This window comes from Girardinichthys multiradiatus, chromosome 5 (genome assembly GCF_021462225.1).
Source record: "Girardinichthys multiradiatus isolate DD_20200921_A chromosome 5, DD_fGirMul_XY1, whole genome shotgun sequence".
Taxonomy (NCBI): Eukaryota; Metazoa; Chordata; class Actinopteri; order Cyprinodontiformes; family Goodeidae; genus Girardinichthys; species Girardinichthys multiradiatus.
The window spans coordinates 33,122,500-33,266,678 of record NC_061798.1 but is presented as its reverse complement, the minus strand read 5'-3'; the positions used below and the strand labels follow the sequence as shown (position 1 = coordinate 33,266,678).

The following is a 144,179-nucleotide window of genomic DNA, read 5'->3' as shown; positions in this document are numbered from 1 at the left end:
AAAAGTTTAATATATTTTATCACTCATTTCAGAAAGTGAAAGTCATGTAGATTTATTACTCACATAGTGAGATATTTAAGACTATTTAATCTCTCAGACTGACCCAATAGGCTACACAATCATGGGGAAGACAGCTGACTTGACAAATGTCTAGAAGACAGTCATTGACACCATCCACAAGGAGGGTAAGCCACAAACGGTCATTGCTAAAAAAGCTGGTTGATTACAGAGTGTTGTATTCAAGCATATTTAAAGAAAGTTGAGTGGTAGGAAATTGTGTGGGAGGAAAAGGTGCAACAGCAAAAGGGAGAACCACAGGGGAAGCTTCACAACAAGTGGACTGAGGCTAGAGTCTAGAGTTTGCACATCAAAGATCACCACACACAGACAAATCCCACATATGGGCTACAAATGTCGCTTTCCTCATATCAAGCCACCCCTGAACCAGAGACAACATCATATGAGTCTTACCTGGGCTAAAGACAAAATGAAGCAGATTGTTGAGTAGTTCAAATTTCTCTTTTCAGATGAAAGTAAAGTTTTACATTTGATTTGGAAATCAAGGTCCCAGAGTCTGGAAGAAGAGCGGAGAGGCACAAGATCAATGTGGCTTGAAGTCCAGTGTGAAGTTTCCACAGTCAGTGATGATTTGGGGTGCCATGTCATCTGGTGTTGGTCCACTGGGTTTTATGAAGTCCACCGTCAACGCAGCCATCTACCAGGAAATTCTAAAGTACTTCATGCTTTTTTCTGCTGACAAGCCTTATGGAGATGCTAATTTCTTTTTCTGGCAGGACTTAGTACCTGCCCACACTGCCAAAGGTACCAAAAGCTGGTTCAATGACCATGGTGTTCCTGTTCTTGATTGACCAGAAAACACCCCTTTCAAGAACCCCATAAAGAATCTATAGGCTGTAGTCAAGAGGAAGATGTGGGACACTAGACCTAACAAGGCAGATGACCTGAAGGCTGATATCAAAGCAACCTGGACTTCCATTACGCCTCCGCAGTGCCACTGGCTGATTGCCTCCATGCAATGCTGCATTGATGCAGTGAGTCAAGCAAAAGAAGGCTTAATCAAGTATTGGATGAAATAAACATACTTTTCAGAAGCCTGAGATTTCAGTTTATTTTTTTATAGATTTTTTGTAATAATTCTACTTTTCTGAGACGCTGAACTTTGGCTTTTCATTATCCGTAAGCCATAATCACCAGCTTATAATAAAAAAACACTTGAAATACTTCACTCTATGTGTAATAAATCTATATAATAGATTTTATGATATTCAAATTTTTGAGATGTAGCTGAATATGCTCAGTTTGACAGGTTCAAGCAAATAAACAATACCTTTTGTCCCCCTAACAAGTTTCTGACACTTCATTTTCCAGAGAAACATCCCAGCATTTGGGTTTCCCATAAAGGGTGTTCATAAACCAAGCCCAAAACCCAAATTTAACCATTTAACATTTTTCACTGGTAATAATGGAACAGCCACCAAGTAGCATCACTGTTCTCAGAAATGTGAAATATTTTAAAACTTTGGAGGGAGAAGATATATTGGAGTTTTAGTGGGTGATAATTCATTTAATCCTTGTTCATATTTAACATGCATTGTGGTGTACTAATTCATATCTGATAATAGGGCTCTTCTCCACATGTGTTCCTACTTTTTTTCTCTGTCTTGTTTGCACAATAAAAACACTGACCCTAAATCCTTTGAAATATAAACAAGCAACCTCAAGAGCCCAGAATTGGTATTTGTTGCCTCTAAGCACTCCATCTCTACACTAGAATTCATTATGATATTTCCCAAATTGTACTCCCACTCAGAGATGAGATATTTCAGTACCAGACTGATTTTAATAACCTTCATCTTTATGTCTGTATTTAATCTGCTGCATGCGTCACATTCTTCAAAAACACTCCTTGGATAATATTCTAAATATAAATAAATAAATAAGAATAAAACTGAAACACTATTTAACCAATAAAATGGTGCAGTGAAATCACAGTTCAGTCTGGAGATGTATGATTAAGAACCAATGTTTGTTTTGAGGAATTGGGAATAGGCTAAATTAGCTTTAAAAGCTAAAAAAACAGTTGCTATCTGTTCAGGCAATCTGTTCACAATGCAAAGCACCAGGGGTTAATAAAACACTATATTCATAAAAATAGACATGTCTAACAATTTGGAGAATTTATTTCACATCCGGAAGTAATGCCTCAGCTTAACAACGAAGAAAATAGCAGCGATGCTCCTTAGCAACCCCTCTAAGTACCACATGTATCTTTAAGTACCATTAATACAAATATTAATGCACTCATATGTGTGTATGAGTGCTTGCTGCGCGCTATGGCTGATGACCTCGTAAACAGAATGAGCTGTGTAGCAAACACAGCAGAGCTAATGGTGGCTGTTGTGTAAGCATTAGCAATTGAGATAACAAAGGGTACAATTTAGCATGTTTATAAGGATTATGTGGACATATTTTTAGGCGGGTTAGTGAGAGGAAATGAAGGGAAAACACAGACAAAACGGCGCAAGCACACTTTACCGGATCTTAAGTGTTTAAACATCTCATTAAAATAAAGTTTGTTGCAACTTTTAAACACAACCCAAAACAAATTTTGTAACATTATGTTATGATTTGGGGTTGTTTGGTGTTTGGTTTCTGGTTTTTTCTTATATGTTCTCATAGTTTTTGAATCATGCTTCTGTTTATTATTTTCCTGGTCTTGCTTTAGTTTTTGTTTTGTATTCAAGATTCTCTGTTTTTGCTCCAGCCACGTTTTGTTCTGCCTGTCAATTAACCTTATCCGGTTCACCTGCTCCAAGCTAATCTGTCTCATTGCTCCACCTGTTTCACACTCCATATATACACACCTGTTCAGTTATTCAGCGCGGAAACATTTCTTAAATCATGTCTTGTTGCCAAATCATGTTCACGTCTTGTTTTGTGGATCATGCCAAGCCTGTCCTGCCTGTCCACTTATTGTTTTGTTCCTGCCTCTTCTGAGAGTGAGTTTTTGTTTTTTATTAAATCGTTTTGCACTTACCGTCATGCTGCCTGCTAGCCTGCATTCCGGGGTCCTCTATCTTGCAAGCCCTAACACATTAGGCTTAGTGAACTAATTCATTTTAACAGTTAAGCAGCACAAGCAAAGCAAAACACAATGAAATTAAAAATATTTAACTTGATTTATCCCAAACTAATATTCTCTGCCCAGACACAACCTCTTACTGTAAGCCATTCTGATGAACAAGAGAACACGTTGAGTGTTGCAGCTGCGGTTTTAAATGCTGTCTTTTTCAGGGTAGTAAAAGAAAAACCACTTCATAATTAGAGACAACCCGTCTCTTCTTGGAGAGTCTTCGGCTCAGATTCTTTTCTGCAGAAGCTCAGACAGCCAATTTCAGGAGGCTAGTCTTATTTTTGACCAGGGTACAGTCACATGATACACAAACAGCAAACTGTATCTTATGATCCAAGGTTTCTTCAAAGATGAAGTCGTTTACTTAACCAGCACTCATGTCCTTCCCAGTGCAGCCTGGGGAGAGCTGCGGGCAAAGAAGAAGACATGCTGCTCTGCTCATGATTTTCTACCTCTAACACATTATGGGGATTCCAGTTATGGAGGAACTCCTCCTTCCGGGAAGCTGTCATGAAAATGGGTTTATACTGTGCATTCTGGGATTCAGAGTCAATTTTTTTGTTCTCTGTGTGCAGATCAGTCCTTGTTACTCTGATGGCTGGGCCCAACAATTGCCTTGTATATTGAGTACAATATCAAACTATATTTCATTAGTATTACATGGTCTACATTAGTACTGAGATTATGTAACACTTAACCTGCTCACAAATAATGTTTGGGATGATGCAGTCTCTCCTTTATTTTGTCCCAAACAAAGTTTCTACAGGACAGCCTTCACCCCTTTAAGAATATTGTTGTGAATGTGTCTTAAGCCACTATACAGCCAGTGTGGCATATGTACCACTAATGCCTGTTGATGCATATTCTACAGATAGCAAGGAGATCGCTACCTGTAGCCATCTGGTGGTCAGAGTTATTTATATGCAAATGGGTGAAATTATCCCTAATTTCACTCATTTGCATATACATTCATACATTTCGATATTTTTTTTTTTTTTTCTATTTACACAAACAATCTGTTTAATTTAGAATTATTGCACACAGACAGATGATGCCAAGCCTTTGTTTCTGTTAAGTAAGATATTCTGCTTAAAACTAATAAAAACACAAGATTTAAGACTAGAATATTACATCAGACCAATAAAATATGTTTTTAATATAGCAGTGTGGGGTTTATGAAAAGTATGTTTGATACCTGCTTAAAGGGAGTTATTTACAAAAGGTACTTTTAACCTGACAAACGAGTCTTATCGTAACGCATATTATTGAACTTGACTGTACATATTTTATTTAATTATCAGCATCCAGCTTCAGTAATCACTTTGTTTTTTACAGACACTTATTGAATCCTTTCTTGCAGACTACTTCAGGTGGGTCCAATGCTAAATGTGCTTTAGGAGCACCAACCTGCATCAGTACCTCACCAGCTGAATATCTGATCTGCAAGTTAGAGTCTTTTTGAAGTTAAGAGGCAGCTGTGGTCAATTTCTTTAGGAATAATTTTGAATGTAACTGCTGATGGCTTGATTACCTGAAGCCCCACAGTGAGGGGACTAGGGGTCACTCACACAGTGAGCGGTCTGTCAGCAGGCCAAATGTGAGACAATAAACTGTTGTAAAAGTTTTATTGATATTTATTGATTCAGTGAAGGAATCTCTGCACTATAAGGAGAATCCCTCCTAACATGTTACGTCCAGTGGGTTAATTCCTGTCAGCTTTTCACCCCTCACCTCATGAGACCACAGCCATAACTGTGTAGGAAATGAAGAAATACTTTTAGAAAAAAAAAAAAAAACAATAAATCTGGAAAGTATGATGAACAACTGTCAACAAATAATGACAGTCGCTATTAAAACTCCGAAGAGTCCCACTTGCCACAAGCCTCCCTGGAGCAGGGAGCGAAGGAAGCCAAGAATAAATTGCCTGTCTGTAGTCATTTGAATACAACATTTAGCTAAGATTTATGTGAAGGCAAAAAAGCATTATGAGAAAACATTTTCCAAGTGCAACAGCTTGCAGCAATTTACATTATATGGGGGGAAAACCGCTGAAACAAATATTTGACTGGACTCCCATAATGAAATGGATATATTTATACATGCTGAATTGAGTCAAAGGCTGAGTAACGAAGGCACGGCCTCACCAAAGAACTAATCTGCATTTTTGTTGTAAACATTTTACTGATGCTTCGGGGACCTCAAATGAAAGTTATTAGAGCCATAACTTATCCAACTGGCCCAGAAATGCAAAGATATTCCTCATATAGAGAAGGGGGATACGCCTGCAGGAAGTCACTGCTGCTGGTTTGTATCTGTGAAGAAAAAACATTTAGAGATTTACACATTTTAATCCTGTTTAAGATTAAATGGAATTCTTTTTGCTTTTGTAATTAGGTTGTTATGTTTTGATGTGCCACTTTTTCAAAGCATACATTTTTCAAAGCATTTTAAAAAGTTTCTCAAGTTTGACACTAGGGTCATTTCAGATACACAGAGCTATTTAGTCATTAAAAACTGTTAGGAATAAACCCTTGATTTTACAATTCAGAAAAAAAAACATGTAGTAAATGATCAAATAATTTGATTAATTAAACTCAATCATCACATTTTATGAGATGTTTCATTTGTTGTGCACTATCCTTCATCCAATCTTCTTACTAATACTTAGGAACCTAAAAAAGTATATAAAAAAATTCAATGCTCAAATCCATAATCCATCAAGTTATTTAAACTATTAAAGTGACAATGGGTCAAATCGTCTCGAGTTTAGAAAACATTATGATAATTTTCATAATGATGTGCTAACTGGGTTAAAATTAGAATAACAGGGTCAAATAGATCATGTTTGTATGCAGATTATTACAATAAAAGGGTTGGAAATATATGCTACTGTTAGCTTTTTCAGGAATAGATGATAGTTGTAAAATAAAAGGTTACTGAAAAGACCATGGCACAACAACTTGGAAGTCCCACATGGTTTGTGACCCTGTCAGCAGATGACATGCAGTGGCCTTGCTGGAGGTTGGCATTCTCTGCTTTGTAGTTGGAATTATTTCTGTTAGATCTCTGTTAGATTTTCCCCTTGGTTTGATCATTTCTTTGTGTTTAGTTCAGCTCCATCCATGTTATTTTGTCTCCCCCAGTCTTCATACTTTCCTTCTGCTTCAACTGCTCAGCATTATCCCCTGATTAACCCACCTGCATTCTATGTCATTCTCCACACCTCCCTCAGTATATAGGCTTACCAGTTCTCATAGTTCCTCACAGCATTCTTCCATTACCATGTCTGTTTCTCATCCATTCTACTGCCTGTTCCTCTTTTTATGCTCCATAGCCTGTTCTTCTTGTGCTTTGCTGTAAGTTTTTATCTTTTGCTTTTATTAAATCTTTCAACTCACCATCCTGCTCCCAAGTTCCAGTCTGCACTTTGTTACAACGAACACCCCACAAAGCCTGAGGCAGACTCAGCCAAGACTGAAAAGATTGGAAAGGATACGAACAATTGCAAACAAAACTGAACCTTGGTCCATTCATAGTTTCAGCTTAAGGCTTAATGATGTAATTATATCTGTGTCATGTGATTCACTACTTATCCTCAGCGTTTACCATGCTAAATGTCATAATGCTGGGTTGTTTTGGACCATAATGCAGATGAACACTGAAGCAGCATTGCCATATTGAGAGGATTCTTCTCTTTTAATAGTAAAGGTAAGCAACATTTACATAGATCTTCAGTACATGTTCATGAAGCAGGATGGCAACATGGGGAGTAAACAGGAGGACCAAGCGAGGAACAATGAAAACAACCAACTAATATACGGTGGGAGGTGGAGTATGGACCAATGAGAGAGAGGGGAAAGCAATCAGAGGAAAATGGTAACAGGTGAGGAACCGGGTAGCAGGGAGACAGAGGGGAATGTGACTAATTGCAACTGATGAGGGAAGGGTAAACAAGAGGGACAGAGCAAAAGGAAACTGGGCTAGATAACAAAACCTGGGGAAACTCTGACCTAAAAGGAAAATAAACCAACACATGAACACAAGAATCTAGAAAGTGATAACTTAACAGAAGTAATTACTTAATCAGAAGGAACAGAAAAAAAAACCTAACAGAGAAAAAGTACACTAAAAAACACCCCAAAGTGGCAGATCCTGACAATAAATAGGTTTAGGTAACAAGGTTGGACGCATGTTGTGGGAAATAACTTCAGTGTATCATTACTTTGATCTAAGAAACGTTGATTATTAAACCAATTGTTTAACAGTTACAAGAGAAATATTTTAACAAAATCATACCAAAAAGTGTTCTTTTGCAATGGATTTTATTTGGTATTAAAGTTTGTAGAACACATTTTTCCTACAACAAAATTTAAATTTTTGTCTAAGGATATGTATAATTTACTAGACAAGTGCGTGTGTTTATATTTTTTGATGAATAATTTATGGGTGGGACAGAAAATGTTGCTCAGCTCTGGAATAGCCCATAAACTTTTTGAAGGTTTACAGTTTTTACTGAACCCAAAGAAAATTATCACACTCAGTTGTCCCTGCCTTAGCTTGTTGTTTTTGCTGTTTGGTTCAAGTCAATTATATCGGGTTGTCATTAAATTTCCTGCAAATGTTTTCAGAAAAGTCTTTTTTTTTCTTCTAAGAGAAAGTAAAACACAGGAGGGTAAATACCAGAACAAACATCAGTCATACTTGTTTATGCTGGAGTCTTGAGTAACATTGTGCAAAAATGTGGGTAATTTGTCACAGGGATGGTCACTGTGTATAATTTGTATTCCTGGATATTTTTTTTTTGGCAGTCTAAATATTGTAGCGTGCAATCAGAAATCACAGACAGAAGCAGCATTATGGCAGCTCTGATTGGTTTCGAGACTTTAAACTTTGTTTGTTATCTGAGTAAAGATGGCTATTTCAGAAAATAAAATAAATGGTGATTATTTATTTATTTATTGTGAAATGTATTGCATATGAATTTACTTTACAGCATCGCTTAGAGACATTTTGCCACTTCACAATTGAGTACTTTGCACTTTTGGTCTGTTCATGTGCAATTTAAAACAGTTAGGTGTGGACATACTCAATTTGGAAAGACCAGGTATGTTTGGCACAACTGCCTTGCAATATTCTGTAACAGCATGTTTCAATTCGTACCCAACTTGGTGATGTTTTTTAACCACTTTAATTTAAAGTAATTTTTTTATAATATACTAAGAATCTACTGTAAGTAAATGTGATTTTGTGACTTTAATAAATAATGTGGTCAGTTAATGTTCAAGTTATTTGTTTATATGGCACATTTAATAACTGCAACATTCTGACACTGATGGCTACTGTGCTCTCATCTTGTGGAAGATTACTTTAATAAACCTGAGCGAGTGAATCTTATCATAACAGCTATTTAACAGGACAATCTTATTTTTTTACACTTTACACTTTGTACACTTGAACAGATGCAAATATTTTGACAGAAAACCCTGAAAACAAACAGGCGTTCATCAATGCATCTAAACAGACCGGACATTCTGAGATCAAATTTCAGAAAAACAGAAAATAGTTCACTGGTATTCTGAAAGCACACATTTTTATGAAGTACTCAATGGAGTAACTGGTCCACCCTGCAAGTATTAGACTGACGACAAAATGTATACCTCGTAGTCCTTTTCTTTTAACCTCTTAAGGGCCAAGGCGTTTTACGCTTTGAAATAATAATTAAATATTCAATATGTTAATATTTATGTTTTTTAAACATGAGTGATAATTCTGCTTCCTTCGCCGCTGGTTGAAAAAATCCTGGGTGGATTGTGGCAAAACTTATATTGAAACCTGTGAGATCTCTGCTTTCAGCAGTGTGGTAAACAGCTGAGACCTAGTTTTGCGGTGACGCCATTTTGTTTAGGTTGTTTACTTTCTGATTCAACTGCTTATGGTGTCATTCAATAAATCTAAGTGTGTGTTGGATCACTACCACAAAATGTAGGGGAAACAAAGACAAAGTGCACTAACAGGCAATCAAACCATATGAATGATAACGGCACAGAATGTTTCGCTGCAAAACAGTTTAATGTAAATGTGTGGGAAAAAGCTTCAACATTTGTGTAAATTTGACACTCATCAAATCAAATTTTACATTACTGTTGCTGCATCTGATGGGGCCGATTTGATAAAACGCAGCTGTGAATAAAGTTACGTCACATCAGCAGTGAAAGTGTTCAGCAGCACACTTGTTAAAGAAACTTTGTAAAGGAATACCATGTGCCATGTTGTGTTCAGGAAATGTTATGCTGCATAAAAAAACATCAGTTGATACTTTCAAGTTTGCCGGCCAGAAAAAACAAAAACCCATACATGAAAACTTCAGTGTGTATGTCATGATCCACACCTGTTCTTGTTGATTGTACTCACTTGACTTCTGTTATTCCCTGAAGTATTTTAGTCGGGATTTTCTGTTCCCTCATTGTCTGATCGTCTGTTTTCATTCTGTGATTATCCTGTGGTCATCCTCAGTTCCTGTTACCTTCATTAAAATGTATCCGTCTTCAAAGTGTCTGCTGATGTCCTGTTAGTACTTCACTCCTTCACCACCACCCACCGTGACATTATATCTTATTCCTGTTTTTTCTATTATCTTAAAGGTATTATTCAATAGAGAATCATATAAAATAAAATAAAAATAAACATTTTAAATGCAGTTGCATCCCCTTCCCCCAAAAAGAACAGTTTAGTAACCTTCTAAAGTCATGTGTGTCTTTTTCTGCTGTAAGTCGATGAGTAACAAACGCTTTAAACTGATGAATTGCTGTCTTGTCCCCTTTCAGATCAGCACAAATGACTCTGCATGCAAACATTTGTTATCAAGCACGCAGAACTTTGGCACTCTTCAGGCGCAGGCGGGAAGACAAACAGAACTCTGTAATTAATATGTCACAGAGAAAATATTTTAATGACTTACAAATGGGGGTGACTGCAAGCTGCCCAGTGGCATTTCCTTATGCTGAGTTTGAGACTTCCTGGCATGAGGCAACACATACAGCAAATTCTTAGACATCTAAATTAGAGGGGACAAAGAGTGTCGCGGCTTCAGATACATGTGTGTTACCCCTGTGGTCCTCAAATCCTCCCGCTTCCAATTTGCGTCTTCCCTAATCAATGCCAAATGGGATTTTTTTTCTTTTTCATGTTAAATGATACAGCTACACAGAGTGGAAGGTTCAGCAAGCGCCTTCCATTTTAGTTTTTCACTTACCTTCCCCCACAATCTTTCACATAAGCCTTACAATTGCCAGTGCTTTTATGTGTCACAGTCAGCGGTTGGTGGAGAAGAAGGGCCAATTGGATTTAATTAAGAAGTATTTGTTTGGAAGCTGTGGGGTGCTAGATTCTTCACGCACATGGGCTCTTTTTCTGTCATATTTTGCAGCATTGACTGGCACTGCAGGGAAGGAAACAGGCCAATGATGTCTTTGTCAGAAAGCCTGTGCTTTTCAAAGATGTTAAATAATTTATATAATTACATTTTTTTAAGAAGCTAAATGTGAGAGAAACATATTGTTGCTATTTTAAGGTAAAACATGCTGTCAGAGGGTCTAAACAACATTTAGAGCACTTCTAATCTCATTTGCACCTAATGCCACAGTAAAAGAATTCCCCTCTTCACCCGGCATATGCAAACCATTATTAATTAAGTGTTTTTTTTCTGCCTGCATTTTTAATGAGAGGGAAAGCCCGTAAAATGCTCTCCCTCATACCCAAGGCAAATGCCTTGCAATTAAACTTTACTATGTGTTTGTTTTTCTATAGATTTTTAATGTCCGGCTAATGCAACAGCTTGGCAGACGTACACTCAAAGCAGCTTAAGTTTCTAATGTGAATCAAACTGACCAGCAGCGAGTCCTAAGGGTGAAGAAAGTGGTTAAGGAATGACGTTTTAAAATTTCTTCGAAGGGATATAAAGGTCATTATAGGCATCATGGGTTTTTATATGCATTCACCAGTTCTTCATATGCTATCAAACATGTTAGTGGCTCAAATTAGAAAGGTTTGTACCTTTAAATGGTCTCGCTCTTTGACCTTGATTTGCACTTTAGTCAGTCAGTCATTTTCTACCGCTTATTCAATAGTGGGTCGCGGGGGAGCTGGTGCCTATCTCCAGCAGTGTGTGGGCGAGAGGCGGGGTACACCCTGGACAGGGCGCCAGTCCATCGCAGGGCAACACACAAACAACCATGCACACACTCAGTCATACACCTAAGGGCAATTTAGAGTGACCAATTAACCTAACAGGCATGTCTTTGGATTGTGGGAGGAAGCCGGAGTACCCGGTGAGAACCCACGCATGCATGGGGTGCAGGTCTGTGTGTGTTTTCGATACCTCTTCTAATTGCAGGGTGTTACTGGCAGGTGCGTCCTTACAGCTGGAGCTCCTCTTAATCCAATTAGAAAGAGCCATAGAGAGGAGCAAATTACCTGAGGCAGATGCCAGATTGTTCTTCAGTAAGTAGACCAGTCCACGGTCTGTTCCTCGATTCTAGAGTTCATTGGAAAACTAACCATAAGATCACCTCCATGAATTTCCTGACTGGTCCACTGGTTGCTCCCCTGGAGCCAGCTCAACTCCTCCACATGCCTAAACCTAAAACTTACATGCCTATACATCTCCCAACACTCCACCGTCATCTCCTTTTTCTCCTGTAAGAAAGAACAAGAAAGCTTTCCCAACCTGCGCCGTTCACCACAAGCTGCTAATCTCCTCTGTGGTACTCAATCCTTCCTGGAATCTCCACCATCTCATAAACAGTAAGAAATTTGCCTTTTTCTTCATCTTCACTATACATCCTCAAACATTACTTTCCTCCGTAACAACTTACCTCCTCCTCAGTGCCATCCTGGATTTCTCCCCTGAAGCTGGAAGAAACAATAATTTAATTCCTGTCAATTAACTCTTCAAACTTCTTATTATCGTCCGTAGTTGCTGCCTGCACGAGGGTCTTGAACAAATCCACAAATCCAGATTAGCTGGTCCCAGATGCTGAAGCTAAACTCTGCTGAGAGGGGTTGGGACCAAAACGGACATCTGTAATAATAAAACATCTCAAAAACATCATAAAAGTTTATGTGGACGTTATTTTATGAACTGTTGTTATGTTTCTTGCTTCTTGTTATCATATCCCATTTACACCAAAAAATGGAGGTTGGAGCCTGTGCGCCACCAATGATCTTCCTGTGTGAAAGCCATACTGTGAACAGAACACGTAAATCAAGCCTTTACCATCCAGCTCACTGTATGTGTCAAAATAAACTTAAATCTTCTTAAAGCCTAGTCCAGTTTCAGTTGATTTTCTTTTTTTTTTTTTGGCACTAGAGGCCTTTATTTTTGACACTAGGCAGACAGGATGGAGGGGCAAAGAGAGGGGGAAACATTCGGCAAAGGTCGCCGGGTCTGGGACGGCCGCTTCGAGGACTATAGCCTCTATATGTGATCGCGCGATAACCCCTACAACACCAGCGCCGCACCCCCAGTTTCAGTTGTCTTAAACATTTTAATTATTACACTTAATGTAGACATGAGCAATCTTTGGTGAGAAGCTTCTTGTGGGTAATTTCTGATTAATTAAAATCAACACATATCTGTCTTAAAAAAGAGGCCTGTTTTCCTGTCTTTTCAAATTTTGAAGAGACAAACGTCTCCTCTGTCTTACGTTATTTCTAACCTAAGAAAACAGGGAGTCATGGATTTCTATAGTAAAGCTCTGACACTCTGCTCAACCTAAGAGTAAAGTACACATTTAAAAAAAAAATGCTTTGATTACAACACACTTATTGGAGCTCTGAAGATTTAGTTAAAAACAAAATACTTATAAATTAGGGATTTTTATCCTCCATCACATAAATGTCCATAAAAGATTTGATTTTTCAAAATTGTTAGGTGTGGGAACATCTTACTTTAATGAAAGGTAAATATATTTTAAATCATTTTACACATCTTTACCTGCAACGTCACAATTTTAAAAATGTTATATTTGCCTAAACTAAGCTTGTATCAAACGCCGGGTCAGCTTAGCTGTATTTATATGTCTCCCATAACAACAGAAAGAAGAAAACAGCAATAATTGACTGGTTTTTATAATTTATTTTACCTTGTTGGAGGTACTCCTTTAACAGACACAGAAGCTTTTGTTGCTGCTGCTGTCTCATCCTGAAGGTACAAACAAGAGAGTCACTTCTTCTCCCCTCATCTCTAGGGGCAGCACAGTTAGTCAGATCAACAGAGAAGATGTCTGATTCTCCTGCGCTCTGCTCTGCTCGTTGCAGTATCTGTGTATTTGTATGTGTCAGAGAAGGGGTATTACTGCCACAGTGTCATTTTGGTCCCGCTGACACGGCAGAAAAGCGTCTGGGTCACAGAGTCAGCTGGCACCAGAGCTAATGGGCCTCTGTGTACATTTGTGAGTGTGTGTGAATGTGGACACATGAAGGTCTTTTCTCTGTCTGTGTGTGTGTGTGTGTGTGTGTGTGTGTGTGTTTGACAGAGAGTCCCTCCCCGGACCCCTTAGCTCTTGACTTCATGCACAATGAGCTGCGTTCTGAAACATGGAGCCGCGTGATGACAGGCCGATCGGCGGGAGACAATGTGCTGTAATTTGTGAGGGGCCCTGCTGCAGGAGGAATGATGGGTAATTAAGAGGAGGACACTGAAAGACGTTGTGGGGGGCTCAGTTTAAGGCAACAGGTGATTGGTTGTATTTACCGAAGAGCCAACAAACCCTCCTTCGGTTCTCTGATACATTCTGCTCCCCTGCTCTGTTTCACACTCAGATACAAATACAACACACTTTCTCTGCGTTCCAAAAACTATGACTGTTTTTGTTTTATATTTCAGAGGGGGGGAATCATAAATATAAAAACCTACTTAAATGTATGAAATAAGCAATTTTTTTTGCAATACAAATCTTTCTTATCACAATATTAGTTGTGTGAGCCATGAATTTTGGCATTTATATAAGACCATCTGGATGTTTTTTAGAATCAATTGGCTAAAGGAGTCGTGTTCAAGTTTTTTTTGCCATGAAGGACAATATAATCAATTCACAGTGCTCTGTGGACATTGGGAAGACTCAAAAGTATTTTAATTGGGATTTTTTTGCCTGCTAAAGAATAAATTAAATAAGCAATATTTAAATCAAACAAATAAAGTACCCCTGTCATACCTGCTTGTGTTTTGAGTTCGTGAGTTTGTGTTTTGTTATATTACCTTGTCTAGTCCTTTGTTTTCTGTCTCCCTGGACCCCAAGCCCACACCTGTTCTGTGTTTTCCCCTGATTGTCTGGTCATGTGTGTTATTGGTTCCCCCTGCTGTTCAGTTTTGTATTTAAACCCGTTTGTTTCCTTTGTTCCCCGCTGGTTCCTTATGTGTTGTTTGTGTTTGGGTGCTCGCCTGGTACCCTGTCCGTGTCCAGCCATGAGCAATAAACTGTCGTCTTACCTGCAAACTTCAAGCTTAAGGAGTTCTTCCCCGCATATTAGTCCAACAGAAACCCACATAATGACAGCCAACGGGACCAAGCGGGAGGAATGGTGAGGGAATTCAAGAGGGGTGAGGTTCTGGCCAAATTATTTTTTCACCTGGTGACCTCTCCCGGCTGGAAATAGCTGGCACCCTCCAAGACTGGCTCGAGGTGAGGAGGGATTTTTTCCCTGACCCTCAGATCCACCACACCATTGAGGCCAAGCGACAAAGGGCCCTGGAAGAAATCGCCAATTCTATGAGGAGATCTCCTGCTCCCTCCTCCACTCACCTCTCCACTGAAGCTCGACACGGTTTTCCGGCTCATGGTTTAGTTCCTGATCAGCCAACGTTGCTGCTTCCAACTCCTATTCCTGTTCCTGGTCCAGTTCCGGAGGGGTTCATGGAAGAACCGCCTCAACACCCCAATCCTGTTCCTAGTTCTGTTCCGGAGGGCTCCCAAGCCTAACGGCCTTCACACTCTGTTCCAGTCCGTGAGGGGCTCGTCAATGGACTGCCTCCACTTCCTGCTCCTGTTCCCGGTCCTGTCCTGGAGGTGTCCGAGGACAAACTGCCTCCATCCCTGGTTCCTATTCTGGAGGATTTCGTGGAGGACCTGTCTCCATTTCCTGTTACTGTCCCTGCGGGGCGCAAGGACGCACCCTCTCCGCCTGCTGTGTCTCGGTGGCTCCACCGCAGATCTCCACCTCTCCACCGAAGCTCGACACGGTTTTCCGGCTCATGGTTTGGCTCCTGATCAGCCAACACCGCTGCTTCCGGCTCCTAATCCTGTTCTTGGTCCAGTTCCGGAGGGGTTCATGGAAGAACTGCCTCCACACCCCTATCCTGTTCCTAGTTCTGTTCCGGAGGTGTCCCAAGCCGAGCTGCCCTCACACTCTGTTCTGGTCCGTGAGGGGCTCGCGGATGGACTGCCTCCACTTCCTGCTCCTGTTCCTGGTCCTGTCCTGGAGGTGTCCGAGGATGAACTGCCTCCATTCCTGGCTCCCGTTCCGGAGGAGTTTGTGGAGGACCTGTCTCTGAGCTCCACCATGGGTTCTCCTGGTCCCGCCGGCGGACGTCAGATCATCGGCTCCTACATCACCGGCCTGCTCAGCTCCTGCTGATCACCTGCCCCTACGTCGCCAGCCAGCTGATCGCCGGATCGGCCAGGGACAGCCCGCTGATCACCGGATCTGCCGAGGACGGCCACCGGTCCGGCCACCTGAATTCTGGATCTGCCGGGGACGGCATCCGGGCCCGCCGCCTGAACTCTACCTGCTTGTGTTTTGAGTTCTTGAGTTTGTTATATTACCTGGTCTAGTCCTTTGTTTTCTGTCTCCCTGGACCCCAAGCCCACACCTGTTCTGTGTTTTCCCCTGATTGTCTGGTCATGTGTGTCATTGGTTCTCCCTGCTGTTCAGTTTGGTATTTAAGCCCGTTTGTTTCCTTTGTTCCCCGCTGGTTCCTTATGTGTTGTTTGTGTTTGTGTGCATGCCTGGTACCCTGTCCGTGTCCAGCCATGAGCAATAAAGTGTCGTCTTACTTGCAAACCTTGAGCTTCAGGAGTTTTTTCCCCCATATTGGTCCAACAGAGACCCACATTATGACAACCTCCTTTTTTTTAGAAAATAAATCATTGTAGATCTGAGACAAAAAAGGCTCTTTTGCCTTACTAACAGGCTCCATCAATGAAAAGGTCCATCAGCATCAACTGTCTGTGCTTATGGGCCGAATCTTTACCGTTTTTTAATTGCGCCCTTAGAATCGTTCAAAGGGGCAAATGGCTTGCGGGTTGCACCTTGGGCACACCTGGGCTAAAGGAAAGCACTATAACCAACTCTAGATTAGTTATGAAAAGGCCTCCACTTACATAAAAATATTACTGGTATGCCTCCTTTTTCGCACGTTAGCTTCTACAGAGATGTGATAGGTCAACATAAAGCAGCTCATAATTGTTTTAAATATTTAACAAATAAAAATCTGAAAATTGTGGTGTCAACAGCCCACCTGGTTCAATACTTTGCTAAATCAATCACACCTGCAAGTTTTTGGGGTATGTTTTTTACAAATATTTACATCTATAAGCTACATTTTCTGCATATTCTTTGCCAATAGCTAAAACTCAGTCCGATTGGATGAGAACATCTGTGATCATCCACTTTCAGATCGTGTGTGTGGATGTTCTGCTCAAGAGGGACTGGCACAGTTAACAAAATAGATGCCATCAAAGAAAGAACATTATGTGGAAAGAATCAGAATCAGCATTATTGCCAAGTTTGTACAGACTTACAAGGAATTTGACTCCGGTACACTTTGATCTCAATAATAAAGAGTATCTAAATATGTACATATTTAAATGTACATACAGTACAGACCAAAGGTTTGGACACACCTTCTCATTCAAAGAGTTGTCTTTATTTTCATAACTATGAATATTGTAGCTTCACACTGAAGGCATCAAAACTATGAATTAACACATGTGGAATTATATACTGAACTGAACAAAAAAAAAAGAAAGAACTGAAAATATGTCTTATATTCTAGGTTCTTCAAAGTAGCCACCTTTTGCTTTGATTTCTGCTCCGCACACTCTTGGTATTCTGTTGATGAGCTTCAAGAGGTAGTCATCTGAAATGGTTTTCCAACAGTCTTGAAGGAGTTCCCAGTATTGCTTAACACTTGTTGGCCCTTTCGCCTTCACTCTGCGGTCCACCTCACCCCAAACCATCTCGATTGGGTTCAGGTCCGGTGACTGTGGAGGCCAGGTCATCTGGTGCTGCACCCCATCACTCTCCTTCTTGGTCAAATAGCCCTTACACAGCCTGGAGGTGTGTTTGGGGTCATTGTCCTGTTGAAAAATAAATGATGGTCCAACTAAACGCAATCTGGATGGCATAGCATGCCGCTGCAAGATGCTGTGGTAGCCATGCTGGTTCAGTATGCCTTCAAATTTTAATAAATCCCCAACAGTGTCACCAGCAAAGCACCCCCACACCATCACACCTCCTCCTCCATGCTTCACGGTGGGAACCAGGCATGTAGAGTCCATCCGTTCACCTCTTCTGCGCCGCACAAAGACACGGTGGTTATAACCAAAGATCTCAAACTTGGACTCATCAGACCAAAGCACAGATTTCCACTGGTCTAATGTCCATTCCATGTGTTCTTTAGCCCAAACAAGTCTCTTCTGCTTGTTGCCTGTCCTCAGCAGTGGTTTCCTAGCAGCTATTTTACCATGAAGGCCTGATTCACACAGTCTCCTCTTAACAGTTGTTCTAGAGATGTGTCTGCTGCTAGAACTCTGTGTGGCATTGACCTGTTCTCTAATCTGAGCTGCTGTTAACCTGCAATTTCTGAGGCTGGTGACTCGGATGAACTTATCGTCCGCAGCAGAGGTGACTCTTGGTCTTCCTTTCCTGGGGCGGTCCTCATGTGAGCCAGTTTCTTTGTAGCGCTTGATGGTTTTTGCGACTGCACTTGGGGACACTTTCAAAGTTTTCCCAATTGTTCGGACTGACTGACCTTCATTTCTTGAAGTAATGATGGCCACTCGTTTTTCTTTACTTAGCTGCTTTTTTCTTGCCGTAATAGAAATTCTAACAGTCTATTCAGTAGGACTATCAGCTGTGTACTGTATCCACCTTCTGCACAACACAACTGATGGTCCCAACCCCATTTATAAGGCTTGAAATACCACTTATTAAACCTGACAGGGCACACCTGTAAAGTGAAAACCATTACAGGTGACTACCTCTTGAAGCTCATCAACAGAATGCCAAGAGTGTGCGGAGCAGTAATCAAAGCAAAAGGTGGCTACTTTGAAGAACCTAGAATATAAGACATATTTTCAGTTGTTTCACACTTTTTTGTTCAGTATATAATTCCACATGTGTTAATTCATAGTTTTGATGCCATCAGTGTGAAGCTACAATATTCATAGTCATGAAAATAAAGAAAACTCTTTCAATGAGAAGGTGTGTCCAAACTTTTGGTCTGTACTGCATATACACAATTGACTTTACAATTGACTTTACACAGTAGCTGAGAAAATAATTACATGGTCTACATGTATCATTGGAGGCTGTAAATATAGGCCACAGTTTGGCTGATACAGATTCTGGAATGAACAAAAACAAAATATTTATATTTTAAACAGTTTTGGTGACGCTGTAGAAAATAAGTAAAGGAATCCAAAGCCAATACGGTGAGTGATGACTATTAAATAAAAGCAAGACTGAAATAACTTTAAAAATATGTTGGAGAAATATTTCAGTGTCACAGTGATCAGAAGATGGCTGTTATGGATGTCAGTTTTAGATATCGTTGCAGGAAATGCATGAAACCTCTAATGGGTTTCCTGCTTTTTATGATCACAACATAATTTTATTCACTTGCATTCAAACCAACACCAAACAGACCCAAATAATGGTAAGCAAATAAAACATTAAGAAATTTAGTCAAATGTCAATTACTATTAAGATAAAAGCACAAATGCAGAGAATGGACCGCTACACGGTGCCTGTGGTGGGTACTGTTTATATTTCCAGCTGTGCATTGGACAGGGAAATTGAACAACTTACTGTTGTGTGGGAACATGTTTTTGCTTTCATTAAAATGTTTTGCCGTTTAATGTACGGTACTTTCCCTACAAGTGCCCCAATAGAAATCAACTTCCTAGCATTCATATCTGCTAAACTCCTGAGCCCTTTGTCAGTTCCCTCTATTACTGTCTATGTTTTGCTAGTTGTTTCTTCTCTTATTTTCCCTTTTCCAGCTGTGTTTAGCAGTATTTAAAGATACAACACATCAGAACATGACAATAAGGTATTTCCATTCAGAGTTAATTCAACAGAACAGCCAGGCAGTGTAAAAATTAAAACAAATTGCAATTCTTTGAACCAGTATTTGTCGTGGTGGGCAGACGGCTTGGTAGTGTTTGTGTGTGTGTGTGTGTGTGTATGCGCTTGGTTTTTAGTAGGTTCTGGAGTGCTGGTGGAGGTGACAGGTGTTCCCTATCTTCAGTGATGAGCTTCGGTGTATTTAAGCAGCAGGCAGCCAGCATCTCACCTCTCGAGTGTTAGCCTTCAGTGGTAGGGCTCCAGCCTTCTCACGTATAGTTAAACATTTCTCATTTGACTTTTACTAACCAGTCTTTGTCTTCTTGTATGATAGATCGAGACTACCTGGATATTACCCAGGCTGGATCGTCGAACTGCTTTGTTACCCCACTTTGTCTCGGACCTTTGGAGTACCTGAGCTTGAGACGCCACGTTGTTATTGTTCTACTGGACTAACCTTGCTGGCTGCCGCCAAGTGCCTCCTGCCTCACACCAATTCCACTGAATCTGTCCATCCCCCACCGCTCTCAAGCGACCCAGCTCTGGCATCGTACTACCACTCGCTGTTGCACACTCCTGGTTTGGAAGCCTTTGTACTCACCGCAGTCAGTCTGAATCCCTCTCCTCCTGGCGGAGAGCACCCAACCTAGTAAGGAAATACTTATTCATTAATTCGTTCTTAGTTTCACTCCTACTTACTGCTCGCTTCTTCTTTACAGCCCTGCCATGTACCAGAGTATCCAGTATTCCTGTATTCAATAAACGTATTTACAAACGTTCCTGTTTCTCCTGAGCATTTCCTGCATGTGGGTCAAGTCGGTTTACAAAACTATGACAGTATTAAAATGTAGCTTTTGCACTGCTTTACTTCTCTATCAGAATCTTGATAGAAACGTAGTATGAACATAAATATCATTGGTGGCATACTGCCTCTTTTCTCTATTTCCATTGTAAATAATAATCGACTACATGGTTTAAAGTTTCATAGAATAGCGTTCCAATAAGTCGCTATGTTTTTGAGATTGGAGTTGTTTTAGGAAGGTAGACGTCTGCTATAGGGAGTGTTATAGATTTATTTCTGCACTATACCCATAGATTATTTTGCTCTGAGTTTTATCTCCATGAGAAAAAGCAGCACTAAACAATCTTATGGCCCCCATTAATCAGTTAATATGACTTAAAGAAAAAGTAGTCTATTCTGAGGCATTTCATAATGTCAGTAGGCTGCTCACTTTTCCCTTACAGTTTAGGTTTAAACACTGATATGCTGCACTAAGACCTTCAAAGGTTTTCTATAGCATATAAAATTCTTTTGTATTGAAAAAAACCGCGGTTGAAACCAAATACTCATGAAAAGAGGCATTTAGCAGTCTAGAAAATCTTAAACATTTTCTCTTACCTTTGCATTTTTTTTCTTCCTCTGCAAACCTTTTCATCTCTAAGAGGCCACAGCATATTACTACAGGGACTTTAAACCTCAAGACCCAAGCCTTAAGGTGCACAGTGCATCGGCTTGTTTCCCACAAACCCAAAAAAACACACGTCGGCCATGTCAGAACATCCCTCCCTCACATCTACCTCACAGCCTGTAAATCAGCAAAGCTCTCTTTCGGCCCCATTAAATAAATGCGCTGGAGTCACTGACTAATTGATGGCGTTACAATCTGAACTGCTTCATAGCAGTTCTAAATTGGAAACACCCGGGGAGGAAGACAGGGGCACATTGGTAGTAAAAAAAGGAGGAAGGAGAGAGCCCAGTGGAAATTCGTGAAGGATATCAAGTCAAGGAGAAGAAGACTTGTATAACATAAGTGTGAAAATAAATATAGATAACGATAAAAAGAGAAAGGGTTTCCTCTTAGAGGTGGGACAGAGCTGTTAAGATAAGTGAATAGGGAGATAGTGACTGATAATAAGCTGCAGTATTAGAAAGTTTAGCTGAGCTCTTTTAGCAAGTTTGCCTTAAATCCAAACATCTAAAGGTAATGGCAAGTTGAAAGTTTTACTTTACACTGAAATGCCAAGATAACCAGAAAACAACTACAGCTCTGCCAAACAATACAGCTATAGCATTCAGACTTTTAGCAATCTGTTGTTTGTAAAGCTTTGGCCTACAGATGCCAGTTTGACACAATTCTGAATTCACTTTAAAATCTATAAGATATAACGGCATTAAAATATGACTTATAGTCTTTCTGCCATGAGCAGAGGCGACATTACACCGCATGTGTTAAAGGAGTAAAACCTTTTTTTTTCTATTTTAGTACAAAACAAAACTATTACGGAACTAAGACTTTAACATGTTTAACATCTTACATTTGTGATTAGTGATAATCCCCCGAACTTTGAGAACATATTCTATGGACCGATAAGACAAAAGTGTGCATCCCATTATTTCTGGTGTAACATTATCACAGCAATTCAGAAAAAAAACAACAAACCTCCAGTCAAACCTGGTGGTGGTAGTGTGATGGTCTGGCTGCTCTGGACCATCACAATCAGTCTGACTGAGAAGATGTGGCAGGACTTTAATCAGGTTATTCATGCTTGAAAACCCTCCATTGTGACTGAATTGAAACAATCCTGCAAAAAAGAAGCACAAACTTCACAAAACTGAATTGAATGGAACATTTATATAATGCATGCTTCTTGGTCAAATGCATGACTAGGCTGAAGCTCAACCATGAACTGGATCCAACTGTTTATTAAGCAGTGCTAACCTAAGCTGAACATGAGCTTGACATGGGAAATGTCCTCCACATTTATTGGTACTCTTGGTAAGCTTGTGTAAACTGTTAGCAAACAAATGTGTCCTTTTACTGAGGTATAATCTCACAAAAAATAAAGGGAAAAAAGTCAGCCTAATATCAAGTAAATTTAATCACTGGAGTAAAGAAGTCCCGCGTTCAGAAATAATTGTTTAACAAAATCACTAGCGCTACTCTTACTGACAACTTTAAGAATTCCTGTAAAATATTATTGACTGGAGCATTTTTTTATTTAAACTTATTTGCTCAGAGTATTTTAATAACTAACCCATTACTTTCTGTTTACCTGTGGAATAAGTATGGAGTGACATACAGGTTCATTTCTCTTTTTATGATGGGAAACACAAGAGAACATGCACTTTATATAAGATGTATGCAAGATGTGTGTTAATCTTCAACAGTCAGGAAATGGCTACTTTGGCCTACATGCAGCTTCAGATTTTAGTTTATGTTTTAGTTTATGTATTTTTTCAATCAACAGAGTAAGATGCACTGCACCAGATTCTAGCTTTTTAGCTAATTCACATCTGCAGTCTCTGTGGCAGGAAAAAAGGAAAAGAAAAATCGAGATAATTAAGATGTTGGTAAAGAAACTGGAGTTAATTTAAGATTATGTAGATAAAATACCATCCAAAATTCCATGCTACAAAACATATATACAATGTTAATCATAAAATATATAAACATTCATTGAGGTAGATACAGGCTTAGAAGTATGGGACTCCAACCCTGAAAAAACATTTTTCCCAGTTTTAATTCACAATTATATACTGATTTAAGATTTTTTGCAGCACAAGGGACATTTTTTCATTCATTTTGTTTGGTAATTTCTGAAAGTATCCAGACAGGAAGCGGGGTGGAGAAAGGGGGTAGACAGGCAGCATAGGTCACTGGGACTCAAATCTGGGACCAGGAACTACGCAACGCATCGCACCTTATTTAAAAAAATATATATTTTTGAAGAGTTTACTGCAGTGGTGTCTAAAGTCAGTTCTTAACTGTTGGTATTTTGCATGTTTTAGATGTTTCCCTGGTTCAGCAGACCGGAAATCAATTTGTCATTAGCTGGCTTGTTGGGAGCTTCAGTCTGCAGGTTTTGGATCAGGAATAATCTAAAACATGCTGGCCCTTGAGGACTGGAGTATGACTGAAGTATGACAGCTATGTTTAGTTTGAAACATAATATAGAAACTTGGATGCTGTTTCTCCAAACTGGGGAGCTTCACTCCAACAGACAGATTGCGTCACACCTGCCTATGTTCATATGCTTCTGCAGACAATTGGTCTGAGTGGGCTGCAGCCTCCAGCTGAATAGTGCAATGCAAAGTTTTCTAGTGTATTTTATCAGATTTATGGAAAGTGTGAAAGATTAAATAAAAAAAAAGTAAATTCAGATTAATTTCCTTCTACCTTTTCCTTCCATGGCTGTAAACTGACTGAAGGGCCACTAAGGTTAAATGACTTTCATTTATAAACCAGACTGTGGTGCATGAGGTAAGCTTGACTAAACCAACTCTGGGGTGAAGAAGGGTGGGACATAAATTTAGCAATAATTTCTAATATTTGCTTTTGTTAGAAAAAGTTGTTAGAAAAGTAGAATGAAAAGGACTTTATAAATTTCTCTGACTGCAGAGAAGAATCAGAATTTCTGGGGACAAAAGATTGGGACCAGTTCCTCCGCTTGCTTCATTTTCAATTCCTAGTGTCAGATGTAAAAATGTTAAAATAACTGGAACTATGCTAATGAAGGACTGACAATGACCCTTATTTATCTGGACCCATGGACAGTGAGGAGAATGGAAAGACAGGAAAAAATCTCCAGTAACAGAGAACTGCAGCAATAAGTAGCACCTTGCCTTTATATTGTTAGAAGTCCTGTAAAGAGGACAGATGTCCTATAAGAATCTACATCTATTTATGTATTGTTCAAACAATGACAGATTATAGCTGCATATGCAGCTTAATGGTCAAGTCAGAATTCTACAATACATGCCATCTGAAAATTAGGACACTAAAACTTAAATTTGTTGTTGCAGCCTTGACCAATATAGAAGGCAAGAGAAAATAAACACTAGAATTATATATCCTGTTGTCTTTCCAAGATGTTTTCACATTTCACTTTGCCTTTAAAGTCTGGTTGAAGATTTAGACAGAGGTGCGGAGACAGAAAGCTGTATGTGGAGAGGAATAGTGAGCAGGGGGAGGGAGGAGGAGGGGATTTGGACTTTGATCTCCCTGCATGTCTGCCATGCTGTTTTCCTTCAAGGCTTCCTGGTAAGTTTCACTAGACACCAGCGGGTCCAGTCTCAGGGACTGGACACTAATGGATCAGTTAAAGGGGCCTATTCTTTATGGTTGGGCTAAGTGTTATCATCTGGGGGTTAACGACACTGACCATGAAGCAAACTCCTGCCAGATAGCAGCTCCTCTGGGGGATTACAGTAGGCCCAAAATAAAGAGCTGAATGAGAGAGAGACGTTTTTTGTTTTCCATTTATCTTATTTGAATTTCTCCTTCTTCATCTAATTTTTCTCCTTATCACCATCCCTTTGCATCTATTCCCTTTTCACTCTTTCTTTCTTGACACACACATCAGGGAATACTTCTCTGAAGTCCCCCGAATGCTGTTTGAAAGCATTTGTCAGCTGCTCAAGACAGAAAGCTGACGATAGATTCCAGAGGTTGAGGTGACCCCTTTCATACAGCGGTTTTAGCCATGGGACCTGTCAGAGCTGACTGGTTCAAATATGATGCAGGGCCCGTGAGATAAGGATCACAAAGACAGCAACAAGCCTCCTGAAGAGATCGTTCCCTGCCTCTGTTTTTGTTTATTGAGCAGACGGAGGGCTGCACTGACAGTTCATAGACTCTATCTAATTGAATGTGATAGCTTGAGTCATTTAGTTAATTGGCAGCTGGTTTTGATCACGACCTGTCACACTCACTCAAAGACTTTATGGCATTATTTCTGCAGTTAGTTTAAGAACTCATTCTCGCAATGACAACCCAGTTTCAACGGGAAAATCTTGACCATTCATTTGGGTTTCTTCATCATGGTAATTTGTCTACCTCCAAAGTGCCAGCACTGATGCAAAGGTAACATTCATGCATTACTTCCCATGTTGTGCCTAAGGCCTTCTCCACAGTAAAACAAATATATTTGAAGAATTTATATCCTAGACCCCTCATCCTTATCTGTGCTTCTGCACCTCATGTAAACAAAGATGTTGACAGCAAAAAGGTGATTAAAAGGAGATTTTTAGTGTATTCGTTCTGGTAAAATTTGATTTTTAGAAACAATGATGTATTGGCCTACTTCAAGCATGCACACTATCAATTCCTGCACTACAAACCACAAGAACGCTGGAGCCAATTTTATGGGCTTCTCCACATCAGTCTCACCTTATCTCAACTCGCTTCAGTATGCTTCAAAGGCATACTAAAAAAGTTAATGACTGAGAGGAAACGGCAAACAGTAAGAAAAACAAGAATCTGGGAGAATCTTTTCCCCAGCAATTGTTTTAGCCATAAGATTTAGGTATGAGGATTTCACAGTCCAATAACCTTGAGTAAAAATACAATTGCATATAAACATGTATACTTGCATATAAACTTGTATATAAACATGTATACTTGTACTAAAAACAGAAAAGCAACATTTATTTACACCTGTAGCATTAGAAATGCTGAGAAATATGACTTTTAAAAACAAAGACGCAAGCTTTGACCCAGACTGTTGAAAAGCTTGTCATCATGACATCAAATTAACCAAAAAGAAGATTTTGTTTCACAAACTATGCAACGTAATTCTTTTTCTGCTAAGTTAAAGTTCAAGAAGTTGTTCCTGTTTCTACTATTTCAGCGCACACCTAACACCTTGAATGATCAAGGTTTTGTTTTGAAACTCTGTCCCTCAGAAAATGAAAACATAAGGGTTTGAACAAAATAGTAGACTCAAACTATCTTAACAGCTAAGACTACTTGACATGCTTTCCAAATCTTGAGTGGGCAAACCCTGCTGTGTGCTCTAGTGCTAAGTCAGTGGGAAGAGAGATCCTCTGTCTCTGATGGACTGAAGGACAGAGAAACACACAGTTGTGCATTCGCCAATTTGTATTTCTTGGCCTGATCATCCAGAAAATGTAGTTGTATTGTTTTAATTAACAGTAACTTATTAGGTTCATTCACTGACTTCTCCTACAGGAAGCTTTGTTTGTTTTTGCATTTGTGCACCTTCCACAGCAACAATTCATCTTATCCAACAAGATAACTTCAGTATTGTCTACAAATTGTTTCCAAAGATAGGAATCATGCCAATCAAACACCTGCGCCAGATGGAAAGAGCCAGTGCCTCCCTCAAGAAACGACTTTGAGGCCAAGTCGAAACATATGTTTCGCTCATATTCCTCATCCACTGACCTGAGAAATGGGGCATTCAGAACCAGAGGTTCAGGTGACCCAGTCCTGTTTACTGTGAGGTGACAGAACCAGACCCAGGAGGTGTGTCTTAAAAGTTAGCTATGGTTGTTTTCGGGCATGAGAACCTGGGCGTTTCTCTTTTTGAATTCCTGTATTGTCCTTTTTCAAAATTTCCTTCAGACTTAAGCCAGCTATTTAAAACTCTACATTATGAATGAAAACTTTGAGTTTACCTTTCAGAGAGAAAGAGAGATTTCATAAAATTAAATCTTTAATCACCTAATTATACTGTAAACATGTTTCTCTGTTCCATTTAAATCCCCCTTTACGTGGTTTGCTGATTTAAATTTGTTTGTTCATGTTATGACCTTGTTTTTTACTGAATGAATCACTGAAAACATATACCTGTGATTACTAATAAGTTATTTATTGATATTTTTCTGATGAAACCCTACATTAACTGATTCACTTAATTATTCACCGTTTATGAGGCATGACCATTCCATATGCCACAGGGCTATGACGAAGACTTGCTATGATGAAGTGTCTGTCCAAAATACCCTTGATATTTGGGTGTGTCTTGTGGATCCCAGCCAAGAAATATATTAATATAACAGATTAAAAAGTAACATATTGGGTTTAGTCTTGGGAGGTTCCCCAGTAAATGATACGGAAAAACAATCTCTTAGGTGTTGAAATGAAAAATCTTGTAGGAAGGTTTGATGAGAAAAAGATTTTAGGAGTGTAGCAGGTGGACAAACGAGCAATACTGACAAAAACAAAACTCAATTTCAACAGTAATCAGACTTGAACGTCAGACTGTTTATCTTGATTGATCAAGCTTCTTCTTCTCCTCATTATTCTGAAGCACCATTGAGGTTTCCAGCTTTTGAAGCCTTTGCCACTTCCCATTTCTTGAATGTTATTCCAATGAAGAGGAGACACAATCTGGAAGGTGACACATGTCAGGAAATATTCTGTATGCCGTTTTGGCACAGATGTCTAACCCATTAGTGACAACTTTTAATGAGGATAAAGACATTTCCTCATAAAATATCTAGAGAATCCTCCAAGGTTGATACACTCATCAAAACACTTTTACATCCTTTAAATGTGAAAATTCTCATTGTAATTATTGATTCCATTAGCCTTGTTTACTTTGCACCTCCTAAGTAAGCATGAGGGGACAGTAGAGAGGGACAACTCCCTGCAGAAACCTTCAGCAGAACCAGGTTCATTATAATTGGTCGTCTGCTGTGTCTAAATGAGAGCAGCAGGAAGAAACACAATTAAACACTGAGCCAGCAGTACCCTAAATGGAAAGAAAAATTTTGACAGAGGTCACAAGTTTATTGCATTGATCACTGCAAATAAATGGAGAGCAGTAGGAGAAAACAGCAGAGTGTAAAAGGCATTCAAAGCTTATGGCAGCATAACTAGAGAAATTGGCTCAAAGACATGAAGATTGTCAGCATACTACAGATTAATTTTCACAAGTCATACTATGAGCTGGAAACATTACAAAATGTCAACTATGTTGTTGGGACCCCAGCCATGGATGAACATGGATGAACAACCTCTGAACTATACATCATCAAAGGCCTGTATAAATCTCTGCACCTTTCAACATCACACTACCTATTCCTAGCACATCCCAGGAAGTGGACGAGTCAGAGCAGGAATCTCTGACCCAAGAGCGCATTCACCCCTCCACTCGGTCTCATTCCGGCTGAGGATAGCGGCTAATGGAGGGACCAACGCAAGTAAGGCTTCTCCTTCAAAGAATCCTTGGATCCACAAGTGACTATGATCATGCCAATGGTATGCAACAAAGTTAGGTAATGATTTTGCTGTTTGTGTATCCAGCATTCATTCATAAAAAGGGCATAAAACAAGCATGGCTTGACTTTCCTTCTGAGGCCTCTGGAAGCAGCCCTAACCCAAGCCTATTTGTCCCCATGGCCTGAAGAAGAAGGCCATCCTGCATGCGTGTCCAGGCAGTGAGAGCTACCCCCACTGAAGGAACCAAACGTGTATTTGTCGTACCGTTCAGCCGAGCCAGCTAAACAGCTGACCCCTGATCCACAGCTACTGAGATTAACTGCATCGCTAGTCCCTCTAATGCCCACACGTGGATTACTGGATTTGTTTCCCTCAATTCGTTGCCCAGGAAACCCTGTCTTCAGAACGGTTCATGTAAGAGGTAGTGTTTGGGCAGAGATTAGTTTAGAGTGAAATAATCTAAATAATGTTCCTTTAATGATGTTTGTTTTCGTTTATGTTGTGGAAACTCAGCTAAGTGCTGGCAGACTAGCCACTGAGATAATTATGTGTTGTGTTTTGTGTTTTTAAAGTTAAGACAAACTTTATTCAAAGATGACCATAACGTCCCGTCAATGCGTATGAATTTTTTATATTTGATTGAAGGTATTTTAAAGGTACATGTCCAACTTTGAAGGGCTATAGGCTTTCTTTTCTTACTTATGACCGTCATCTTATGAGCCTGCAGGCTTTGTCATCACCAAGTTAAGGATCGATTATCCAGAAAGGTTGTTAGTTTCCAATCTAGGAAATAATATTTCCCTAAATATTATTTTACCAAATGTGATAGCCAATTAAACACCATTAGGAATCATTTATCCAGAAAGTTGTGGTTCTAATTCAAAATATTTCCTTAAATATTATTTTAACATTTCCTTAATAATATTTCCTTAAATATTATTGTACTAAATAAAGGCAGCCAATTGAACATCATCGAGTCATCAATTAGTCATCCAGTAGGTTGGTTTTATTCAGCAAATAATTTTTTTTAATATATTTTTATTAAAATAATGTTTTATCTGATCTTGCATTGTGAATGGTTGTTTGAAGGTATACCAATTATTGTCTAAGTTAGTTCCAAGACTAACTTAACTTCATTTCTAGATTCTTTAAGATAATGCTCGGTTCTCAAACATAAATAACACTGAATGTAATGTTGCATCACTTTATTGGCCATGGTTTTTAACCATCTTTGATTCACTTGTTCATTTTGTAGATAGTTGGTCTTCCTTGTTTTTATTCTGCTTGGTAGTTTAGTTGGATTGTTCTAGTATAGTAAAGAGTTTGTTGATTGAAATTGTCATGATTTTTACAGCCAACTTAACCCACATGCAGAGACTCTCAGAGAACTTTGTAAAAAGAATAAGTTTTTATTGAAAGATTGATCACAAACAACAGGGGCGACGAGTCTAATCTTCCTTACTGTGAAAACACAAAGAAATTACCACGGAGGCAAAAACACTCAGGCGTCGAGGTGTTGGCAACCTTCCTTTATATGCTTCCCAGCTGATGAGTAGATGCACAACACCTGTCGCCTCAGGTACACTCCTACTGGCGGCACCTAGTGTCGAAATGGTGTAAGCACCAGAGCGTGCTGGTCTGAACAGGTTTCAACTGAGAAACGTGAAAAACAGGGTGAACACGGAGACTAGGAGGCAGACGAAGGCGAACAGATGCAGGACCCACGAGAGAATCAATTACATAGGGTCCGATGAACCTGGGAGAGAGCTTTCTGGACAGGGACTTGAGTGGAATGTCCCGTGCGGCGAGCCAAACCTTCTGATCAGGGAGTTAACTAGGAGCAGGCAGTCTTCGACGGTCTGCATAGCACTTGTTTCGGGCAGCTGTCTGGTGAAGCGCCCGGCTGGCGGCATTCCAAACCCGTTTACATCTCCGTATGTGGTGTTGTACAGTAGGAACCGTGATGTCCTTCTCCTCCGACGGGAACAACGGAGGTTGGTATCCCAACGAAACCTCAAAAGGTGAATAACCGGTGGCTGAGGAGACATGAGAGTTGTGGGCGTATTCGATCCACCCCAAGTGGTTACTCCATTCAGCGGGGCAGATGGACGTCACGCACCGCAGGGCCACCTCCAACTCCAGGTTAATGCGCTCCACCTGGCCGTTAGTTTGGGGATGATGACCGGAAGTTAGCGCCACCTTCGCCCCTAGGGCTTCACAGAAATGTCTCCAGACACGGGAAGTAAACTGAGGGCCCTTGTCGGACAACAGGCAACAGGGGATGCCATGCAGGCGAAAAACATGCTTGACCATCAATTTAGCAGTTTGGAGGGCCGATGGCAGCTTTCTGAGAGGAACCAGGTGGCAGGCCTTGGAGAATCGGTCAATAATGGTCATAATAACAGTCATTCCGTGAGAACATGGTAGACCCGTGACGAAGTCCAAGGCCACATGGGACCAGGGTCGACCAGGGATGCTGAGAGGTTGAAGTAAGCCTGCAGAGGGTTGATTAGAAGACTTACTTCTAGCGCATGTGGCACAGGCCGTCACGTACTCCTTGTTGAAGGGACAGCCACCAATAGCGTCTGGTGATTGCGGCAATAGTCCTACTGACACCAGGTTGAGCGAAGAACTTGGACGAATGAAACCAGCCAATCACTCTGGATCGCACTGATGCTGGAACATAGGTCCTTCCAGGAGGTCCAGTTCCTGGCCCAGGATCATCAGGGAGAGCTCGCCGCACCAAGTCCTCTAACTCCCAGGTTAAAGAGCCCACAGTACAGCTAGGCGGCAGGATAGACTCGGTATGTTTCTCTGTATCTTCAAGTTCAAATTGGCGGGATAGAGTGTCTGGTTTGATGTTCTTGGAACCCGGTCTAAAAGAAATAGACAGATTAAATCGAGAAAAGAAAAGAGACCAACGTGATTGACGTGCATTGAGACGCTTAGCTGACTGAATGTATGACAGATTTTTATGGTCTGTCCAGACCAACACAGGATGTTCAGCGCCCTCCAGCCAATGCCTCCACTCCTCTAGGGCCAACTTAATGGCCAGCAACTCTCTGTCTCCAACCTGGTAGTTTCGTTCAGCAGGGGTCAATCGATGGGAGAAAAAGGCGCATGGATGAAGCCTTCCATCCTGATCAGAAAGCTGAGAGAGCACCGCTCCCACCCCAGTATCCGAGGCGTCTACTTCCAGGGTAAACTGTTTTGTAGAATCTGGATGGATCAGAACAGGCGCTTGGGAGAACAGTCTTTTCAGCCGGGTGAAGGCGGTCTCAGCCTCCGAACCCCAGCTGAAAGTCGTCTTTGTGGAAGTTAGCGCATTCAATGGGGCCGCCACTTGGCTGTAATTCCTAATAAATCTTCGGTAGAAGTTGGCGAACCCCAAGAACTGCTGCAACTTCTTCCTCGAGTCAGGTACTGGCCAGTCCATTACTGCTCGGACCTTTCCTGGGTCGGCACGAACCTGTCCCTCCTCCAGAACAAAACCCAGGAAACTGATGGTTGACTGATGGAAGTCGCACTTTTCCATCTTAACAAACAGTCTGTTTTCAAGGAGAAACCTGTCTCACGGTGGCTGTGTTCCTCTAGACTCCTGGAAAAAATTTAAATATCGTCCAGGTACACAAATACAAAAGTATTCAAAAAATCTCTCAACACGTCATTGACGAGAGCTTGAAAAACTGCTGGGGCATTACTTAGGCCAAAAGGCATCACCAAGTACTCGAAATGCCCCAGAGGAGTCTTAAATGCTGTCTTCCACTCGTCTCCCTGGCGGATTCTGACTAAGTGGTAGGCATTTCTGAGGTCCATCTTAGAGAAAACAACAGCACCATGTACAGGCTCAAATGCAGAAGCTAGCAGAGGAAGAAGATATTTGTTCGTGGGGTCTTACTACTGGAGGATCGGTCTGTCGGTTGCCCCATCACAGCCGATGGACCCGCCCTTTTGGCCGAACCGGACAACCGGAAATGAAATGATCGGAAGCACCACAATAGAAGCACTGGTTGGCCTCTCGACGTCGTTGTTGTTCTCCAGGCGGAAAGCTAGCTCTCCCAATCTGCATAGGTTCGGTCTCGGGGTGGCTGATTTGAGCCCCTAATGACACTGGTAACGGGGACGGAGGAAATGGAGAGGTTCGCTCCAACGCTCTCTCAGAGCGATTCCTCCTCCTTTCCCGTAAGTGAGAATCAATGCGGATAGCTAAATCAATGTACTTATCTAATTCTTCTGGTTCATCTACAAGGACTAGTTCGTCCTTTATGGGCTTGTTCAAAGACTGCAAAAACGCCGCCTTTAACGCGCTTGCGTTCCAGCCTGAGGTCCACTAAAGGACGATTCTGCTGTTTCTGCGGTCAATACAGGACTGATCTGAAGCTACATCAAACGTCTGTTTAAACTCCTTAATGAAATCCTCATATGACAACCCAAAACCAGTGCAGTTGGAAAACCTTGCCTCCGCCCATCGGAGCGCCCTTCCAGTTAACAAACTCAAGACATAAGAAATCTTACCCTCATCATGCGAAAAAGCTCGAGGTGACCGGTTAAACACCAACCTACACTGAAGTAAAAAACCATGACATCCACCCATCTCTCCGGAAAACCTCTCAGGATGAGGAGAAGAAACATCTCGAAAGGTGGTGGATGTTGGGCCTCCACTGGCTCAGCAGCACCCCCAATGGGTGCGGCAGACTCAGAACTACAAGCACCTTGAAACAGTGATGCCAAATGCTCCAGCTGCTGGTTTGTTTGCAGCTGTCTATCTAGGAGGGTTTGGAGAGTAGAACTGTGCGTATGAATTTGCTGACTATGTTCAGCTAAAGTTCTCTGAAGGTTCTCCGCTGGGTTAGGCTGGCCTGAGTGTTCTGTCATGATTTTTACAGCCAACTTAACCCACATGCAGAACTCCAAATCCTGACAGAAATATGTTTGACTTTGAGTTGACTTATTTTTGTTAGTACATTTTTGTATTTTTGAGAATTGTGTGAATTATTCCATGTGTGTGCAGAGTTTTGCTGTTCAGTAATGTCAGAGCTTGGCTCACCCCTTTCACTATTGTCCTAATACCACTGCCTTATGGGCTGGTATTCACTGGACAACACTTAACAGACCAAATTATTATTTAATAATATAATTTAATAAATATTTTAATAAATATTAAAATATTAAATTTAAATATTAAATAATATATTCATAATAATAATCACGACTATGTAGAGATCCCTTATTGCAGATATAACTACTTGACTATGTAAGACAAAAGTATAATAGCTACACATTCCAGTTTTGAGATGTCTGAAACATATTTATAGCCGGAGTTGTGTTTACGTCTGCTTCCTCTTTAGATTTATACCTCCCATTCTTCAGTAAAAATATGTGGTGTCTGTGCTGGGGCACAGGCACCTCTGTTGTCATGTCTTGGCAGACATTTTAGTATTGTTTTGGTGGAGATGTGTGGAAAATTTGCTTTCATAGATAACATACAATGTCACCTAGACAATAAAAGATGTGTATTTTCATTTTGCTTCAAAATCTCTATTTCATGTTTTTTTTTTTTTCTTTATTTACCAAAAATAAATTTTTTGGGTCTTACCATAGATTCTCAATTGTAGTTAGGTTAAATGTACGTTTACAATCGTTTTCTTGCTTAAAGGGTAAACCTCCACTCCAGCAATTTTTGCAGCTTTACCATTTTTTGTCATGATTGCTCTGTATTTAGCTCCATTCATCCTCCCATTCTGACCAGCTATCGTGTCCCTGCAAGAAAAGAAACCTCACAGCCTGAGGATGCATAGTTGTCCTATTGACAGCTTTCCTCCGGGCTGCTGAGCTGCTCAGGTCTCTTGGCTAGTTCCCTGATTAATGTTCTCCTTACCAGTTCTCTCTTGTGCCAAAGTCTTTTCATATTGCAATGATGACTTGAATATTGTTTTATAACGTGACCCTATTTTAAAATTTTCCACAGATTTCTCTCTTACCTGTCTGCTGTGTTCTTTGGACTTCATGATGCTGTTTGTTGTCTAATGTTCCCTATCAAACTTCTCAGGCCTTTACAAAACAGCTGTATTACACATGGGTGGACTCCAAATGCGAATCGGATACATTTCATGTAGGGGTATCAGAAAAAAGGGGACTGATTAAAATGCAGTTTTCAGATTTGTATTTTTTGAAATACAATTATGTGCTTCTTTGAGTTGGTCTATCACGTAAAATCAGGTCGTATGGATATTTTTGCATGACCCTGTATTTTTATTCTATGTGTCAAGCCGAAATGTCATGTTTATGTACCAAATTAACTTAATGATAAAATTATCAGTAATCTTTGCTTCAAATTGGCCATTGCTTTTAGATCAGTTTACAAGACTACCTGATTATCGACCTGGTGGCACTTCCCTGTGTTTATAAAGCACCAGGGAATTGTGGGTCAATTAGTTTGCTGGGACAGAAACTCATGCAGACAGCCAATTAAAGCTGCTGGCCTGCAGTCATGTAGCCCGCTCTTCCTGTTGACGGCTCACGCAGTTATTCGGTGCCTCCGGCAGCTCCTCAGCTCTGCCAAAGTCAAACGTTATTCTAAGTCCAGTGCTATTATGAGAGAGCTTTAGGAAAGCTCCATGGTTAGTTAAGTTCGCTTTGAAAAAAATCTAAGCGCGTGTGTTTGAAGATTGTACAATGCACTGATTGAGTTCCTTTTTTTTAAGTCGCTGGAAAGTTGTTTATGCTTAAACATAAACATACATAAACATATGAGGCAATAAGTGAAATCAAAGGGGGTAGAACAAAAAGGTACTCAAAGCAGGATTCTGTACAGGGTTGATTGGAGTGAAGGTTAAAGTGGTGCAAAAGATGACAGGAGATGATTTCAGGGAATCAAGTTTTCCATTCTCCGTGCTTCTCCGTCTCTGTCACAGAGAAAACCTATCATCTACAATTTCGAGGATGAACTTTTTTTTAACTTTTTTTTTCCTTTCCTTTGGAGTGCCACAAGCTGTTATTACGAAGCCCTGTGTTCACATACGGGCTGAGAAATACAGTGTTTGTGCCGTTCCGCAAACGGAGCATGAGAGTAAACACTGGTCGGCTGTGAGATGTCCGTGAGGGTTGGAGATCACCAGACCGGGTCATTTTAAAAAGTTTAAGATATTAAATGTTCAGCTATGCTTGTTTTCTATATTTTATGTTATCTTCTGGACAAAAAGAAAAGTTTAAAACAAAGAAAGGCAAAGCGTAACACTTCAAAGATGAGCCATATAATTTAATCAGGTTTGGTCAGATGTCAGTCAGCATGTCTGCCTGTGCGCCAGGGGGCTTGGAATGAAAGAGGAGTGTGGTTCCTGGGATCACTATCATCCCTGCAGCTACAGCTACATACAGCTACATACATACCCACTTATGATCGCCTATAAGGAGTCCACAAACACGACGGGCGTCAGCTGATCCACGCCGAAGGTCAAAAGTGGCAAACCCTGAAGAACAGCTCTGCAAAACCAAATTATCCCGCGGTGCTGTTACAAAGGCCAACAGTACAAGATTTTGCCCCCTGATAAGAGACACATGTGTTCCATCAAATTTAATTGAAGCAGGGTTTCCTGAAAAAGAAACAACCCTGCAGCAGATTCACAAAACAAACAGCTTTAAGAATATAACAGCTGTAATTGTAATGGAAACATTTTTCATAGTTCATGGAAATCACTTCAGGGGAGGCATAAGTCTTAAAAAAGTCCTACAGTCTAGCACAAATGTGTGAGGGTTTTTTTGTATTCTTTACAGGACATCGCTCTGTCTTGAAGAGCACACCATGACGATAGGCTTCCAAACCTTCCCAAATTTAATTACAGGTCTGCAAAAGCCTCTAACAATGCCGTGGCTAGCAAGAAAATTACGATCACGAGCCAAGGTCCTTCTCTGTTTTACTTTTCCTTCTCCCTTCACCTTCTTATTCTCATGACCTGAACCTGAAGACAAAAGTTGTGTCTTTTAACTGGAAACACGTGGAACAAATTTACAGTAAAAGCAAAACAGTAAAGAGGCTGATTTGTGTGTAATCCCAACAGAAGAAGACAGAAGTTTGGGAATAACTTCAAGAAAATCCATCTTGTATACATTTTATTCAAAAAACGGCATGTAGAAAATCCTTTACACCATTCTCAATATTAAGTATAAAAATCTTTATTGGCATTACAACAATCAAACTCTAGTAACTGCTGACCAGTTTTTTGCATCTTTCCACCGGTATTTTGTTCATTTATCTTCGGTAATGAGCTCCATGTCTTGAATGAATGAATAAATAAATTCCACCTGTGGGTTTTTTCATCTCTGTATAAATCCAGCCGTCCTGTGAAGGCCCTTAGAGGTTTGAGATTGAGGTTTAGAGAACATTATGGACCAACAGCATCATGAAGACCAATGAGCACAGAAGACTGGTCAGGGATAACACAGCAAAGAAGAGTCAGGTTATAAAACAATATCCCGAGCTGTGAATATCTCACAGAGCTTTGTTCTATCTATGATTTGAAAACAGAGAAAATATAGTAGAGCTATAAACCTGCCAAGAAATGGCTGTGCAGCAAAATGGCCGGTCGGGCATTGAGAAGGTTAATCAGGGAAGTAGCCAAGAGGTCCATGGTCACTCTAGAGGACCTGTAGAGATTCACAACTCAGGTGAGGAAAATTTGTTGAGAGAATAACTATTACCACCCTCCACAAATGTGGGCCTTTCAATGTTTAGCTTTCAATGTTGAGAGACACCACCAAATGTGTTGAAGAAGACGCTTCAGTCAGATGAGACCAGCATTGAAAATGTTATGCGTCAAGGTATTCTAACACTGCTCATTACCCTGAATGCACCATACCCACTGTGAAACTTGGTGGTGGCAACACTGTGCTGCAGGTTTTTGTTTAGCAAGGACAGGGAAACTGGTTGGAGTTAATGGGAATGTGGGTGGAGCTGAACAGTTGACAACCCTGAGATAAACTGTTAGAGAAAGCAAAAAACTTGAGACCTTCCAGCAGGACAATATCTCTGAAGATACAATCAGATATACAATGGAATAGATTAGAATAAAGCATACTCATATATTAGAACGGCCCAGTCAAAGTCAAGACCTAAATTCAATTAAAAAATATGTAGCAAGACTTAGAAATCTGACTACTAATCTGCAGTAGAATGTGCAAAGAGCTTAGGCTCGAGTTGTGCAAATCTGGTAGAGACACACCTCAATAGGGTTGCTGCTTTGTAGACATCAATAGTTTAACAATGGCCGATAAAGCAATAATTGCCCTTATAATGCCCAATGCAATAATTTTGTTAAATTTAAATGTAATGAAGCCAATAACACACCCACTTCAATAATGTAATAAGATTTTGAGTCATAACATTTGGCAAATAATTCAATAATTAAAATCATTTGAAAATGTAATAACTGCAGCCAATAACATAATAATACACACATAATACTTTTCTTTATTTTGTTAATTAATAACAGTTACAGTGGAGGCTACAGTCATCATAAGATATGTACTAGGCAGCACTAAGTTTAGCTAAGTGACTCAATTGATTCCGGTTAAGTGAATTTGATGGGATGGATTTATCAGAACATGCCAGAATTCAGGAAGAGAACAGAGGTCATGTGACCTGCATGTGTTTGCTTAATTAACCAGCCAATAACATCATGCATTTGTTACATTATTGTCAAAATTAGTCTATCACCTAAAATATGCACAAAAACATTAAAGTGTTAAAGGTTGTAACATGACAAAAAGTAAAATCATTCAAGGGTTATGAATACTTTTGTGAAGCATGGTATTTGTTTAGAGATGTATTTGAGCGTGGATACTCAGAGACCATTTGTTAGAAAAAACAGTACAAGTACAGTAGTCTTCTGTATCTGGAGTCATACTGTTTCTGCCTTTCTTTTACATTTTACCATTTCTCATTTACAGGGGTATTATTACCTCCCTGGCCCTGAGCCGTGTTTTTTTTTAAATATGCCCCTTTAATGTTAAATCGTGTGGACATTAAAGTCTTTTCCTTGACTTACAAGACATGACATTTCAGGAAACATACAACGCGGGTCAAAGATGGAGCTCATTAAAGGTTGCACACAACCACAAATTTACAAGAGAAATGGGGGGAAAATGAAGAGGAAAAAAATGTTTAGTTAAGTAAACTTCATACACTGGGGTGGGGTGGAAATGGCCACTGGAGATGAGAGACAAAAACGGTGCTGTGCAGTCCGCTCAGTGAGGCTCCACTGTCTTAGTCACTTTATAACAGGAAAGTTGTGTTTGATATCAACAGCAGCTTTTAACGAGCACCAAGTGTAATAAGAGGATACGACTAGGAGATAAAGGTTCAAAACAATGCACGTTCACCTCAGATGTTTAAATTAAAAGCACGTTCTTTTTAAAAAGGTCCTATATGATAAAAAGCTGGTGCAGCTGTTTGTATACAAATGGATTTCCTCTTTGTCTCAACATCACCAAGTTGATGCATTTTCCAGTTTGCCATCTGACATATAAAGAAAATACATCCTTCAACGAATTTATCAAGAAATCTTCAATAGGTTTTTGGTCGTTGCCGCAGCTACAGCCATGAGCCAAGCAGGCAGAACTATTTGTCCCATTAACTGCAGTTTGTAACTCATTAAATCAAGCCAGGGAAAGACTTAATGACCCCCACTGACTTGCAAATTACAGAGCCACCATTGCAAACTTTAATTAGAGTTTACTAACTGCCATCAGATTTGGCAAGTTATTTTTAAAGTCAGATTTTTTTCAAAAGCGATCCTGTAGAAAAGGCTTTAGCTCCAGCATACAACTTTACACGTCCCCCATAGGTGGTCAGTAATGCCAGTTGCTTCATTTAGAAAACGGCTTCTTGTCCCCCCCAATTCTCTGTGCTAAATTACCCAACATCATGATGCAATTTAGGTTTTTTAATCACCATTTTAGCAGTTACAGCTCAGCTGTCCGATTTCCTGCAACAAAAGAGTGTTGAGCCATTAGCGCGAGTAATTCCACACAGCAGGCCTCCAGTTGTGGATGTGATCGCAGCAGAAGGAAAACAACAAGCTTCACAATGGAAAACCTGAGCTAATGTCCTCAATCAGCCAACCTTGTTGTGGTTCTCTCTCTTTTATTGGTGGAATTGCATTCCCAAAGCATTATGAGGGAGAAAGATCTGTAGATGAGGTCCAATCCTTTGCTTGTGCTGTGCTACAGCTCCTTGCAAAAGTATTCATACCACTTGTTCACAATTTGATACCAGCAGACAATTGTTGAAGAGGAAGGAAATTACACATGGATTTCAACATTTTCTAAAAAGAGGAATCTGAAAAGTGTGGCGTGCATTTTTATTCAACCCCTTTTACTCTAATACCCCTAAATACAATCCATAGCAACTAATTGCCTTTAGACGTTTTTTAGAGAACGATCAGCATCATGAAAACCAATGGAACACAACAGACAAGCCAGGAATTAAATTGTGAAGAAGATCAAAGCAGGGTTAGGTTATTAAAACAGCACTGATTGATCCATCATCTAGTGAAGGAAACAGTATGGCACAACAACAGGCCTACCGAGAAATGGCTGTCAACCTAAACTGACAGGTTGGGCAAGAATAAAAGCCAAGAATTCAATGGATACCTCTGGAGGAGCCGTAGAGAGCCATAGCTCAGGTGGGAGAATCTGTCAACTATAAGTTGTGCAATCCAAAAAACTGTTCACAGACACAAACTAGTTATTTGTACTTCAGCTGAAACAATCCCTGGCCTTAGCACCAAAAACCATTGGGGCTACAATAAATTGGTTTAGATCAAAGAAAATCAATGTGTTAAAAGAACCCAGTGAAGGTCTAGACCTAGATCCAATGGAGAATTTGTGCCATGACTTATTAATATTTCAGTCTGACTGATCTTGATCTATTAAGGCAAACAAGAATGGAAGGAAAACATTATATCTTTAGATGTGCAACGCAGGAAGTCACATACCACAAAAGACCTGCTACAAAATAACACTTTTAAGATTTTTGTTAGCAAAATCTTTTGCATCATTTTTCTTCCACTTCACAATTTACAACTTTGTGTTGGTCTATCACATAAAATCCTAAGGAACTACTCTGAAGTTTGTAGTTGCAATGTGAGAAAATGTGAAAAGGTTCAAGGGGCATAAATACTTTTATTACGCTCTTTGTGTGAGTGTGTTTTCTGGTATGTTTATACCATGTCATGTGGAAATGTATTTCCCTTAAGATTTCCTCAATGGGTCTGGAGGAGTGCTGGAACATTACTGCAGGGTCAGTGGTGAGTCATGGAGCTGATGGCAGGCCGCTGGGGAGAGTAGTGCAACGCTGGGATACTTTGCTACTGTGTCACTGTTACAAGAAGAGATGTCAGGGTCAGACCTTTTAACCACTTCCACAAAGAATCCCAGATTCTTTATGCCCTGCCCAGCTTAAGTCATTATGTTGGAAACACCTATGGCTGAGAGTATTTTTACACAAGGCCAGCGCCATGTGTCTGACAAGATGGAGGCCACCCTCACCACTGCGATGTTCTCCACAACTCTAGCCTGGTGCAGAAGTTAAACAAGCAAATCCCCTCAGTGGGGCAGGTATTGAAAATGGTGCACTTATAGCGCGAAAAGCAAAACAGAGGGACGTCTTGTCCTACTTAAAGGTTTTCTTACATAAACGCAACCGGGCTGGGGTGATATCTGATAAAATAGATCAAAATTACATTATTGGCTTTTATAGCCCACTGAAAACATAGCCCAAAGGTATGCTATTTGGCAGAGAGCAGCTCGTAATATGTCTAAGAATTGTTACCATCTGGCTTGACTGCGGAGAAGGCTTCTCTCTTAAAAACCTCAAAGTCAAAATGATACAAGTAAAATGCAGCATTCATAACCAGGTTGGCTTTTTATGGATGCCTGTCCACATTGATTTGGCTCCACGGTGTCTTGAGAGTCAACCCGTGCACTTTAGGGATAATCATTTTTACCCCAAAAAGCAGGTCTTTGATGCCGCAGCATCCGAATACAGTCAAATATTTAAGGCATGACAGAAACTCCTTGTTTAACTTTGTTACTTTTTTTCCCTAAAAAGTGACTTCCAGTAATCTCTTTGACTGTAGCATTCCAGATGGATAAGGAAAAAACCAGCAGAGGACCGTTATCAGTTTGAAACTTTGTCTGCATCAACAGTCTCCCAAATACACAAACATAAAACACAACCCTTCTTGTCTGACATTTTAACCCTTTTTTACAGAGCTACACCCTTCTAATGGTACCTCTGGACACAGTTTCAAACACCCCCATTATTTCATTATGAGATTACAATGTCAGTGTGGCCAGAACTGTGACAATTACAATAAGTGGTGGAGTAATTTTCGACGTTAAATGGGCTCTTTGTGCTTCACGTTGCTGTGTATTTCAGAAGCCCCGTCACAGGTTGAAAGAAGGCGAGTCTGATACTTTCTTATGTGGACAATGAAGCAAGCAAGAAAACAGATGTATGTGTGTGTTTGTGTGTGAGAAGGAGTTACAGTACCTTGAAAGAATATTCATTATTTTTTAATTTTTCCACATTTTGTCTCTTTATAGCCATAAACTTCATCATATTTTATTTGGATTTTATGTGATAGATCAACACAAAGTTGCGCAAACTTTTAAAGTGAGGGAAAATGTCAAATGTTTTTCTTTTGCACAACTGCTCAATAATTGATGCAAGTCATTGGGTTATGTCTCTACCCGATTTAGCTCCATTTATCTTCCCACAAACTCTGACCAGCTTCCCTAAACTTGCTGAAGAGAAGCATCCCAACAGCATGATGCTGCCCCTACCATGTTCACCATGTTGATGGCATGTTCAGGGTGATATGCTATGTTGGCTTTTAATAATACATTACATTATGCATGTAGGCCAATTTGGTCTCATCTTACCAGAGCACCTTCTTCCGCATGTTTGCCATAACTCCTACATGGCTTGTAGCAAACTTTAAACAGGAGATTTTAATCACTTTCTTTTTGTAGCTTTTTCATGAAGGCCATATTTGCGGAGTGCACAATAGTTACTCAGTCATCAGATTATCTTACCTGAGCTCTTATATAGTTACCATTTGCCTCTTAGTGTGTTTGCTGATTAATCCTCGTCTTTTCTGGTCAGTTTAGGTGGAAGGCCATGTATTGGTTGGTAGCTATCAAGCTTCAATGTGTGCAATATCGCAATCCCAAAAGACTGCTTGGATTCAGTCCCAGGTGTTCTATAAGTTTTCAGATGTCATGCATTCATATTCTGCATGCTAATTATATATTTGGCCCGTTGGATGGACTTTGACTGCCTTTTTCACCCACATCTGATCTGGATCTTAAGTTAACAAGATGATAAAGTTGAAGGAGAGTGGTCTTGACATTGTAATGATGGGAACAACAGGAGAGTGAGGAAAATGCAGGTAATTGCAGTCAAAACACTGATCGCAATACGAAATAATAATTTCATGTTTTTCTACTATCATGCAACCGTAATTTGCAGTTGTTCCACACAACCGAACAGCACTCCATGAGATGTTCAAAGACTAATAACCTAACCCTGCTTTAAACATCTCAGTGTCTTAATCCCGGACCTGTCTGCTGTGATCTTTGGTCTTTATGATGCTGTTTGTTCACTAATGATCACTAACAAACCTCTGAGGCCTTCACAGAACATCTGTGTTTATTCTTAGCTTAAATTACACACTCTACTGAAGGTAATTGGTTGTATTGGATTTTATTTGGGGCTAACAGACTGAAGGGTTCAGAACAATACTCCAAGGCACAGTTTTTTGTTTTGTAACAAAATGTTGAAAACCACGCAACATTTTCCCTGTACTTCACCGTTAGGCACGATGTTATGTCGATCTGTTAGATGAAATCTCAATACAATACAATGAGGTTTGTGGTTATAGTGACAATATGGGGAAATGTTAAAGATTTACGTATGCTTCTGCAGGGGAATGTACAAGTTCATATTAGCAAATACATATTCAGTTACACAGAAGAGCTGCCATGGGGACCTTGTGCATATATACATGGAGCCTTTGGGCAAATGAAACAAGAATCTCTGTTTAGCAGTGTGAACCATTGGGGGGGGGGGGGCTGTTTTCTCCATAGCTCCTTGACCTGTCACTATTGATGATGTGTGTATGGGAGTGTGTGAGAATCCAGATATCTGTAGAAAGACAACCCCCCCTGCTACCGATATCCTCTCACCCCCTCTTCCCCTTCCCCACCCCTCTGCCTTCTCCTCTCATGGCGCCCTAGTATGAGAGAGAAAGCTGTTGTTAATAAAAAGTTTTCAAATAATGGGATGAAAAAGGAGGTGAAATTGAGCGGCCCTAGTTGTATTATTTCTTCTCCGTATGGGAGCTGGCCTCTCGTGGTCTCTCTGACGCTCTCTGACCGGGAGGGGGTCGCTAGCCCAGTGACCATTCCTGCCCTGGGGCAAGAGCAAATGATTTGCCTCTCTGAGGCTTCAAAGGGGAGCAATTACACTTAAGTAACCAAATGAATAGATACCCCAGCTTGGCAGCAGTGTGGGGGGAAACAGTGGAGGCCATTGAGGGAAGAGGAACCACACCTCATGAGTAAAATGTAACATCTCGCATCCCTGAGAGTGAAGAAGCAAATAAACAAGCCAATGCTCTGCAGCTGAATTCAGAAGAGGAAAAAAAAAGGTGCTGAAACGTTCCAAAACCAAAACAACAACATCATTGAGAATGGTTTACCAATGCAGCCGATAGCTTTTAAAATAATTATTGCCTGACAGATACAGAGCCTATACCACTGGCCACTGTGGCTTCAGAATATTATATAAACTCATATTGTGTGCAGCAACCATAATGGCAAAGTTGGAAGAAATTAGACATCTTCTTTTGGTCCTCTGATGAGCTGTGCTGTTTTTTTCCCCACAGGTTTGTTTTTCTAAGCTAATCATCTAACCCAATCCTGATCCCTTTGTTTGTTTACAATGTAATCAATGCATACACAAACTTCAAAAAAAATCTAAAACAAGATGTAAATCATCCTGCAGCCAAGTCAAACTAAATGAACATTAACTGCAGCCCTGAGAACGTTGAGTTGCAGTTGTGTGAGTGGCACACATAAAGTCAGCCTCTGCCCGTTGATAAAAGGCTTGAAAAGGGCCCTATTGAGGGAAGTGGAGACTGGGAGTTTGGTAGGGGAGCTCACCTGTGGAGAGGAGTCTATAGCTGCATAGAATGCCCAACAGCTGCCAGGGTTGTAAGTCTAGGCACCTAGCGGAGCTGCAGAATGGCAAATGCAAGGAGCTCTTTCAATGCACTGCCACTTAGTAACAGAAGGCATGTGCCAAACTTGCAGAATGAGAATGAAAACTCCCCCTTTGGAGTTCACTAAATATCAGCAGCGACTCTCTTTTCATCCACGTCCCTGGTCTCCCCCTCCCTCTTTCTTTCTCTTTTAGTCTATTATAATTCCTCCATAAAAGAACAATGGTTGACTGAAAGACCCCCAAACCACAGAGATATACCAACAATCGGCAGGGAGAGGAGAGAAGGGGGGGACTCGGCTGAAGTGTGGAAGCCATCAATTACAGAGGGCCTAAAGTTAACATCCCAGCAGGGTAGGTGCATTAGAATGCAGATATGGACAGGCCATGGGCAGCAGATGCCAAGCGGAGCGGTCAAAAGAGCATATCAGACTCCTGACAGGACATATGCAATGTGGGAGACTCACTCCTCTGCTGCCTCGGCCTGGATTCTACAGAAGAATGGAAAATTAAATTGAATGATGGTTGTAGTAGTGGCTCAAAAGAACCATTGTGCTAAACTAACTGAAATTATGGGTTTGAGAAGTGACAAACAACTGACATCTCACAAACTGGTTTCCAATACACATGGCTGCAGGGCAAGTCTCAATAAATCTCACAAATCTCAGCAGCCAGACTGATGTGTGCGAATGCAACAAGTGTCCCTGCTAGCTTTGGCCGAGTCTAAAACGTGTCACAATTCCTCCGCAATGGGATTTTCCCCCCTCTCTCACCGCATCTCTCTCTATTCTGACTGCTCAGCAAGACTCGGCCCTGCAGGCTTCCTCACTCCACTAATTTACATTAGCCCATGGGCTATCTTCACAGTCAGGACAGTGCAGTTGTATTTTCAGGCTCATTAAGCAATAGCACAAAAAAGAAAGAGGGATTCTTACTCCCCCATGAACTTTCCCGTCCGAGCCCTGCTCATGGGAGGGTAAAAAAGGAGCACAGGAGGGATAAATGATGGCATGAAGAACTGAAGGAAAGTTCTAAATTATAGTTGTTTGTGTTTACTATGTCAGATTGTTTGGTATCTGAGGAAGAGGAAGAAAAGAAGGAGGAGAGCCTGCGGGGTCTCTGCCCCTGAGAACCAATCCGGCTGCTCCGAAGCAGCTCTATTCAGGGTCGACTCATGCTTGTTTATTTGAAAGAAGCCCCGCTTTTTTAACTTCCCACCCTCTCCATTGTTCGGCCTCTCAAGGGGAGGACTTTGAAATTGTAATCTTGGGATATTCAAACACTCACATTTGTTCTGACCTTTGGTGCCTGCAATAACATTATTACTGCGAGACAAGCATTGTCAGCCTGAATCTACAGTGCGTTCAGCCGCGACCCGACTTTGCCATTTTATTGACTTACAAACTTTTATGTGATGAGTGAGTATACATTACAAAGCTCACTGAGAAATACAAACATTTTAACACCTTATCAAAGACTTATGAGATAAAAATTGAAACAAACCGGCTTCTAAATAAATAGAAAAGCCTAAGAAAAAAAACGTTTCTTTCTTTACATTTTAAGTTTTTATACCTTTTTCTAACAGACATTGTATATGTTGTTTGTTATAATTTTTTCTGTTTTGGGGTTACATGTTGCTGTGACTTCTGTGTATTTTTCCTGCTTTTTATTTGCCGCTCTTCTCTTTAAAATGTGATTATTTTAAATCAGCCATTGAAACTGGTTATTCTAAGTGGTTTTATTGTGTTTTGGGGTTTCTGGATATGTTGTAACTTCTATAAGGGAGCTGCTCATTTCACATCCTAACTATTTTGTACACGAGCGGTTCTGGTCTTTTCATACTCAACTTTTTTGGGTGGGCTGTTTACAGACTTGTGTCAGTTTATTCACACCTTGTAGAAATTTTGTTGTTTTGACGATCATTTCAAGTACTTTTCTATGTCTTCTCACTGTCTACTGGAAGGAAATGTTGTGATGTGACTCCTTACACCCTTACAAAAGTTTTCACATTTTGTCATGCTGCAAACACAAAGTTTATAGGGATTTTATGAGACAGACCACCACAAAATTGCAAGGTCAAAACCCATATTTCGTTGCAATTGCAAGTGCACGTTTTGGGTGTTTTGGTTATTTGTGAAGTGAATGTCTAATAGCTAACCTGATTCTTCTACCTGAGCTATGAATCTCTGCAGCTTCTCCAAAGATTTCATGAGCCTACTGGTTGCGTCTCAAATTAATGCTCAAATTGATCAGCCTGTCAATTTTGGTGGATATGTGTGTGGAGTTGTGTCATCCTCTATTTACAGATGATGTGTTGAACAGTGCTCTGGGAAATGTTCAGAGCTTGTTTAATAACTCAACCCTGCTTTAAACTTCTCCACACCTTTATTTCTAACCTGTCTGCTGTGTTCCTTTTTATTCTTGATGCTTCATGATGTTAATTGTTCACTAATGTTCTGTAACAGACCTCTGAGTTCTTTACAAAACAGACGGATTTGTACTGAGATTAAATAACATGTACTCTCTGTTTACCAAATAAGGTATTTCCTAAGGAAATTTGTGTTACTGGATTTTAATTAGAGGGTGCTAAATAGAAATGAATGCAGTACTTATCAGGTTTTCATTTGTAAAAGTATTCAAAAACAAAGTCTCATTTTCCTGCCAGTTCATTACATGTGGTACTTCGTCTTGGTCTGAAATAATACATTTTAATCAAATGCGCTGAAAACTTGATAAAATGTTAAAACGATCTACTAAATACTACTAGATGATATCTACCAGCAGGAGGTCACTCATAGTTGTCATAGGGTCATATTTCATAATACTCCACTGGTGTAATATGAAATGTTCAGCAAGTCACATCCATCCATCCATCCATTCATCCAATGTAGGGTCAGGCCCAAAGATATCCAGCAATCATTGGGCGACAGGCGTCGTATACCCTAGACAGGTCACCAGTCCATCACAGGGTATGTAATATAAAGTTACATTAAATTATAATTTAACAGTATAATATGTATTTTAATACATGAATATTTATGATTTTTGATTGAGAGATAAGCTGATCTCTCTCATTACATAGGTATGAAATGGTTTGTTTATAATTTTCTGATTTGTATTTGACCTACAAAGTTGTTTGAGGCCTTATAAATTCTTGTTGCTGGAAAAAGTTGCATTTAACTAATACTAAAAGCACAGCTTTATTATCAGAATACATGCTACTATGTATTATTCTTTTCCCAGCTCTAATAACAAAGTTTTGCATTGCTATGCAGTAAAAAATGACTTCAAAACTACTGTACTGTATTTTATGTTTTTATAGATGAATGATCACCTCATTATGACAATGACGCATCACAAAAACAAGAAAACTAATTGAGGTCAACTTTATGATTTTTATTTCACTGACTTCATGTGGTAATATTTTTTATCAAGAGTAAGGTGGAATAAGTTCCAAATTACATTAATTTATACAATACTTGCTGGTTTGGGGTTTGAACCATGCAGTAAAAGAGAGAAAATTGATGTTGCTGCCTCTCAGATGTACTCCATCACGTCTCTGGCTGCGAAGAGCGTATGAGATTGTGGTGACATTCTTCGGTTTGCGAATGAGACCACATAGTAGCCACACAAAGTTCCTCGTCCCAAGCGCTGAACTTAACTCGCCCACTCGCATTGTCTCTACACTTTCCTCAAGAATGTGGATTTCTATGGCCGATGGCAGGCCAGATAAAATTGCCAACTGCATTGTCACCTCTTGTGGTTTTTCTCCACAACGACCTTCACTGGCAGCACAGGAATAGGACAGCACAGGATAGGAACGGCTCAATCAAAAGTAGCAGCAGAAAAAAAGAAATCTCTGAGCATCAGCATGTGAGCAAACATTAGTTTAAGCTCGAGGTCAAAATGTAGATTCCAACACCACTAACTAATGGAACCCACCCTGTTGTACGCTGGTTCGACTCAAAATGGAGCAATTGTAAAACCGCAGGACACTCCATCCCCTGATTGCTTTTTTACAGTCCAAAAAAAGAAGCCATGATGGAGGCAATTTGCTCCCCCAGCTTTCGCACGGCACGAATCTTTCCCTTATTACCCAGCGCTCAAACACAGGGCACTGGGATGCCACAAGAGGAAGTGGCTTTGACAGAAATTGTCAAACCAGCGTTTAAGTGCAGGACCCAAGCCAGTCTGATGTGGATGAAATCAACTTGTTAAGTCAAATGAAAGGTCAAAAATATTTTCCACAGCGCTAAAAAAACACAAATAACTGTTATTTGAGCTGCTGGTAAAATCAGGATATCCAAGCTGGTCACCTTATGTAATAAAAGTAAAGAAACAAAAACGTTCAGAGACGCAGAAATTGAAAAAAACAGATATTGATATTGCAGAATGTTGCTTTTCTTTTTGTAACTTTAATATACCACTTTTATTTTGTAGTTTGTGGGGGAAGGTGAAAATAATCTCCACTTTGTATAATTATTAAAAACTAATTGTTCACATTAACCCACAGCAACAAACCTTTGTGTCACCTTTGCAGCATCTTCCAAAGAAATCTTTCACAAAAACTGTAATACTTTCTAATGGGATTTATGACTGTAAAGTGGAAATAAAACGATACATGGTTATCAAATTCCTTTACAGATAAAAATAAGAAAGTATGGAGTGAAGTCAGCCCCTGTACTCTGACGCCCCTAAGAAAAAGAATCTATGAAAAATTACCTTCACAGGCCACATGTTTTTAGTAAATAGAATCTACTTTTGTGTAATTTAATCTTATTACAAACAAAGCTAATGTATGAAGTCCTCGGTTTTCCTACAGTAAAACATGTTGGTGGCAGCATTAGGCTGTCGGCGCAGGGAAGCTGGTCAGGATGGAATAGAAGATGGATGGAGCTAATAAAGTAAATCGTGTATGAAAATCTATTAGAAGCTGCAAAGACTTGCATCGAGATGGGGGTTCATCTTTCAGCAGGACAACAACCCTAGACATACAGCGAGAGCTACAGTAGAATGGTTTAGATTAAAGAATATTAATGTTAGAATGGCCTAGTCAAAATTCAGACCCAAATTCAATTGAGAATCTATAGCAAGATTTTTTAGGAGACACTCTCTATCTAATCTGGCTGAGCTTGAGCTACTTAGCAAACATGTCTTGGCAAAAATCTCAGTCTCTTGTAAAATACCCCAAATGACCTGCGGCTAAAACTGCAGCAAAAGGTGGTTCTAAAATATTTTTACTTAGGGGAGCTAAATATAAATGCATTGCACAGTTTTGAGGATTTTTAATTTTGAAAAATATAAAAAAACATTTGTCCTTTTTCTTCCTCTTCAGAATCATGCACTATTTCATATGAGACTATCACATAAAAACTCAATTAAAGACATTGAAGGTTGTAGTTTAAGCGTAACAAAGCCTGAGAATAAAGGTTCAATGGCAATGAATACATAGCCATTACATTATCTTGTGCATTACATTCCACAAGATAATGTAATGCATATTACAAGAACTGGGTTCCAAAGTTTGCCCTATTCTTTAAATTATGTTTATTTATTTTCTGCAGAGTAAAATCCATGCACTGTAAGGGAACAATGGCATACCATTAAATGCACAACTTAAGAGACAGAAATGCACTATTCTTTTGCAGATGGTTTTGATCGAGTGGATGCTTTTGTTTTTGTTGGGAGGCCTCGAAAAAAAAAAAAAAACAGCATGAGAATTACATGAAATGTCTATAGCCTAGATCTGTTTTCTCACACCATGCTACCACTTGGCCCTTGCACTTTACAGAGTAGATAAATGGTTTCATAAGAGCTTCTCAGTGTGGAGAGTAGCTCTTGCACACCCAAACTTTAAAAAACTTTTTCATTTCTGGTCCCAGCTGAGTGTAAAAGTGCTTCCCATCGAGCTCACATCGGCCTTGAAGAGCAGATCTGCTTTTAAACTCTCTAACACCTTCTGACACAACTCACTTGCCTGCATGCTGTTACAGAAAAATGCCTTTTAGGGTAGAGAACGAGGAGGAGGGGAGGGTGAAGCTAAAAGCGTTATCTTTGGGTGTACCTGTATCGGTTGAATCTCCATGAATTCTCATCCCTCTCTCTTTGCGAGTCAGTGCAGACGTAAGACGCACTCGCTGGCATTTAAACACAAACCAGCTGGGGGATGAGAAGCTACATGACACGCGAGGAGACAGAGGGTGGTTTTGTCTGATAGGAAATGAAAGGAGCAGACTCCACATCAGGACTTACTCAGGCCTGAATCATTGACCAAAAAGTTGCACATCTTACCTGAAAAAAGGCTAAACTGTTTTCTACACCTGAGGGCTTCCAAGAGGTCAACCATCCATGACCTCAGAACATAAATTCTGTCAGTCAAAGAATCGTTTGTTCTTTGTTGTTGTTTAGGAAAGGGATGGCTGCTGATTCTACAGTTTGTCAGTGCAGTCATATTATGAGTCAGAAGTTTTTCCTTTAGTGATTCATTTATGATCCATAAAATGGACAAATGAAACCTTTATTGAGAGTTTAAGGACTGGTGTTTTCCTTCCCACCAATTCACACAGTTACCCTCCACGTTCAGCTACGTTGACAAAAGCTCAAAATATAATTTGGAGCACTGTAAATAGTGTTATCTTTCTTAATGAGCAAGAATTACTCTTTAAACATAATTTTCTGATAAGATGCTGTATCAGAGCTGGCCCAAGGAATAAGGAAGCATAACCTGCTACTGTGGGCCCTAAAGCCAGCAGGGGGGGCCTAGAGCACGTGGGAAATGTGTTATTAAAGGCGAAAACAGGTCTGTGTATTTAGATGTGTTCTGAATAAAAAGATTTAAAAATAATTTTATTTGAAACTTTCAAGCATGGCAAGTGGAGCACTTATGACAGTGGCAGTTCCAAAGTCTGCAGCTCTGGGGGAGCTGTTGACATCCACAGCTCAGGTGTGAGTATATTTTGACAGGGTAATAATTAAGGCACTCAGTAAATATGGTTGTATTTGCAGTTTGGCACTAGCCATGTAAGGTGCTCTGGGGAGATGTAAAAATAAGAATACATTTTTATATTTTTATACGTACAAGAAGTTTGGAAACCATATATCATTTTCTATCCACTTAGGATTTCTATGCTGCACTGAGCTGATTTTTCTCATAAAATAAAACAACTTTTGTAAGTTGTCGAAATCTGAAAAAGTTTAAAGGATGAGAACATTTTTGCAGACTATTTGGTTTGGACTGGTCAAAGTTTAACTGCTTTCAACACTGATTACAGATGACGTTTTATACTTTTCAAACATGTTATATTTATTGTTTTAGTTCTTAATGCTTCTGATAAGCCATATAATAAAAAGTAAAATATCTGCAGAAAGAGCACACACGGAAGAGTGTGTGTTTGGTTATGAATGGTGCCCAGAAGAGTGGACTTGCCCAGGGCAGCATTCATGCAAGAACCGCCATGGATTAGGAGGGGACCAAAGTAAAATTCTTCTTTGGGCCTTTTATAATCTTGAACTGCGTTTGCGTAGGACTAATTGTACACTACAAATTAAGGAATCGTGTAACTTGAGTAACCATTCAGATCTTTAATACAGGAGCTCATGTTTACCACAATAAACCTGTTTAAACAAATCATGTCCATACTCACCCAGCACTCCTTCCTGCTGTTTAATCTCCTGCTTTAGTTAAGCAAAGCACTCCAGCATGAACTGCAGCAGCCTGCCTGCTTCCTCCCAGCTCCACGCAGCGGACTATGAAATATTCAGAGGACAATTGGTTAAGTGGAGCTACCCAGTTGCCTGTTTTTCCTCCCCGAGGTATCTTTCCTTTTTGATCCTGCATTGCCTGGCGCCTTGCAAAACGCAACTTTGTCTGGCTTATTAAATAGTATGACCAGGAGAAAGAAAACGCCTGTTGCTTCTCAGCCGAGGCCATTGTGAGGTAAAAGAGCTGCTGACAGGCCTTAAATTGCTATAATGCTGTGTGACCAACAGTCATACCTAATCAATTTCTATTCTAAGTCCGAGCGGATGTTTTATTTTTCTCTTAAACAATTACATTCTTTAGCGCTTTTATGCCTTTCGTGTCTAAGAGCTAGTGTTAAACAATTATTAGACTTTAGTTTTTTTTTTTTCTCATCTTATATTAACAGTCTTTCTGCACATATTTGCAGTCAAATAACTCGATGTACAGTGGGAAGTACATTGTAGATGGATGTAAATGCGCAGGGAAGTCCTCCCTACTGCTTGATTGCGCTACAATTGATCCATGCTACTTTGTGAGCGCTATCAATAACCCCGCTCTGCATGGGGTCTGTATGATTAAAGTCCCCTTGCTTTATCGTAGGCCTCTTGAGCTCCTCTCCAAAGGGCGGTGGGCCAATCAAAACCACACGCTGAGACGTCAGCGAGACAGCCTGGAAAGCTGATTGGAGGAAGCAGGGCGAAGGGGACAGCCCCTGTCCTTTTATAGACGACCCCCGTCCTGCGCGTAAAAAACGCTACTGGACACTGCTGACAGGCGCAAAGACTCACAGTGGATACCTCACGCTTGAGCCGCTGCATTCCACTAAACGGGCCACGCCGATGTGCATGGCCCCAACCTCTTTTATCATGATGAATCCTGTGCAGGGGTCACCGTCTCAAGACGCCAAACTGCATCTTCAGCAAAAGGAGGACACGGAAAGCACTGAGGGAGACGAGCTCCAGCCTAAAGACATGACCACAGATAAAGGATACAAACTGCAGCGGAGCAGCCTTCCTTTCAGTGTCGAGTCGCTGATTTCCAAGAAGAGCACCTGTCGGACTTCCTACCCAGCCTCTGATTCGGCTGTGCTGCCGACGCCCGGGGCCGTTCAGGGCGCGCAGTTCTCTCCGAGGACTTTTTACGCAGAAAGAAGGCTTTCGGGGGAAAGTTCGCAGGGAGTTCCCAAGAGCTCCGGGGAGGACTGTGCGCAGTTTTGCGAGAAAGAGCAGAGCACTTGGTTCCAGACGTCCTCCTTTTCTACACCTCCTCGTAAGTCCGTCCCATAGTTTATAAGATGAAAGAGGGCAATGGTAGTTTATTCATTATTTCATAAGCAGTCCATGGGTACATTTCAAACAAGTTTAACTAAGTTGTCAGAAAGGTTAAAATCTATAATCCCTCAGACTTCCTGCAGCCTGTTTACATTTCTGTAGCACCTTTTGTGTTTTCTTTACTCCTGCGGATCACAGAAATAATCCAAATTATGTTTTAATGCTTGATAATAATTGTTTTTATACATGATTGGTTATTTTGCTCCAAACTCAACTTTAAATGCGCGATTTGCAGGCCTGTAATAAGTCTGAGACACACGTTAAATTTATTTGGAGTGCATGGCGTCAATTCACGCAAATGTCATCCCAGGGCACTTTACAGTACACACAAATCAAATTCACACTGAATTGAAACACGCCCCTCTTTGTGAGCACGAATCCTCATTTATCTATAAACTTTTGCTCTGAATATTTAATAGTGGGCACTGTTATGCGCATTGTTGTGTCTCTGATGCGCTGATCCAGCTGATCTCATATCAAACTAACCCCAAATATTTTCCCTTTTCTCTGCAACAGGGAGCTCAAGTCCAACTCCGTGTACTCTAAGGAAGCACAAAAACAACAGGAAACCTCGCACTCCTTTCACTACCTCCCAACTGCTGGCGCTGGAGCGCAAGTTCCGTCAGAAACAGTACCTCTCCATCGCCGAGAGAGCCGAGTTTTCCAACTCTCTCAACCTTACGGAGACTCAGGTCAAAATCTGGTTCCAGAACCGCAGAGCCAAAGCCAAGAGACTGCAGGAGGCCGAGCTGGAGAAGTTCAAGTTGGCCTCTAAGCCCGTCCTGCCTGCGTTCGCGCTGCCTTTCCCTCTCGGAGCGCACATGAGTTCTCCTTCTTGGGGCCACTCCAACGCCTTTCCGAGGCCCAGCCTGCCGCTCCCGGGACTGTTTAGCGGACCCGTCACCTATGGGATGTACTATTTGTCTTAGTATCTCCGGGAGGCTGCGTTGGGGATGGAACATTTTTTTGTATTATCAATTTTAAGCCTTCAAAGTAAAGTTGGGCCAATTTTTTAAACATGTGCGCATTTCCGGGACTAAATGATCTCCACAGTTTCTTTCCACTTGAGTCTTAAATTTCTCAGAGAAAAAAACGACTATTTTGTTTTTAAATGCCTTAATTTCAGTGACCCATTGTGGGCCGCATCAATATAAAAGTGGACGCCTAATTAGTCCGGAGCTGCAGGAAAAAACAGAAGGAAAGTGAAACAGAAAAGTACTTATTGTCGGTGTCTGTGCCTTATGACCGCGTCTTAATTGTCACTTGAAGTATTTTCTTTTTGTTATCCAACATTAACTGTGTGATTGTTCGGTGAAACTGCTGTACTGATTGTTAATTTTCCCAGCAGTTCCTGCCAGGTTTCTATATTTTGTAAAAACGACAAAAAGGGACCAAATTATATTTTAGAAAAATGTATTAGTTTTTAACTCTCACAATGTGGCCTTAATGGGTACTATAGTTTTTTTGTTGTTTGTTTTTTTTTTGCTGTAATTGTAAATAAAATGTGTAGTGTTCAAGAAAAAGCATTGCAGCCCTGTTTGAAGGGCAGGGAAAGTGGTATTTATTGAATGTCTTTGTATCTGTACTGTGTACATATCTTTGTAATAAAACTGGCATTTAGTAAATAAACATTTAAAGACTTGAAAGTAAGTGTGAACATTTCTAAATGTATTTCAGAATTAATTAGAGTTGGATCGTGTGCGCCTGCTTTGTGCAAATTACACCTTAGACTTTAAACAATAACCTTTGTTTTTTTGGGACTTTCTTTTCAGTTGATGCTTTTTTTCTTTCCCACAGAAACACACAAGAGAGAAGTCTGCCAAACCTCGATGCCTGATTGCTGCTGTCAACTTTGAGGAATGCCAAAGAATTGCATTTTTCCGTACTTTGTGCTATAGTTTTCTGTCCCTCTCCTTTCTGAAACGTGTGAATTAGGGTTTAATTCCCTTATTGCACGTATTGACGCGAAAATTTGCACGTAAAATGTTGAAATCTATTATTCCAACGTTTCCTGCAGCCTGTGCATACTCTTTACCCATGCAGGATACAAAACTGCAGTATTTTCTCGATACATTTTGCGCGTCTTTTTTCACGAAGTGTGCCTAAACATTACTTTCAAATCAAATCTCCAATTCAAATTTAAAATTTATCTTAACTCAACATATTTTGTGTCAACATATGTTAAAATTACAAGCAATTGGAGACCTGACATCAATGTCACTGAGGTAAAAAGTTGCTATTAAGAAAATAAAACATAATAAGAAATGCTGATATATTGGCTACAAGGTGTTTAAATGCGCGAAACATCTCATCGTCAATTTGGTTGTAAAAATCTTAGGAAATCTGTACAACTTTTTTGTAACTTTTTAAAATGTACATGTAATTAAACAATCTTGGTTTCACAGCTGCACTTTCAGAGTCTGCATTTCTGAGGACTGAAAGCGAGACGATCTAACTTATCAAAAAAACAAAAAAACAACAACAACAATAAAATAACCATTGCTAAATCGATATTTAGTTTTAGAATAATTTATATAAAATTGGAAATATTTACATTAATTAAATAAATAATGTATCCATAGCCATTTAAATGTGTAAACAACCTTACCGTAGAGATCCAAAAGTGCCTCAATCACCCCCAAAAACAATAATTTGATGAATTATCATTTATTTATGTGATAAACTGTTCAATAACGGGAATTAAATAAATAAATAAGAAGTTCTTTACTTGGAATCAATTAAATCCATAGTTTGTTAAATTAGTATTTATAATAAATGCATTCATAATTATGACAGTTTGTCAATACTTTATTGAATAGACAAGTAAAAAACTATATGATGTCTTTAGTATTTATTCTTGTGGGATTACTGTGATCCTGGGTCTGCGATGAAATATTTCAAGCTGTCACAAAGGCTCATCAAGCCCCACTCAAAGACTTTGACAGGTAAGACAGACATACATAAATGAAGTGCAGCAGCACTGGAAATAAATAATAATTAAATATTCTTATGATTATATATATTTTTAGACATAAATTAAACATGGTAGTAATTGTCTACATATTTAATTATTTAACTATTTGTAATAAGTTATTGACACGTTTAAATAACTAGAGATCAATGTAACATGAGTGCAATAAATGTATTACATTTTACGCTTTACTCTAACTTGAAGCAAATGTTTAGCTCTAATTTGAGGAATGTTGAAAAGAAAAACACTGTATTTTAACTTTGATTTTCATTCTTGTGCCTGCTTACGGTAAATTAAGCCCTCAAATCCGATGTGAAATATAATGAGTAATATTTCAAGTTTATTTTACAAATATTTATTTTACAGCTCCCAGCCACAGATATAGACCCGCATTAGGCCATAAAAATACATATAATAAACAGGCCACTCCTACAAACTTGCTTGGCACCCCAATATTATCTGTGGTCACCTTCTATCAGCACCATGTCCGAACGTCCTGGGAGCCCCATTCAAGAGTTGAATCATCTGCAAGTGCTCAGTCTCTCCCATAGGGGGCAGTAATGAATCTCTGCGGCACTAACTCCAGCTCGAGATAAAGGACTTCCGTTGCTCTGTTCCGTCACAGTTATCTGCAGCGAGGTGAGTACACAACAGTTTTACAGACTGAAAGATGGACGTGGAATAATTGTGTAAAAAAAATATCGTGTTTGGTCCACGGCTGTGCCTTAATACAGGAAAGAGTGTGGTGAACACACGGGGGCCTCGCTGTGGTGGAAAAACGCTCTTGTTTTAAATGGAAACGTCTGACCTTGGCTAGCAGGCTAACAGAACGAGCTAACGTTAGCCGGTGTTAATGTTAGAAAATGTCAAGGACGGTGATTTTTACTACAAGTTCAGTTTGGAATTTCATCTTTCAAACTGTTTTAGTTTTTTTTTCAAAGCCACTACTTTGCATAGTTTAAATTTAGATTGTGGTTAAACCGTAACATCCATATTGCTTTTTGACCACATCAGTAATACAAATTTTATGTAGTTCACAAAAAAGGATAGTTGAAAGGTCCTAACGCATTTTATACTCACTGGCCTCGTAGTTCCAAATAACAGCCAGGAAAAGATGCTTATTATGTTGCAATGCATTGTCTTAAGTTGATGTATTGTTTATGTACTCTAGTCACAGAAATAAAAAATATAATTATTACAGGTGTACTTTATTCCAATACGGTTGTACAATTTAGGAATCACATTTCCTGTTTATTCATTATAGCAACATTTTCCCACGTTGTATTTTTTTCTGCTGTATACAGCTTTTTTTTTAACCAGTTTTTAAAAATGTGAAATCGTGTTCTCAATAAAATCATACAAAATAATTAGTTTGAATTAGAACGTTTTGAGTTAAGTCAAAAGACAGGCTTTCATCCTTTTTCAAATAAAGACTGGAAATGGTAATGATGTTGATTGTTTGGACAGAATTTGGACCTTTTGTGGGTTAATTAGGGATGTGTGAAGTTGTTTTTTTATATAGAGACTTGAAAATATTAACTTTCCTACTATAACGTAAATAAAACATATGAGTTACTGTTAACGGCAATGAATAAAATGCATAATGGGTAACCTTAATATAAATTTTGAAGTCTTCAACCTGCAGAAGCGAATGAAAAGTTGCTTTTAAAGGGATGGCGCAGCAAGGAACATAACCACAAATCTTGTGTATGGAGCACAAACTGCAACCGCTGACATGTTAATGGTGGCGTAAAAATAATCTGGGGCCTCATGTTCAAAGTGTGCATACGCACTAAAACCTTGCGGCACAATGTTTTACGCACAACTCGGCATGTGCAAAAATGAACAGTGTGTTAAAGTGTGCGATAATTCACGCAAACTTTTTCAATCGACTATAATAAACTAAAGTTTTAAAACTCGCCTAAATACACTGAATTATAGTTCCATTCAGTTTTATTTAACTAAAGGAGGGTCAAATGTGTTGTGATTTAATGAGTTTGAGCTTTTATGGTTTCAACCTGAATGATAAAAGTGGACCACGTTTACCCTCCTAAAATAATTCAACACACCTCAAAATTATGGAAACAACCTCAATCGGAAGTAAACTATAAATACTCCTCTTTTTTTTTTTTTGTCACATTGATGTGAATGCATGTAAATTATCTAAGGGGCACGTTCATTCTCACTGAAAAAAAACAGTGTTGGATCAGCATCTTAAGTATGGACAAGCCAGGTGTGCTGATTTTTAAGGTGGACAAGGTGATGGCGGTTTTGGCACTGCTGGAGAATTCGGTTGGAGTGTTTGTTGAAAGATCATACTGACCTGCTGGCATATAATGATGACAGGCTTATTAGCCGCTTTAGATTGCCCAGGGCAATCTTCCTGGAGCTCTGCCAGGAACTGGCACCTGCGTTACAGAGGGGCACTAGGAGGAACCATGCGTTGCCGGTGCAAGTTCTCCCTACGCTGGGATTCCTAACAACCGGAGCTTTTCAGAGGGAGCCTGCTGACAGATCAGGTATTCCCCAATCATCCCTGTGCCGTGCCATGCCAGGCGTATGGGACGGCCTCATCGTATGTTGCCCAAATATGTAAAATTCCCTTACACTGTTGCTAAACGGGCATTAACTAAATTGCAATTTGCAGCCAATAGCCCATTTCCAAATGTGATTGTGGCTATCAACTATGAGGGGTCAAAATAAAAAAAATTAACTTGAAATGAATTGAAGGTGTGAAACACGGCCCATCGTGTTGAACCTACCGCTGGGTTTAACTACTGGACCAATGTAGGTGGAACCCATATTTGTCATTGTCTTTTTCCTTGTTTCCATGGAAATAAACCTTTAAAAAGATATACTCTTGTTTGTATATTGGACTCTTGAATAACAGGCTACTGCCTAAACCACAAAGCCATGGTGACCATCAGTGATTGAGTTAAGTCCTTAGTTTGGTTGATTTGTTTCCTTTGACAAATAGTCACCACACATGGCCTGAAAATAATCCTACAGCGTCCCACTCATATTGGCGATTTTTGAGAGCGCTGTATGCTGAGTTGTGGACCTTAGAGAACTTCCAGCAAATCGTTTATTGTCCCATTCCCATACAAGGGTGAGCGATATCACTGCCTACTACTGAAAATGCTTGGGAATGCTTATGGACTGCAAGTACTTCGCTGTTGCGGCGGGGCTGCTGCCATATTCTGATCTATCGGAAGTAACAAAAATTACACTGTGAACGCAATGAATGATAAAACTGAAGTGGTAAAAATGGAGGCACTAAAATCAAGGCAGTGAATGAAAACGGGAAACTTTAAATTTGATAGTTTTAATATTTATAACAATAATATTTACCATGTTATAATTTTAATGACCTCCAAATTCACAGATTCTAATTTTCACAGAGGCGATATTACAAGTTGGTTTTTATGGCACTCAATTTTACCATGTTCAGTATTTCACACCTTCAATTTATTTTAAGTAAATTTTTGTTACTTTGATCCCTCATTATCAATAGCATTGCTATAAGGGCACCATCTGTTTAATGAAATTGCTTTTGCACCTGCCACATTTATGGCAGTCGCCACCTTCTGCCACTCCATTTCCTTTATTTTGTTAGTGATTTCAGAAGAATGGCTCCCACATAATATTCAATATCTTGCCTTCACTTCTGATACTAAAACCTCTGTTTCACATTACATGAATCTCCTCTTTTTTTCCTTTCCTTACCGCCCCCATTGCCATAGTTGCCTTCTGGCTATTTATACAACTGCCATTTTACCACACTGTCATTATTTATTATTAAAAACCAGCACTTAATAAAAAAAAATGCAGTGTAGATAAAACACTAGGTTGCTGTTAATTAAATGCGCTGGATTAACCGATCATCAGCAGGTGTGATCACCTCCTAGAAAAGCAGGAGTATTGTTAGTTTGCTGCATGTGTTAACAGTTTTAAATGATAATGATCTTAAGAGAAGCAGTTGTTGCTTTCTATTAGTCTGGAAATGATTAAAAGGCCTTTTCCAAGTGGAAAACAGGAGATCTGCCAATCTTAACAAAATTTTATGTCCCAATAAATTCCCCCAAGGTAAAAGAGGTATATTATGGCCACACACAAAAAATGATAATGGAAAATATCTAACCTTGACTAGCAGGCTGAGGGAGCGTGCTAACATTAGCATGTGTTACTGTAAGAAGAAGGAATAGAAAGGAAATAACTGTAAACATTGCAGAGCAATGGACAGAACATGACATACACCTGGTACGTCAGTGCACATACAACATGTGTTCACCTGGACAACAGTCTAGAGTGGAGATGCAACTGTGAAGCCATCTACAAGAAGGGACAGAGCAGATTGTACTTCTTGAGGAAGTTTAGGTCCTTTGGTGTTTGCAGCAAGATGCTGCACATCTTTTATAAGTCTGTTGTGGAGAGTCTGCCATCTGCCATCATCTGCTGGGGAAGCAGCATCAGAGCCAGGGACTTAAAAAAACTCAACAAGATGATAAAAAAGGCTGGCTCTGTTTTGAGGACTCCTCTGGAACCTCTGGAGATCATTGTGGAAAGACGGATTCTTCATAAAATGAAGAACATTATGGAGAACCCTGAGCATCCTCTTCATGAGACTGTCCTACAACAACAGAGGGTCTTCAGTCAGAGGCTTCTTCAGATCTGCTGTAAGACGGAGCGCTACAGGAGATCCTTCCTGCCCACAGCCATCAGCATCTACAACGGCTTTTTGAGGAAACCTTCATAATATGAGCTATAACAACATTTATTTTCCCTTTGGGATTAATAAACTATTTTTGAATTGTATAGACGATCCATTTTGATATTCTCATGATGTCACTGCAATAATGTAAACATTGTGATTAAAACTTGACATGATTTAAACTTTCTACAGGAAATTAGTATTTTGTTCTTAAACTCTGGTTGAATTCACCATTTATGGGACTAAAGAATATTTTTTCCTTGTTTCAGATAGTCAAGATGGCAGGCCGTCGTGCAGCCCTGAAGGCTATTGACTGGTTAGCATTTGCTGAGCGGGTTCCACCCAACCAGCGGGGCATGTTCAACGCTTTGAAGACTCGCACTGATGCCATCTCTGCAAAGTATGTCACATACCATTGGTTGTAGTGGTTGATTTAACTGTGATCTATTTTTCAGAATATGGTAGAGGAAACATTCCTCTGTTTTCACTCTAAGGCAAAATGAAACAAATTGTGCATTAAGAAGATACTTTACTATGCGTAAGATGATTGTGAAAAATAAAGCTCTTACTCAATACATTTCTTAGCATACAGTGAGAAAATGGCACAATATGTAGAATATAAAGCTCAGTTTCTTACCATTTCTTGATGGAGGGTTTACAAATGCTAAAAAGACTTTAAGCATCAGTGCCTATTTGCCAGCTGAAAGAATTCAGCTGGCAAATAGGGTTTGGACTTTCAAAGTGTAAAGTTCACAGACGGCTCACTATCCTAACAGGCTTAAGCCAGCTAGGAAACTGGAATTTTGTCTTGCTTTCAAAATAAAGTTAAATAAAAATAAATCTCTCTTAAACGTGTTTGAGTAGTTTTTAAAATATCTTAACAGGTCTAACCCAGCCATCAATAGGGCTAAGTTGGACTTTCAAACTGTTTGTACAACAAAAGGCTCAAAATATTCAGTAAAGTATAGTAAAAGTGGGTTCCCACATTACTAAATTAAACCAAATATTGTTGGCTTTTTAAAATTAGATTCGTTCCTCAAAAACAAAACTTTTATATTCCGCATTTCTGTGTAAGTTAAATTCTTCAGAAATTTGGCGTGCATGAAGTGGCTGGCACCATGAAAATTTCTTAAGCAATTATTTCGTTATTTATATCTTTATTACTTATACATTGGTTTCTGTAAATTAAAACTATTTTTCTTTCTTTTGTCCCAACAGTTTCTATACATTTAATTCTGTGAGTTTTGTCTGCTCGCCATTACTTTCTTTTTTAATCTATTCAAACTGATTCTTCTGTTTATACCAGACTAGCCTCCCTGCCTGAGACTCCTGCAGCCATCGACTGGAGCTATTACAAGAGCGCTGTAGCTAAACCAGGGATGGTTGATGAGTTTGAGAAGAAGGTAATCTTCCTTTCTAAACGTGTAACTCCAGACTTGTTCTTAAGAATAAAAATGAAAAAGTGCTTATTTTATAGTAAAATTAATCGAGAGAGATTTTTCTGGGTTTTTATCTAAAGCTGAATGTATTTTAAAATAAGATGCCATCTCCATAATCAGCCTGTTTTACTTGGCTGTATGATCATCCAGCTGGGTTTTAATTTCATTATCAGGACTGGTTTGTGTGTTACAGTTATGACACATTAATCTTGTTAATTTTGCAGTTCAAAGCTCTGCAGATCCCTGAGCCCATCGACACACAGACAGCCTCCATCAGTGCACAGGAGGCTGAGGCTGTAAGTGGCTGCATCAAGCACAGAAATCAAAGAAATATTTGATTGTTTACAAATATTTCTATTTATCTAACATTTGAAAATTGGACAAATTGGAAAGCCATACTGCCTTTGTAGTATTGCTAAATATATATTGTTTTAGGTTTACACAATTTGTCCCAGGTTTGCAAAACAAAACAAAGAACAAATAAATTGTCTAAATTTGATTTGCAGTTGGTTCATTTTCAGATCTCTTCTTTCACTTTCTTCTAACAGAACAAAAATGCGGCGTCCTACATTGAAGCATCAAAGGCCCGTATCACTATGTATGAGCAAGAGGTAAGATAATAGTTGAAGTTGGTAGTTAATACTAGGTGAAGGCCATGAAGGATGTTTTTTTAATGCAGTTTTTCCTCCTATTTTTTTTTTCTGTTTGTTTAGCTGGATAAATTTAAGAACATGATCCCCTTTGATCAGATGACCATTGAAGACCTGAACAATACCTTCCCTGAGACCAAGTTAGACAAGGCCAAGTATCCTTACTGGCCTCACAAGCCCATTGCAGAGCTGTAATCCCAATACCAGGCACTCATGTCTCAATAAAGATTATGTATTTTAAGGAGAATCGTTTATCGGCTTCATTATTTCACGACTTTGTGAAAACTGTAAAATGTTTGAGGAGAGACTAAGTAGTGATGTTGGTTGGTAGTTTTCAGGATTACACTGTTAAAATGTCTAACAATCTGTATTACTATTTAATGACTAAAATTACATTTTAATGGAGAATTTGATTATCACCTGAGAGTATTTTTTAGTTTTATCCACTTGGGGGCAGTGAAAGCCCGCTGAGGATTTTACAACCTCTGGAATCCTCCATTTGTAGATTTGTGGGTGGTGTATAAAGACTGCTTAAAGTTTGTTACTCAGTCTTCTTCTCTCTGCAGATAAGGAATTCACACAAAGGAGGGAAAAAGGAATTTAGTTACCTTAGTGATGGTCAAATGCTCAATATTTTACATCTAATCTGAATACAATATATGGGCATTGTGTGTAACTCACAAGTAATGTACAGGGGTTGGACAATGACAATGAAACACCTGTCATTTTAGTGTGGGAGGGTTCATGGCTAAATTGGACCAGCCTGGTAGCCAGTCTTCATTGATTGCACATTGCACCAGTAAGACCAGTGTGAAGGTTCAATTAGCAGGGTAAGAGCACAGTTTTCCTCAAAATATTGAAATGCACACAACATTATGGGTGACATACCAGAGTTCAAAAGAGGACAAATTGTTGGTGCACGTCTTGCTGGTGCATCTGTGACCAAGACAGCAAGTCTTTGTGATGTATCAAGAGCCACGGTATCCAGGGTAATGTCAGCTTACCACCAAGAAGGACGAACCACATCCAACAGGATTAACTGTGGACGCAAGAGGAAGCTGTCTGAAAGGGATGTTTGGGTGCTAACCCGGATTGTATCCAAAAAACATAAAACCACGGCTGCCCAAATCACGGCAGAATTAAATGTGCACCTCAACTCTCCTGTTTCCACCAGAACTGTCCGTCGGGAGCTCCACAGGGTCAATATACACGGCTGGGCTGCTATAGCCAAACCTTTGGTCACTCATGCCAATGCCAAACGTTGGTTTCAATGGTGCAAGGAGCGCAAATCTTGGGCGGTGGACAATGTGAAACATGTATTGTTCTCTGATGAGTCCACTTTTACTGTTTTCCCCTCATCTGGGAGAGTTACGGTGTGGAGAAGCCCCAAAGAAGCGTATCACCCAGACTGTTGCATGCCCAGAGTGAAGCATGGGGGTGGATCAGTGATGGTTTGGGCTGCCATATCATGGCATTCCCTTGGCCCAATACTTGTGGTAGATGGGTGCGTCACTGCCAAGGACTACCGAACCATTCTTGAGGACCATGTGCATCCAATGGTTCAAACATTGTATCCTGAAGGCGGTGCCGTGTATCAGGATGACAATGCACCAATACACACAGCAAGACTGGTGAAAGATTGGTTTGATGAACATGAAAGTGAAGTTGAACATCTCCCATGGCCTGCACAGTCACCAGATCTAAATATTATTGAACCACTTTGGGGTGTTTTGGAGGAGCGAGTCAGGAAACGTTTTCCTCCACCAGTATCACGTAGTGACCTGGCCACTATCCTGCAAGAAGAATGGCTTAAAATCCCTCTGACCACTGTGCAGGACTTGTATATGTCATTCCCAAGACGAATTGACGCTGTATTGGCCGCAAAAGGAGGCCCTACACCATACTAATAAATTATTGTGGTCTAAAACCAGGTGTTTCAGTTTCATTGTCCAACCCCTGTAGCTCCAGTTAAGCATTGATGCTCCAGGCTATGATTACTCCATTACATATATATTTTTAAAAGTTTTATGTGTTCATGGTTTTTCCAGCAAATACACACATATAGTTGAAAACTAATGATGCAGACATCAACATAATAAAACCCTTTTGGACATAATTTACAAATCATTGTTAAAATATAGTAATTTTGTTCTAGCATTTGTAATACAACAACATTGAAAACTTTCTTTTGGGGGGATATTCAAAACCTCTATTTCTTACTCCCTATAAGAAAAGTACATTCCCTCAAAGCAAAAATATTTTTTATCCTACTGTTTTTGAGGGCATAAACACAGTGGTACTTGGATAATTCTCTCTGGTCACTTCGCACATGCTTATACTTCTTGGTAGTGCTACTTCAGAACTACAGTGATTCACTTAGGCATCCTTTTATTACTTCAGTGCTGGGGAAAAATAAAACTATGCAACTTAATAGTGATATTGGATTCCTAGTGCAAACCATGAAAAATGGACTATGCAACTACTTCATGACAAAGTATTATTAACCAGAACTTATTTTTGACTTGTTTCTTAAATCTAGGTACAGGTAACATCCTGTTTTGTTTTGTTTTTTTAATATTGACCCTGCCATGTCTTATTCCAAGTTCCACTCAAAAGTTACCACTCTGCATACAAACGTTTTGTGTATTTTATTTTCTGAAGCTTATAACCAATAGTTTATTGCAGGTAAGGCAAGTTTGTTTGTATAGTACTATTCATACATTATGCAGTTTGAAGTGTTTTACAGGAAAATAAAGGAACAGATAGAGAATTATATTAAAAACAACAAAAAAAAGCATCAAAAGAACAACAGTTAAGATTTTATTAAAATATTTAAACTGCACATAAAAAGAAATATAGGATGCAAACCTTAAAAGGCATAGATTATATAAACAGGTCAAAGAAAAGCTATCTTTGACCTTTCTACAGAAAAGCTGCAGTGACCATTAATGTTTTGAGTCTGATTTAGGAGTGTATGGTTTCTGCTCATTCAGGTTTTAGGCAGTCTTTCCAGAGCTAAGATGCACATAAACTAAATGCTGTCCCACCTTGTTTACTTCTTGTCTTGGGAACACTGAGTGAAAGGCTAAAAAAGTGTACATTGTTGGTACCAGACCAACCAGTCTAAAATGTGTTTAGACCTGTGCTCTATAGACCAATGAGGTTTTAAATTTGATCAATTAACAAACAGGGAACCACTGCATTGATTAAAGTAGCAGTTTAATATGTTCTGTTTCCTTAGTGTTTGTGTTGTGTCCTGTTTTGATAGGAAACCGTGCTGTTTTTAGATTGTAAGCTAATTTAGTGATTGACTTTATATAACTGTTAAAAGCTTGAGTACATGATGAAATCGTTTTTGTATGATCTTTGATCTTTATGCTCATAAAGTCTAGCTGAGTGCTGATTTGTAAACATGCCTGTTTGGGACCAAAAACAGTAACATGCTGTTTCTTTATAAAGCTTGAGAAAATTCTGACCCATCCACTCATGATTATTTGGAAATACTGACCCAGTGACTGTAGTGGACTATGGTCAAGTGATGGCACAGAAATATAAAGTTGTACTGTATCTGCTTAGATATTGTAAGAGACTGTGCGTTGTAACCTTAGTATTTGTAGCAGGATAGACTTCCTGCAGAAGATCATTTAGATGTTTAACAAAAGTGGTCAGAGAATGAAGCCTTGAGGAACCCCACATGTGATTGCTTTTTGCTTTGATTTACAATTATCAAATGACACAAATTAGTCACAATCTGCTAAATAAGATCTCAGGCAGTTTAGAAAAGCACCACAAAATCCCACCCACTTTCCAAATCTATCAATTGGTATGTTATTAACTATGTGAAACGCAGCAATGACATTTGGTAAAATCCTGAGTATCTTATAAGACACGCATTGTTCAGACCTGAAGTCTCAGTGCTGCGGTGTGGTCTAATCTGACTGGAAGCCATTTAAAGAAACTTTTCAATCAAAAAGGTGTAAATCACCAAAGTCAAAGCAGTGTCCACAGGAGGGTGCAGTAGCTTCAGTTATTAGGGTAAAATCCATGGACAGTATGATGAAATTCAGTATTTCTTCGCCATGCTTTAACTTATCTTTAACCTTGAACTAATAACTGCAACTGATTGCAATTCCTATACAATGTAGGTCAAGGGGCTTCTTTCGGCTTTTATACCATATAACACATACATTGAATATTGAATCACGAGATGACTGTTTTAGAATATAAAATGTAAGAGGAACAGTGAATAAAAATATAAAAGTTATCTATTTGGATATTGTCGGACTTCTGTGCTCTGAAGTGCTGTCTGGTTAAAGTTCGAATACAAGTAACTGCAATGGCAATCCCTTTCTTCGCCATCCAATCGAGACTTGAGCTTTTATTTTTCTATAAGCTCATTGGACATTGGTGTCTGTCTATAACAAACATGGGCGGGACATTGCTACTTCGTCTTGCTCCGTAGTTCTGATTGGTTCAACTTTCATCAGTTGTTGTTGATTGGATAGTCATTGTGGAACAGAGGGGCTTCATTAAACATAATTTCCGTTGCCTTTTTTAGTTGAAAGTCAGTGACGATTGACGGGAATGCATCAGTTTAGGTAAGTTTCACAGAAGAAATTGAATATTAAAAGAACCAGGTCATGTTCACTGCATATTTGAGCACAAAGCTATGTAACCGTAGACGCGTTTGCTTTTAGTTTTTACGTAAATCGGGTCAGATGTTTCAGTAAAGAAAGCATTGGTTCTCTGTCAAAATGCTCGCTTGGAGGTCATTCAGAGTATATAACATGATTAGAAGACGAAAATAATCTTATTGATGGTTGTTACTAGTAGGTACATGTTTGTGGCTACATCTGTGGACTGTCATCGACAATGCGTGGACACTGTTAGCCATTAGAGGGAATGTTAGCTAGGATTGGCAGCGTCCTGCCTTTCCCCTGTTTAATTTGTCTGTTTTTATTTAACGGATTTTAAACTCTGGACATGTCGAGATAATAAAAGTTAAGTCATCTATCGCTTCTGTATGATCAACAAGACCTCATGTATTGGTTATATTGGTTGTATTTGATACTGTCCAGTTTTAGTTTGGTCAACTTTACTCTCTTTGCTAGTTTCGAGAATGGAAAACTCTTCTTTTTGTGTTCCTCCAATTGTTTCTTGATTTTCATGTTTACAACACAGCCAAACGGCCCTACTGAGGAAATTCCCAGAGATCAGGAAGGCAACGGTGTGGAAGAACAACAAGCTAAATTATTTTGTTTGAATGGAAATATGATTACAGTAAGCACTACAGACTGTAAAGTCTGTAACTGTCTTATTGATTATACCTTTCTAATGTCAAACTCATCTTAAGTGCTTAAAAATAAATGTTTGACACTATTATTATTATTATTATTATTATTGATCTCATGGTTGAAACGGTTGTTTTTAAATAAAATTAAATCTGGTTCTTTGTGCTGGTAGTCTGTGCAGGTTTGACCCTGAAAGGGGGAGTCAACACTGGTTTCATTGTTTTCAAACGGACAATGGAAGTTGGCCTGTACAGAGGGAGGGTGATGTGGGGCCCAAAGGCTTGGGATAGTGGCTCAACCCTTTGCAGATTCAAGCCTGTGCATCTCTTGCATTGTTGTTGCAAAACTCCAGTGTAAACAAACAAAATGACCATATTGGGTAGCGACGAGTGTATTACTCGTACTTGTCGTCTTCCGCTTATCCGGGACCGGGTCGCGGGGGCAGCAGACTCAGCAGAGATGCCCAGACGTCCCTCTCTCCAGACACCTCCTCCAGCTCCTCCGTGGGGAGCCCAAGGCGTTCCCAGGCCAGCCGAGAGACATAGTCCCTCCAGCGTGTCCTGGGCCGTCCCCTGGGCCTCCTCCTGGTGGGACGTGCCTGGAACACCTCCCGAGGAAGGCGTCCAGGAGGCATCCGGTATAGATACCCGAGCCACCTCAACTGGCTCCTCTCAATGTGGAGGAGCAGCGGCTCTACTCCGAGCCCCTCCCGGATGGCCGAGCTCCTCACCCTATCTCTAAGGGAGTGCCCGGCCACCCTACAGAGGAAGCTCATTTCAGCCGCTTGTATCCGGGATCTCGTTCTTTCGGTCATGACCCACAGTTCATGGCCATAGATGAGGGTAGGAACGTAGACCGACCGGTAAATTGAGAGCTTTGCTTTTCGGCTCAGCTCTCTCTTCACCACAACAGACCGGCACAGCGCCCCCATTACTGTGGCAGCCGCACCGATCCGTCTGTCGATCTCCCGCTCCATTCTTCCCTCACTTGTGAACAAGACCCCGAGATACTTAAACTCCTCCACTTGATGCAGGAACTCCCCTCCAACCTGAAGAGGACAAGCCACCCTTTTCCGGTCGAGAACCATGGCCTCGGACTTGGAGGAGCTGATCTTCATCCCAGCCGCTTCACACCCGGCTGCGAACCGCCACAGCGCATGCTGTAGATCCTGGCTAGAGGGGGCCAGCAGGATCACGTCATCCGCAAAAAGAAGAGACGAAATCCTCTGGTCCCCGAACCAGACCCCCTCCGGCCCTTGGCTGCGTCTAGAAATCTTGTCCATAAAAGTTATGAACAGGACCAGTGACAAAGGGCAGCCCTGCCGGAGTCCAACATGCACCGGGAACAGGTCCGACTTAGTGCCGGCAATGCGGACCAAACTCCTGCTCCGCTCGTACAGGGACCGGATGGCCCCTAATAAAGGGCCCCGATTCCATAGTCCTGGAGCACCCCCCACAGGGCATCACGAGGGACACAGTCGAATGCCTTCTCCAGGTCCACAAAACACATGTGAACCGGTTGGGCAAACTCCCATGAACCCTCGAGCACCCTGTAGAGGGTATAGAGCTGGTCCAGTGTTCCACGGCCGGGACGAAAACCACACTGCTCCTCCTGAAGCCGAGGTTCGACTATCGGTTGGACTCTCCTCTCCAATACCCTGGCGTAGGCCTTACCAGGGAGGCTGAGGAGTGTGATCCCCCTGTAGTTGGAACATACCCTCCGGTCCCCCTTCTTATGAAGGGGGACCACCACCCCAGTCTGCCAGTCCAGAGGCACTGTCCCCGACCGCCACGCAATGTTGAAGAGGCGTGTCACCCATGACAGCCCTACAACATCCAGAGAAATGAGGTACTCAGGGCGGATCTCATCCACCCCCGAAGCCTTGCCACCGCGGAGCTTTTTAACCACCTCGGTGACTTCAGCCTGGGTGATGAAAGAGTCCAACCCCGAGTCCCCAGCCTCTGTTTCCACCACGGAATGCGTGATGGCAGGATTGAGGAGATCCTCAAAGTACTCCTTCAACCGCCCGATAATGTCCTCAGTCGAGGTCAGCAGTCTCCCACCCCCACTATAAACAGTGTTGGCGAAGCACTGCTTCCCCCTCCTGAGGCGCCGGACGGTTTGCCAGAATCGCTTCGAGGCCAACCGGTAGTCCTTCTCCATGGCCTCACCGAACTCCTCCCAGGCCCGAGTTTTTGCCTCTGCCACAGCCCGGGCTGCAGCACGCTTGGCCTCACGGTACCCGTCAGCCGCCTCAGGAGTCCCACAAGCCAACCATAGCCGATAGGACTCCTTCTTCAGCTTGACAGCATCCCTTACTGCTGGTGTCCACCACCGGGTTCTGGGATTGCCACCGCGACAGGCACCGCAGACATTATGACCGCAGCTACGGGCAGCAGCATCGACAATAGATGCGGAGAACATGGTCCACTCGGACTCTATGTCTCCAACATCCCCTGGGATCTGGTCAAAGCTCTCCCGGAGGTGGGAGTTGAATACATCCCTGGCCGAGGGCTCTGCCAGGCGTTCCCAGCAGACCCTCACTATGCGCTTGGGCCTGCCAAGTCTGTCCGGCTTTCTCCTCCTCCAGCGGATCCAACTCACCACCAGGTGGTGATCAGTGGACAGCTCAGCCCCTCTCTTCACCCAAGTGTCCAAAACATGCGGCCGAAGGTCTGATGATACGACAACAAAGTCGATCATCGACCTCCAGCCTAGGGTGTCCTGGTGCCAATTGCACTGATGGACACCCTTATGTTTGAACATGGTGTTCGTTATGGACAATCCGTGACTAGCACCGAAGTCCAATAACAAAACACCACTCGGATTCAGATCGGGGAGGCCATTCCTCCAGATCACGCCTCTCCAGGTGTCACTGTCATTCCCCACGTGGGCGTTGAAGTCCCCCAGCACCCCCGACAGGGACGCCAAGATGGCTGGGTACTTCGCACTACCACTCGGCCCGTAGGCCGAAATGATAGTCAGAGACCTCTCCCCAACCCGAAGGCGCAGGGATACGACCCTCTCATCCACTGGGGTAAACCCCAACACGAGACGGCTGAGCTGGGGGGCAACAAGCAAACCCACACCAGCCCGCCGCCTCTCCCCGTGGGCCACTCCAGAGTAGAAGAGAATCCAACCCCTCTCAAGGAGATGGGTTCCAGAGCCCACACTGTGCGTGGAGGCGAGCCCAACTATTTCTAGTCGATATCTCTCGACCTCCCGCACAAGCTCAGGCTCCTTCCCCCCCAGCGAGGTGACATTCCACGTCCCTAGAGCCAGCCTAAGCATCCGGGGATCGGGCCGCTGAGGTCTCCACCTTTGTCCGCCACCCAATCCTTTTTGCACCGGTCCCTCACAGTTCCCCCTGCAGGTGGTGGGCCCACTGAGTGTATTATTCAACTTTATATTGATTTTCCACTGCATCAAATACTGTCAGCACAGTATTCAGCACTTTTTGCAACAGTATCATACTTTTGACAGTTTAATTATATGTAGATAGTTCAATTAGAGAGAGAGAATTCACAAGAAATGGAATAATTTTATTTTACATACAAGACAAGCTAGTCCAATTTCAATATTAATCATCTATATAAGTAAACCCAGTTGTTGACATTGCAGCAACCTTTCCCCCTAATCAGGCATTTGCCAAGAGAAGAAACCTTAACCTTTTTAGCAGAAGAGACTTCCAGCAGAACCAGGCTGAGTGTTAGTATCCATTCGCCAGAACCAGCTGGGGACTGTGTAAAATAAAAATAAAAAAACAGCAACATAAAAGCACTGGACCAGTAATACAAGGAGTACACAGAGTTAATAGCAGCAATTGTTCCCTTAGTGACTTTGTCTATGATAAAGATGCCGCCAAACACAGAAATCATGAACCAGGAAAACTTAGGGGGGAGGGAAAAAGAAGAGAGCACACATAGTTTTGGATTCAGTGTACTATATAAAATGATGATGAAAAAAATGACCAAACTTTCTTTGGTTTGTCTCTCAAACCAAATTTAAATCTCTACTCATCCATTTTTTGCTCAAAAAGAAAAAAAAACTGCTTGTGTTTCAATGTAATATTTAGCATTTTAATGAAAATTAAATAACCATTTCTATTTTTTAATACCTGTTGAACAATTATTTACCAAAACATGCACAGATCGACAGCAATAACTGTAAGTAAGCAAGTAAGTAAAGTTTATTTGTTAAGCGCCTTTTTTAGACAAAACCATCACAAAGCGCTGTTCAGAACTGTGTCAAAGGCTCTTCAGGAAAGAGACACTGGAGCACTGAATCAGGAGTCCTTTCTATGGAAGTGGACTGAAAACCGTACACATAGTTAATAGCAGCAATAGCTGTGTCAATAACTATGTCCTGGAAGGGGACTGAAGTGAACAATGGGGCACCGAACCAGGGGTACCTTCTCAGAACTAGAAAAAACAGAGAAAATGCAAAGTTTATGCTGGTAATAAATGCAAATACACCATAAATGTAGAGTAGCAGACTGGGGAAAAAGAGGTCAATAGGTCCTCCCGCAATCTAAGACTATAGCAATATAAATACAGAGACTGCTCAAGAGAACCTAATCTACTGCAACTGAAAAAAAAAAAAAAACATTTAAGTTTTAAAACTAGCCTTAAAAGAAGACGGCGTGTTCACCTTAGACACAGGAGGCTGATAACTGAAAGTCTGATATTAGTGCTAAATATTTCATCCCAGCAGTCCTGCAATACAGGTCCTTCTCAAAATATTAGCATATTGTGATAAAGTTCATTATTTTCTATAATGTAATGATGAAAATTTAACATTCATATATTTTAGATTCATTGCACACTAACTGAAATATTTCAGGTCTTTTATTGTCTTAATACGGATGATTTTGGCATACAGCTCATGAAAACCCAAAATTCCTATCTCACAAAATTAGCATATTTCATCCGACCAATAAAAGAAAAGTGTTTTTAATACAAAAAACGTCAACCTTCAAATAATCATGTACAGTTATGCACTCAATACTTGGTCGGGAATCCTTTGGCAGAAATGACTGCTTCAATGCGGCGTGGCATGGAGGCAATCAGCCTGTGGCACTGCTGAGGTCTTATGGAGGCCCAGGATGCTTCGATAGCGGCCTTTAGCTCATCCAGCGTGTTGGGTCTTGAGTCTCTCAACGTTCTCTTCACAATATCCCACAGATTCTCTATGGGGTTCAGGTCAGGAGAGTTGGCAGGCCAATTGAGCACAGTGATACCATGGTCAGTAAACCATTTACCAGTGGTTTTGGCACTGTGAGCAGGTGCCAGGTCGTGCTGAAAAATGAAATCTTCATCTCCATAAAGCTTTTCAGCAGATGGAAGCATGAAGTGCTCCAAAATCTCCTGATAGCTAGCTGCATTGACCCTGCCCTTGATGAAACACAGTGGACCAACACCAGCAGCTGACACGGCACCCCAGACCATCACTGACTGTGGGTCCTTGACACTGGACTTCTGGCATTTTGGCATTTCCTTCTCCCCAGGCTTCCTCCAGACTCTGGCACCTTGATTTCCGAATGACATGCCGAATTTGCTTTCATCCGAAAAAAGTACTTTGGACCACTGAGCAACAGTCCAGTGCTGCTTCTCTGTAGCCCAAGTCAGGTGCTTCTGCCGCTGTTTCTGGTTCAAAAGTGGCTTGACCTGGGGAATGCGGCACCTGTAGCCCATTTCCTGCACACGCCTGTGCACGGTGGCTCTGGATGTTTCTACTCCAGACTCAGTCCACTGCTTCCGCAGGTCCCCCAAGGTCTGGAATCGGCCCTTCTCCACAATCTTCCTCAGGGTCCGGTCACCTCTTCTCGTTGTGCAGCGTTTTCTGCCACACTTTTTCCTTCCCACAGACTTCCCACTGAGGTGCCTTGATACAGCACTCTGGGAACAGCCTATTCGTTCAGAAATTTCTTTCTGTGTCTTACCCTCTTGCTTGAGGGTGTCAATAGTGGCCTTCTGGACAGCAGTCAGGTCGGCAGTCTTACCCATGATTGGGGTTTTGAGTGATGAACCAGGCTGGGAGTTTTAAAGGCCTCAGGAATCTTTTGCAGGTGTTTAGAGTTAACTCGTTGATTCAGATGATTAGGTTCATAGCTCGTTTAGAGACCCTTTTAATGATATGCTAATTTTGTGAGATAGGAATTTTGGGTTTTCATGAGCTGTATGCCAAAATCATCCGTATTAAGACAATAAAAGACCTGAAATATTTCAGTTAGTGTGCAATGAATCTAAAATATATGAATGTTAAATTTTCATCATGACATTATAGAAAATAATGAACTTTATCACAATATGCTAATATTTTGAGAAGGACCTGTATTGTACAAATTGAAACTGTGATGATGATTGTGATTCAATATATAGTATAGATCTGGATATGTATGAATATTTCTTGTTTGATTATTCTTGTCATTTGCATTCATTAAGTCTAGGGCTGCAACTAACGAATATTTTGCTAATCAAATAATCTGTCACACTTGTTTTTGATTAATCGATTAATAATTGGATAGCAAAAGGTGCTTAATAGAAGAATTTTTACAGAATTTGAACGAGGTGAATCTAAAACTATGCTAATTGAGGAGTTCTGGATTGAGCATATTTACCAACATACAGGTCCTTCTCAAAAAATTAGCATATTGTGATAAAGTTCATTATTTTCTATAATGTAATGATGAAAATTTAACATTCATATATTTTAGATTCATTGCACACTAACTGAAATATTTCAGGTCTTTTATTGTCTTAATACGGATGATTTTGGCATACAGCTCATGAAAACCCAAAATTCCTATCTCACAAAATTAGCATATTTCATCCGACCAATAAAAGAAAAGTGTTTTTAATACAAAAAACGTCAACCTTCAAATAATCATGTACAGTTATGCACTCAATACTTGGTCGGGAATCCTTTTGCAGAAATGACTGCTTCAATGCGGCGTGGCATGGAGGCAATCAGCTTGTGGCACTGCTGAGGTCTTATGGAGGCCCAGGATGCTTCGATAGCGACCTTTAGCTCATCCAGAGTGTTGGGTCTTGAGTCTCTCAACGTTCTCTTCACAATATCCCACAGATTCTCTATGGGGTTCAGGTCAGGAGAGTTGGCAGGCCAATTGAGCACAGTGATACCATGGTCAGTAAACCATTTACCAGTGGTTTTGGCAGTGTGAGCAGGTGCCAGGTCGTGCTGAAAAATGAAATCTTCATCTCCATAAAGCTTTTCAGCAGATGGAAGCATGAAGTGCTCCAAAATCTCCTGATAGCTAGCTGCATTGACCCTGCCCTTGATAAAACACATTGGACCAACACCAGCAGCTGACACGGCACCCCAGACCATCACTGACTGTGGGTACTTGACACTGGACTTCTGGCATTTTGGCATTTCCTTCTCCCCAGTCTTCCTCCAGACTCTGGCACCTTGATTTCTGAATGACATGCAGAATTTGTTTTCATCCGAAAAAAGTACTTTGGACCACTGAGCAACAGTCCAGTGCTGCTTCTCTGTAGCCCAGGTCTGGGGAATGCAGCACCTGTAGCCCAATTCCTGCACACGCCTGTGCACGGTGGCTCTGGATGTTTCTACTCCAGACTCAGTCCACTGCTTCCGCAGGTCCCCCAAGGTCTGGAATCGGCCCTTCTCCACAATCTTCCTCAGGGTCCGGTCACCTCTTCTCGTTGTGCAGCGTTTTCTGCCACACTTTTTCCTTCCCACAGACTTCCCACTGAGGTGCCTTGATACAGCACTCTGGGAACAGCCTATTCGTTCAGAAATTTCTTTCTGTGTCTTACCCTCTTGCTTGAGGGTGTCAATAGTGGCCTTCTGGACAGCAGTCAGGTCGGCAGTCTTACCCATGATTGGGGTTTTGAGTGATGAACCAGGCTGGGAGTTTTAAAGGCCTCAGGAATCTTTTGCAGGTGTTTAGAGTTAACTCGTTGATTCAGATGATTAGGTTCATAGCTCGTTTAGAGACCCTTTTAATGATATGCTAATTTTGTGAGATAGGAATTTTGGGTTTTCATGAGCTGTATGACAAAATCATCCGTATTAAGACAATAAAAGACCTGAAATATTTCAGTTAGTGTGCAATGAATCTAAAATATATGAATGTTAAATTTTCATCATGACATTATGGAAAATAATGAACTTTATCACAATATGCTAATTTTTTGAGAAGGACCTGTAGAAGGTTTTATCCTAAATGCAAAATATGTATATTGTTTGTACAATTTTGCCCTGAGTCGGGACAACCCTGAGTGGGTTGTCATTTCAGCAAATGGTATATTTCAGAGTCTGTATACTCCAAGTAACGTTTATTTAATAACTAAATTAGTTGACGATTATTTCAATAATCGATTAATCCGATACTTTTTTCAGCCCTAGTTAAGTCAAAGCTATTAGTATTATTTATGGATATGTTCAGTTTAGTAGTGGTTATAACGTGTAACTTTTTATTGGATATTTATTTAAGAAGTATTGGCTGCATTAAAGAATGAATAATACACCAGCGGCCTTTAAAGCTGTGCCCTTCATAGAGGCATCCTGTTCTGTGATTTGTTCATGAATCACAGAGTTACTCCCATGTAACACGACCCGCCATCCTCAGCCGTGCACTGATTGAATTTCATTGATACAGCAGCACAGCCCCCCTCCCTCCGTCACTGTTGCTGTGAAGCACATTAAACAGGAAATACAGAGCAGGCCTGCACCCGATCCCCCTGTGTGTTGGAGAGTGTGCCAGTATCAGTGAGAGATGCGGCATGTTTAGCAATTTCAGCAAATACAGATTTTCAGTTCAGTTGATGGCTTATTACTGTGTTTTTATTTAACCATAAACTCAAAATGTTAATGTTCACATCTCCTTATTATGCTGCTAAAACGTAAAAGACGATTTGAAGATGTACTCTGGGTTCTTGTTTACATTGTTGAAATTAGAATTATTGGTAGTCTAAATGATTAAAATACTCATTAACCAAAGCTCCCTGGTTAGGAAACCTTTTTAGCAATGTGATTTTGAAGGTTTGACATTAACTTGTTTGGACCAATCGAAATTTTGTGGCTGGTTTTCGATGTCTGGTTTTTTTAAAAAGCTTTTACCCGCTGGTGCAGATGATTATTCTCTTAGAATTATAATGTGATAAGATGTAAGAACAGCACTGAAATTTTTTTTTTTCCAGTGAATGTACATTAATTGTTTATATTAAAAGAAGAGGTGTTATCATGCTGCACTTTAGAGGTTTCTTTCTAAAACGGGCTATTTTGCTATTATTTTAAAGCAAAGAAAAAAAAAGATTATGGTGTTGAGAGTTTAAACTGGATTTAACATGTCAGCAAATAGCACAGTTAGCATTACAAAAACATTAGTGTTTCTGTGTACATTCAAGAGAACTCTTGAGATTTCTGAAAGGCTTTGTTGTTACAATGACAGAAAGTTATGTACTCCATTAAGCCTTCCTGTTTTCTGGTGAAAGTCTTGCTCTCTCGTAGACATGTCTTGACATGTTTAAACCACTCACTGTTCCTCCTCTGTCTGTAGTTTTAAATAGCTACCTCATGAGACTTCTTTCTTTAACCTAACTTCCAGACTGCATTGGGTTTAGCGTTGGATGTTTTAATTTCTAACAAACTGGTTACCAGTCAGGGTCCATTAAGCTGATTACAGTCACAAGCCGGTTTCTTGGTGTGTCTCCTATTTGCCTCATTAATCAAAACATAGATAGAAACTAAGAATGTTTGTTAAAAAAAATTAATACGTTTATTTGGAATAATAATGTTTCTGTTTTGTCCTGAAATACACTATATTGCCGAAAGTATTTGTCTTTTACATGTACATAAACTTTGATGGCATCTTATTCTTAATGTATGAGGTTATTGTTACATTGGAAGTCATTGATTTGGAGGTGTGACCCAATGCTTTTTGCAGTATAGTGTACTTAATTGTTGTACTTGGCAAACATAGTTCGTGTTATTTGTCTGTTTTCCCTCAAGTAATAATGTCTGCTATAGAAGCTAGATATTAATTCACCTCTGCTGCTAAGGTAATATAGCCTTACATGTTTCTACAGGCTTGTGTCAGTTGTTGTTTTGTTTTTTCTCAAGGAAGATGTGTATTAATACCTTTTTTATTGTTTTAGCTTTTTGTACTTGAAATGGAATGCTTGGCACATACAGGCAATCTGTTATAAAACATGGTCACTTTAACATGTAAATTGTGCATTATACTTTATATTCATAAAATACTGTTACAAATGAGACATTTTGCCCTTCCTTGTAATAATGAAATCTTTTTCAGCTGCAGTTCTTGAGGAGAATGAACTGTGGTCAACCATTTTCTAACTTAAATGTTTCAAATGATCAAAACAAGTAATATTAAAGAAAGGTCACCCAGGGAAATACAAAACCAATTTTCAAATTATAATTTAATTCTTCAAGGTAAATGGCGATCTAAACCAACCTGACATTGTGTGAAAAGTAATTAATTGCCCTCTAAACTAAATATTTAGTTATGCTGCTCTCAGCAGCGACAACTGGCCTTAAGCGTTTTCCATTATTGTCAATGAGTTTATTTTACATCTGAGAATGATTTGTTGCCTTGTGAAACTGACCGTTCATTTCACTGCATCTAAGTCGGATTTAGGCTTTGATTTGGCCATTTGACAACTTTTTTTGTATATGTTTTTTTGAAGCCATTCAGAAGCCGATTTGCTGTTGTTCTTCAGATCTTTGTCCTTTTATACAACTCCCAGAGCACTTGAGGTTACGGTCAAAAACTAAGGCCCGAACTTTCTTTTACAGGATTTTTTGGTAGACAGCAAATTCATGATTACAGGAATTCCATGTGGTCCTGATGAAGCAAAGCAGACCAAGAACATTTTTCTGATCATGACCATGTTTTGCTGTCTGTTTTGTGTTCATTTTCTGAAATAATGTATTAGAGTTATGCTACTACATTTGTTCAGGAAGGCTAGAATATCTTCTTAAAAGGGGGACAAAGGACAAAGGTTTTACAAAAACCAAAGATTGCAGGACGGCAACAAAATTCTTATTTGTGCATCTATAATCTTACTTCATTTATGACTTACATCAGTGGTGTCCATACTTTTTCTCATGTGGACCAAAATCATAGGGCTGAAAGTGTTTATGGGCCACAACAATGTGATTTTAAATTTAAAACGCAAAAATAATGTTATTGCGATTGTTATGTAAATCACTGTAGATCCGAAAAGTTTAGGCCTTAGAAGGCTGCCTTAAAATAAAAGCACACAATTACCTAATGTTTTGGGGGGGTCAAATGTTTTTCATTTTGTTCGGCAGGGCATGAACAGGGCAGGGGTCATTCTTTCTTGGCTGGTCCCATGTCTGCTTTTGAGTAAAGGTCGCTGGGTGTTTGTGGTCTTACGTCCTATGAAACTAGAATTGAAGCATGTGGTTGACAAAAGATTAACAATTTTTGTTGTAACTCACATTTTAAGAATTTTTAAAAAGATTTTAATTTCCCAGTGAAAATCTCACTATGAAAAATTGAAAACAGGCTACATCTGTCTCACCCACCTCTGCTGGCAGGCCAAATTAATACCGTGCTTGAACTGCAGTTGGGTGCTGGGCCGCACTTTGGACATTCCTGACTCATATGGATGGAGCAAGTTTACTATCAGTCGTTCTAACATAAAGTGTCCAAATGAACTCTGATGTGTAAAATTGATCATCCAAAGAATTGATTAGATCAACAACAAGGTCAATAAGTCCTGCTCTACACCTGCTGCGACACGTCTCTATTAAATGTTCCTGTTTGTCTGTAGTTGCCGTTGATGGACCATCCCTATGAAGACACAAGGCTACAATGGGACAGAGTACCTCAGAACAAGAGGTCCAAGAAGACACTTCCACGGTGTGTATTGGATTAATGAATGTGGCTATGAGTCCAAATCTGTTATTACTTAGAAGAATATAGTGATACTAAAGGCTTTATGTGGGGTGCTTCGCTACTGGATTAAACAAGTATTTTTGGTTTGATTCCCTCTGTAAAGGAGTTTATGCTCTTTGTTGCCTTTTGTGCCAAATGTATGAAACATGCACTCCATTTCTTCCTGCAATCTTTCTCTTGGAAGTAAAACTGGATCCATTGTTTTAAGACAAAACATCGACGTGTTCTGTGTTTATACTTGAAACTGAACTCATCTAAGTCTCTGGTTACTGTGAGATACAGTGAATCTCAGTAAAGAACATAGCTCTGGTGAAATGCCATGTCTTTGTGACATTAAAAAGTGAAACCATGATCAATGATTGAAAAACATTTTCTACCCTTGATGGGTCATATGTTCTGTAAAATGCATTGTTCATTTCAAATAGATTGTTTTAGGAGAAAAATATAAAATAAAGCTGCAATAACATGAGTGTATATGAGTTATTTCACCCTTTTTGCTCTAGTAGATTCATTTTTTTTATTTGAATTATACAGGATATATGTCACAAGTGGAAAATGAAAGATTACGTTCACAACCTGGTATTTCAAATTTAAAAGATTTTCAAAGGGTGTGAACTTGAGAGATCCCCCCTGCCTTTTTTTGCTTGTACTTTTGACCCTTTCAGGTCATATGATGCCAAAAAACCTTAAGCTTCTGACAAATTTATCATTAATCACAGATGAAACAGGATAAAGGTCCAAATCAGAAATCCCAATTACCCTCACTTTTAATTACCTCACAGTGCTATATTTGATGGATTGTCAAACACACACAAGGTAAACAGTCGTGTTTATCTTGAATCTTGTATAAACTGCACAGGCATGCTTTTTTGATTATTTCTTACTTTCATGCTTTTAAACTTTTAGTGATTAAGACCTTTTTTAATCAAGACAAAAGCATGAAATCATCCTAACCTTATGTTGCTAGAAAATGGCAAAAAGAAGCTCTGTGTAATGTCTTTTTAATTGCATCCAACATGGAGGAAAAGGACATGTCAGGTGAGAAATAAATTTAGCTAGGCAATGCTGCCTGCAGGGCAAATTCCTGGTTCCCACATGCTTTTGCAGCTCAGTGGAGTTATAGCCGCTGGGTCTTCTTCTCATGAAGCTACATTGTAATGTGAGACAGTTAACTTGTAGTTATCACGTGTATTAGCATGCTACTGCATTTCTTCTTTTGTCTTTCAGGACAGATTTGAAAACCTCAAGACCCATGTGGAGGAAGAACTACAGACGAGCATGGTGAGAGTGTGGCTTAATGTCACTGCAACAGTTTCATTTCTGTCTTCCTTCTCTTTCAGCTCTTTTACCACTGCATCAGGAGATTTTATTACTGACCTCTGTGGTGATGGAAGTCCTTTGAGCGCCTTGTACTCTCACACCTAAAAGACATCACCGACCCCCTCCTGGACCCCCTGCAGTTTGCCTATAGAGCCAACAGGTCTGTAGATGATGCAGTCAACCTAGCCCTTCACTTCATCCTCCGGCACCTGGACTCCACAGGAACCTATGCCAGGATCCTGTTTGTGGATTTCAGCTCTGCCTTCAACACCATCGACCCAGCTCTGCTCCAGGAGAAGCTCTCCCAGCTGAGTGTGCCCAACTCCACCTGTAGGTGGATCACTGACTTCCTGTCTGACAGGAAGCAGCGCGTGAGGCTGGAGAAGCACGTCTCTGACTCCCTGACCATCAGCACCGGTTCCCCCCAAGGCTGTGTTCTCTCTCCTCTGCTCTTCTCCCTGTACACCAACAACTGCACCTCCAGTCACCAGTCTGTCAAGCTTCTGAAGTTTGCGGACGACACCACCCTGATCGGACTCATCTCTGATGGTGACGAGTCTGCGTACAGATGGGAGGTGGACCATCTGTTGGACTGGTGCAGCCAGAACAACCTTGAGCTCAATGCTCTAAAGACAGTGGAGATGGTTGTGGACTTCAGGCAGAACCCAGCCCCACCTGCCCCCATCACCCTCTGTGACTCCACAATTGACACTGTGGAATCTTTCCGCTTCCTGGGAACCATCATCTCCCAGGATCTCAAGTGGGAGCCAAACATCAGCTCCCTCATCAAGAAAGCCCAGCAGAGGATGTTCTTCCTGCGGCAGCTGAAAAAATTCAACCTGCCAAAGACTATGATGGTGCGCTTCTACACAGCCATCATTGAGTCCATCCTCACCTCCTCCATCACCATCTGGTACGCCGCTGCTACAGCCAAGGATAAGGGCAGGCTGCAGCGTGTCATTCGGTCTGCTGAGAAGGTGATTGGCTGCAGTCTACTGTCGCTCCAGGAACTGTACACCTCCAGGACCCTGAAGCGGGCAGGGAAGATTCTGGCTGATCCCTCCCACCCCGGTCACAGACTCTTTGAAACTCTCCCCTCTGGCAGGAGGCTGCGGTCCATCCGGACCAAAACCTCACGCCACAAGAACAGTTGTTTCTGTTCTGCCACCAGCCTGGTTAACAAAGCCCGGAAACCACCTTGACACTCTCCCTCCCCCCCCCCCCCCTTTTTTTTTGCTGACAGGACACTTGTAACCTGTAACTCTATGCGTTACATTAACGTTCAGCATGGACTCCTGCTTTACTTGCACAATGATCATCTGTACTGTTGTACCGCTCTGGCATCCAATACTGCTCTATATTTACTCTCACTCACTTAAAACTGTGCACATATATTTATATTATATTGTAGATATGTTTATACTGTTTAATTTGTATTGTATTGCACCGACTACGCCAAAACAAATTCCTTGTATGTCCAAAAACGTACTTGGCAATAAAGCTTTTCTGATTCTGATTCTGAAAGTTTAGTCCACCACTAACTAAATCTGTAAGCAGATTTGATAAAAATGCTTTCATTAAAACCTATTGTTATTATTTTGTTTTATCATCCACTTCCTTCCTTCCTTTTTCTGTTCTATCTTCAGATGGCGGGGATGGTTATTGGCGCCGGCATCGCTATAGTCCTCATCGCCATCCTCATCTTCTTCATTATGCGGAGGATCCAGCGTCGAAGTCAGTAAATGCAGAGGCCCATTTCTTGGTAACATTGTTGTGAGCAATGTACATTATACAGCTCTGGTTCATTTTGCCATAAACCTTTCTATCTTGCAGACATAGAGGCTCAGGAGGCACCAAAGTATCGCTTTCGTAAGAGAGACAAAGTCATGTTCTACGGACGAAAGATTATGCGGAAAGTAAGTGGCCACATTTTGTGATGTTGCAACCACAAACTTCCACGTAATTTATTCAGATGTTATTTGATAGGCCAACGTAAAGCTGCACAAAGTTAAGGGGTAGAGGACAATTGAGATATGTGTTTCAAATGTTTTAATAAACAAAAATGTGAAAAAATGTTTAACCTGGTTAGTCCTTCTCACGTCACTTAAATGGGGAACTGCCCATCTTTGTGCAATTGAATCTCAATAGAAATACAGCTGTATTGTGAAGGCATTGAAGGTTTGTTAGAGGAACACATCAAAAAGATGCTAAAAGGACCATGGTAACTTTGGATGAGCTGCAGAGAACCATAGCTCAGATGGGAGAATCTACTGACGGGACAACTATTAGCTGTCCATTTAAAATCTGACCTTTTTATAGATGAGTGAAAAGACGAAAGCCATAAGAAGTTCTGTTTGCAGTTTGCTTACAGTTCATTTAGGGGACACAGAAATATGTAAACGAAGAGGCTCTGGACAGATGAGGTCAACATTTAACTGTTTGGCTTACTTGCAAAACGCTATGTGTGGCAGAAAATGAGCACTGCACATCAATCAATCAGTTTATTCACTCGATGTAATAAATGTCATCAAGTCTACAACACATACTCTTACCTAAATTGCTTAACACAAGTGAAAGGCAGCAGGAAGAAGAAAAATCTTGTATAAGCCTTCTCAATGATTACTAAATACATTTCATAGCAGTGTTCAGTAATTAACTTACAGTATAAGTTGCAAACAATATCCTCAATATCCTAACAGTCTTCTCACTATAACTTAGAACTACGTAAGAATTTATAATTTTTTCTTACTTGTTTTGAATTTTTTTATAGTTGGACATTTTTTTAACTCCTCATCCAAATTATTCCACAGTTTTTCTCCATATACTGAGATACACATTTGCTGTAAAGTTGTACGCACAATTCTACTTTTAAAATTGTACTTCTTTCTCTTGCTTCTATGACTTGATCTTAAAACAAAGAACTTTTGTCAAACATTTGGCAATAAACTCTTTCTGGCTTTAAACATGACTAGCTGGAGCTAAATTCAGGACAATCCCGGAGTAAAACAGTTTATAGGCAGCAAAAGACTTAGAAAGTAGAGTGAAGGTTCACTTTCCTTCATGAAGACAAAACTAAAACACTGCCAGAGCTACAATGGGATGGTTTAGCATTGTTAGAATGGCCCAGTCAAAGTCTAGAACTAAATCCAGTTAAGAATGTGTGAGAAAAATAAAAAATTGTTGCTTACAGATGATTTCCATCCAAGCTGCTTGAAGAATAGGCAAAAAGTTCTGTCTCTACTGGTGCAAAGCTGGTAGAGACATACCCTAAAGGACCTGCAGCAGTAATTGCTGAGAAAGGTGCTTGTAAAAATATTGACTCGGTGAGATGGAAATACAAATGCACACACATTTTTCAGATTTGTATTTGTAAACAATTTGACAGTCATTCATCACTTACCTTTGACTGTAAATCCCAGTAAATCAATTTGGGTTTGTAGTTGAAACATGACAAAATGTTGAACGATTCAAGACACGGTACTTTAAAATCGTATTTAAAGCTGACCCTTGCTCAGAGAGACATGTTTTTACAAAAAGAAACTTAACATGGCAACCTATATTCACATCCATTTTCTGACAGGTTTCCCAGTCTACCTCTTCACTGGTGGGAACATCCTCCTCCACTTCCTCATCCTCACGTACACGCCTAAAGAAGAAGCAAAAAATGCTCAACATTGCCAAAAAGTAAAATACACTTCATAAAATGTGTGCCCTCTACTCTTCTTCGTCCTCTTTTCATCGCTTTGTTACTTTTTGTCGCACTTGTGCAGGATCCTGCGCTTCAAGAAGGAGGTGCCCATCCTTCAGGCGAAGGAGCCCCCTCCCTCAGTGCTAGAGGCAGATCTCACTGAATTTGACGTGGCCAACTCCCACCTCCCCTCTGAGGTCCTCTACATGCTCAAAAATGTCCGGTAGGTCAAGAAATAAGGCACTTTTCACAGTTCTAGCTGCTATTTTTGCTCATGCCATACGTTTACATTCTTGTCTTCACAACGTTTCATTTGTCTGTTGTAGCGTGCTGGGTCACTTTGAGAAGCCCCTCTTCCTGGAACTGTGCAAACACATGGTCTTTCTGCAGTTCCAGCAGGGAGAGTATGTCTTCAGGCCAGGACAGCCAGACAGCAGTATCTACGTGGTTCAGGATGGAAAGCTAGAACTGTGCCTTACAGGAACGGTGATGCTGCATTTCATGTCTCTTCTTAATTTCTAAACTTGCTCACTCGCAAATAAATTAACAGTCTCAGATTTTCTGTGCTAGTTTCATGTTTAATGTTAATTAGTTTTGTCCAAATAGTATTTTGATCTAATCAACACTAAACAAAATTAAAAAAGTAAACCCATTCATGTAGAAATTTACATAAACACAGCTCTTTTCTTCTTTCTGAGTTGGCACACAAATTTACACAGTGGCACTGCAGACACAGAGGCTCAGCCTGCAGCTTGTATAATGGTTCATAATCAACCCAGTAAGTGGCTGCTGGAAGTTTAAAACTTCCCTAACATGGCAGAAGAAGGACCTTTTATGACCTTTAGTCAAAAAGGCGAAAGTTAAAGCGGTGTTTGAGGTGTTTCACTTTTGAGAGAGATGAGCAGGAAAAGAAGGATGTCGATGAGCCCTGATGCTAGCTGTACTGCAGAGAGATGGGTAGAAAATCAATTAGCTCTACAGAGTTGGCAAAATGTCCTGAAGACTGACACTATGATGTTTAGAAAGAATTGAAAAAGGTCCCATTTCAAACTCCCATTTTAATAACACCAAAGTATTAAACATGCCAGACGAAATAAGCAAACATTATCTGTTATATATTAGCATCTTGGTGCTAATCCTTTGGCTCTGTCCCCCGTTGGTTACTAATTGAAGCATGGTCAGCAAGAAGACAGACGACTCAGTTGGGTACGAGACAAACAAACTACAAAGGTAGAGAAAGATGAAGAGGGGAAAGTTGTGTCTTTTATCACGTCTTTAATCCTAATATGTCAATTACTGTCCAATTCCTTAAATATCAACATGGGACACGCAATATGCATGGCACAGGGACTTTAAGACTTGTTGTTTGTTTTTCTTAAGTTTCTTAGGACCTAGATGAAAGCTGACAAAGTCCACCAGAATTTAGTCAGAACCAGTAGCAACCTACACCGCTGATTGTAGTCCGTCACTAAAGAAAATATAATGCAAAGCTTCCAGAAACAGATATTGAACAGGGCTGCTGCTAAAAACATTTGCATGAATCATATCCTTATTTACACTGTGAAGAAACCTGCTTTCTGAGTAAAACTTGATCCAAGATAAACACTTCCATTAAGGTTTTTCACACGTCTGACCATTGTTATGTATACTGTTTGTGTTTACAGGAAATTAAGCTCTTTTTCACTATATGGATCCTGAATTGTCTGCTACACATTGCTTTCGGCCTGATTAAGAAAATTAGAGATACGTTCTATTGTTATTTTTTATTATCTAATAATAACCCTATGCCTTAATAAATTTCCGCCTCATATGTGAGAGGAGGTTGGAGCACCTGGAGAAAACCCACACATACACGTGGAGAACATACAAACCCAAAGTGCAGAAAGACCACAGGCTAGGATTCTAACCCAGGGTGTTTTTTAACTGAAATCTTCAGCTCCCTCCACATTGAGGTCTGTAGACGGCCTGCAACACTTTTTAACCTGACCCTTTTGTCTTTTTTAGCCACTCCTTGGTTGTATTTTTTGGCTCATTGCCATTGCAGAATACTCATTTATGACCCACCTTCTGTGTTCTGACTGAGGGGGAAAAACTTGTAATCTGAGATTCTTTGATAAATGACCCTGTTCATTAACCCCTCAATAGGGCGAACTCATAATGTACCCATATCAATAAACATATATACTTTCCACTTACATGCTTGACTGAAGGAAGGGTGTTCTTCCGGTGATACTCAGCATTTCTCAAAGCACAGCGGGTTGAGTTGACACCAGAAACTTAAATTGTGGTCTTGCAAAACTTTTTCCCAACCCTCTTGTGAATTATTTAGATGTTCACTGTCAAACTTAATAGAGATCTGTACGTCTGCCTGCTATAACTGCAAAGTTGTAATCCTTTACAGGACAGCATGTTAGCAGCAGTGACTCTTGTCTTAGTTACCTTTGGATCTTTGACAAGTTCCTAGGGTGATCACTCACCTTTCTTATAATCATTCTTGCTCTATCAGGCAAAATCTTGGATGGAACTCCAGTCTGTTGGAAACAGCTGATCATTTTATATTTATTCTATTTTTGAATAATCACACCCACAGCTATCACTTTCTCCCTAAGCTTCTTGCAGATGGTCTTGTACTCTATTCCAGCTTTGTGCAGATCCATCTTGTCCCCGAAGCTCTTGGACAGCTCCTTCACCTCACCCTTGGTTGTGGAGAAGTTGGATTTTAAGAAACTGATTTTGTGGAAAGGTGTGCTTTCTACACATAACAAGTTGTGTTTAGGAGTATCTGTAAATAACTGACTGGTCGGTGTGCCACTTTAGCTTATAACCAGTCTGTGGGAGTCAATTCTCTGTTCTGGTTGTAGAGCCTTAAATACCTTTTTCACCTATAGATATGCAAATTGAATAATTTATTTTCAGTAATCTTTGGGTGGATATTCTGTCTCTTCACATTAAAATGAAACTACCATTAAAAGTCAGAGACTGGTTTTATATTCAGCATTTGTCCTGATAGAAGACATCTTTTCAAATGTATCTTTCTACATTTGTCTGTAACAGAATTGGTAAAAAGAAAACAGTTGAATGTAAAGCTGTTGCCATGCCAACCTATCTGAATGTCTCCCTATCCTCCAGGATGGCAAAGAGAGTGTGGTCAAGGAAGTTTATGCTGGAGACAGTGTTCACAGCCTCCTCAGCATTCTGGATGTCATTACAGTAGGTCACATCACACAATGCAAACAGATCTACATACAAAGGCTTTCCCATTATCCAGATACACAGATAATTATCACCCTCAGTGAGATAAAATACTGTTATCACACTGTTTTAACAACTCAGCATAGATTATATATGCCTGAAATCATTTATATTTGACTACTGACTCTCAAAGCCGCCTTTCTATACATAACTCACAGAGATGTTGATGATGGTTGCAGGAATCATGGTGAATGTTGGAAACTACCTAAATACAGTTTAAGAATTAAAAAGAGGTGTGAAGTATAGCAGTCCTAACAGTGTTTGTTTGCAGGGCCATCAGAAGCCTTACAGAACCGTGTCGGCACGAGCTGCAGAGGTTTCCACTGTTCTCCGTTTACCTGTCGAGGCCTTCCTCTCTATATTTGAGAAGTATCCTGAGAGTCTGGTGCGAGTAGTTCAGGTAAGTTTTGTGTTTCTCTTCATTTTGCTGTTATCTGTGCTAGATTCTGAGTACGGTTTAGGTGGGTGAGTAGTAAATACATTTTATTTATATAGCATTGTTGCAGACGGAAGAAATCAAAGTGCTTCACAAAGACAGAGCAGAAAAATTAAAACATTTTGGTTTGTTGCCCTGAAGGCTCCATTTGGAATACATGACTGAAACTATTCAGATATAGGCGGGAGCTTTAACACACAGGGCCCTGAAAGTTGCAGTCAAGATTTTTAAACAGCTATGTTTTAAACTTAACTATGAAGAGGTAACCACTGCAAAGACATTAAAACAACTGATCCAAGCACTTCTGTTTGTTCCAGTTAGAAATCTTGCTGCAGAGTTTTGGAAAACTGAAGGCTCTTTTGACATGTGAAAAGTGTCTTACAATAGATTTAATGATAGGAAATAATAGCGTGAATAATTATGTCGAGTTCCTGGTAATTGGGAAATATTTCTTTAAAAAAAACTGTTTCGGACAGGTTGTTTTGAGTGACCTTCAAGAGACTGAAATCCGGGCAAAGTAGAGCCCTTGGAAAAGGCGCACTAGATTTCTTAAGTTTTGCTTGACAGACTAGTTCAGATGTCCAATTTCTGCCTGATCAGATCCGTTGCTGCAAGTTGCCATGCTCTGCAGAGGAATAATCAATGATCGATCTTCTCAGAGTACAGTCTAAGGGAATATTTTTTTTTAACCGCTTTCTAATTTGTTTTAGGTACTAAAGTAATTCAGAGAGTTTTAGGAACTTATAATTCTTGAAGGACCCTTACAGCTGAATGTCATCTGTATAAAAGGGACAATAAAGATTAGGAAATGTTTTAATTATCTGTTTTTACATAAACAACTTGTTTTCTTTTCCTTTCTGGTCAGATCATCATGGTTCGCCTCCAGAGAGTTACAGTCCTAGCCCTGCACAATTACCTGGGGCTGACCAATGAGCTCTTCAGCCATGTGAGTTTATCAGACACAATCAGGCACACAGATAGCAAGCAGGCAGGCAGTTCATATTAGACACACTGTCAGTCTAATGCAGAGGTGTAGTAGGTGATTGTTTTCCATCTATTGGAGCATTCTAATTATAAAGCAGATTTACACACACACATAACCTTTACTCCTTACCATCTGACATAAATCAGAGTAAACATATTCTGTTACAGTGCAGTTAAGATTACCAAAATGTGCCAAAAATAATGAGAATGTTGTTTAGAACATTTTCTTTATCACCTTCTTCAATTGCAGTAGTTTACATACACCAACATTACTTCGCATTCAAACTATTTGATGTCAAAGCTTTGGAAGTTTGCAATCATGAGAACATCATGGCAGCATCATGTTTTACTGCAGGAGCGACTATTGCACTTCACAAAATAGATGGCATCATGAGGAAATAACATTAAGTGTAAATGTAGAAAAAATATATCTCAAGACATCAGCCAGGAAGTTCAGGTTTGGGCACAAATGTTTCTTCCAAAGAATCAGGGATCCTAATCATACTACTAAATTAGATACAAAGCGGCTTGAGAACAAAAGCGTCAATGTTTTGGGCGGAGCTGAGATGGTGTGTGCGAGTAAGGAGACCTCCAAACCTAACTTAGCTACACCAGCTCTATCAGGACGGATGGGCAAATGTTCTAGAAAACTATTGTGAGAAGCTGGTGGAAGGATAACCTGAATGTTTGACCCAAGTCATAGCTTAAAATGGAACTATATCAGTCACTATAGAAGTGTATGTATACTTAATTTAAAGAAAGTAAAAAAATAAATCTCTAAAATCTTTCTCTAGTTAATCAGACACTTTGCAAAGGGAAAAATGTGTGTGAATTTGTTTAAAATGAATATCGCAAATAAAAGCAAACTTACACTCACCGGCCACTTTATTAGGTACACCTGTCCAACTGCTCGTTAACGCAAATTTCTAATCAGCCAATCACATGGCAGCAACTCAGTGCATTTAGGCATGTAGACATGGTCAAGATGATCTGCTGCAGTTCAAACCGAGCATCAGAATGAGGAAGAAAGGTGATTTAAGTGACTTTGAATGTGGCATGGTTGTTGGTGCCAGGCGGGTTGGTCCGACTATTTCAGAAACTGCTGATCTACTGGGATTTTCATGCACAACCATCTCTAGGGTTTACAGAGAATGGTCCAAAAAAGAGAAAATATCCAGTGAGCGTCAGTTCTGTGGGCGCAAATGCCTTGTTGATGCCAGAGGTCAGAGGAGAATGGCCAGACTGGTTTGAGCTGATAGAAAGGCAACAGTAACTAAAATAACCACTTGATAAAACCAAGGTATGCAGAAGAGCATCTCTGAACGCACAACACGTCAAACTTTGAGGCGGATGGGCTACAGCAGCAGAAGACCACACCAGGTGCCACTCCTGTCAGCTAAGAACAGGAAACTGAGGCTACAATTCACACAGGCTCACCAAAAGTGGACAATAGAAGATTGGAAAAACGTTGCCTGGTCTGATGAGTCTCCATTTCTGCTGCGACATTTGGATGGTAGGGTCAGAATTTGGCTTCAACAACATGAAAGCATGGATCCATCCTGCCTTGTGTCAACGGTTCAGTGGTGGTGGTGTAATGGTGTGGGGGATATTTTCTTGGCACACTTTGTGCCCCTTAGTACCAATTGAACATCGTCTCAACGCCACAGCCTACCTGAGTATTGTTGCTGACCATGTCCATCCCTTTATGTTTCCAGTACCTTGTTGAATCTATGCCACGAAGGATTAAGGCAGTTCTGAAGGCAAAAGGGGGTCCAACCCGGTACTAGCAAGGTGTACCTAATAAAGTGGCCGGTGAGTGTATGTCGGCTGGTTTTTTGCTAATTTAGCCAAAGACTCTTTTGCAGAGTTTTGTATAAACATATTTTTATTTGCTGTTTGTGTCAAAGATGTCTACTATACAGGAGAAAAGTAATTTTGGGGCCACTCAGTATGCGGAATCAAATCTACAAAAAACAGTTCATTCATTTCATCTTTTGTGTCTACTAACAAACTTTAAACCTCATACACAGTATCCATGTCTAACCTCCTGTGGTCTCACAGGAAATGCAGCCTTCACGTCTCCCACCGCAGTCACCCCACGCTCCACGCACCAGTCCTGTCCGCCATGGGAAGCGCTTTGGCAGCCTGACTGTTCCAGAGGAGCACCGGGAAGCTGCCATTAAAGGTGAAGCTGCAGGTAAGGTCGTAATACTAAGCTTATGTAGTTTTGACTATAGGAAGGTTCCACAAGGACCATGAACCTTTGAAGGCTTAAAGTCACTGCTCAGCAACATCAGGGAGAAGGGAATAAATTTAGTAGTGGTGGAGCTTTGACTGTGTGGGAGTATACTCCCCATTCCAATTTCTTGATTTTAGCTTTTATTTTATTTTTTTGTACACATCCAACAGAGGCAGTAAAATGTGTGAAATCAATATCTAAATTGTCCTGCAGATAGTAAATTTGTTGGGATGAATGAGTCCATTAGCAGCACTAACTGCTGCGCAACTATTTAGAAAAAAAAAATGTCCATATGTTTTAGAAATAACCACAATGAAGCTTAGCTCTGGTGGGGATTTGTTTTCATAATGTTCATTTTCACTTTAACATCTGACACCCCTGCAGCTAAAGTTTTCGTTTTTACTGCACTGTCTACTTCAGATAAACGTGCAAACCCACTGCAGCAAGACTGACACGAGGAACTAATTATATGTGTAAAAAAATTATAAATAAACACAATAAAGAATTTTGCATGGAGGGACATACTTATTACTTTGACAGAAAATATCCCTGAAACCAAGAAAAATATCAGGTGCTTTTAATTAAAATGTAGCTTTATATGGGGTTTCAATGCAATCTGTAAAAGTATGAATGAGTATAGAATTTGATTTCCAAATTTTCTATTTAGGTATGGAAAAATATAAGAGTAGAAAAGAAAAATATTGTATTCCCAGACTTTCTTGCCTATCCCATTGTCTACATTTTGTGACCTTCTTTCCATCTTCCCTTCCATATGTCCTTCCTTTTTTCTTTGTGTCCTTTTATCTGTCCATCCTTCCTTTGTTTCTTTCTGTGTGTCTGTTTATTCCCAGGTTCCATATTTAAAGGCTGGCCACTGTAATTTTTGCCATACGTTCATAGGAAATATTTGTATTTTACATTTTTAAATGGGTGTAAAGGACTTTTTTTGTTTTTTCTTAAATTGAACAATAAAAAACTGCATTTTTTTATCACAGGAGGGGAACAAGGAAAAGAAGGAGGTCCGCCAAATCTCAGTAGGACAATTTCTATGCCAGTGGACATCTCTGGTGAGAGATCATTGATTATTTAACAGTTTTCCAGTTTCACCAAAAACAAGTTAGACTCTTTATTTACTTTGATCACTTTGTCATGTCATTTGTTATTTTGTCATGATCACTTAGCTGTTTTGTAGTGGAAATAGTTACAGGTTAGGTTGGTCATTTGCACTCTGCATTTTTTAAATGTTACATTGCTGAGAAAAATAAAATAAAGGGAAGAGAAGAATTATGTTATTGTGTAACCAGAGAAGGTTCAGGTCTGCTTTGCTTGGTGGATTCACAGTGCTAATGTTCAACCAATCTGTGTATCTTTTCATCACAGCTATAGTTTATTGTTTAAGATCTAAAAAACACATTTTTTGTTTCCCCTTTATGGAGTTTAATGAACTGAGCTGATTGCTGCTTTAATCATATAATTTTTTTTATTCTGGTCCTTTATGGTTTTATGACCAAACAGATGGTAAAACATGAAAGTCAGCAGAATGAAAAGTTCAGCTTTGCAGAATAAAACGAACCGACTCTGATGTGCTTTTGTAAGTTATGACTTATCAAAAAATCTTTATTTGAAAAACGTTCTTGCAACACTTTGTGGTCCAGACGTTGCGCTCGACAAGTCAACAAGAAAGCAGTTGTTCCTGCTCTCACTGATAGTAGAAATATTTTTGTCATGTTTGCCTGTAGAAATGACTGAAGGTGATCTGTTGGAGTGGCATAAAGAGATGGATATAAGCTCATCGCCCTAGTTTCAGACTAGTTTTACAATGTGTCAATTTGTTTTGCCTGTTTTTACCAGACTGATATTTGCTTTCTCGTTGTTTGTTCAGGTATTCAGAAAAGTTTGAGGTCGGATTTTGACATGGCGTATGAGAGAGGACGGATTTCTGTCTCTGCAGAAGACGGCAACACACCTCCCACTTTCACTCGGGTTGGTGCACTACACGGCTCTAATAAGATGATAAGCTAACTTAAATTCCCCACAAGAAACTGAGTAAATAAGGGCAGCGTATTCTTGTTCTATTGACGACAGCAACTGAAGCCGCAGTAACTTCTTGCGGTATTGAGGAAACAAAGTGCATTAATCCAGTTATACAACTCATTCAAAGGTAGCTTTTAAAGAGTTTTATTTTGAAATAATGTATATGGATTTTCATGCAGTCCATGTCCCATGAACAACGTGAGAGAAGAGTGACGGTGGATGAAGTTCCATCAGGTATCTACTTGTATCCTGAGGAAGAATCAGGCGTGGACAACATTTTCACACCTTTGTCCAGTCGGTGTAGCGCTTCTCTCTTTGAGGAAGCTCAAAAAGATGTTCTCAGGCTCATGAGGATTGAGGTAGGGTTTACGTTTTCATTCATTCACAGACCGTATATCTTTTCTTACATGTGACCGCAAATCTTAACAAAGGTTTTTTGTGTTCTTATTGTCTTATAACTAACCATGGTAAAAAGAAACTTGACCTCACCCAGCTGTCTAAGTTTGCCGTTACAACGTTAAGTGTGAAGGAACCCTGGAATGAGCATCCGTACATCTGAATTGCTCATTTCAAACTTCCATAGTAGATACTTAGTGAGTTGAGAGAGAAAAAATACATCCATCTTGCATCTGCGTGAGGATGTTGTACACATTCTTTTGATGCAATATGTTGCAGATCCTCTCTGTGTCTGTTTCACCACTAAATGTTTCAAAACATCATGGCAGTGCAACTAGGTGAAAGTTTCTCAGATTAATTTGGCTGCTCAGAATTTAGCAGTCTAACGCGTAAAGATTGTGTTGACTTTTCCTCTAGCTTTACTTTGACTGCATATTTTATCTTCTACATTTTTACCTTCTGTCTGTCTTCTCTCTTCTAGGACCCATGTTTGTTAAACGGGAGAGCAACTCTGCACCATGCAAAAGCTGGAGCTGTTTTGGCAAGACAGGGAGACCAGGTATGTTCAACTAGACATACAGTGCCTTGCGAAAGTATTCGGCCCCCTTGAACTGGTCAACCTCTTGCCACATTTCAGGCTTCAAACATAAAGATATAAAATTCAAATTTTTTGTGAAGAATCAACAACAAGTGGGACACAATCGTGAAGTGGAATGAAATTTATTGGATGCGTCAAACTTTTTTAACAAATAAAAAACTGAAAAGTGGGGCGTGTAATATTATTCGGCCCCTTTACTTTCAGTGCAGCAAACTCACTCCAGACGTTCAGTGAGGATCTCTGAATGATCCAATGTTGTCCCAAATGACTGATGATGATAAATAGAATCCACCTGTGTGTAATCAAGTCTCCGTATAAATGCACCTGCTCTGTGATAGTCTCAGGGTTCTGTTCAAAGCGCAGAGAGCATCATGAAGACCAAGGAACACACCAGGCAGGTCCGAGATACTGTTGTAGAGAAGTTTAAAGCTGGATTTGGATACAAAAAGATTTCCCAAGCTTTAAACATCCCAAGGCGCACTGTGCAAGCAATCGTATTGAAATGGAAGGAGTATCAGACCACTGCAAATCTACCAAGACCCGGCCGTCCCTCTAAACTTTCATCTCGAACAAGGAGAAGACTGATCAGAGATGAAGCCAAGAGGCCCACGATCACTCTGGATGAACTGCAGAGATCTACAGCTGAGGTGGGAAGAGTCTGTTCATAGGACAACAATCAGTCGTACACTGCACAAATCTGGCCTTTATGGAAGAGTGGCAAGAAGAAAGCCATTTCTCAAAGATATCCATAAAAAGTCCCGTTTAAAGTTTGCCACAAACCACCTGGGAGACACACCAAACATGTGGAAGAAGGTGCTCTGGTCAGATGAAACCAAAATCGAGCAGCAAAGTGTGGCGCTACAAAGTATTAACGCAAGGAGGCCGAATAATATTGCACACCCCACTTTTCAGTTTTTTATTTGTTAAAAAAGTTTGACGCTTCCAATAAATTTCATTCCACTTCATGATTGTGTCCCACTTGTTGTTGATTCTTCACAAAAAATTAGAATTTTATATCTTTATGTTTGAAGTCTGAAATGTGGCAAGAGGTTGACCAGTTCAAGGGGGCCGAATACTTTCGCAAGGCACTGTACTGTATGTTTAAAAGCCCTGATCTCTTACTCTCTCCTGTTTTTGGAGAACCATATGCTAACTGCCACTAAAACAAACACACATGCCCTCTTATTTCTGTTTGGTCTTCTGCAGGATGTTAGTCTCCACTTCGTCCTGTCTGGTTGCCTGCATGTCTACCAGCGAATGATCGACAAACAGGAGGCCGTCTGCTTGTTTGTGACCCACCCAGGAGAGATGGTAGGGCAGCTCGCGGTGCTCACCGGAGAGCCCCTTATCTTTACCGTTAAGGCTATCCGAGACTGTACTTACCTGAAGATCTCAAAGTCAGATTTCTATGAGTGAGTCCTTTCTCTTTTCTGTGGCCAAAGATTGCATGTAAAAAAAGATGTTAGTAATGAGTATTTTAAATAGATCAAATTAGTTAATAAGCGTTTTCTTCTAAATTCGTCCATTCATCCAAAGCAGATGATCTTTCTTTCATTGTTGTTTATCATTACTATGTTTTAGAGTCCATTCAATCAATATATCTCCTCCTCTCTGCCCCTGCAGGATTATGAGGGAACAGCCCAGCGTGGTGCTGAGTGTGGCCCACACGGTGGCCATTCGAATGTCAGCTTTCGTTAGGCAGATGGACTTTGCTATTGACTGGATGGCTGTTGAAGCTGGCAGAGCCCTCTACAGGTACTCCCAGGTTTTTCTTAAACAGACGTATCAAGAAATGCTTTGTGTTTTTTGCAACAAAATATTAAAACATGTTTCTTCTTGTTTTCTCACACAGTTTATTAACACATTTCTTAGCCATGTTTACTGCTATTGGATTAGATTGATGCATGCATCTTGGTAACCTAAAATGTCATTGAAAAGTAATTTTGTTTTTTATAATTTAATAAAATTGCCTTCTATAGACTTTTTACGACATGGAAAAAAACCCTTATATTGCAGGTTGGAATTTAACAAAATTGGGCGTGAATACTTCTGCAAGGCACTGTATTTAGTTTATTTTAGTTAATTATGATGGTTGTGATTTACATCTAATGAAAACCCATGACTCAGTTTCACAGGAAACTGAAATATTGTCTATCCCTTTAAACTTGAAAATAATAATAGAAATAAAGGATTTCAGAAACAGAACTCTTAAGGCCTTGGTGTGAGCTATACTTGTTATTTCATGTCAGTGCAAGGCTGGGGTTTTCCCAGTTGCTTGTACACCTTGTAGCTTACTCTTCATGTAAATCATCTTTTTTAAAGCTAAGCTAAAAACATATTCATTTAGTACAGCTTTTAGCACAAGGCAGCACTGTGACATTTTTTATTTTTGCATGATTTTACTAATGTGGTCAAATTATTTCTTTTTATTTGACTCTATTCTAGTTTGTGTTTGTATTCTTGCACCAATGGAAACACTTTGGCTCAGCAGTGACGACCGTTGCAAAGTGCTATACAAATAAAATTGAATGGATGGATGGATGGTAGTTAAGTAGGCTGTACCATGGCCATGCATGGCCAACATTTCTATATTATAAATCTTTTTTATTGGTCTTATGTAATAATCTTATTTTCAGGTAAACTTGTTTTTGGGTTTTCGTTATATGCAAGCTTTTATCATCAAAATGATCAGAAATAAAATTTGAAAATAGTTAAGTGAGGTGTATTTGCGCATCTTTAAAGTTTAACACCTTTCACAGATAAATGCTTCACAAAGGGAAAATAAAATACTTTATGTGAAATGAACCTATATTAAATTAATGAAAGAAGTACATTTTTCAATTACATTATCATTTGAGATGCATCTGCATAGAGACACATTTAGCATCTATTTGCAAAAATATAAACTAATTATTATTCAGTTATTATTTGCAGTGGTGACAGCTATTTAATTTTTCATAATCGTGCTTGTAGACAAGATGACCAGTCAGACTGCACCTACATTATTCTGAATGGACGTCTACGTTCGGTCATTCGTAAGGCAAATGGCAAGAAAGAGTTGGTTGGGGAATATGGCAGAGGAGACCTCATTGGTGTGGTAAGAACATTTCCATCTCTGTCAGTTTCTTTTTTTGGAGCTTGCAATCGATACTTGTTTTTTAATTAAATTATGACTTTTAAGAGAACATCTTATTTTTTCTCACCTTCATTGTTCTCTAGGTGGAGGCGTTGACCAAGCAGCCCAGAGCCACCACTGTGCACGCTGTGAGAGACACGGAGCTGGTAAAACTGCCAGAGGGAACACTCAACAACATTAAAAGACGATATCCACAGGTGAACGACTATCATTAAAAGGCCACTCCATCTTACAAAGCCTTTCTAGGTCTGAATAGGTATAATAAAAGATAAAACAGTTAGTTTCTGGCTGTTATTGCTTGTTCTGTTTACCAGAAGATTAAAAAATGTATTTCTGAAAAACGAATAGTTTTTTACATAGATTTATTTTTTAAATAATATCGTTTAGTTTATCTTTTTCTGCTTCATATTTGGAATTTTTGTCAAATGAATTGATTGCTTTGGTTTTTGTGTCACCAAGTGAGAACTTACAAACAAATACCCATTAAACAAATACACATTTTTATCTCAGGGTTTAGAAACGGACATGGGGTTCTTTTTCTGGTCTGGTTTAAAGAAATAACAATTTTCTTTAAGTTTCACAAACAGAATAAACACCTCACAAAGCACAGGCTGTGCTTCAAAGTATCTGTATTCAAAATACAACAATAAAATGATTAAGTTCATTGAAGAAACAAACATCTATGATTTGAAAGCAGACCTCTTTGTCATGCTGTTATATATGATAAATGGGAAATACAGGTCCTTCTCAAAATATTAGCATATTGTGATAAAGTTCATTATTTTCCATAATGTCATGATGAAAATTTAACATTCATATATTTTAGATTCATTGCACACTAACTGAAATATTTCAGGTCTTTTATTGTCTTAATACGGATGATTTTGGCATACAGCTCATGAAAACCCAAAATTCCTATCTCACAAAATTAGCACATCATTAAAAGGGTCTCTAAACGAGCTATGAACCTAATCATCTGAATCAACGAGTTAACTCTAAACACCTGCAAAAGATTCCTGAGGCCTTTAAAACTCCCAGCCTGGTTCATCACTCAAAACCACAATCATGGGTAAGACTGCCGACCTGACTGGTGTCCAGAAGGCCACTATTGACACCCTCAAGCAAGAGGGTAAGACACAGAAAGAAATTTCTGAACGAATAGGCTGTTCCCAGAGTGCTGTATCAAGGCACCTCAGTGGGAAGTCTGTGGGAAGGAAAAAGTGTGGCAGAAAACGCTGCACAACGAGAAGAGGTGACCGGACCCTGAGGAAGATTGTGGAGAAGGGCCGATTCCAGACCTTGGCGGACCTGCGGAAGCAGTGGACTGAGTCTGGAGTAGAAACATCCAGAGCCACCGTGCACAGGCGTGTGCAGGAAATGGGCTACAGGTGCCGCATTCCCCAGGTCAAGCCACTTTTGAACCAGAAACAGCGGCAGAAGCGCCTGACCTGGGCTACAGAGAAGCAGCACTGGAATGTTGCTCAATGGTCCAAAGTACTTTTTTCGGATGAAAGCAAATTCTGCATGTCATTTGGAAATCAAGGTGCCAGAGTCTAGAGGAAGACTGGGGAGAAGGAAATGCCAAAATGCCAGAAGTCCAGTGTCAAGGACCCACAGTCAGTGATGGTTTGGGGTGCCGTGTCAGTTGCTGGTGTTGGTCCACTGTGTTTTATCAAGGGCAGGGTCAATGCAGCTAGCTATCAGGAGATTTTGGAGCACTTCATGCTTCCATCTGCTGAAAAGCTTTATGGAGATGAAGATTTCATTTTTCAGCACGACCTGGCACCTGCTCACAGTGCCAAAACCACTGGTAAATGGTTTACTGACCATGGTATCACTGTGCTCAATTGGCCTGCCAACTCTCCTGACCTGAACCCCATAGAGAATCTGTGGGATATTGTGAAGAGAACGTTGAGAGACTCAAGACCCAACACTCTGGATGAGCTAAAGGCCGCTATCGAAGCATCCTGGGCCTCCATAAGACCTCAGCAGTGCCACAGGCTGATTGCCTCCATGCCACGCCGCATTGAAGCAGTCATTTCTGCAAAAGGATTCCCGACCAAGTATTGAGTGCATAACTGTACATGATTATTTGAAGGTTGACATTTGTTGTATTAAAAACACTTTTCTTTTATTGGTCGGATGAAATATGCTAATTTTGTGAGATAGGAATTTTGGGTTTTCATGAGCTGTATGCCAAAATCATCCGTATTAAGACAATAAAAGACCTGAAATATTTCAGTTAGTGTGCAATGAATCTAAAATATATGAATGTTAAATTTTCATCATGACATTATGGAAAATAATGAACTTCATCATAATATGCTAATATTTTGAGAAGGACCTGTATATACACTTTGAATAAATACATTTTTTTTTTTTTATTGATATGTTATTAAATAATTTAATAATTTTATAGTCGTGTGCTGGAGACCCGTTTAACTTATTTTATAATAGACAGAAAACATGAAACAATAAAATACTCGTACTCGTACTTGTACTCGTTGTCTTCCGCTTTATCCGGGACCGGGTCGCGGAGGCCACAGACTCAGCAGAGACACCCAAACGTCCCCCTCCCCAGACAACTCCTCCAGGAGCAGTGGCTCTACTCCGAGCCCCTCCCAGATGGCCGAGCTCCTCACCCTATCTCTAAGGGAGTGCCCGGCCACCATACAGAGGAAGCTCATTTCCGCCGCTTGTATCTGGGATCTTGTTCTTTTGGTCATGACCCAAAGTTCATGGCCATAGGTGAGGGTAGGAACGTAAACCGACCGGTAAATCGAGAGCTTCGCTTTTCGGTTCTGCTCTCTCTTCACCACAACGGACCAGCACAGTGCCCCCATTACCGCGGCAGCCGCACCGATCCGTCTGTCGATCTCCCGCTCCATTCTTCCCTCACTCGTGAACAAGACCCCGAGATACTTGAACTCCTCCACTTGAGGCAGGAACTCCCCTCCAACCTGAAGAGGACAAGCCACCCTTTTCCGGTCGAGAACCATGACCTCGGACTTTGAGGAGCTGATCTTCATCCCAGCCGCAATAAAATACTTTCATAATCATATATTATTTCCATGTATGATAAATTCACATATTTAAATTACCTAAATGTGTATTTATTTAATTGCACGTAATTATATCTTTCTTTAATTTTTTTATGTTATCTATAAATATTTATGGTATACGATGTTATAATATCCATTTATTTATTGAATTGTGTGACTTTAAGGCTGTTATTCTAGTTGATGCATCTTTTTGTGTGTTTTGTTTCTCAAGGTTGTGACAAGGTTGATCCACTTGTTAGGCCAGAAGATTTTGGGGAACCTGCAGCAGGGTCGGGGACCGTTCTCAGGTCAGAGGATCACAATGTCCCTCATATCTCTCTCTGCAGCCCTGTCGAGTCTCTGGTGTTTCATTCACACACTTTGCTCCCTGTCTACCAGGTTCAGCTCTGAGTTTGCCAAGTATGACAACTAGTGCAGATGTTACCAACCCGGCTAGTAACCTCTCCACCGTGGCTGTGCTTCCTGTGTGTGATGAAGTGCCAATAAACGCGTTTAACTTGGAGCTTAGCCACGCCCTCAGTGCCATTGGTAAATTACGCACTCAGTTTCTGGAAGTTTTCTTGATCTCGTTGAACTGAATTTCCTTATATCAGTGTCTCCTTTTCACCGTCTTTTGGTTTATTAATTTCACTTTGCTTCTGTTTGACACCTGAAGGCCCCACTCTGCTTCTTACCAGTGATATAATCAGGGAGCGCCTGGGAGCTTCTGCTCTGGACAGGTCAGTCTGATTGTCAGGGAAGATGACATGGGTGTGTAAATGTTTGACCCCGTGCTTTTAAAACCTTCAACTCTGTCCCTTTTTGTTAAGTTATCTGTGTTTGTCGCTGGATTAAAATGCTGTTTCTCATTTTTCTGTTAATTTCAGTATCCATGAGTATCGTCTGTCTGGCTGGCTGGCCCAGCAGGAGGACATCAATCGTATCGTCTTATACCAGACTGACAACAGCATGACGCCCTGGACTCAGCGCTGCATCCGGCAGGCTGACTGCATCCTCATAGTGGGTCTTGGGGACCAGGAGCCCACTCTGGGGGAGGTATGTGTTTGCAGGGAGAGCTTAGAGCTGAGCATTGGAAGGGCAATGACTACACTTTTAACGCTCCTCCCTCTTTTGTTTTCCCTAAAGTTGGAGCAGATGCTGGAAAACACAGCAGTCCGGGCTCTGAAGAAGCTCATCCTTCTGCACAGAGAAGATGGACCCGGTCCATCCAGAACAGTTGAGTGGCTCAACATGCGCAGCTGGTGCTCGGGTCATCTCCACTTGAAGTGTCCCCGCAGGGTTTTCTCCAGACGCAGCCCCACCAAACTAGTACGTTTCTGTACTCTTTAGGCTTTTTTTTAATGTTGTTTAATTCTTTTCTGAATTACATTTATTGCAATGCTAAAAGCTCATTTTTGTTTGCTGCTGTCTTTATTTTGCCTGTGCAGAGGGAGGTCTATGAGAAGGTGTTTGAGAAAACAGCAGATAGACACAGTGATTTCTCTCGGCTGGCCCGAGTCCTCACTGGAAACAGCATTGCACTTGTACTGGGAGGAGGCGGAGCAAGGTGAGCTCGTATCTGAGCCCAAAAACAGATGGTCAAAACCACAGATACACCAGTCAAATGATCAGAGAATGTACCTGGCAGATTTTTCCTTGATTGACTCTAATCAGTGGTTGACATGTCAAATATTACGATATCAGATGTTTTTTTTCACACTCATTACAGGCATCAAATCTATTTGATAAAGTATAAGTGCATCCACCAACCACCTGTACTGCTGTACTGTGATGCACTTTTTTAAGTTCAATAAAAATCAGATACATAGTTAGAGACCTAATGCATAAATTGGAAATGTATGGAATTACTTCATTTTCTGTCAAAGAACCTGCAACAAAATTTATTCTTCAATGTGATTTTTATTTTTTCCTTGCAAGAAATTGATCAAAATCAGAATCAGAAGGTCAGATCCCAAAGAAAACTGGTGGTGAATTTTTGGTAAAAACAAAATCAGCCAGTCTCAAAAAGGATTACTTTGTGCAAATAGTGTAAAATAATCCACTTCTTCATAATCAAAATTGCCACATCCTGAACTTTTGCGTGTGTGTTTTATCATACAGAGGCTGCTCGCATGTTGGTGTTATTAAAGCTATGGAAGAAGCAGGGATTCCTATTGACATAGTGGGCGGCACGTCAATCGGCTCATTCATCGGAGCGCTGTATGCAGAGGAGAGGAGCGCCGTTCGGACTAAACAGAGAGCCAGAGAATGGTCCAAGGTTCAGTACAGTCTGTTGCCATATCTTCTCGTTCATCTGTAGTGACTAGTTTTTATTTAAGATGAAAATAACTCGCAGACCTTAATCTTTGCTATTGGAAAACTCACATGTGAACTGTGTGCTTATTAAGAAGAAACAGTTATGGAAACAAGAGAACAGGAGGTGATATACCTGTATTATTTTTGGCTAACAGGCAATGAATTCAGTATTTAAAACGGTCTTGGACCTCACCTATCCCATCACCTCCATGTTCTCTGGTTCAGCCTTCAACACCAGCATCTATAAAGTGTTTCAGGACAAACAAATTGAGGTGAGAAACAGCCTAACAGGTTCAATCATTACTGACAGGTTTCCCATTCTGTCAGTAGAACAATATTGATAAATACTGCAACACTTTAAGATCATCTCTTTTATCTTCAGGACCTGTGGCTTCCATACTTTAACGTCACCACTGACATCACAGCTTCGGCCATGCGGGTCCATCAGGATGGTGAGTTTCAGCTGAGCTGAGTTGAATTCTCTGTTTGTCAGCCTTCTGTGTTGATCTTTTGCCACATGTATTACCACGATTCAGCAGCAAACGTCCATAGAAGCAAATAAGGAAATGTGTTAGTCTTTCCTAACATTTAACACAATGTGATCTAATGATACTGATGTGAATGAACTAGAACCATTGTGTGAAATTGGCTTCAACTGAAATGTGTTTCAGACACATTAAAGAACCAACATAACAGCATGTTATTGCAGTCAGGCAACCATCAAAAGCTATTCTGGCCAAAAAATATTAAATCAAAAAATAATAATAGCTTGAATAAACTGAAGCAAAAACACACAAAAATCTAGCTTAAAAACCTTTGAGACTGAATGATTTCAGAGAAAAATAAAAATAAAGAAGTTATTAAGGCTAACAGTTAGGAAAATGTTGTTTGCTTAGCACTTTTCAGATAGAAATGACGCAAACGTCATCCAAAAAACACTAGTAGGAGTTCGCTTAATGGTAAGAAGAACATTTGAAGACTTTAGCAAAGCAGAAACTGTTAAAAAGGAATTTGATGGTAGCTTTTGCAGCACAAGCCCAACATTCCTGCTTTGTCATAAACCACAACCTGATGTAATTATTTAGAAGAGCTTATAGCAGGTCAGTAGGTTTAATATGTTGAATATCACTAAGGCAGATCATCAGCAATGTTTGAAAGTCAGTATTAATGATATCTTGATCAAGATTGTCTTCTCTGATTCTCATCAGAGTTGTACAGGATTAGGGATTCCCAGTCCCAGTTGTCCCAGTCTGATACTGTGGTCTCTGAGTCCATTTTTCCTGATGGCAACAGATTTTTTGTGCTTGCTGGAGTTCCTGCCATCTCCACCAATATCTTGCTTCAACGTTAGTTGTCTAGGTTAAAAAAGCTACTTTAATCTCCTCACAAGGCGCCATCTGAACAATTTCAGCAAAGCTATCCCATGGGATGATACCAGAGTATCTGCGTCTTCCTCAGAGATCCTGGGTGGACATTATACAGCCGCTGTCACTTATCAACACAGTTGCCAGAACAATGACACCAGGACCCTGTACTATGAACTACGATTTGTGGGTTATAGATATAACTTCATGTTTAGTTTAAGTTTTCTGTTTTTACAAAGCTGGTTTGTCTTTTATCTGGGCCTGTCACCATGGCAACTGATGCTAGCCACCTCCAGGGCAAGTCAGGTCTTCAGATTAGAAATCAAGTCCATCAAAGCACTGCCTCTCAATCAATATACGGTCTGAGAAAATGAATCAACGTAACGTACACAGGCTCTGGAAGAGCACCTTATTTTCCCCTCCCCATAGAGTTTGCAGGTTTTGAGAGGTTTTTGTGGATTCTCACGTCATTCAGAACATGACAATCCTAAGTGTGTAAATTCAGGAGAACTGAATCTCTTCTTGTGTGTCTTGATGACGTTTCACCTCTCACTCAAAAGGCTTTGTTGGTTCTGGACATGGGTTGGGAGTCCTAGAAGGTGCTGTCAAAAAGAATACTCCCAACCCATATTCAGAACTGAAGAAGCCTTTTGGACCAGAGGTAACACATCTTCAAGAAATAAGACAAGTTCAGTTCCCGATTACTCTATAAAGTTTTGTTTCATTACAAGCCTAGACTAAATGAAAAGTCCTAAACTATTATATTTACTATTTATATTTATTTTAACTTTTATTTGCATGTTCAATGTTTTGATTCTACACAAATAAACCTCAAATGTTTTGGAATGTGCAGCAGCCAAAGTTAGAAATATCGTTCGCTGAATCCATATAAATTAAAACTTTGTTATATGCTTGTGTCGTCTGTATTTTCTAAATGTGTTGTTTGAGTAGATCTTAGGAGAGTATTAACTTTTCTTCCATAAACTTATCAAATCCAATGCTCTGATTTCCAGTCAATGTAATACCTAATTATCCTTTACAGTGTTGTTCATCACACTGACATGTTGCTGCTTTAATTGCATTCTGACTGATGAATTTATGGAGTCTTAGTGCTGGATTTGATGAGTTTGAAGTCCTGCGGGAATCATGCTGATGTTTGCATCTTGGCATGTGTCTGGACTAACTGCTGGATCAAAGCTCTTTCCTCTGTCATTACTCACATTATGTACTGTATGAAGACTCCTTCCTCTGTTCTCACTTTCTCTCCACTTTCCTTCTTTTCATAAAATGCTAATGTCTTTTTTTAATCTATTGTCTGAATCACATGTTTTAAATTGCTACAGTATACATACACGTTACACTGATGACCTTTTAAATCTTGTGCTCTGGATATAATAACCCGTGTAGCGGCTGTTTGCAAAGTACTAAAATCCCCTGCCATGCCCATGTCAACATGTAGGATCCAGAACACATCACTTTTTAAATCCATCTTCCTCCCAATAACATTCTTTGTTGTTACCATCCTTTATTCTCCTCCATTCTATGCTTCCTGTAGTTTTATTTGGTGCCGCTTCAGTTCTTCAGGTATTTAAAGGAAAAGTAACTGAATGCCACTTTCAAGGCTGATCTCGACATCAAAACTACTCAAACTACACAAATGTTGCTAATTTCCCCATTTATCACATTTTAAGGAGAAATGATGACATCTCCAGTAGTTAAAAACTGATGGTCTGTTCACTCTATCTCTTTCTCTTCCTTTGCCCATCAAGGATTTTTTTCTCTCTTTTGCTCTTTTTGTGTTGTTCTCCCACTTTACCCATTTGAGCTAGTCTCCTAACAACACTAATGCTATTTTAAGCTCAGTTGAAGCACCTTCATTCAGAATCTGAGGTTCCTAATACGTTTTGTTAAATTGATGTTCAATAGTTTACAATTAATTAATTAATACTCAGCCAAGCAAGCTTTTTTGTATTTTTGTTTATTTTTCAGAATCCTCCTTCCAATTTCCGAGTCACTAAGACAAATCTGCCTGTTTTTTTTGTTGTTTTTTTTAAAGAACTGGCTATATTTAAAAATGTATAACTACGACTTTTAATTATAGATGTGTAGTTCAGCACAAAAAGATCAAAACCCCCTGGCTTCCAAGGTGCCAGATTCTTTTGTGGACTTTTGAAGTCATCATGATCAGTAACTTCCCAAGCGTTTTAAAGCAGCCAGTGTCCTAAGATAAACAGTGAAAGACCTTCACAAAGCCTAAAGAAGTATAACTCAAGAGCACCTCAAATATATAGTCAAGAACGTTTTGGCAGTGCGAAGTTGACATCAGCTCATCATGGACATGGAAGTCGTTAATTTTGGCTTTTAAAGATGCCTTTGGCTTGTTCTTCCAGCGTCAAATCATGATACCAACATAAAATTTCAATGAATCTTAAAAACAGGTAACAAGTTTGGGTTTTAATGCACATTATCTCTAATCAACACAGGTCGAAAGTTATACCCACAGGCTCCAATGGATACATACACCCCAACTAATATTTGAAAGGTTGCAAACAAACTGCACAACTTTTATAGCCTTTAACAAGATTCTAGCAAAGTTCAGACTAAATATTTGACTATTAAAAATGGTAGTGCTTATTTAAGTAGGATGGTTTCCTACCACAGATCCGACTTTTAAGTACAGTCCATAGATTTTTACTACGACCGAGCTTTCGGGCCATTAATGACATTTAATAATGCTTTATCCAGTACTAAATCTGTTTAGATGTGTGTCTAAAGTGTGTTTCACATCTTTATGGATCAAAGGCGCCGTCAAAGGAAGAAGGACCTGCTCAAAACTAACACTTTTCAGAATGACTGAAAGTGGTCTCTTCCACATTGTCAAGCAAAATGCATTGTGGAGAAAAGTTTCATTGGTGGATGAGGCAAAGTTGGAGATAGTCCATTTTTTACTGAAAGTCCTGGGGTTTAAATACCTGAGAGGACACACAACTGGCTTTTTTGCTAGTGGTGTAGAAACAGCAGAAAGAAGGCATGTGATCGCCCAAAGACTGCAAATATAAATCTCATATAAAGTAGAAAATAATAACAACATGCAGGTATTAAATATGGCGGGGGAGCGGAAGTCAAAACACTGCAAGAAAGGGTCCAGCAATTATTGTTGCTCAGCACATAAACCCGCCCCTCAACAATCCCAGGGTAATCTGAAAGTCCTTCCCCAGACCAGGACCTTTTATCCAGGAAAATGTGGACCCAGGAAATAAAAATTTTGCCGGTTAAATCGTGTTGAAACACGCGGGGGGCTTGCAAAATCCGTGGTAATGGCTGAAAGTGCCAGCAACAGAAATAGGGCTCATGAAAAGAAATATCTTTGGAGGAATCAGGCTTTGATACTTAAGAACACTGTCAAGCACGTTGGTAGTAGCGTCATGCTGTGGTAATGTTTTGCAACAAGTGGTACTGGTACATTTCACAAATTGAATGGAATAATGAAGAACAAAATTACCAAAAATTAACTGTTAGTTAATTGAAACATGGTTCTGATAGCGGGGAACATCAGACTATCAGAACTGGCTTTGTAATGGATAACTTCGCTAGCAATAAGCTTCTGGATTGGTCCAGAGCTCAACCTGTACCAGGAAAACAACCAGCTTAATCAATCTCCACTGTTTTTGACTCTCGTTAAATCAGACAAAATCCACAGCAACTTCAAACTTGCGCACCTTCTTGTTTTTCATCACTTCCCCTTCAAACAAGAAACAGTTTAGATGTAAAAATGAAAGCCATTTATGTCCATGAAGATTGCGTATTAACGTCTCACCTATATAAAGAAAACTGGGATGCCCCCAGAGTTTTGCACAGTACTGTAAGTAGACTTTGCTGAGAACGCATCCCTTTTCTTCTTTCATTTTTTGTTTCTGTGTCTTCCTCTCAGTCTTTTGCCTTCTTCTCTGTTCCTTTCTCTCTGTCCTTCTCATTTTTCTTTCTTCATCTGTGACGTGGAGTCCGGCTCATATTTGATGTGATCCTCCTTGTTCATCTCCATTTCCTGACAGGTTGTGTCTGGCGCTATGTTAGAGCCAGCGCCTCCTACACCCCCTATTTACCTCCCCTGTGCGACCCCAAGGATGGCCACTTGCTTGTGGATGGTTGCTATGTTAACAATGTCCCAGGTCAGATTTCAAACACCCACTCACCAGAACCTTCTATCTTTCTCCTTGGTCCCTGAATCAACAATCCACCACTTGGCTACCCTCCTCTTTACTCTTCCCCAATTCTCATTTGTAACTAACCCATCCTTGACCAGGTGGATATTGGGAGCCCATGGTTTGGAAGGAAATGTTTAATCTGACATTTATGATTTAGGTTTTACATCCTATTCTATGCATCCTATTCTAGGTTCCATTGGCTTTGTGATACACTCACACAACCCTCTCACTACATAGGAAGATATTCCAGGTATGCAACATTTCTGAGATCTGAGATGTTGCAATGCATGTTTAAACATCTAATGCATTATCATCTAGTTTCTTTCTGTCCAAAATATTTCAGAAAAAAATAATTAGTTTTTCCGTTGTCATAATGAGCAACTGTGCTGGCTTTTAAAAATAAATATTTTCATATAATTACTTGAGGGTTCTGTCTGATTGGTTGGTTTGAGCGGGCTTAACTGCTTTGGATTTAGTTGACTTTTAAACACCAGAAATGGATTTTATGATATGGATCTTGAGCTGAGAGGGATTTGTTAAAAGACTATTCACTTCCCTTGAACTTGTTTCACATTTTTGCAAATTACAACCACAGACTATAATGTTACTGGGATTTTATGTGATGGACCAACAGAAAGCACAATGGTTTTCAAAATGTTTAAGAAATGATCCAAAAAGTATGGTTTGCATTTGTATTCATCCCTGTTTACTCTGATAGCTTTGAATAAAATCCAGGAACACACCAGACTGGTCGGGGATATAGCTGTGGAGATATTTAAAGCAAGAAGAAGTTATGAAACAATATCTAAAGCTTTGAAAATCTCACTGAGCACTGTTCAGTCCATTGTATGAAAACTGTAACAGTATGACATGGCTGTCCATCTACATTGGCAGGTCAGACAAGGAGGGCGTTAACCAGAGAAGCAGCAGAGGTACACTACCGGTCAAAGGTTTTCGACAGTTTCTCATTTAATGGTTTTCTTTATGTTTATGACTATTTACGTTGTACGTAGATTTTCACTGAAGGCCTCAAAACTGAATGGACACTCATGGAATTATGTAGCAAACAAAACATTGTAAGAGAACTTTAAATATGTTTTATATTTTAGATTCCTTAAAGTAGCCGCCCTTTGCTGTAATGGCTGAAATATTAACCTCTGGCCGTCTCTCAATGAACCTCTAGGAAGTTCTTTAAAGACTCTTTGGAAACCCATTTCAGGTGACCACCTCATGAAGCTCATGGGGGGAATGCTAAGGGTGTAAAGCAGTAATCAAAGCAAAGGTTGGCTATTTTGAAGAATCTACAATATAAAAATGTTTAGTTATTTCACACGTTTTGTTTACTACATAAATCCATGTGTGTTCAGTCACATGAAAATAAAGAGATGCATTAAGTGAGAAAGTGTATCTAAAACTTTACGTAGTGTTTTTCTATCACAGAATATCCCAATAAAATACTTGGAAGTTTATGGTTTTAACATGATAAAATTGAAGTAATGAATATTGATGTGAAACACAGTGCGTGATACTAGAATACCAAGTCTCCTGAAACCTCACACCTGTATCGTACGTTTTCTGTTGCCACGGATCGCTCCGTTTCAGAGGATCTAAAGGATGTTTTTGTCCTATGGACTGAACTGACACTGATTTCCGTGAGCGTGTCACTCTCTTGTTTTATTTCAATCATCTCTGCCTACGGGAACACACTTGCCCTCTCCTGCTCAGCTCCTGTTCTCTTCCCTGGCTTTGCTTCCTTTTATCTGCATGCCAGTTCTTGTAGATGAGCTATAAATAAAAGAATGTGTTCTGGATCCTGCTGTTGCACACTTTAAACCTTTATGTAAACTGAACAAAGCCCTTAAATTTAAACCTAAAAACTCATGTAGCTGGTTATCTTATGTTTTAGTAGGATAATCCCACCTAAGCATTCGGTGTACTACATGCTCAGTGGCACCCTTCACTTTTTTCTGTGGTGCTCCTTTATCCTTCCAACCCATGTAGCGTCTAGCCTGCTCCATCCCCCTGCTGGCTCTGAGCTGTACTGCAGGACTGAGTAGGCTGGTTGCTTCCCTGCCATGTTCACAGTGAAAGACCTTGAAATATTGTTCCATCAACATCTGCTGCTGCTGCTTTGTCTCTAGAAACATTGCAATTAAAGGAGCTCAGGTGCAAGACTGATGGAAGCTGCTCTAGCATTTGTAGATGTTGTAGAAATTTTTAACATAAACGAATTCAGACAATTAGAAGCAGAAAAGCACTGTTGATTGGACCCTATTTGGAGGTCTGAGCAAGCCTTGGTGCTCTCCAGTGGTTGCCATTTCCTTAATTACCTTTTGCACAAGCCTCACAGGGCTTCTGTGTTGGGTAATGAGGTGTGCAACAGAGTGTAAAGGTTAGCAGCACGGCAGTCCCAGCCTTTGCAGGGATCAGCTACTGTCCTCTAGCTGAGCTTCCTCTGGTATTTGGATTGCTGTCTGTACCAACACTAATCAATTAAAGTTTAGCAAACGTTATTGAGATGTTATCCCCCCTTCCTCCTCCCTCATCCCCTCCCTGGTGTGCCAGGCTCTCTGTGGCGCTATGTACGGGCGAGCATGACCCTCTCGGGGTACCTGCCGCCTCTCTGCGACCCCAAAGACGGCAACTTGCTAATGGATGGTGGCTACATCAACAACCTGCCAGGCAAGTACAGGTGGAGTCTTCCCCCAGCTGCACCCCAGCCCCCTCCTTCAACCAAAACGACCTCTGAATGTCTGGGCCGCTGCTGTTTCTCAGAGGAGGGGCGAGGTGGAGTGATGGTTGGGGATGCTTTGTATGAGGGGGAACCACATTAATCGATTTACTAATGTTTACCTGGAACGGTAAGTAAAGAGCTGGGAAATTAATTCAGGGTAGTCCAGTGGTGATGCTGAGTTTTCCCAGTCTGAAAAAATCAAACCAATTTACATTATTAGTTTATCTTATGTCAAAGCAAATCATGTACAGGTACATCTTAATAAATGAGAATATTATAGAAAAGTTCATTTATTTCAGTATATTTAGTTCAAAAAATTAATCTCAGAGAACTCCAAGATTTATTACACACAGTGATTTATTTCAATCCCTTTTTTTGTTCGTTTTGATGACTAGCTTAAGGCTAATAAAGCACAAAACTATTGTTCTCTTAAGAAAATGACCTTTGACTTATAAAATAGGATTTTTACTACAGAAATCTGAGCAATCTGAAAATATTTCCATGTACAGTATAGGCACTCAATACCCAGTCGGGGCTCCGTTTACATAAACTACTGCATCACTGCAGTATAACTTCCCTAATGCTCTACTAAGGTGTTAAGGAAGCATAGGTTTCTTTATTAGTGTCCTTCAGCTTGTCTGAATTGTTGGGACTGGTTTAGATCAGGCCAGTTTTCTGGTCAATCAAGCCCAGTGATACTATGGTCATTAAATCAAACAGTGGTAGTTTTTTCTAACAGCTACGATCACAGTCCAGACGTAAATCAACAAGAGGAATGTGGAAGTTGAAGCTCCATGTTTAGGATAAATCTGTTTGTGTGGTGGTTCTTCAAGCTCTAATCCGGGCTTTATGAATCTCCCCCACACTCTTGGGTTTGTGTCACAATCAGTACAAGACTACAGTTTTCCCTGTTTTTTCTCCAATGTTTACTACCACAGTTTTTCTTCCACTCAACTTTCCATTAATATGCTTGAATAAAGCAGTTGGTTAAACACCCAACTTCTTTAGCAATATTATTTTGTAGCTTTTAATTCAGCTGACTTCCTCATGCAGGTGTAGGCTATAACATAGTATTTCTGTGTAGAAAAATAATTTCTTATTGACTTTGTGTAATATTAAAATTTTACAAAAAACTGAGTTTTGGACACCATAATCATCTAAAAGTACAGAAATAATTGCTCAAAATATATCAGTTTGTGTTTAATGTATCTGAGATTCATGTTTTGAATCAAATATCTGAAACAAGGTTTTGATGACCTTATAACATACTGAAATGCACCTGTACATAAAGTAAAGCCTGAAATTATTCATACCCGTGGCAAATTTAGATAATTTTTTATAGGACATGAGACCAGCTATTTAACAAAAAACAATGTAAAAGGAGAATCAGTTGTAAAAAATGAGTACACATTTTTTTTGCACGTAGAAAATAATTATCAATCAATAGAAAAATCTTTATTAGCATCACAGCAATCACCCATAATTTCTGACCAGATTTTGCATGTTTCTGTTGGTATTATGATAATTTATCTTTGATGAGCTCCTAGTGTTTGAGGTTGCAAGGTCTCCTTGTCATCACCCTAATCTATAGCCCCCTCCACAGTTTCTCTGTGAGATTTAAGTCAGGACTCTGGTTGAACCACACCAAAACGTTAATATTACTCCCAGTCAAAAAATAATGTTGGTAAATTTAAAACGTTACTTGTTTAAATCTGCCAGGGGAATTATTGATTATGGGCTTAATTATAAGCCAAAAAGTTGAATGGTACTAATCATCAATCAAGTCTCATATTTGCAGTTTTATTCGAATTAAATACATGATTAAATGTTTACTGAATAAAACTCTGGTTTGAAGATGGGAAAAGTCAGCAGTTTATCGAATTTACAGCCATTCTTATTGAATTAAAGCGGGTGATAGGATTTACCTGTCAAACAGCCTGGTGTAGAGGAAAGAAGAATTGGATGCAGATCAATCAAACCAATCAAAGCCTAAAACAACCATGAAGCTTTGCTTTTATTTTCCATAAGACACCAGTCCGTTCTGATAATGAAATCCAAGTGTGTTTGTTTTTTGTTGGGCTGGGCGATTTAGTATTTTAATTACCTTACCTGATGAGTTGTACCTAAGTATTTTAATACAGTCCCACTATAATTCTTCAAAGTTTTGTCCGAAAAGGTTATTTTCAATTTCAAACAATTGCTCATTGAACGTATTAAAAAAACACTTTACATTAATATATACTGCCAAAAAGCATAACTAAGGAACTTAATTGGCTTATTTTTGAGCTTTGATAACCAAATAAGACAGAGCTAACCCCAATACAAGTCGCCCAGTCCCATGTCTGCCTGTCAGATTTACTTGACATTTTAAAGTCAGCTTCTGTGTAACTGACTGTAAAATGTAAATGTTGTGTTTGTATGTATTCCTACTGATAGAAGAAACTTTGATTTATTCATTTATTTTGCAGATTATTAAATGTATTACTTAAATGCATATTTTTCTTTTTTACAGCCTTTATTTAAAGTTAACCAGGTTAATCGCATTGAAATAAAATATCTCTTTTACGAGACATCAGCACAGTTACATTACTAAAAACAATAAAGAAAGACTGCACCTGGTCTTTATGATTCCCACACAATGTGTAAACCCAGGAGCTGTGTGTATATACAATGTACTGATTAAGACTTCCCTGAAAGAATAATCAGTTCAGATGAAACACTTTTTATTTGGAAATCTTGTCAGATAAATGAAGCTTTCCCAGCTTATCCAGCTATTGGAATAAGTATCCTATATTTAATGTTTTCCGCCTCCTTTTTAAGGATCTCACAGATCAGCTCTTTTTATTGTTTTTCCTTACGCAGGGGTTTATTGTTCGTGGTTTACGGTTAGTCTTCCTGTTTCCGTCTTTGAATGGATTCAACACCACAAAAAAAAAAGTTTATTGCCACAAAACTCTAAGACAGAGAGAAAAGCCATGCTTTTTGGACTGGATAATGTTCAGTTTTCTTTGTCCACGTCAGAGTTTTATCTAACGAATTGACCATAAATGATCTGGAGTTTGTCAGCATAAGCTGATGTTTTTGTGGTGCAAGTCCACCCAAATTGTGTTTCTTGTGTCTTGTGTTCAAACAAACAATCCCCCAACACGGCGTTCATTTTCTTCAACTTCCTGCTGCTGGTTTTTGTCTTTCTGTGTTTGTACATCTGTGTGACTGTGTTTTTGTGGCAACCCGTCCAACAGCGGACATTGCGAGAAACGTGGGTACCAGGACTGTTATCGCCATTGATGTGGGGAGCCAGGATGAGACGGACCTCTGTAACTATGGCGACAGCCTGTCTGGCTGGTGGCTGCTGTGGAAGCGGATCAATCCCTGGGCAGAAAAAGTGAAGGTAAAGTATGGGACCGAGTGTGGCTTAAATAACAGAAAACCGCCTCAGAGGTTTGGTTAGGTTTTTCTATAAAATTAAGTGATTTTAACATTTACAGCACTTACAATCCCATTACTATAGCAGTCTGTTAGCCTAAATTATCTGACCGTTCCCACAGGTGCCCGACATGGCAGAGATCCAGTCACGCTTGGCGTATGTGTCCTGTGTGCGGCAGTTAGAGGTGGTAAAGAAAAGTGCCTACTGCGAGTACATCCGACCACCTATTGACCGCTTCAAGACCATGGATTTCGGCAAGTTTGATGAGATCTATGTGAGTGAAACTTCTTAGAGCACACATAATGCACCACACCAGTATTTTTACCATCAGGCACTGCAGGTGCATCTCTATAAGAGAACCTTATATATAGAAGTGTGTGTGTGTGTCTACATATATATATATATATATATATATATATATATATATATATACATATATAATTTGCAAAGAGGATTGGGTGGCGGACGAAGGTGGAGACCTCAGCGGCCCGATCCCCGGATGCTTAGGCTGGCTCTAGGGACGTGGAATGTCACTTCGCTGGGGGGGAAGAAGCCTGAGCTTGTGTGGGAGGTCGAGAGATATCGAAATAGTCGGGCTCACCACCACGCACAGCAGGGCTCTGGATCCTATCTCCTCGAGAGGGGCTGGACTCTCTTCTACTCTGGAGTGGCCCACGGCTGGGGTGGGTTTACTTGTTGTCCCCCAGCTCAGCCGTCTCGTGTTGGGGTTTACCCCATTGGATGAGAGGGTCGTATCCCTGCGCCTTCGGGTTGGGGAGAGGTCTCTGACTATCATTTCAGCCTACGGGCCGAGTGGTAGTGCAGAGTACCTGGCCTTCTTGGCGTCCCTGTCGGGGGTGCTGGATAGTGCCCCTCCCGGGGACTCCATTATTCTGCTGGGGGACTTCAACGCCCACGTGGGGAACGACAGTGACACCTGGAGAGGCGTGATCGGGAGGAATGGCCTCCCTGATCTGAATCCGAGTGGTGTTTTGTTATTGGACTTCTGTGCTAGTCACGGATTGTCCATAACGAACACCATGTTCATACATAAGGGTGTCCATCAGTGCACTTGGCACCAGGACACCCTAGGCAGGAGGTCGATGATCGACTTTGTTGTCGTATCATCAGACCTTCGGCCGCATGTTTTGGACACTCGGGTGAAGAGAGGGGCTGAGCTGTCCACTGATCACCACCTGGTGGTGAGTTGGATCCGCTGGAGGAGGAGAAAGCCGGACAGACTTGGCAGGCCCAAGCGCATAGTGAGGGTCTGCTGGGAACGCCTGGCGGAGCCCTTGGCCAGGGATGTATTCAACTCCCACCTCCGGGAGAGCTTCGACCAGATCCCGGGGGATGTTGGAAACATATAGTCGGAGTGGACCATGTTCTCCGGATCTACTGTCGATGCTGTTGCGTGTAGCTGCGGCCGTAAGGTCTGCGGTGCCTGTCGCGGCAGCAATCCCAGAACCCGGTGGTGGACACCGGCAGTAAGGGATGCTGTCAAGCTGAAGAAGGAGTCCTATCGGCTGTGGTTGGCTTGTGGGACTCCAAGCGTGAGGCCAAGCGTGCTGCAGCCCGGGCTGTGGCAGAGGCAAAAACTCGGGCCTGGGAGGAGTTCGGTGAGGCCATGGAGAAGGACTACCGGTTGGCCTCGAAGCGATTCTGGCAAACCGTCCGGCGCCTCAGGAGGGGGAAGCAGTGCTTCACCAACACTGTTTATAGTGGGGGTGGGAGACTGCTGACCTCGACTGAGGACATTATCGGGCGGTGGAAGGAGTACTTCAAGGATCTCCTCAATCCTGCCATCACGCATTCCATGGTGGAAACAGAGGCTGGGGACTTGGGGTTGGACTCTTTCATCACCCAGGCTGAAGTCACCGAGGTGGTTAAAAAGCTCCGTGGTGGCAAGGCTTCGGGGGTGGATGAGATCCGCCCTGAGTACCTCAAGTCTCTGGATGTTGTAGGACTGTCATGGTTGACACGCCTCTTCAACATTGCGTGGCGGTCGGGGACAGTGCCTCTGGACTGGCAGACTGGGGTGGTGGTCCCCCCTTCATGAGAAGGGGGACCGGAGGGTGTGTTCCAACTACAGGGGGATCACACTCCTCAGCCTCCCTGGTAAGGCCTACGCCAGGGTATTGGAGAGGAGAGTCCGGCCGATAGTCGAACCTCGGCTTCAGGAGGAGCAGTGTGGTTTTCGTCCCGGCCGTGGAACACTGGACCAGCTCTATACCCTCTACAGGGTACTCGAGGGTTCATGGGAGTTTGCCCAACCGGTTCATATGTTTTTTGTGGACCTGGAGAAGGCATTCGACTGTGTCCCTCGTGATGCCCTGTGGGGGGTGCTCCAGGAGTATGGAATCGGGGCCCTTTATTAGGGGCCATCCGGTCCCTGTACGAGCGGAGCAGGAGTTTGGTCCGCATTGCCGGCACTAAGTCGGACCTGTTCCCGGTGCATGTTGGACTCCGGCAGGGCTGCCCTTTGTCACTGGTCCTGTTCATAACTTTTATGGACAGGATTTCTAGACGCAGCCAAGGGCCGGAAGGGGTCTGGTTTGGGGACCAGTGGATTTCGTCTCTTCTTTTTGCGGATGACGTGGTCCTGCTGGCCCCCTCTAGCCAAGACCTACAGCATGCGCTGTGGCGGTTCGCAGCCGACTGTGAAGCGGCTGGGATGAGGATCAGCTCCTCCAAGTCCGAGGCCATGGTACTCGACCGGAAAATGGTGGCTTGTCCTCTTCAGGTTGGAGGGGAGTTCCTGCCTCAAGTGGAGGAGTTCAAGTATCTCGAGGTCTTGTTCACAAGTGAGGGAAGAATGGAGCGGGAGAGCGACAGACGGATCGGTGCGGCTGCCACAGTAATGGGGGCACTGTGCCGGTCCGTTGTGGTGAAGAGAGAGCTGAGCCGAAAAGCAAAGCTCTCAATTTACCGGTCAGTCTACGTTCCTACCCTCACCTATGGCCATGAACTTTGGGTCATGACCGAAAGAACGAGATCCCGGATACAAGCGGCTGAAATGAGCTTCCTCCGTAGGGTGGCCGGGCACTCCCTTAGAGATGGGGTGAGGAGCTTGGCCATCCGGGAGGGGCTCGGAGTAGAGCTGCTGCTCCTCCACATCGAGAGGAGCCAGTTGAGGTGGCTCGGGCATCTATACCAGATGCCTCCTGGACGCCTTCCTCCGGAGGTGTTCCAGGCACGTCCCACTAGGAGGAGGCCCAGGGGACGGCCCAGGACACGCTGGAGGGACTATGTCTCTCGGCTGGCCTGGGAATGCGTGGGCTCCCCCTGGAGGAGCTGGAGGAGGTGTCTGGAGAGAGGGACGTCTGGGCGTCTCTGCTGAGTCTGCTGCCCCCGCGACCCGGTCCCGGATAAGCGGAAGACGACGAGTACGAGTATATATATATATATATATATATATATATATATATATATATATATATATACACACTGCTCAAAGAAATAAAGGGAACACTTAAACAACAATATAACTCCAAGTAAATCAAACTTCTGTTAAATCAAACTGTCCACTTAGGAAGCAACACTGATTGACAATCAATTTCACATGTTGTTGTGTAAATGAAATAGACAACAGGGAGAAATCTTTGGCGATTAGCAAGACACACTCAATAAAGGAGTGGTTCTGCAGGTGGGGACCACAGACCACTCATCAGTATCTATGCTTTCTGGCTGATGTTTTGGTCACTTTTGAATGTTGGTGGTGCTTTCACACTCGTGGTAGCATGAGACAGACTCTACAACCCACACAAGTGGCTCAGGTAGTGCAGCTCATTCAGGATGGCACATCAATGCGAGCTGTGGCAAGAAGGTTTGCTGTGTCTGTCAGCGTAGTGTCCAGAGCCTGGAGGCACTACCAGGAGACAGGCCAGCACACCAGGAGACGTGGAGGAGGCCGTAGGAGGGCAACAACCCAGCAGCAGGACCGCTACCTCCGCCTTTGTGCAAGGAGGAACAGGAGGAGCACTGCAGAGCCCTGCAAAATGACCTCCAGCAGGCCACAAATGTGCACGTGCCTGCACAAACGGTTAGAAACCGACTCCATGAGGATGGTATGAGGGCCCGACGTCCACAAATGGGGGTTGTGCTCACAGCCCAACACTGTGCAGGACGCTTGGCATTTGCCAGAGAACACCAGGATTAGTAAATTCGCCACTGGCGCCCTGTGCTCTTCACAGATGGAAAACGGGTTCACACTCAGCACATGTGACAGACGTGACAGAGTCTGGAGACACCGTGGAGAGTGATCTGCCTGCAACATCCTTCAGCATGACTGGTTTGGCAGTGGGTCAGTAATGGTGTGGGGTGGCATTTCTTTGGAGGGCTGCACAGCCCTCCATGTGCTCGCCAGAGGTAGCCTGACTGCCATTAGGTACCGAGATGAGATCCTCAGACCCCTTGTGAGACCATATTCTGGCGCGGTTGGCCCTGGGTTCCTCCTAATGCAGGACAATGCTAGACCTCATGTGGTTGGAGTGTGTCATCAGTTCCTGCAAGATGAAGACATTGAAGCTATGGACTGGCCCGCCCGTTCCCCAGACCTGAATCTGATTGAGCACATCTGGGACATCATGTCTCGCTCCATCCACCAACGTCACGTTGCACCACAGACTGTCCAGGAGTTGGCGGATGCTTTAGTCCAGGTCTGGAAGGAGATCCCTCTGGAGACCATCTACTGTCTCATCAGGAGCATGTCCAGGCGATGTATGGAGGTCATGCAGGCACGTGGAGGCCACACACAATACTGAGCCTCATTTTGACTTGTTTTAAGGACATTACATCAAAGTTGGATCAGCCTCTAGTGTGTTTTTCCACTTTAATTTTGTGTGTGACTCCAAATCCAGGCCTCCATTGGTTAATAAATTTGATTTCCATTGATGGTTTTTGTGTGATTTTGTTGTCAGCACATTCAACTTTGTACAGAACAAAGTATTCAATGAGAATATTTCATTCATTCAGATCTAGGATGTTTTATTTGAGTGTTCCCTTTATTTTTTTGAGCAGTGTATATATATTATTTATATATATATAAACAATGAAATTGAAACAGCTGTCATTTTAGTGTGGGAGGTTTCATGGCTAAATTGGACCAGCCTGGTAGCCAGTCTTCATTGATTGCACATTGCACCAGTAAGACCAGTGTGAAGGTTCAATTAGCAGGGTAAGAGCACAGTTTTCCTCAAAATATTGAAATGCACACAACATTATGGGTGACATACCAGAGTTCAAAAGAGGACAAATTGTTGGTGCACGTCTTGCTGGCGCATCTGTGACCAAGACAGCAAGTCTTTGTGATGTATCAAGAGCCACGGTATCCAGGGTAATGTCAGCATACCACCAAGAAGGACGAACCACATCCAACAGGATTAACTGTGGACGCAAGAGGAAGCTGTCTGAAAGGGATGTTCGGGTGCTAACCCGGATTGTATCCAAAAAAGATAAAACAACAGCTGCCCAAATCACGGCAGAATTAAATATGCACCTCAACTCTCCTGTTTCCACCAGAACTGTCCGTCGGGAGTTCCACAGGGTCAATATACACAGCCGGGCTGCTATAGCCAAACCTTTGGTCACTCATGCCAATGCCAAACGTCAGTTTCAATGGTGCAAGGAGCGCAAATCTTGGGCTGTGGACAATGTGAAACATGTACTGTTCTAATTGAACCTTCACACTCTGCTCTTACTGGTGCAATGTGCAATCAATGAAGACTGGCTACCAGGCTGGTCCAATTTAGCCATGAAACCTCCCACACTAAATGACAGGTGTTTCAGTTTCATTGTCCAACCCCTGTATGTATGTGTATATATATATGTATCTATATATATATATATATATATATGTATATATATATATATATATATATATATATATATATATATATATGTGTGTGTGTGTATATATATATATATACACTCACCGGCCACTTTATTAGGTACACCTGTCCAATTGGTTGTCAACGGAAATTTCTAATCAGCCAATCACATGGCAGCAACTCAATGCATTTAGGCATGTAGACATGGTCAAAACGATCTGCTGCAGTTCAAACCGAGCATCAGAATGAGGAAGAAAGGTGATTTAAGTCACTTTGAATGTGGCATGGTTGTTGGTGCCAGACGGGTTGGTCCGAGTATTTCAGAAACTGCTGATCTACTGGGATTTTCACGCACTGCCATCTCTAGGGCTTACAGAGAATGGTCCAAAAAAGAGAAAATATCCAGTGAGCGTCAGTTCTGTGGGCGCAAATGCCTTGTTGATACCAGAGGTCAGAGGAGAATAGCCAGACTGGTTCGAGCTGATAGAAAGGCAACAGTAACTCAAATAACCACTCGTTACAATCAAGACCTGCAGAAGAGCATCTCTGAACGCACAACACATCAAACCTTGAGGCGGATGGGCTACAGCAGCAGAAGACCACACCAGGTGCCACTCCTGTCAGCTAAGAACAGGAAACTGAGGCTACAATTCACACAGGCTCACCAAAATTGGACAATAGAAGATTGGAAAAACGTTGCCTGGTCTGATGAGTCTCCATTTCTGCTGCGACATTTGTATGGTAGGGTCAGAATTTGGCTTCAACAATATGAAAGCATGGATCCATCCTGCCTTGTGTCAACGGTTCAGTGGTGGTGGTGTAATGGTGTGGAGGATATTTTCTTGGCACACTTTGTGCCCCTTAGTACCAATTGAGCATCGTGTCAACGCCACAGCCTACCTGAGTATTGTTGCTGACCATGTTCATCCCTTTATGACCACAGTGTACCCATCTTCTGATGGTTACTTCCAACAGGATAACGCACCATGTCATAAAGCACAAATCATCTCAGATTGGTTTCTTGAACATGACAATAAGTTCACTGGACTCAAATGGCCTCCACAGTCACCAGATCTCAATCCAATAGAGCACCTTTGGGATGTGGTGGAACAGGAGATTCACATCATGGATGCAGCTGACAAATCTGCAGCATCTGTGTGATGCTATCATGTCAATATGGACCAAACTCTCTGAGTAATGTTTCCAGTACCTTGTTGAATCTATGCCACCAAGGATTAAGGAACTTCTGAAGGCAAAAGGGGGTCCAACCCGGTACTAGCAAGGTATACCTAATAAAGTGGCCGGTGAGTGTACGTGAAATATGTGTGTGTGACCGTAAATTGCTTTGTGCATATTTTTTGCTTTGTACATGTTATTTACAAAGCAAATACCACCAATATGATATCTGAGCGCAAACACACCCAACGTGCTGGAGATCCGCTCTGAGTTGTCCTCGCCCACGTAATGTAAATATGAAGACCGCCACAAACAGCCAGCACAAAAATGACAGAAAATTCCAGTTTGTTACAATGTCGGGAGCTCCTCAGAAATCAGAATCTCTCTTTATCAGGGAGGAATCACAGTCTAGGTGGCCTTTCTATATCAGGAAATGATGTGGATGGTTTTAATGTACAGCTACAGATTATAAACCACAGTAGAATGATTCACACTTTAAACCGATTTGCATTGAATAATACACTAGATCGATGAAGATGCTTTTATTGTTTGTTTTTTGAGTTAATTTATTTGAGTTTGGTTTATTAAGCAGTTTTGTTGAAATGTTCTGTAATCAAGAAGTTTGTATTCTGAACATAAAACGATAATAATGCACACTATCTGACGTTAACATTGTCTGTAGAGTACAGAAATGATATGATGCTTTGTCAGGAAACCATACCTCCTTAGAAAGAAAGTAATATAACTACTGTTACATTCTGACAGTATTTTCCTTTTCATTAAATATAATCGGAACATCAGATGGTCTTTTCTTGGCAGCAGAATTTCAGGTGCAAATTGTCCTTTGCAAGAATTTTGTTTAGATGACCGTGCACACCTTTTTCTTTATTTTGGGATGTGAAATGCTGATCTATGTAATATTTTTAAGCTGGTTAAAAGATGAAAAATGTTTGTTCACTTCCAGTAAAGGAATAAAGTACTTGTGCATATAACATTTTAAAAAAGTAATATTTCTTAGAATGCCATGAACTAACTTCATCTGTGGAGGTTTTACCTCCAAATTCCATTTTATCAAAAACTCAAATACGTTAATTATTGACCATGTCTTTACATATTCTAACTTTTGAAAATGTTGCCACGTTAAATTCACTTGTTGGCTGAAAAAAACAGTTTTTATTTGTTTATTTTTTATTCTTTTTTGAATGGCTTGCAGGATATCGGCTATCAGCACGGCAAATTGTTGTTCACTGGCTGGGCTCGAGGGGACATCATCGAGAACATGCTGAGGGATCACCGCTCAGCTGACTACAATGACAGCAAGAGAACAGATGTGAGCAGAGCTCATTAATCAGAACTGTTATTGGTTTCCTTCAGAACATTCAAGTTCACCATAAAAGTGTTTTATCAACAGTATAACGAAGATGATTCCTTGTCTCATAGTCCTGCACGTGTCCAGGAGCTGACTTCACGGATCTTGCAGAGATCGTGTCCAGGATCGAACCGGTGCAAAGCTTCGTAGCAGCAGAAGGTAAAGGCTGCTTCCCAATATGTCCATTCTGCCCTAAACGGCATGTTTCTGGGACAGATGTTGTGTGGTTCGCATGATAGATTAGGGCACTGTAATGAATAAGGCTTGGTGGCACTCAATTGTTGTTGTTTTAATAATATTAATTCATTTTATTCATGGAGGCTTTTTAAAGAATTTCAGTGTCACTTTACAATGTTAACAACATTTAATAGAGATTAATTGATAACACAAAAAACACACAGTCGCTATAAAACTACTGAATGAAAACATAGACACAAAAATGTGTAGAGTGTGATGTGAACAGTGGGGATCTGTGGGGGTAAGCTAGTCTAAACAGGAGAGTCCATGAACCTGTTGCAAAGGGAGAGGGGAATGTGTATGGGGTGTATTGGGTATGGAGTAAATAGTCCATGGATTTCCTTCAGCGCTCTCTATAGGTGGCATAGTAATGACTTTAGGCAATTGGAAATGGCTGTTTTGTGGTGCATTCTATTGATACATGTCCTTATGAATAGTGAGTCCAGATTTCCTCAGTTTTGATTTCCTGGACTTTTTCTGTAAACCAGGGGGAAGAGTGGGTGAAGGAACCAGTCCAGATTTTTAATGGATCCAGGATATCCAGGATTTTATTCAGTTTATGGTTAAACAGAACAGGGTACCAATTAAATTACGATTCTCTGGGGAGAGCACCCTCCTGCATAGTAGATGTTATTTATCTATAATGTGTGCTTTAAATCTCTGTGTTCAGCGGAGGAGTCAGACTGTCTGACAGAGTATGAGGAAGATGGGATGGACACAGTGAGAGAGGAAGAGGGGGAGGAGGAGGAGGACGAGGCAGAGGATCCTGAAGACCACTCCCCAGGAGAGTGGGGACAGAACGGAGTCTTCCAGACTGTGAGTCCTGATAAAAAATAAAATGAGTCATCTGGTTCAAGCTGGCCTCTGGTTTCTTGTTTTTGCCTGAACCTTCCTCTTCATCGCCCAAAAACTCACACAAGCTTGTTTGAGGTAATTCCAAATACTACCCTGAATCCAATGAAGTTGGGATGTTGTGTAAAACGTAAATTAAAAACAGAATACAGTGAATTACAAATCCTGTTCAACCTTTGTGAAACTGAATACACAAAAACAAGATGTTTAATGTTCAAACTGATAAACTTTATCGTTTTTCCAAGTATTCGCTCATTTTGAATTTGAGGTTAGGACTGTGTACAAAATATCAGATTGACTGTTTGACAGATTAACGTATTAGTGTTATTAGGGAGAAATGTTATTATTAAAGTGCAGATAATAGCTTTCAGTTTTCATGCAACTAGGGCTGAAACAATTAATTGGATTAATCAGGACTTATTTATTATTGAAATAGTCGTCAACTAATTTAGTAATTTGAACAATCATTAACTGCAGTATACAGACTCTGAAAGATGTCATTTGCTGAAAGAACAACCCACTCAGAGCAGTTGTTAGGCCAAAATTGTACAAAACAATATATACATTTTGCATTTAAAATGAAAACCTTCTTTGTTGGTAAATATGCTCTATCCATGACTCCTTAAGTGACATAGTTGTAGCTTCACCTGGTTCAAATTCTGTAAAAAAAAAAAAAATCTTCAACTAAGCACCTTTTGCTATACAATTATCAATTGAAAAAATAGTTGACAGATTAATCAGTTAGCAAAATAATCGTTAGTTGCAGCCCTACATTCAACTAAACTGGTGTTACTTATTTCAAACTCCAAAATGTCTTTATGACATTTCAAGGTAAGGACTATTAATACAACCCATACAGTAACAAAACTTCCTGCTTTTTATTTACAATAATGATCAGATAGAACCTTATTTTGTTGAGAATGTAACAAACTAATGGATTTAAAAATGATATTTCAAATAGAAACATGGTTAAATGCATATCTTGTGCATAAAGCTGACACTTTTAGACCACAGGAAAACCAAAGGTGTGTTTCCATTAACCTGAACCTTTATTTGTTGAATGTTAATCATTTTAAACTTGATCTTCCCTGATCTGTTTGTTGGTCTCCTAAAGCTGGTAGGGTTGGTGTCCTACTGCAAATACCGCAGGAATACATCTGAATGTTAATGCAATCACATCATTCAGATTTGGCCATTCATTCATCCTCAGTGAACAGAGGAGAGCTCGGCCATCTTGATGCACCTTCCTGGGAGGGCGGAGGTGTTTTATTTTTATCACATACATGTTTTAAAACCCTAAAATGTTACGTTCATTCTCAGATTTGCTCTCTCCATCTCCACAGGCAGCTGATGGCAGATTTCTGTGTTTTAAAGGTTATTAAAGTTAACAGAAACTATGAACTGATCCAGAGTTTATCGTGGGACGACTACGGGTGTATTCACACTTGCCACTTTTGGTCCGCTTTAAACGGACCAGAGTTCGTTTCCCTCCTTGGTCCGGACCTTTTGTGCAGGTGTGAATACACTCAAGCGAACCCTGGTCCGGACCAAACAACCGGACCGAGACCCACTTTTTGAGGTGTTCTCAGTCCGCTTCCAAACAGACTGGTGCGGTTCGCTTAATGTCTGAATACAAACCGGCCCCGATCCGAACCAACTACAAAAAGCGTAAGTTTCTTTGGACATAAAAGCCACCGTAGCCGGTAGCAAAGGTGTGTGTTGTAAGGTAATCATACCTGATAAGCTGTGTGTTGCTTAGCAACGCTACTGGCTTGTTGTGGGACAGGGTACGTAGAGAACGTCGGCGTTCAGCACGCATTCTCCGACAGGGTTCCAACATTATAAATGGAACATCTCAAAGTCTGCGTTGAATGAGCTGCTCTTCACCCTCACAATAATATTGCGGCTTTAATAACGGCACAAATATGCAGAACAGAGGTGCTGCACGCAGCACGTCTACAGATGTTTTCCTCAATTTCTGGATCTTTGCTCTGTCCCGCCCCCGTCATTTTCTGTCCAATGGGAACAATGATCCCGTGGCTTTGTTTACAAGTAATAGTTCACTTGCAAAAAGTACAATGTGAAAACAAACCCCACCAAATGAAAAAAATAAAGTTAGCTTTTGGTCCGGACCAAACAAGCGGACCAAAGGACTTTCCTGGTGTGAATACATTAATAACCTGAGTAAAAGGCTTTGAAAAATACTAGAAAAACCTGAAAGTTCAGGGTAATATCAAAAGCATTATCCCCAAGCCCATTTTCTGGGGTAAATGTCTAGCATCATAAAACTGCGCTAGTTCCTTGAAAAGGTTCCTGAGGTGGAAACTGGCCTTTAGTTGCATTTTATGTTAATAAAACCACCTTCTGTTCTGCAGGATGAGGAGAAATCTGTGAGGCAACGCAGGAAATTTACCAGCGACTCCAACGCTTCTGAGATCTCAGACTGCTGACAGAGGGCCCTGGAGGAGCAGAAGTCAAAATCGAGAGTCAGACTACCAAGAGGGCCAGAAACCTTCAAGACTTGACACATGGACACCACACTAAACATCTGAAATTTCAGCAACATCGGAACAATTTGGGGGTTTATTTGCAGTTGGGTTTTTTTGGGACCACCTTTAAGAACCAAGCTTGTTCTTATTGAGACGCCTTTGCTTTAGTATCTGTGGTCCTCGATGTAAACATGGTTCCACCAACTACCACCCTTTGGTTCCTCCTCTTAGAGACACTAAACGGGCCAGAATTTATACCACAGAATTTAACATCAACATTTCAGATCATGTTTTCTATAATCATTGATGTGTTTGATTCGGCACCCTCGCCGTTGAGGGTTTGTCTTAATTTATGGGCCTCGTTTTCTTTTATGTGGTTTATGTGTGCCATATGTTTTACTTGTGTTATGGTCATTTTTATTTCAGATTGGCAAAGCTTCAATTAGCTTGTTGCCAAGAGACGCCAGCCTGGGACAGGCAGGGCCTAAAGGTAAATGGTGAACCAGTCTTCTATAGAAAAATCAGTTGTTTATGTGGAGTTTATGATGAATAACTTAGAGTTGGATCAGTGTTGAAAGCAGTACAGGGATGGGTTGGGATTGGAAGAAAAGAAATGGATCATTAAGCAAATTCATGTGATTGTTTTAATTAAATGTATAACTTAAGTTCAGTTAATCAAATTGAACTAGAAACGCTTTATGTGGATCAGTTACAAGGAAGGAATCTGAACAGCAAAGAGGGATGATTTAAATCTTAATGATTGAATGAACATATGTGGGTCCCAGAAACTTCATTTTTAGATCATATCTGAATCAATGAATGCCTTTCTAACCACCGTTCTCCATGCTCAGTGAATGCAACTGCAACGGGTTTGTTGGGCTCACCTCAATAAGCAAACAAGCGCGTTGTTTCTGTTTGCATAATGTCAGCACTCAGGGTTCCTGCGTATGACTTTACGCTCATGGTGAATAATATAAAAAGGTTTGTTTTGAGCTTGATTCTCCGAATGGGCGCTCATAAAAATCCCCAGAACCATGTAAATAATTAATTGGCACAGAAAATACGCAGAAATCCAGAGTCATCTCAGTAATACTTCTTTTAGAAACTGTAACAATAACGTGTTTCATAATGTCAGTATTCATATATGTATATGAGAGGGATTTTTTTAAGTTGACGCTTTGCTGCATAATAGGGAACCTAAACCAAAAATAATAAGTTGTTCACTTAACATCTGTTCTGTTGGTTTCAGCAGTTTTTAGTCTGTTTTTTTTTTGGTTTTTTTGTATTAATTATATTTATTGTTTAATTTATGCATCTACTTTGTAAATTAATTAACATGGCTTTAGCTTTTTGCACTGAAATGTATGAGGTATTCTTTGCTAGGACAAGGATTACAAAGAGGTTGTAATTTATGATGGGAAATAAATATAACGATACCCTAACCTGTTCTGTGTTGCTTTTAATCACCGAGTAGTGAAGCAGCTGAAGTTTTCCATTTATAGACAAAGTTTACTAAACACCCTGCATAACACAAGTTTAGGATTACATGGCTGAAAACACGTGCTGGGAACCCTTGTGTCGGTACACCTTCCTGTAAATTATGCCGTTCTTGTAACTTTCACGCCATGTCTTGTTTAATCAATGTGTTCGGAATGTAGACGTAGCTGAGTAAGTATTAAATTCTGCTTTGCAACAAAAAGTTGGCAATTTATTTTATGAGTGCATTTTAATAAATGAGAATAATTCAACTTAAATGTGAAAACTCAAAAATAGCACAAAGAGCATTACTGCATCAATGCGTCGTGGCCTGGAGGCGATCGACCTGTGGCACTGCTAGGTTTCAGCTTTCATTCTGTCAGTTCATCTGCATTGCTTTGTTCTGGGGTCTTCTCTTCCTCTAAGAGAAGATCATTCGAGTCCCTATGGAGTTTAGGTCAGGCCAGTTTGCTGGCCAATCAAGCATAGTGATACCATTGTCATAATACCAGGTATTTGTACATTTGGCAATGTGGGCAGGAGCCAAGTCCTGTTGGAAAATGAAACCAGCATCTTTATAAAGCTCTGAATGTTTCTGATGGACAACTGCACTGACTCGATTTGATGAAATCTTTCCTTTCCACTTTGGGAAAGCAGTCTTCCCCATGCTTCACAATAATTGCAATTAAATAATGGAAAACCATGTGGGTTTTGGCATAGACAGACAGGATTTTACACTTTTTCTTTACAGATGTGGCACAAGTTAAAGGGAAATGAAACAGGTTTTCCAACAGTATACGACTTACTGCCTGTAAGTATACAACAAAGAAAAAAAATCTAAACACCAATTTACTTTTTTTGTGTTCTCATTTGGCTCATTGAATTCAATTCAAAAATACTTTATTAATCCCAAAGGGAAATTAAATAATTATCATTAGGTTATGTATAAAGTACTTGCTGTGGGAATCTGTGATGTTGCCACCATCCCACTGGGAAAAGCTTCGGCCATGATTGTGAATGCTTTGGAAACTTCTGGCTCAATCAAAAATGTAGCTGTTGTTGTTTAAACAGGTAGAACAAATGTTAGAAGTCAAGAAATGCAGATTAAGAGTTTCCATTAGCAGAATGTGGGAGTATTCCCATCTACAGTGAAAACACTCCTGATAACCTCTGAAATCCAGTTCAGGAGCTACATTGTGATCCTGACAAATTCATCAGGCACATTTTAAAAATGCATCAAATTCATACAGATTTTACAGACTATTTGTGCATATCTTTGAAGTAGAGTCAATATTATGTGTCTTACAAAGTCTTAACAAGACTCATAACAGTGCCTTGCAAAAACTTTCACACCCCTTGAATGTTTCACGTTTCCATCAGTTCCATAAACTAAAATGTATTTTATAAGGACTTTAGGGGTGCCAAGCTCCAGTCTTTGAGAGCTACTATCCTGCAACTGTTCGATGCATCCCTGCTCCAACATACTGTTGGGACCCACAGCCATAGATTTTGTGTTTCAGCACCTACAACCGGGTGATTGGATTGTCTAATCCAATGGATTTCATTCCTCCTTCTTTCTGTGATGCAGCAGAAATTGAGAAATCTGCGAAGCCACATACCTTCTTCTCTGCCATGGAGTCCTTGGCCGGCCATGAAGGTAAAATCTGTGGAGTGAGCACCAGGACTTTCCTACACAATATAATTTCAATTATTTATGTGACAGAAAAAAAAAAAATTACTCTTGGAATTATTTTCCTCTCTGCTGTATCGAATAAAATACTTTAAAACATTGGATATTCTTTATTTATTTGAACAAAAAAAACACATTAATTGTTGAGAAAATCTTGTGTTTTATTCTTAGGTAAAACAGAAATAAAGGGAGAAAAAAAACCAATACAAGTATGTCAATGTTGCTTGAAGCAGACCCATTGTTTTCAGCATCTACTAGGAGGTAAAGATCTTGGTTAACAATATACAGATATAATAATTCATTCATAATTATCTTTTTTGTTTGTTTAAAGGCTGAACCTAATAAACGTCTTTACAGCAAATATATTTTATTCAGCACTTTTAAATTGTACTATCTTCTATCCATCAGCAGATGGCAGCAGCATTGTTCTCTACCTTAGCAGACCTCTTTAACTTTGACTTTAAGGTACATGTTTAGATCACACAGCCAGATAACCATATCTCCATATGACTGTGTTCTGAGTTTAAAACAAACTTTTATTATTATTTCTTTTAATGCAACTGCTTTATTTTTTTTATTAGATGATCTTAAAATGTTCTTTGCCCTGTTTTTAAAGTCTATTATTGGGGTGGAAAAGGTGGAAAAAGGTTGAATTCCTTGCAAAGAAAAGAAAATGATGCTAAACTCTTTCACCAACGGTGGAGATTGAAATTGCCTGTCAGCTGTCAGACTGTGGGATGAACTAAGGGAGTATGTGTTTATTTCTAAAAATCATGCTGAGTATGTTACAAAAATGTTACGGTTGCAAAACAAATAAATGTTCACTCAAATGGTCTCTAATCACATCTTTCAATTTTTGAATAATCAACAAATAATAGAAACATGCTGCCAATGCTACCTTGTTGAAATAATAGAAAAACCAAGTTAGTTTGCATAATTTATAGGAGTCATTCAGAAAGTTGATTGTAAACATAATTTATCTTTTCTAATGCAGATATGCTTTCTGTCAGTTTGATTCAAAACAGTGAGTGAGCCCACAGGTATTTATAGGCACTGACTGATCAAATACTGCCAAATCTCTCATAATAATGTTTCCAAGACTAATACACGTTCCCTGCTCAAACTTTTTTGGTCGCTAATACTAATCTAAGTCACTGAAGAAAAGGCACTTTCTTTTTCACGTCCAAATCCAATTCAATAGAAAGATCGTTGCCATGTATGGTTAAAAGTCAGATATTTACATACAGTGTAATAAAACCAATAACCTTTTTTTCTTGCTTTTTATAATTAAATCGGACAAAATGCCACAATAATGACAGTGAGGATATTTAGCAACCTTTTTCAAATGCAGACACTTTCATATGTTTTTTTGGCCCATTCCTCTGGACACAATTGCTGTAACTGAGTCAGGTTGGCAGGCCGCCTCACACACACTTTTTAAGCTCTGCCCACAAAATTTCTATGAGACTGAGAACAGGCTTTGTGATGACCACTTCAAAACACTGACCGTGAAAACATAGGCTGCGATTATTTCAATTCAGTGTATATTAATACATATTTTGTTCAGTTTAAATATTCTTTTTAACTCCGCTTTGGCCTCATCTCCCCAGACTGTACTCTCTCAGTATTTTACTGGCTTGTTCAAATCCTCTGCAGCAAACTTTAGACAAGCATCATCATCCTTTTTCTTTCTGACTTCAGTTTGTTTTGCAACAGTTTTGCTTTAACCAATCGTACTGCTCTGTACAATCCTTTGGAAATTAGAAACCTTTTTAAAGGCCACCAGTTAATGCTACACCAGTCAATACTGATTTAGCAGCAATGCTTCTAAATACTAAGAAATTTCAGCTGGTTTCATGGCTTTTTATGTCTTTTTGTACATTATTTTCTTCAACAATTCAATACTTATTCCATGACCCATTCAAATGTTTTATCTATAGCTTCGTTAATGGACTAATCTGTTTTCATTTCTTTGCATGTATGGATAACTTGGGTTGTTGTCGACATGTGGTATTAATTTTATGTGAGTGGCACCATTACAGACATTTAAACCGAGAAAAATGGTAAAATGTCCAATACTTATTTTACCCACTGAAACTGGTTTACGTTGGTTAAGTCCTTCACCTACATGTTCAGAGAACTTCTTGAAAGGACATTTTAATTGCTTTTCTTTATATTAACTTAGTGAATAGTTCTCAAAAGAGTGAATACTTTCTCTGTTTCTTCTCACAGTAATGACACACTAACCCACTGAGCGTCAATTTCATGAAGTTATTTTATTCATTAAAAGGTGCATCACACATTATCTCCAGGCCTTGAAAATGTGTGAGTCATCTTCTTACAATCATCCTCTGTTTGGTCGGAGGTGGCCACCCATCCTCGCTGTCAAAAATTAGTCATCTGCCTTGTGTGATTAACGAGAAGCCAGTCTGCTCTGGAAGCCTTAGCTACAATAATAGCATTGCCACTCCAATTATCAGACTAATCATTCTCTGGGCATGCTGTGTCTTTGGCTGAAATATGTGTAGGAGGAGAAGCTGCTGAGCCGAGAGGTCCAGTTGTGATAAGAAAATCATATTATTAATGTCCATTCTACCCGCCTCCCTATATCTCCAAAATTTACTTGAGCCTGAATAGTAATGATGCAGACTCTCCTACCATGATCATTCATTTTTGTGCCTGATTGCAAGTTAAAGACAACGTCAGTAGAAACACAAAGCAATTTCAGACCTCTTTGCTTGAAAATTCATGGTCTAAATTACATAAAAATAAACAGCTGGACACATAAGATGAGATAAACAGAATTCAGGTGTATTTATAATGCTGTGATTCTGCTTTGCAAAGGACTACTGCAGGAATGATGATTTTAAACCTACTCCCATATTGGTCAGCCTGGCTGGTTGTTAAATCCTTTTGCTAATAGAGCTTGTAAGAATTACAGACCAGACTGCTTGAAAAATTGCTCCACGTGGTTAAAATTAGCAAATATTTAAATCACAGTGTCAAGCATTTTTTTAAAAGTTAAACAGGATTAAATCTGTTCCAGAATAGAACAAATGGACTCATCTTTGATAGTTTCTCGGTGGAGGAATCCACTGAGATTGAAGTTGATTGTAGTTGATTTCAAAAAGAAAACACACAGATACAGTTTAAAACAATAAATAGGACTCTAACAATAAAAACTCAGACTTCTGACAATCTTTTGTTTAAATCTCAGAGAGTTTATGGAGTGATTTCAACAACATTTGGTGCAAGTTGTTTTATAAAACTGAACTCTCCGTGTGTGATTCTAAATCCACGCAATTTAAACCTTTTCAAGCTTTCACACCCACAACTGTTGGATAAACAGATCTGTCCAAGTGCAAATTACCAAATATTTTCACCTTGAAATGTTAGTGTCTTATTGAGCAGTTTGCATAGTTTTTCTGTAATACAGGGGAGCTGGTATGATTTAGCTTGTGTTCATGGATTTTAAGTGATATAGACAGCTTGAACTTCCTATTGTGATCATGCTTGTTTTGAAAGACACTATATTTTCATTTCTGTGGTTGCAGGGTGGATGCTTTTTTAAATATTAGTGTAAGACTTTATGTCATCACCCACAATGTACATACAAAATGTTCCAGGATGTGTTCTCCTTTCCTTGTTTGTCTGCTTATGCGTAAGGAGAGGAATCAGATGGCTGCTTTTTCTTGAAATTGTGAACCTCAACATGTCACATTTATATGCAAAAGTAGTCTGACTGGCTTTCCTTGACCAGCTTGACTGTTGCAGTTGTGAAGCACTCTTTCCATTGTCAAATGGCTAATCGGTGCTCTGTGAGATGTTGACGGACATGTCTGGTGTGTTCCTTAGTCTTGATGATGCATTTTCTTCTCTAATGTTCTCTAACAAACCCGAGGCCAACACAGCACTGCTGAATTTATTATAAGATTAAATTACACACAGGTCAACTACAAGGGTTGGACAATGAAACTGAAACAGCTGTCATTTTAGTGTGGGAGGTTTCATGGCTAAATTGGACCAGCCTGGTAGCCAGTCTTCATTGATTGCACATTGCACCAGTAAGAGCAGAGTGTGAAGGTTCAATTAGCAGGGTAAGAGCACAGTTTTGCTCAAAATATTGAAATGCACACAACATTATGGGTGACATACCAGAGTTCAAAAGAGGACAAATTGTTGGTGCACGTCTTGCTGGTGCATCTGTGACCAAGACAGCAAGTCTATGTGATGTATCAAGAGCCACGGTATCCAGGGTAATGTCAGCATACCACCAAGAAGGACGAACCACATCCAACAGGATTAACTGTGGACGCAAGAGGAAGCTGTCTGAAAGGGATGTTCGGGTGCTAACCCGGATTGTATCCAAAAAATATAAAACCACGGCTGCCCAAATCACGGCAGAATTAAATGTGCACCTCAACTCTCCTGTTTCCACCAGAACTGTCCGTCGGGAGCTCCACAGGGTCAATATACACGGCCGGGCTGCTATAGCCAAACCTTTGGTCATGCCAATGCCAAACGTCGGTTTCAATGGTGCAAGGAGCGCAAATCTTGGGCTGTGGACAATGTGAAACATGTATTGTTCTCTGATGAGTCCACCTTTACTGTTTTCCCCACATCTGGGAGAGTTACGGTGTGGAGAAGCCCCAAAGAAGCATACCACCCAGACTGTTGCATGCCCAGAGTGAAGCATGGGGGTGGATCAGTGATGGTTTGGGCTGCCATATCATGGCATTCCCTTGGCCCAATACTTGTGCTAGATGGGCGCGTCACTGCCAAGGACTACCGAACCATTCTTGAGGACCATGTGCATCTAATGGTTCAAACATTGTATCCTGAAGGCGGTGCCATGTATCAAGATGACAATTCACCAATACACACAGCAAGACTGGTGAAAGATTGGTTTGATGAACATGAAAGTGAAGTTGAACATCTCCCATGGCCTGCACAGTCACCAGATCTAAATATTATTGATCCACTTTGGGGTGTTTTAGAGGAGCGAGTCAGAAAACGTTTTCCTCCACCAGTATCACGTAGTGACCTGGCAACTATCCTGCAAGAAGAATGGCTTAAAATCCCTCTGACCACTGTGCAGGACTTGTATATGTCATTCCCAAGACGAATTGACGCTGTATTGGCCGAAAAAGGAGGCCCTACACCATACTAATAAATTATTGTGGTCTAAAACCAGGTGTTTCAGTTTCATTGTCCAACCCCTGTATGTTTAACCATTAAGTGACTTCTGAAGGCAGTTTGTGGCACTGGAGTTTGATTAGGAATATCAAAAGTGGCAGAATATGTGTGCATGCCACACTTTTCAGGTTTAATTTGAAAATAAATTGAAAACCTTGTATCCTTTTCCTCCCACTTTACAAGTTGCTAGGTGATGGTCTATCACAAAAAATCCTAATAACATAGGTTGTAGTTGTAATTTTACAAAATAGGAAAAGTAGAGCGAATATACACTGTTAAAAAATAATAAATGAGCACTTTGAAAACACATCAGATCTCAATGGGGGGAAAAATCATGCTGGATAGCCATACTGATATGGAATGGGTAATGTGTTAGGAACAAAAGGATGCCAGATGATTTAATGAAAATGAAAGCCATCAACCCACAGGGGGCTTAATCCAAGAGAAATTTTAAATGGAAAACTGATTGCAGCAACTCAAAATGATACTCTTGTGGTAGTCCTGGCGGTGGTTCTCCCGGGGTTCCTGTGCTTCGGGGGGCCTTTAGATGTCTGTGGCTCGGATCTCCTCAGTGTCCGTCCAGGGACCATGGGGCAGGTCTGTGGGTCCTCACACTCACTATTGCATATTTTTGTGGAGAAACCTTGTATACAAAAGCGCGTCCACACTCATACTCACAGGTGTTAAGCTTCAGGTGTTGACAGATACACAGATGTTCTATATTGGGCTGCACCTCTCACTAAGTACATTTTACATTCAGAATTACTGTGTACTATTTTGTTTAAAAAAAAACAAAAAACAAACAACAAACAAAACAGCTGCAGGTGTATAAGCAAGCAGGGTGTAATCTTATATTCTCTTCATCCTTCTTTCTCTCCTCCACTCTTTCCTCCTTTTCTCCCCTTTTCCCCATCTCTCTCTTTTTTGAGCTTCTTTTTTCCTTTTTATTTCAGTCTCCGTTTCCATAACAATTGAAATATTCCCAAAGAAGTTTATAGTAAAGTTTATTTTATAAATATCAAGCAGAGCTTTAAAGCATTAGCTGTGATGCTCTGCTTGTGAAAGTAAATCTGTTGGGGAATTTCTTGGCACTCAGACAACAATTCTGAGCGATACTCTACCGGACAGGACACGGTAAAAAAAAAAAAAATGATACTCTGTAGTTTTTATGCAACCCCGCTATGCTTGGATGCATGCCTGACAACGTCGGGGCATGTTTCTTATGAGATGACGGATGGTGTCCCGGAGTATTTCCTCCTGGATACTGAGCAGGGCATCACTGAGCTCCTGGACAGTCTGAGGTGGCTTCAGATGGACCTAAACATGATGTCATAGAGATGTTCTGTTGGATTTAGGTAAGGAGAGCATGGAGGTCAATAGTACAATAGTATCAGTCCCCTTATTCCCCCAGGAACTGCCTGCATACTCTTGCCACATGAAACTCTGCTGGGAGACACAGCAAACCTTCAGGCGATGACAAATATTGATGTGCCATCCTGTTTGAGTTGGACTGCCTGTGCAACATCTATAGAGTTCTGGTATTGCCTCATGCTACCAGTAGTGACACTGACCCAGGTCAAATGGAAAACAACTGAAAAGCTGTCTAAAAAATAAAAAGGGCTATGGCTCTGTGGCCTCCACCTACAAAACCATTCCTGTTTCTTGGGGTCATCTCATTGTTGTCCCTTTAGTGCACCTGTTGTCACTTTCATTAACACCAAAACAACTGGCACTGGTTAACAATCCCCTCTACTGCTTAAGAGGCTAGACCAATACTCCAGAAGTTTAACTGCATTGATGTTATACACATTTTTTTTGAGTAGTGTATTTCCAAAGCATCGTTATTTCAGAAAAACATGTTGGAAAGTATAAAAAAACACTTAGTGCCTTCCTGAACCTTCCCTTTAACCCCCAGCAAACAATAAATGCCCACAACACCTCTGTTTTTCTACCTCCTGTACTTTTTGAGTATTCATCCGCACTGATCAAAGAGCTCTAATTACACGCATTAGTGAATAATGAGTCCAGTGAGTGGGTACTACACATACAAAGGAGATACAGTTTGCAAGGTTACAGGTTTGACTGTTTGTGCATGAGAATTTGTGGGTGTATGAATGCTCACTGTGAACCTTGGTGCCCATTTTAGCTCGCATGTGCATGTGTTAGAGCGGAACATTGTTTTTCACCGTCACCCTGTTATTCTGCAGAGGATGGCCAACGTCAGAGGATCACACCAATTATCCTCTTTTCGCTGTTGGAGGAGGTTCTTCATCTGCATACTCTTAAAGTCAATCCACTCTAATCCACTTGCTCTCTCTTTGCTTGTCAGTTATGTTATTTTTTTTCTCCAGCTCCCTGTATGTTTACCTACCTGTAAATTTAATGTAAAAACTTTTTTTTTGTTATAAATAAATGTTTGAGCAGTGGGTGCTTTACTTGGCGTCACAACATCCAACACAGCAGTGCTTGTTAGGCTGATGGATTTAACCTGAACTGCCACTTTAAGCTCACGCAGGTTAGAAAAAATGCAGATATTAAAGACTGAACTTGGAAGACTATGCTGACGTGACCGTCAACAAAGGAATGAAATCAGATACTTTACTGCAGGTTTAAAGAACCAGAACTGGTCTAAAACAACCTCTATATAGGTCTGGTAAATTTAGATATGCCCTACAGAAAATTTTCATTCATGTAAAACAAAGAGTTTTACATGAATGAAACCTACATTTTTATATGCAGCATTTATATCTAGTTCTGTGCCTGCATAAAAAGCCTGGTTTAATGGCTAATTAAGGTTTTATATCTGGGCTATCTGGGTTATTCACCTATAAATGAAAACTGCTTAAAACAGAGGCTGCTTAAGGCACTAACGAACAATTTTAATGTTAATTTTAATTGTAATATAATCAATCAGTATAGTTAATTTTTTAAAATTAAAATCACCTGCCTATTAAGATCCTTAAGGCCTTCCTACAATATTAAAGCTCCTATCCAGGAGTGATGCTGAAAAACTAGTCCATGCATTTGTTACTTCAAGGCTGAACTATTGTAATTTTTTCTTTTACGCTGATGATACTCAGCTTTAATTATCCATAAATCCTGATGAGCCCAACCAGTTAGATAGACTACAAGCATGTCTTGAAGATATAAAAACTTGGATGACGTAAAATTCTTTGCTTCTAAATTCAGACAAGACAGAAGTTGTCATCTTTGGACCGGAGTCTTTAAAAAAGAAACTGCTTAGTAATCACTTAACCTGGATGGCATTAAATTGACCTCTGATAATAAAGTAAAAAACCTTGGCGTTATTTTTGACCAGGACATGTCATTTAAATCCCATATTAAACAAGTTTCTAGGATTTCCTTCTTTCATCTCCAGAACATTGCCAAAATTAGAAATATCCTATCTAGGAGTGACGCTAAAAAACTAGTCCATGCATTTGTTACTTCAAGGCTGGACTATTGTAATTCGTTACTATCAGGATGTCCACAAAATGCAGTGAAAAGCCTTCAGCTGATTCAAAATGCTGCAGCAAGAGTTCTGATGAAAATTAAAAAGAAAGATCACATTTCTCCTACTTTAACTCCCGTTCATTGGCTCCCTGTTAAGTCCAGAATAGAATTTAAAATTCTCCTCCTCTCATATAAAGCCCTTAATGATCTAGCTCCATCATACATCAGAGATCTGATTGTTCCATATGTTCCTAACAGGGCACTTTGTTCTCAGACTGCAGGTTTACTGGTGTTTCCTAGAGTCTCTAGAAGTAGAATGGGAGGCAGATCCTTTAATTATCAGGCTCCTCTCCTGTGGAACCAGCTCCCAGTTTTAGTCCATGAGGCAGACACCCTGTCTACTTTTAAGGCTAGGCTTAAAATTTTCCTTTTTGATAAAGCTTATAGTTAGAGTGGCTTAGTTTATCAGGGAGGGAGCCTTCCTCCCTCCCTGTTGGATGGAGTAAGGGGGAGTCAGGTTTAGCCTAAACCAGCTCAGTTATGGTTGAGGTTCAAACACACCCTCCATTTCTGCTACCTGTATGACCCCTTCTCTTTTCCAATGGTTATAATCAGTCTGACAGAGGGAGGTATCCCAATCATTGTGGTTTTTAGTATAACAATGACCATCAGTGGAACCCTTTGTGGGGTGCCTTGAGACGACATTGTTGTAAATAAGCGCCATTTAACTAAATAATCTGAACTGAAACTATCTCTGTAGTTATGCTGCTATAGGCTTAGGCTGCTGGAGGACATAATGACCACTTTCACCCTCTTCGCTACATTCTCACACTACTCTCCAATTCTGCATTATTTGCTGTTATTTCAGCTTTTAACCTTGTTCTCTCTTTTCTTTTCCTAGAAGCTACACCTGGCCTGACTATGTTTCTACCTGTGACACCTTTATGGAGAGGGGAATTGTCGAAGCTTCTGCTGGCAACAACTTAATGCTCACCCTCTACCGATGATCCACATGGTCCTGTCTTTCGGTGTTTAACCCTTTCTCTCTCCTAGACATAGCAATTGACTGAGCTTTACTGTGACTAACTATATGTGCTCTCTTTCAGACTCTAACCTTGAAAACTGGCTCAGAGTTGATCTGTTCTTTCGTTCTAGATGAAACGACTAAAGGAACTACATCCATTAAAATTTACTTTTCCTTCCCATAGAAATGACTCCTGGATCAGTGCTTCTTTGTTCTCTTTGTGTCTCTGCTCTGTTCTCTCAAACCCCCAGTCGGTCGTGGCAGATGGCCGCTCACACTGAACCTGGTTCTGCTGGAGGTTTCTTCCTGTTAAAAGGGAGTTTTTCCTCTCCACTGTCGCTACATGCATGCTCAGTATGAGGGATTGCTGCAAAGTCAACGCCAGTGACTGTCCACTGTCTCTACATGCTCATCCAGGAGGAGTGAATGCTGCAAGTCACTGACTGGATGCAATCTGCTGGGTTTCCTTAGACAGAAAAACGTTTTATCCAATTTGAATAAATAACTAACTCTGACTGCACTGTTCAATGGTTAGGATTAATTGGAATGTATGTACCTGACTGTTGTGAAGTGCCTTGAGATGACATGTGTTGTGAATTGGCGCTATATAAATAAACCTGAATTGAATTGAATTGAATTTTTTATTCATGATGTTGAGAATTAAAATCATGTACTTTCATGCTATTAGTTTAGTTTGCATGTGGGAACATTAAACTGAGATTTAACATGAGTGAGCCTTGAGGAGGGATCAAAGATCACAGCAGGAGTCAGGATGGAGCAGGGGTGAAACAGAGGTTGGGAGGTTCTCGGCAGCTGCAAGCAGTAAAAGCTGGCTGTAGGGACAATAAAGCAATAAATGTCAACTTTTGGGCATGGTATAGATACCACAAGGGAGCTTGGCTGATTTACATCACCAGACTGCAAAAAAGGGAAGGCACAGTCAGTAAGCTTTGAAGTCAGCAGTATAAAGATGTACTGGAACTTGTAATGACAGAGACATCGGGGTAAAGACAGCCATGCTTTGCTGAAATCTGTGATCTATCTCCGTAAGGGCCTTATGTAATTTTCTTTCTTTGTGTTATTTTGTATATTCATTTTGCATTAGAAATCATTGGACTTATTATCTTCCAAATTAAACTTGCGTTAATCGTAATTTCCTGCTCTTCATCTGTTCTTTCTCACAACATCCGGACTGGGTGAGGTTGAGGCCGCAAGAATATCAGTGATAGCATTATTTTACCTCAACAATGACTTGTGTTTTTCCTTTTTATCAAAACAGTTGATCACCAAGTGTATTGTCTAAAAACACCTATAGCAGATGTAAAGTAGGAAGGGTTGAGAAAATCTGATTTGCATGTTGGACTGTTGTTTTTATACTTTATTATTTCTTATAGACTGCAGTTGTTTTTTTGAGCTTAGCCAAACTACTACAGTTTTTAAGTTCATGTTTGGAAAGGTAAAGATACCAAAACAACCAGAGTCTAGGTGCAACAAGTTATTAGAAAGCTTGAGGATGTTTAAATGTGTTTTTTGCCAAAAAGAAATGCTGAATAGTACGAAGAAATGTTTCTAAGGCTTCCTTGCAAAATGGCTTTACGGTCTAACTCAAACCAGGCTAAAGGTATTTTTCATCCTGGTGACCAGTTTTTTATTTTTCAAATTTTCTATAGTCACAAAAAAGCTGCTTTTATTGACTCGGAGAAAGCAAATGGTCTCCAGAGAAAACATATTGTTTCTTTTCCCACCATTAGCTAAGACCATCTTGCAACTGGGTATTTCATCTAAGCTTGTTATCCCCTCACAGAGGGTGACTTTTAAGAAAGTCTAACAGGATTAAAATCAGCTTTTTCCAAATTCCTTTATGTAAATCTAACCACCAGCAGGACAGTTTAACAGCAGTTCTCCGTCTCTGTCCTCATCTGAACTGTTTTTGAAAGCATGCAAATTTTGCTTTACATAATATGCTTTATTCACATAAACTAGACTACCTTATTTAGAATTACTTTACATTAATATTTCATTTTTGAATAAAAGAGGTGTGACAGTACATGTATTTATCACAGTACAGGCTTCACAGACAGGTGCATGCGATCAGACAAAGACTGCACCCATCACTGGTGATCATCACCCTCATTCAAAAGATGCAACATACACGTTGCTTTTTACCTCATGCCACAACAGAAAGTGCATGTACTTAAAGTAGTCCACACCAAATAAGTTAAAAAATGGCTGACAATGGTGACAAACGTTAGCTTGTGGACTTTTCTGCTTGTTCTTATGCAGAAGTGATAAAGTTTCGTGATCCTGGTGATCTAATGCAGTGGTGAAGGGTGAGTCAAAATATGGAACGTTGCAATACTCTGTGGTGTTTAATTATTAAACTTAATTCAGTGTGTTTGGCTCGTAGCACACTGTGTGTAGTTCAAATTAGATAAACCTTTTTAAAATGTTTTAAGCTTATGAAAGGTTACTAGGAAAATCATGCTGTTCTGAATACAGTCTGAAACCTTCACATTAGCAATGTTAGATATAGAAGCTGTTTCATTTTCTATCTCTGTTTTTGTGAAGGTTTTTTCTTCTTTTCAAATAAGTCGAAATATCAGGGAAAAACAACCAAAGTAAATACAAAAACAAGGTTTCAAATGATATTTTCATTCATTAAGGTGAAAAAAACTATCAAGACCAAGAACATCTGGTGTAAAACTAGCAAAGCATTTCAGAAAAAGAACATTTCAAAAAAACAGTTAAACGTAGTGGTTGTAGCAGAAAAGTCATAGGCTGGATTGATAAAAATAAACAAAATAAAGGTTTGAAAGTGGCCTATTCAATGTCTGAACTAAAATGTTATTAAACGGTGGCAAAACCAGTTATTTCTGAAAACGTGAATGAGAATGTGAACTGAATTTAAAACTAGTTCTTGATAAGGGTGAACTGGCACAACACTGATGGTTTTGTCAACAATAGCACCTATTGTTGGTCTAAAATCTTCTGTTTCACTAACAATACATCTTAAAATATTTATCAGGATTCTTTCAGACTCTGGACACCAGCAGGCTGTAGATTAGGTAGCCCACTCCAATAAAACAATAGTGAAAACAACTGTTGTAGTCTCTCTCTGTTTCATGTCATTGTTTTCAGGTCATTTTTAAAACCGTTATTATCCAGAAGCAAAGACTAGTCTTAACATTCATTGGTTTTTTACGGTGAAAAAAAACTGGATGTTCCATGAAAAAAAACATGAAATATAGCTTGTGGAAAGCAGGTTGGATGGAAAGTCTCTGAGGTCAATCCAATAAAACTTTAACTTTTTTTTTCATTATTATTTCTGACACGGCTATCATACTGGCCTTGGCTGGTATTCAATTCACTGATACCTGGAAGCGTATCACAGAGGA

General features: G+C 40.2%; 3 protein-coding genes and 1 long non-coding RNA gene across 8 annotated transcripts; all 4 read left to right on the top strand.

Annotated features, from left to right (window-relative positions):
* Positions 1 to 19,851: 19,851 nt before the first annotated feature.
* LOC124868027 lies at positions 19,852 to 20,280 on the top strand. Its single transcript, XR_007038226.1, has 2 exons — positions 19,852 to 20,150; positions 20,221 to 20,280. It is a non-coding gene; the product is annotated as an uncharacterized LOC124868027 (long non-coding RNA).
* Positions 20,281 to 53,239: 32,959 nt separating this feature from the next.
* LOC124868698 (homeobox protein MSH-C-like) lies at positions 53,240 to 55,473 on the top strand. The gene is made up of 2 exons (XM_047366206.1): positions 53,240 to 53,765; positions 54,344 to 55,473. Exons 1-2 carry the CDS (start codon positions 53,336 to 53,338, stop codon positions 54,754 to 54,756), a joined length of 843 nt encoding a protein of 280 aa, XP_047222162.1. The 5' UTR covers positions 53,240 to 53,335; the 3' UTR covers positions 54,757 to 55,473.
* Positions 55,474 to 57,291: 1,818 nt separating this feature from the next.
* On the top strand, positions 57,292 to 63,845 carry atp5pd (ATP synthase peripheral stalk subunit d). Its single transcript, XM_047364441.1, has 6 exons — positions 57,292 to 57,437; positions 61,779 to 61,909; positions 62,816 to 62,912; positions 63,173 to 63,244; positions 63,497 to 63,559; positions 63,662 to 63,845. The coding sequence occupies exons 2-6, from the start codon at positions 61,788 to 61,790 to the stop codon at positions 63,791 to 63,793; spliced, it is 486 nt and encodes a 161-aa protein (XP_047220397.1). The 5' UTR covers positions 57,292 to 57,437; positions 61,779 to 61,787; the 3' UTR covers positions 63,794 to 63,845.
* A 4,263-nt stretch (positions 63,846 to 68,108) lies between these two features.
* Positions 68,109 to 129,387, top strand: pnpla6 (patatin-like phospholipase domain containing 6). 5 transcript variants are annotated; one of them, XM_047365603.1, is made up of 37 exons: positions 68,109 to 68,196; positions 80,700 to 80,788; positions 82,052 to 82,105; positions 83,791 to 83,878; positions 83,978 to 84,060; positions 85,725 to 85,828; positions 85,915 to 86,055; positions 86,159 to 86,318; positions 88,962 to 89,042; positions 89,356 to 89,484; positions 90,386 to 90,466; positions 92,566 to 92,701; positions 93,739 to 93,810; positions 94,626 to 94,726; positions 94,957 to 95,136; positions 95,655 to 95,732; positions 96,978 to 97,183; positions 97,395 to 97,526; positions 98,745 to 98,868; positions 98,991 to 99,104; positions 102,181 to 102,256; positions 102,348 to 102,497; positions 102,625 to 102,688; positions 102,836 to 103,004; positions 103,095 to 103,277; positions 103,397 to 103,515; positions 104,070 to 104,226; positions 104,420 to 104,536; positions 104,647 to 104,716; positions 109,681 to 109,797; positions 112,399 to 112,515; positions 115,810 to 115,958; positions 116,116 to 116,268; positions 124,212 to 124,328; positions 124,439 to 124,526; positions 125,275 to 125,420; positions 127,832 to 129,387. In XM_047365603.1, exons 2-37 carry the CDS (start codon positions 80,741 to 80,743, stop codon positions 127,904 to 127,906), a joined length of 4,179 nt encoding a protein of 1,392 aa, XP_047221559.1. In that variant the 5' UTR covers positions 68,109 to 68,196; positions 80,700 to 80,740; the 3' UTR covers positions 127,907 to 129,387. The 5 variants fall into 5 exon arrangements, with proteins under 5 accessions (XP_047221559.1, XP_047221561.1, XP_047221563.1 ...); XM_047365605.1 differs by lacking the exon at positions 112,399 to 112,515; XM_047365604.1 differs by lacking the exon at positions 109,681 to 109,797 and having other exon boundaries at positions 68,116 to 68,196.
* Positions 129,388 to 144,179: the final 14,792 nt, after the last annotated feature.

Bases quoted from the DNA above. Each gene is read 5' to 3' on its own strand.
- atp5pd (XM_047364441.1), top strand. From the start codon at position 61,788: ATGGCAGGCCGTCGTGCAGCCCTGAAGGCTATTGACTGGTTAGCATTT. The intron at 61,910-62,815 runs GTATGTCACATA...TGTTTATACCAG, and splicing joins ACTGATGCCATCTCTGCAAA to ACTAGCCTCCCTGCCTGAGA. The intron at 62,913-63,172 runs GTAATCTTCCTT...TTAATTTTGCAG, and splicing joins TTGATGAGTTTGAGAAGAAG to TTCAAAGCTCTGCAGATCCC.
- pnpla6 (XM_047365603.1), top strand. From the start codon at position 80,741: ATGGGACAGAGTACCTCAGAACAAGAGGTCCAAGAAGACACTTCCACG. The intron at 86,319-88,961 runs GTGATGCTGCAT...CCTATCCTCCAG, and splicing joins AACTGTGCCTTACAGGAACG to GATGGCAAAGAGAGTGTGGT. The intron at 102,257-102,347 runs GTCAGAGGATCA...CCTGTCTACCAG, and splicing joins GGGTCGGGGACCGTTCTCAG to GTTCAGCTCTGAGTTTGCCA.
- LOC124868698 (XM_047366206.1), top strand. From the start codon at position 53,336: ATGTGCATGGCCCCAACCTCTTTTATCATGATGAATCCTGTGCAGGGG. The intron at 53,766-54,343 runs GTAAGTCCGTCC...TCTCTGCAACAG, and splicing joins CTCCTTTTCTACACCTCCTC to GGAGCTCAAGTCCAACTCCG.